The 115,487-nt window shown below is 56.7% G+C and overlaps 8 protein-coding genes across 12 annotated transcripts; 3 read left to right on the forward strand and 5 right to left on the reverse strand.

Moving 5' to 3' along the window:
• Window positions 1-242: 242 nt before the first annotated feature.
• On the reverse strand, window positions 243-17,580 carry LARP4 (La ribonucleoprotein 4). Of its 2 annotated transcripts, none has more exons than XM_084277299.1 (16): window positions 17,462-17,580; window positions 12,009-12,156; window positions 11,045-11,203; window positions 10,790-10,865; window positions 10,105-10,241; window positions 9,639-9,742; window positions 8,566-8,676; window positions 8,154-8,207; window positions 7,329-7,538; window positions 6,891-6,994; window positions 3,310-3,543; window positions 2,836-2,884; window positions 2,472-2,630; window positions 1,825-1,943; window positions 1,402-1,570; window positions 243-1,190 (listed from the first exon to the last, which is right to left on the reverse strand). In XM_084277299.1, exons 1-16 carry the CDS (start codon window positions 17,477-17,479, stop codon window positions 855-857), a joined length of 2,187 nt encoding a protein of 728 aa, XP_084133425.1. In that variant the 5' UTR covers window positions 17,480-17,580; the 3' UTR covers window positions 243-854. The 2 variants fall into 2 exon arrangements, with proteins under 2 accessions (XP_084133425.1, XP_084133424.1); XM_084277298.1 differs by lacking the exon at window positions 17,462-17,580 and adding an exon at window positions 12,354-12,465.
• Window positions 17,581-18,657: 1,077 nt separating this feature from the next.
• On the forward strand, window positions 18,658-29,307 carry ATF1 (activating transcription factor 1). 2 transcript variants are annotated; one of them, XM_084277324.1, is made up of 7 exons: window positions 18,658-18,771; window positions 24,667-24,795; window positions 26,526-26,626; window positions 27,123-27,253; window positions 27,954-28,133; window positions 28,220-28,379; window positions 28,733-29,307. In XM_084277324.1, the coding sequence occupies exons 2-7, from the start codon at window positions 24,667-24,669 to the stop codon at window positions 28,875-28,877; spliced, it is 846 nt and encodes a 281-aa protein (XP_084133450.1). In that variant the 5' UTR covers window positions 18,658-18,771; the 3' UTR covers window positions 28,878-29,307. The 2 variants fall into 2 exon arrangements, with proteins under 2 accessions (XP_084133450.1, XP_084133449.1); XM_084277323.1 differs by lacking the exon at window positions 18,658-18,771 and adding an exon at window positions 23,013-23,063.
• Window positions 29,308-32,180: 2,873 nt separating this feature from the next.
• TMPRSS12 (transmembrane serine protease 12) lies at window positions 32,181-36,124 on the reverse strand (the record flags this gene model as incomplete). Its single annotated transcript, XM_084277178.1, has 5 exons — window positions 32,181-32,426; window positions 32,764-32,906; window positions 33,592-33,795; window positions 35,334-35,456; window positions 36,028-36,124. The coding sequence occupies 5 exons, from the start codon at window positions 36,122-36,124 to the stop codon at window positions 32,181-32,183; spliced, it is 813 nt and encodes a 270-aa protein (XP_084133304.1).
• A 73-nt stretch (window positions 36,125-36,197) lies between these two features.
• Window positions 36,198-38,568, reverse strand: LOC311202711 (thiol S-methyltransferase TMT1A-like). Its single transcript, XM_084277327.1, has 2 exons — window positions 37,901-38,568; window positions 36,198-36,973 (listed from the first exon to the last, which is right to left on the reverse strand). Exons 1-2 carry the CDS (start codon window positions 38,408-38,410, stop codon window positions 36,737-36,739), a joined length of 747 nt encoding a protein of 248 aa, XP_084133453.1. The 5' UTR covers window positions 38,411-38,568; the 3' UTR covers window positions 36,198-36,736.
• A 1,929-nt stretch (window positions 38,569-40,497) lies between these two features.
• Window positions 40,498-41,926, reverse strand: LOC311202590 (thiol S-methyltransferase TMT1A-like; the record flags this gene model as incomplete). The annotated part of the gene is given in 4 exon segments (XM_084277179.1): window positions 40,498-40,656; window positions 40,662-40,733; window positions 41,452-41,509; window positions 41,511-41,926. Coding segments are annotated over 4 exon segments (705 nt in total).
• A 12,298-nt stretch (window positions 41,927-54,224) lies between these two features.
• Window positions 54,225-95,676, forward strand: SCN8A (sodium voltage-gated channel alpha subunit 8; the record flags this gene model as incomplete). 3 transcript variants are annotated; one of them, XM_084277293.1, is made up of 26 exons in its annotated part: window positions 54,225-54,500; window positions 61,062-61,182; window positions 62,741-62,828; window positions 63,045-63,173; window positions 65,307-65,398; window positions 68,930-69,151; window positions 69,904-69,967; window positions 70,824-70,965; window positions 71,597-71,803; window positions 72,298-72,585; window positions 72,980-73,372; window positions 75,050-75,185; window positions 76,949-77,187; window positions 77,548-77,721; window positions 78,629-78,985; window positions 80,140-80,610; window positions 80,993-81,110; window positions 81,767-81,921; window positions 82,865-83,038; window positions 86,254-86,376; window positions 89,926-90,210; window positions 90,698-90,751; window positions 91,405-91,546; window positions 92,185-92,309; window positions 93,062-93,332; window positions 94,169-95,676. In XM_084277293.1, the coding sequence occupies 26 exons, from the start codon at window positions 54,225-54,227 to the stop codon at window positions 95,314-95,316; spliced, it is 5,994 nt and encodes a 1,997-aa protein (XP_084133419.1). In that variant the 3' UTR covers window positions 95,317-95,676. The 3 variants fall into 3 exon arrangements, with proteins under 3 accessions (XP_084133419.1, XP_084133420.1, XP_084133421.1); XM_084277294.1 differs by having other exon boundaries at window positions 72,980-73,339; XM_084277295.1 differs by lacking the exon at window positions 86,254-86,376 and having other exon boundaries at window positions 72,980-73,339.
• A 2,267-nt stretch (window positions 95,677-97,943) lies between these two features.
• MFSD5 (major facilitator superfamily domain containing 5) lies at window positions 97,944-100,929 on the reverse strand (the record flags this gene model as incomplete). Its single annotated transcript, XM_084277180.1, has 1 exon — window positions 97,944-100,929. The coding sequence occupies one exon, from the start codon at window positions 100,927-100,929 to the stop codon at window positions 99,574-99,576; it is 1,356 nt and encodes a 451-aa protein (XP_084133306.1). The 3' UTR covers window positions 97,944-99,573.
• A 6,228-nt stretch (window positions 100,930-107,157) lies between these two features.
• RARG (retinoic acid receptor gamma) lies at window positions 107,158-113,988 on the forward strand (the record flags this gene model as incomplete). Its single annotated transcript, XM_084277322.1, is given in 10 exon segments — window positions 107,158-107,206; window positions 109,611-109,759; window positions 110,714-110,855; window positions 111,247-111,407; window positions 111,650-111,826; window positions 112,505-112,709; window positions 113,172-113,330; window positions 113,812-113,904; window positions 113,907-113,920; window positions 113,923-113,988. Coding segments are annotated over 9 exon segments (1,134 nt in total). The 5' UTR covers window positions 107,158-107,206; window positions 109,611-109,642.
• Window positions 113,989-115,487: the final 1,499 nt, after the last annotated feature.

A 115,487-nucleotide genomic window follows, 5' to 3' on the forward strand; every position in this document is an offset into this window, starting at 1 on the left:
GGAAAAAAATAAATCCCAGAAACAACACACAACAAAACCCAACCTACAGAGCTGCCCTCCAAAGGAGGCGAGAAAAAGGGCAAATCAAAGAAATCCTGACGTGTTCCCTTCGCCTCCTTCCAGCCGCGCCTGGAGACAAGCTCTCGCCGTCCGCGTGCTCTGACCTACAGCCCAGCATGCTGAGGAGCTCCTAGTTTAAAAAGCTCGCTGCACGGATCGTTAGTCAGGTCAAGAGACTCTACTTCAAGCTGGAAACACAAAGTTTACTACAGTAGTACATTCAGTTTTTATCATCAGTGACTAAGTCACGACAACAGTATCTGGCTGCACTCACCCCACTCACACACCGGCCAAGCGCCTCGGCTGCAGCGCAAGGCCATCGATGGCAGACACATCATCATCATCATCATCATCATCCGACAAGCCAAATGTTAAATAGGTTAAAAAAAGTTCTAATTTTACAGAAATGCTCGTTGGTTGGTTTTTTTCCAAAAATAATATTTCTCTTCTCCTTTTCCTCCTGCACCAAGGGAGGTTCGATTCGTCGATTCACAGCCTTTCACTTTGTCAAAACGCTACTTTCACAACCCCAAAACTGATTCCAGGCAGGAAACCCTCTGCAAATTAAAAACAAAAATACAAAAATTATAATCTCTATATTTATATTGATTGGAATCCTCCAGCATTTGTGTGAAATCACTTTTAGAGATGAATTTTGGGACCCTCCACAACTTCTCCACGAGCCACGCTCCAGTTCCGTATTCCCCTTCATGAACTCTTCTCTCTCACAGTCTCCTTCGCTGCTCATTAGTCCACAGCTCAAATTAAATAGAGAATAGTTGGCTGGACAAGTGTTACTTTGGTGACCGGGGCGGCACGTACTGCTCCTTGCCGATGCGCCGAGGTGCTCCCTGAGGCGATGATCTGCGTCCAAACTGGCGCCTCTGTTCCCTGATTTTCCCAGCAGCTCCCCTGGGAGGCCCGTTGCCTCGGAACCCGGAATAATCCTTCATTCGCCCTTCTCCCTTGTCGTGAGGCTTCTCCGGCGCCTTCTCCGGCGCCCCGTTCTCCTCGGGTTTGGCAGGGGGAACTATGTTGGTGCGATGCTCCCGAAGAGGCTGAACGGGGACGGGAGGAGGCTCCTTCGGGGGCTTCTGGCAAACTTCAGCGTAGCTCAGCTTGCGCGGCTCCTTCGGGACCAAGGGAGAAGAGCCAGGTTTACACCCCAGACCACCCAACGCTCTTCCAGACTATCCCAGGCCCGGCGTCACAACCAACAGCGAGACCCCGCACAGCCAGCGCTGACACCACAGCAGCTGCCCCGGGAAGGGCCGAGCGCCGCAGCGGCACGTCCAGGAGGAAGCCCCTGCGTCCCCCCTCGCTCCCCGTGCTGGGCCTCACCTGCAGCAGCGACGCAGGAGCTGTGCTCACACCAGCAGAAGGTGAAGTGGGATTTGTCCTTGGCGGCTTGGCAGCGCTGACAGGAGACACAGACACCGGTGGGGAACTGTGGACTGTAACTTCCTTCTGAGCAGACGCTTCTTCTGGCTTGCTGTCTGGCTGAACCACGCTGTGAAATGAAGAACAACCTCAGGTTAAAGCCTCCTCACACAGGAACTCCACCTGGGAAGCTATTTTCTTTCTTTTGAGTCCCAACTGTGGGTGTTGCAGAGCAGGTGGAACCGCTGGTACCACCACGAGTTATCTCCAGCCTCTGGAGAAGCTGCTCAGCACAGACAGACAAGGCCAGGTGTCATTCCCACCTCGCTGGACACGAGGCAGAGCCTTTACTGAGCACGTGTGTGTGTGAACACTCCTGAGTACCTTAACGCCACGGCTTCGGTCTGACTCGGGGAGCTCACACTTGTCACAGGCTGCTGGGCAGGGCTGTGCATCTGCTCTTCCTGAGCGGGTGCCGGGCAGCTGGGCAGCTCTTTGCTTTCCTGGACAGAGAGAGCAGGTTGGAAAACCCAGACAGATCGTAGCTGCGCTGACACCACCCCCTGGGATATTCCCACAGGCTGCTCGAGCCCCAATTATAGGAGTTCTGCTTCTTCTGGAGCATCGTAAACACAATCAGGCTTTGTATGGTCAAACCACAGAGCACCTGGGCTGGGACAATCCTGTGACCTACCCCAGCTGGGGGTGAGGTGCTGGGGAGCAGCCCTGCAGAGAGGACTTGGGTGCTGGTCTGGGGTGAGGTGCTGGGGAGCAGCCCTGCAGAGAGGACTCGGGTGCTGGTCTGGGGTGAGGTGCTGGGGAGCAGCCCTGCAGAGAGGACTCGGGTGCTGGTCTGGGGTGAGGTGCTGGGGAGCAGCCCTGCAGAGAGGACTCGGGTGCTCACAGCCCAGAAGGCCGACCATGCCCTGGGCTGCGTCAGGAGGAGCGTGGCTGGCAGGCTGAGGGGGGTTCTGCCCCTCTGCTCTGCTGAGACCCCACCTGCAGCACAGGCCAGAGGCAGGAGCTGGTACCTTTTCCTTGCAGACTCCTTTCACCACATCAGACATCCTGCTCTCCAGCACGGGCTCTCCTGGTATTTTCACTGTGCTGCCAGGCAAAGGTGGGAAGTTTGATGCCAGCAAGTCAAACTTTGGTGTCTGAGTCTTTGTTTCTGCTGAAGGCTGAGGTCTCTGGGGATGGAAAGCACAGGTTAATAGTAACGGAGCCATCACACTAGAAGCATCGAGCGTGTCAGGGTTTCTCCAGGAACACTGAACACCCACACCCTCAACTGGGAATTTAAGGGTCACGGTGTCGTTCCTTCCGCGGTTGTTTGTCCTGAGCCAACGTGTGGCACTTTGTGCCGCTCCTGGCACGAAGGGAAGTGGAACTTACCGAAACCCGGTCGTCTTCCCGTCTCCTCCGGCCTCTGAAAACGTTCCTCCTGGAAAGGCAAAAGCCCCAGAGTCAGTGGAAGTGCATTCATCCAGCTGAAGGGCACACTCATCTGCACAAAGGGGGGCCTGTGGCAGGGGATTTACAGCAGCCTACTGATGCTGCTCAAGATACACTTCTGGGATGTTCTCCGTGTTCAGGAGGGCTCAAAGCTCTCACAGTCTTGGGACAAAGCCAATATGGGAAGAGTTTCTCTTTTCCCTCCCCATGGAGGACGTACCCCAGAGCTCTGTACCTGAACACACAGGGTGAAATTATTGCACAATAATATCCTGGAGTTTTATAGTAACAAACTTCAGTCATTGTTCTCCTAGATCTGTCTCAGTCACTTAGTTCCAGATGTCTGAACCCTGAATGAACAGAGGAGTCGCCCAGCACTGTGACCCAACTGCAGGAAGCCCCCCGGCTCTTCACCTGCCCCGGCCAACGCCGTAATCTCCGTTCTGCTCCATCTGTGCGGTGGGAGAATCCTTCTGGGAGTAACCTTGGTCTTGGTGCCCAGACAAGGGACTGCTGTGTCGCTCCAGAACAAAATTCCTCGAGCTGGTTCTGTTGAGAGGCCCGTCCCCCATGGGCACGGTACCGACGGCCGACGGCCCCTCCGCAGCGTGTTCCGCGCTGGTGGAGGATCGGAAGTGGGGCTTCACACTGCGGGCACAGAGCAGCAGCTGTGACCTCCAGAGTGAAAGAGCAACACACAAAACCCACCACCAAGTACAGTTACTTTGCAGCTGACAGAGGAGTCAGTAAGTACAGGCACTCCAGGGAAGTCATTTCCCACGTACGCTTGTCAAGAACAAGAGAAACTGCCCTTCCTTACCTCCGCCTGTTCCCTTGCTACAGCATCCTCACAACCTCCCCCCTCCTGTCAAGTGTTGCCATTGGAAGAAGACATGGAGATCACTGCCCAGCAGGTAGCAAAGTGGGAGGAAACCCCCTCCCAAAACCTAAGGTGGTAGAAGAGCCAGGAGAACCCAAAGAGGTATTCTTCCTTCTCTGGGCCTGCTGCGCAGGCACGGGGCGTTGGAACGTGATCTGGAGAACCAGGCCCAGCCTGAGGAACGAACTCAGGGGCCACAAACAAACAACCTGAACTGAAACAAGCAGCCAGGAGTGGTGACAACTGAGCAGGCTGCGGAGAACAGGGGAGAGAGGGTGAGCGGAGCAGAGAGCCCACCTGCCCAGGAGCATGGAAAGGCAGGATCCTGATTCTCTCTGTTCCCACCACAGCAGCTCTGCAGCTCCCACCACCAGACACTTTAGGGTTATTGAGGACCCAGCATTAAAGCTGCACGTCCTCCAGAGGGGCGGCTGTGCACCCGCCCTGGCTCTGCAGGTTTAAGCACAGAACCCCCCAGGACCTCGCGTGTCCTTTCCACACCCCACCAACCCATTTCAGGAGGGGAGGCAAGGACCTTCAACTAGCTTACATCTCTTTCCTCTCTGGGCAACCCCCCACATCTCTGAATTTAAGGGCAGAAGGAGGACTTTTTGCATGCTTGTTAGTTCTAAATATTCTCAGGATAACATTCCACACAGTCAGAAGGAATCCTCCTGCAGCCAGTCAGTACGATTCCTGCCAGGAGGAGAAGTTACCTCAACTACACGACCCCTTACAGAGTAGCCAAGGAGCAGCCTGTGGCCTGGAAAGGGTCCTTTCTCTCAAGAGCCCACAAATCACCCAGCTTTCGGTTTCTCCACGCTAAGCACATGGGAACAGGCACATTGTAGTCACACAGACCCCAGGCTGCCTGACCAAGCAGCAGTTTCCTTCCAGCTTCCACCAATAGTCTCTCCCACTTGGCCAGAGAATTTAAGTTGGGAGGTAAAAAGGCAGCAAAATGGGAGATTCCCAGTGCTACATCAGAGCAGCAGGAAGGGCTGTTGGAGCTGCAGGTTCCTCCCTCTGCACGGCCTCTGTCCGGGGTGTTACAAAACCCAGCTCCCCTGGTGGGCTCCTCCAGCACCTGGCAATTAACAGCTCCGAGTTTCCCATGTAACCAGCAAGCAGAACAAAAAAATCACCTCTCAACAGCCCAATTCTGAGCAGGCAAATCCCTCTGTGTCACCACAGACATTCTAAGTTACCTTTTAGAGGGCTGGGGAGAAAAATACGCACTGAGGATCCTCTGCTGCACAGACTCAACCTTCCTTTCCCACAAGGATGTTGCAACAAATTAGGGCAAAATAAACACCACAGGGCTTAAACAAATGTTTGGCTACAGAGAAAAATCCAATACTTAACTGTTAACTGCCTGCATGGCAAAACAAATCATGTTTAATGAGCCAGGACACAAACCCAAAAGCCACAGCTGGATGAACCTCTCTGAAGGAGCTCCTCTGCTGTTCAAGAGACAATAAGCTAAACAAAGATTAATTCATACTTCACAGCTTCAAGAGGCATTAGGAACCAGTTAAGGCCCCAGTTGAGGCTAAGTTTCCCATCAGCAGAGATCAGGGTGGGGTGGGGGAGTGAGCACACTAAATCCTGCCATTTTGTTCAATTTGTTCTTAAAAAGGAGGATTCTCAAGTCATTGTTCAGCCCTCAGATCTCATAATCTTACCCGTCATGGAGAAGGCCACAATCTTGTCTGGGCAGGAGAGCAAAGCAGGAGAGACAAGGCAAGATAAGGAAGAGGAAGGAAAAACAAAGGAGGGGAAACAAAAAAGGCAGAGAGAAGAAGAGGTGATGTGAGAGAGCAGGAAGAAGGAAAAGCATGAAGAGCAGGCTGCCCAGACAGGCGACTGTTGGACCTGTTCTCTCTTAGCGCGATACTGGATCATCACTGGGCCAAACTGGTACCTCTGGAGGCCAAGGAGCCCCGCTGCAGCGGCACTAACGCCTGGGGCCAGAGCAGGGAGAGTCAATACTGCCAAAGCAGAGCTGCCAGTGGCACAGAGGGTGTGTGACGAGTGGCAGGGAAGAGGAGAGAGCCCAGCAGAACCCGCTCAGGCTCGGCCCCAAAGCAGCGACTCCACATCCACAGATCACATCTCAGCGCGACCAGATGAGGCCCAACAGCTCCCACAGACACAGGGGCATCCCAAGATGGGTTCTCTGGGTACGTACAGTTCCTGTTCCTGAGTTTGACAGGGTTGGAGTTTGGGCACCATTAAAGGTAAAAAACACCCCCCTTTTTATCAAGATCTTCGCTGGGAGCTGAGCAGCTGGAACTGAACAAGCTGCCCCATTTCCAAGCCGTGCCACGGGTTTCAGTGCCTGTATTAAGGCTCTGCTGAGTCACCACAGACCAAACCCTGAAGTTCTCCTCCTGCCACCAGCCACAAACCTTCCCTGCATCACAGAACCACTTATGGGACCGGCAGTTGCCAACCAATTCCTCCACCAGGATAAAAATCCATTCCCCTGCTCCCAGCCCTGCACAGCCCAAGAGCCTGCAAACAAAACACCTTCCACCCCCACAAACAGATTACTACTCCACTGCATTTACAGAGTGCTGCTCCAGCACATACAAAGCCATTTCCTCCTCCCCAGTGTTTATATCTGAAGCGAGCCCTTGCGGTTATCAGGAAAGATGGGGACAGAGCAAATAAATGACAGTAAGAGACTCAGCATCGAGCAGTTTGGTGCACAGCACCCAGGACAGGCAGCTCTCAGCTGCAGAAACCCAACGGCTCCCTACACGACTGACAACAGGAGCAGCTGACATTTGTGCTGCAGGAGTTTGTAATCTGTGTATAACAAACGTAATTAGAAGTATTACCTTAAGAGGAAGTTATTATTTGCCTGCAGGAACGCCTCTGAGGCTTTTCAAGGAGTTACCTTTGCTCTCTCCAGCACATACATCCAGTATTTTAGGATCTGAAGCTGCCACCTTGATTTTATTTTATGAATGAAGTTGAAAGAGCCAAACACACACGCTGAACAGAACACGTAGCCTCGTCCCATCGGAAGGGGCTGCATTTTACAGGCACAAGGGACACTCTGGGATCTCAATACAGCAGAGAACAAACAGCCCACAGAGCCACTCACCGATTTCTATGGAATGGGCGACCTATACTGAGAGCAGCAGCGTTGGTTTTGTACGATCCGGGGGTATTAAAGCCATTCACGAATCCACCGTTGGGAAAGGGGGCCTGCAACACACACCACAGCCTCAGCTGAAGGCAAAACATCTGCAGCTGTATGAGATCAACTTCAGCAATTCTTCATCCAGGCTGTCTGTACTCTGTGCTGGGCTACCTTGAACTCCTGTGTTGCAAACTTACTCCTAAAACCCCAGGGCAGCCAGTGCCAGGACCCGCAGCCTCTCCAACAGCCTCCCTTTACCAGGTCCTTGAGTGTTATAAACCAGAGCAATCCGGCTAGGAAACCCGTGCTGAGAAGCCCACTAACCCTCCTGATCTCCTATCCAAACTTCTCCTGATGTTTCAGGGCTAATTGCTCTCATTGTCTTCAGCTGGTACTTACCAGTGGCGTTTCAAAGTAAGGTGCAGGATTTGGAGACCACGTCTGAGGCACAATGCTGTAAATAGAGTACTGCTGAGGACTATATACAGGCTGCATGAACAGTGGTGAGGCAAACTGTGCTTGTGTTTGAACTGGCTGAGTGTAGACACTGGAATCCACTACCCGGTAACCATTCTTAGCAAAAAAGGTGTTGATGGCTTTTATCCTGGCCTGCAAGACACCAGAGCACACCCCGGGCGTTAGTCGGGACAGGAGCAGCACAGCACCAAACCTTTCTTGCCTGCTGCAGTTTTAACAGAAGGGAGGTGAAGAGCAAGGGGGTTGACTGCAAATAAAGCACTCTGGATAGAAATCAATGTGCATGCTGTTCTCACAGCACACTGCAGGGAAGGGGACACACGCTGCTGCGCTGGAGGATCTGTCAGGGCTGAGAAAAACACCACTTCCCACAGCAGCCACTGTCCAGGCTCCCACTCCGACAGCTCCTCTCACAGTACAAACAACTCGCCTCAGCCTTATTCGCAGAGCAGCTACTCCAGCTAGAGACTCAGCATGGCAAGAGTCCCTCTCCTGAGCTCTGCAGCCCCAGATTCTGGGGAAAGCAGGGAAGACGAAACAGGAATGTGTTCCACACCTCACGGGACGCAGCGCTGCGAATAACCAGCTGCCCGTGGCCTCATTCAGGTTAGCAGCTCACAGAGCAAGTGTCAGGAACCAGCCCATCACTAACTCCTCAGATCCCACCCCCAGGAACACACACCATCCTTCAGACAGAACCAAGAGGGGACTCAATTCGAGCAGAAACCCCATCGAAGGCAGACTTACCATTACTGGCTTGCCCTGAAAGGTTTTCACTTCTTCCCTTAAGTATTTAAACGCCTGCAGATACACAAAAAAACCCCAACATTCACATGTCTGGATAAGGGGTACTTCTCAAGGGGTACTGTGTGATTTAACATCATGTGCTTCCCTTCCCTCAGCTAAACTCATCGTCACTTCAAAGTCAGGACACTGGGTGCCAGCTGTGGGCAGAGAGCACTGAGGGGAGAGGCAGACAAGGGAACGAACACCCTAACACCTCCCAAGTTTCTTCTCTATTAACTAGAACTTGCCAATAATCCCTTAAAATAACCAATCAGAACATGCCCATGGCTACAGGAAGCACACATGCGATTCCCTTGAGCATTAGTAACAGTGGTAAGGGAGTGGGGATGTCCTTGACAGGAGGCAGCCTTACCTGTTGCGCATCCGTATCCGACTGGAATGTAACGTACCAGTTGTTGTTGTGAGCAAACTCACAGCTTATCACCTTGGGGCAGTTCTCATTTTTAAACAGTGCCTTAACCTCCTGGGGGAGAGAAGAACCAGCAGTTAGGTGGCTCTTACAGCTCCAAGCTGTAAACCAAACAGAGTTCACACTGTGGCTCCTCAGCTGCGACTTTCCCTCCATCAGGGATGTTCTTTTATTCCCTCGATGGGTCTGTCAGACACCAAATTACCTGTTTCTCGACCCAAAAATACCAGCCCAGCCTACTGAGCTCCCCACATAAACAGCAGCAGGCCCATCTTGTCACAAAAAAATATCACAGTAAGTACACAACTGGTGATGGAGAGACAGAAAAAACATGGCTGCAGATCAGAAGAGTCACTTAGACAAGAATGATTCCAAGAACTATTTCTCAATCGAGGCAACCTGACAGCTTTGCAATAATCAGATTTTGAAGAGGGCAAAGCAGCTGCTCAGCACTGGCATTCAGAGAGCTAATTAAAAATGCAAGTAGACAAACACCCTGTGTTACAACTTCAAAATAACAAAGAACTAAATCATTCTGTTCGCCAAATATCAGCTGGAATTTTATTATCCTCCCTTCTCTGAGCATAATGAGCTCAGCTCACACCGGGTCACAATGAATGGGGAATGTTCAGTAACATTTCTTGCTGCCAAAACAACCGTCTGACTTCACTTGAAGTTACCCCTGCGACAAAAACCCAGCCTGGATTCCAAGCTGTGCCCTGAGCCGATGGTATTTTTGGGTCTGAAGAGACACCAATTCAAGCTGCCTTCCAGAAAAGCCTGGTTAACTCGAGTTCTGGTGGGGAAAAGTTTACTTTGAAGTGTTTTAATATATTACTATTAAGGTAAGGACAACAAGGATGACTTTTTTTTTTTTTCTCTTTGGCTTTTTTGCCAACACATCCAGGCAGAAAAAATTCTATTTACAAGGAAAATATCTGTGTTTAACCCAATTAAATGCCAGTTGACCTTTCAAAGCAACACCAGGCTTTCATTTCTCTTTGCTGTTTCCTTACCTCTATAGGTGTTGTTTCGGGGATCTCACGGAGGATGATAATGCAGCGTTTATGGTTTGGTCTTACTTTCTCCCCTCTCTCATCCACTTGTACCATAGGAGAAGCTGAAATTAGAACAGAAAAGTTGGGTTTACACCAGACATTGTGCACAGCAAAACCTCAGAGCAGCACTGGGCTCCAGCTTGTACCAAAGAACCGTGACAGACAGCGCAGGAAACCAGAGCTGTGGAACTGAGGGCAAAGGGCTGTTTCCCCAGCTCCAGTCTGCTCGACTGGGAGGTAATTACAAAGCACACCCAGAATGCAGGGTCTGGAACAGGCACTTGTTCAAACATCTGCAGAACAAGGTCCTGTCACCATTTACCAGAACACCACACCGTGATCAGCTAAGAGACCAACAGGTTTCTCTAAACCAAGGAAGGATTCTCCCTTCTCCTGATACAGACACCAAACTCCCCAGACTTACATCTCAAAACTTCAAGAATAAGGTCCATGTCGGTTGTCAGCTTCTTAATACCTTCCATGTTGGCAATTGTCCAGATGGGAACAAACTGATCGCTGTCCATTTGAGACATCAAGTAGAGATCCTTTGAAAGATTCTCACTAAAAAGACACAAATTCACTATTTTATAAATATTCGGAACTTTCCTCACAGAAGCCTCAGAACAACAGGATAAACACAAGGTTAAATATTCACCAGAACTACTCACAACTAACTCCAGCCAGAACACACTCAGATTTTTCCTCTCATGGAAAAAAAAATCCTAGCAGATCAACACCAAGCAGTGCAAGACAATTAAAAACCTTAATGAACGTTTCAGCGCTCTGTGTGTTAGTCTGCAAAAGGACCTTGCCAGAGAGACCCAGCTGGCAACACACAGCTGAATTATCTCAGCATCTTACAGCTGCGAAGCACAGAAGTCACACTCAATCCTCATGGATACGTGTGGACAGGACTGAAACCAGCTGAAAAGTTACCACGGGGTTTCTACAGCACGTAGCAAATCTTGTTTCACATGGCAACCAACCGACTCTCTCACAGGTAACAGGTTTGATGAGGGTGACAGCACTCACCAAGCCAGAGAGAGAGTGATGGATTTCTAAGGATTCTAGTAAAAGCTTTACAGCAAGTTGAGTGAGCTGGACTGTACCGTGAGAAGCAGAACTCGAGCTGTTTCTTCAAGCATTCTCTAATGTCCTCGCTGGAGACCGCGGAGCTGCCGTCACCTAAAAGTTACCAGAGTCACCATCAGCTCTCAGTGTCACGGTCAGACAGTTCATCGTGCAACGACGGTGTCACTGCCTAGAGGACACGCTGACACACGCCTGGAGACCACCAGGCCACACCAGTCACCCACCTCCAGCAGCCCTCAGAGGGGGACAGGGATGTGAACCTGAACACTCACCAGACACCTCATAGATTTGGTATCCCAGATCTTCACTTGCTAGGACAATCCCATTTGCAGCCGCCTCCTCAACTCCTGTGCCATTCCTTGGGGCTTCACAAGGCGGGGGATACATCACTTCATACTGCTTGCAGCCGTCCTCCGGAAGCTCTACGTTACCTGGCCAAAGAACACCTCGTCAGCAGAACACCTACTGATCAGAACCCTGGAAAACCCTGGCTGCCAGCAGCACAACAAAGACTCAAGAATGCTGTAACTGAAAGCCTCTACATTCAAGTCCATTTCTCAGAGTCTCAGAGGCTCCTTCTCTTGGACAGCAGGGAAGCTCCTGCTTGACAGGCCTCCGCTGTATTTTGAGTGACCTCAGCTACACAAGTGGCTCCACGTTGACCCTGAGCCAAATCAGACGTTATCTTTTGAATACTTAGTTCTGGGTGACAGGACTGACCACACAGTAAGATGGAAAGTGGGAGAAATGGAACACAGACAAAACCAAAAGGAGCTAATCACAGATGCTTTGTAACTCCTACTCCAGTACAGGCACCGCTGCTCTCGGCAGCGCCTCAGAGATCTACCTGCCAGGATCGTAGGTGGCCCTCAGATCTCACCTTCCCGTTCACAGGGTCGAGCGTACACTAAAGTGCAGCAATGGTGAACAAGTCCTGAACCCATCTCTACACATTTAGTGCCTTGTTTCCCTCTTAGCGCGTTACTTTATCATCACCGGGCCCCTTGGATCCTGTCCTCTGCTGAGACATCGTCCTAGCTCAGCTCAGGACACCCCGAATCCCTAACCCAAAGCTCACTGGACTCTAGAAGTTGCTGCTGCTTTCCCACATTCACATCATACTTGTTGCTCCATCAGCATCCTCCAGACAGGCGCAGGAGGCTGCTCCTCACTGCTGAGCTCTCTGAGAGCGCCCTGAGCAGGGGAGGACCCCCAGGCAGTGCCTAACGAGCTCACCCTCAGCCTGAGTCCCCTGCGCAGCCGCTGTCTCTTGCCACGAGTGCTCTGTGCCATTTGTGGGCGGCACGGCCTCACCACTCCCCTGGGGTACTTCTTGCCACACCTTTGCGTTAGGGTTCAAGCCAGCGCCTTTCGATGTCACCTGCTGAAGAGACCACAACAGGTTTATTAGGAGAGATCATCCAGAGGTACCTGAGGAGTCAAGCCAGACAATACAGGTGAATTTAGTGATTTTCTAGAGTTCCGTATCTCGAGTGTCTACCCAGCTATTAAGCATCTATGTGATTGTTCAGTAATCAAAACAGGAAACCCCCTGGTATTTGCCAAGTATTTCATTTCTACCTCCATGAGAAGTGTTGCCTTCAACCTCTCTTTATTGACATCCGACAACATCAGCAGAGGAAGCGGCTAGCCGTCAAGGACTCTGGTAACTCACAAGCTTTTAAAGACTTGACTGTCATAATGCTCCAGTCCCCTTTCACCAGAAAGGGAAATTTTCCCTCCTCCAGACCCCTTCCTAGAAAGGAAGGTAAAAAAACACATTTCAAGGAGAAGAAACTAACGACTTGCCCAATTAGAGACATCTATACTAACCAAGCAACCGCTGTGCTAGACCAGGATCCCTGGTGAACTTACCTGCGTGCTACCCGAGCGCCCCACGCGCTGCCCTACCCCTTACCCACAGCAAGGTACGCTAACGACCTCCTTACACCTGCAACCAAGGAGATGAAGTGCTGAGACAAACACACACACCATGGCAGCCTGCTGGGAGCGGGGAGGGGGGGAAGAAGGGGATCATCTCGCTTTGAGACTGGGCAGCAAGGGCCGTAACCAGACTGAGAGGGCAAAGGAGGAGACAGAGTAAAGCTGCTGGACCCAGCCTGGAGCCTGGCACCAAAGACGTGCTGGCAGCGCCCTCCCAGGCCCCTTTCCCAGGGCTGCTCAGGGGTCTGAGGCACGTTGGGAAGGGGTCACCAACCCAGCACACAGAACAAGGGCTTCCACTCCAGTGTGACACAACTAACTCCTTCCACACCCAGCAGCAAACCAGGCTTCAGCAAAACCTCTCCCAAGCCTCCCTGACACCCTACAAGCAACAGACACCGCTTCCCCCCGGCAGGTTCCTTCAGACACTGAACAGTCCACACACCCCTGGCCTGAATTTAGAAGGCCAGAGCCATTAATCCAGCTCGTATCTCACAAATAAGGAAGTTTGCTCTGTCAGGGGCCAGCCTCCTGGGTTCTGAAGCGAAGGAGTGGCTTGCTGCAAACACACAGCAAAAGGATAAGGAAGCAGTGGCAACAGCTTTAGAGATAATTCCTGTGCCAAGGTCACACCTAGTTTCAAAGCCATTCGCTGCAAGGACAAGCCTAAATTCAGGAACAAAAAAGGCTCCACGTGCTGAAGGAATTCCAGACAGTGAAGAGAGAAGGGAGAACAGAGCTCATGGTTTCTGCAAGGCCCAGCTCGGGATTCACAGTGCCCCAGGCACAGCGATTCCATCCACACAGCAAGGGTTATCTCAGCAGCAGAAAGTAAGAAAAAAGAACCAGGAACAGTTCAGGGTGAAAGGACACACCAACATTTCCCTTCCCAGTTTCCAGAGTAGCTGCTCTCCAGCAGAACATCCTGAGGAGAGACATGGGGACCCGCTGCCCCCACGTGCTGTCGCTGCCACCGTGGATGGGACAGTTCACAACTGAACTGTGCTGAGCTGCCGGTCACCCTGTGCCACAGCAGAGCTGTCAGCCTGCTCAAGGACTCAAGCCTGCAGCTCCCACTGCCTTGAATTCCCTTTTCATCAAGGGAAAAAATGTACCCAGGAGTTTATGATTATTATTACTTCATAAGAATAAACCCTGCCTGCCCTGGCTGAGGTCAGCACCTGGCTCACGTGGAGGGGACTCTAAGGAATGAGCAGGATAAAGTGAAACTGAAACACTTTCTAGAGATTGCTGTGCTTCTGGAGATCAGAAGCAAGGAGCAGCTCTGGGCATGGCAGCTGATGTTACTCACTGCCAGTGCCAGGAGGGACACGTGGTAACATGGAAGCTCCCAAGCCACAGGCCCGAGCGGAAGGCGCTAAGGAACCAAAGCGATGGGGGCTGAGAAGGGCCGAGTGGCCCCAGGAACACGAGGGCTGAAACACACCTGACACGGAGCTGGGCTGCTTCCCCTGTGCGCGAGGAACACCTGATGACAGGTACTGCAGCTCCACAGCACCCAGCCCTGGTGTCACGCAGCTCAGCAGCGAGACTGTCCCGACCCAGGAGGACAGAAAGTCCCTGATTTACACGAGGCTTCTGCAAGCCCAGCCGGCTGCTCCAGGGGCAGCCCCGCGCCGCCCCGGCAAGCGGCTCCTCTGAGCAGGAGGCCAAAATACCAATTCCTGCTTATTTAACTGAGGCTAACAAATCCCCAGCCCCTCTGATTGGCTGCAGAACAATCCTCCCCGCCGCTATCGGGAACTTTCCTGACGAGGTTAAAGCTTTACAGAGTTACAAAGGTTGGGAGCACTCGCTGCTGCCCGCGCGCTGACGAAGCCGTCCTCCCCAGCACCCCTCCTCCCTGCTCTGCCGTTCTTCTGGCAAACGTGGATCAAAGATTCTCCCCAAAACTGACTACTGAAGCATCTGCCTCGACGGCAAAGAGTATTTTTATTATTGTAACAGTCTAAATCGCATTTAACGGGCACAACTGAGCCAAGGAGAATAAAGGACTCTGTGTTTCCTTCAGAGCCTTCTGTTTCTGTATTAATTTATATCAATTTAAATGACCCTGTAACCAAAATCATAACCCTGGGCTTACCACAGGTTTCCCAGAGCAGACTGGCTGGCTAAAAGGGATCCAAGAGAGAAATCTAGAAGAGAATTGAGTAAACTTGTGAAGTGAGAATGGAAACATCTTCCAGAAGTGGAAATGGAAGCCGAGGGAGAAAAGCCCAACCCTGAAGGGCAGCGAACCAGGGGCAGTTGGCAATGAGAAGCCTGTGCTGGCTGGGGACACAACAGGTAGGGAAACCCAGGCACACAGACACGTGCCAGTGTAGTTCCTGTCGCCTCTTTGAGGCTCATCCAGGCCGGGAAGCAAACGTGAGGGAGAAAGCAACAGGCGGAACACCTCTGGACACGGGGTGTCACCTACAGCGGGTCAGCACCCCGAACGGCCCGGGCCAGTCTCACAACACACATTAACTTCCATGGTCACCAGAGAGTCTCTTCCCCTGGGTGCTGCACGTTGTCTCCATCGGCCCCAGAACCGGGGGCACCTCCTTCACCCACACGGTTGTGCCCTGTCAGTCGGTGCCACCCCCACCTGCGCTCGCGGTGTCCCTCGCTCCCGTCTGAGCAGGGGCAGTTTGGGGGGGGGTTTGCCACCTAAGGGGGAGCAGGAACCCTCACCTGCTAAAAAGGAAGAGGGGCAGCAGTGCTCAGCGCTTCAGTCTCGATTTGCTGGCTAGGAAACATGGCTGGCAGCAATGAGGGCAGCGCTTCACCCACCTGAAATGCTCAGATTTCCATCCCCCCCAATAAATTACCAATATATTTAATTAGCAACTCAAGCAACCAAGGCCCAGCGCTGGCAGAGCCAGCCATTACCAATCCCAGTCCTCACAAAGACACTTCACAACACTCCCAAAGCATCTCAACTGCCCCTGGTCACAGAGCGCTGGTCCTGGCTGCGAGCGGAGAACGAGACCTGGAGCCTCTCACCAGCCCCTCACCACTGCAGGACCTTCTGAGGCAAAAGGCATTGAAGGAAAACAAAATTCCACCGTGTGAGGGAACTGACCCCATGGGGACACCGCAGTTCAGTCTCAACTACAACACCGACAGCTAAAGCAAGTCAGCTAATCCCCCCCAAAAGCTCCAGGGCTTTTAACACAACCTGGTTCTGTCCCTTATTGTTCAGGCAGCCCCAAAGATCCCGAGACAGCAAAATGCCACTCGCTTTCCAGCACCTGAGCACAGGGGTTCAGAACACCCGGTCAGGAGCTCCAGCTCCCCGTCCTGGCAGCGAAAAGGCACCTTCAGAGAGTCCACCCTGTCCTTCAGGGGCTCAGAGCTAAACGGCACCCATGGCTCCTGAGCAAAGAGCACAGCAAGCACCCTGCAGCCCTACCAGAGAGAGAGGAGACCAGGCACCAGGCTAGCGAGAGCTCGCCCAGGATTCCCACACACGTGCTGCCTGGCGTCCCGGCAGCCCCGGCTCCCCCCAGCAGCCCCAGCCCACCCACCACACCACAGCTCCGTGTCCCAGAGCCTGCCCCCCGCGCCCGGAGGGGCCGCCCCCACCCCAGAGGGGCCCCGCTCCCCGCGCTGCCGTGAGGACGCTGCTCGCAGCTCCGGGCTGCAGCTCCCGAGCTGGAACCACCCCCGTTCCTCTCCAGTGCTGTAAAACTAAACCGCGATCGCCCGGCACCGCCGGCTCAGGACACGCTTCACGCTTCCCCCACCCCCCCTGGTGCACCCCGGGTACCGTCCAGCTCAGAACCAAGTTTAAGAGAGAGAAGGCGGCTCCCAGCGGTTTATATCTGGGGGTCCCGCCGTGCTCCAGCCGACACCCCGCGAGCGCCACCCGCTTCCCTCCGCCACCCCCCGCCCGGCCCAGGCCGCCGCTCGCCGGCCGCGCTCTCCAGGCACAACTTCCAGCCGAGGTTACCGGAGCAGCGCGGCCGCCCGGGCCCGGCGGGTGTCACCGAACGCCGGCAGCGGCCGCAGCCCGGAGGGACACATCGGAACGCCCGCTCCGCCCCCCCCCGCCCGCCCCGGGTGACCTCCAGCCTGGGGACGGGCCGAGCGCGCTGCCAGCCGGGCCGGGCCCCCCCACACACACACCCCGAGACACGCGGCGCCCGGCCCGCGGCGCTCGCAGGCGGCGGGGCCGCTCCGCCGGCCGAGCCGCTTCCCCGCGCAGCCACAGGCCGCCCCCCCGCCGCCGCTGCCGGGGCTCCGTCAACGCGGAGCCCCGCGCAAGGGCCGCGCCCGGGCCCAGCCGGCAGCTCCGGCGCGCAGCCCCGCGGGGCGGCCGGGCGCTACCGAGAGGCGCCGGGCCGGGCCCGCCCCGCCGCTCCCACTCCCCTCCCCGCCCCGGGAGACCCCGCGGGCCCGGCCCTCCCCCCCCCGCCGAGCGGGACGGCCCCGACCGCCCCGAGGCCCGCGCGGCGCGTAACCTTCAGGCCAGGCCGCGGCGCGGCGGCTCCCCCGGAAGGTCACCGCGCCGCCTCCCCCCGCCCCCGCGCGGCAGCCCCGGCACCGGCGGAACCTTCCAGAGCCCCGAGCCGACCCCCCCCCCTCCTCCTCCTCCCGCCCGCCGGGCCCGCGGCCGCCACCCGCGGATCTGCTGTGTCAGCCCCATCCCCTCCCCCCCGGCGCGGCCGGCGGCGCGGAGCGGCGTGCGCGGCCTCCCGCCACATGGCCCGGCCCCGCGCCGCCCCGCCGCGCCTCACCTCCACGAACAGCAGCATCCTGCCCGCCCGCTGCCTGCCTGCCGCCCGCGCCCCGGCCGGCGGGCCCGCCACCCGCGCTCCGCGCTGCCCGGCGGCGGCCGCGCCAGCGATAAGGACACTCGGGCTCCGCCTCCGGCTCCTGCCGCCAGGACCCGGCCCCCTCCCGCCTCCGCCGCCTCTTCCGGGGCACGGCGAGTGCTGCCGGAGCGCGGGCGCGGCCGGAACGGACCATTCCGGGTGCGGGGGGGGGGGAAGGGGATAGTGGAAGAGGAGCCGCCCCACGCGGGCAGGAGCGGCCCGTCCCGCGCGGCGGGGCCGGGGTCACACGGCCGCGAGAGGCCGGACAGCGCCGATCCCAGGGCGGCGGCGGCCGCCCGTTCCCCCTCCCCGAGGCCCTCCCGGGCTTCCAACCGCCCCCCCCCGCGCCGTATCGGGTTCCGCCCCCTGGAGCCCGCGCGGGGATCGCCAGGCGCGCCCCGTACCCGCCCCGGGCCGGCGTCTGAGGGCGGCGCTGCCTCCCGCAGGCCGCGGGGCGCCATCTCCGCGGGGAGAACACCCAGCGTCCCGCTCCAGCGACGCCAAACGTCCGGCAGCGGCTCCTAAAGCGGAGCGGCGGGGAACGGGCCGTGTCCCTGGCCCGAAACCTCCCCAGGGGGCCCCCAAGCAGCCCCTGGCAGTTTGGGTCTGGGGGCTTTCCTTTGCCAGGGAACCTTGGAGCTCTCTCCATAGTTGCAGGTCGCGGCCCGAGAAGCACTCTCCGGCCAACATGCCAAACGTCCAGCGACTGCTCCCAAAGCGAAGGAGCCAGGACCCAAAGACCTAGCTGGCCTGAAGGGGCCCCAGGGGGCCCACACGCAGCCCCTGGCATCCTGGGGCTGCCCCAAACCGGGCCCGGCCCGGCCTCACCTCCCAGCGCGGCGGGACAGGCCGCCCCCTGTAACGGGACTCGGCTCCCGCGCGGGCCACCGGCGGCGCCCTTCCGCCGCGGGGGTGAGGTGCCGCCCGCGACGCTCTATCGCCGCCTCTCGATGGTCCCCGCGGTTGGAAACCGCCGGGCCTAGGCGGTGCCAGAGCGGACGCTCTAGCCTCCGCCTCCGGGTCTCTAGGCCGCGGGAACTCTATGGTGGGAGTTTCTAGGCGAGGCCTCCGCGCGGACTCTATGGTCGCAGCCCGCCCACCCCCAGCGTCCCGCGCCCGCCCGCCGTGTTTACGATGCCGCCGGCGCCGGTTTCCTGAGGCGGCCCCGGGCGCGGCGGCGGCGACTCCTCTCCCCACGCGCGGCCACCGGCGGGGCTCCGCTGGCCTCTGAGGTAAGAGCGGGCGCGGGAGGCCGCCCCCTCCCCTTCGGCCCGCCCGCCCCTTCCCCCCGCCTCCGCCGGGCCCCGCAGCGGCCGCTCCCGCCGGCCCGGCCCGGCCCGGCCCCCCCCACCCCGCCGCGGGCCCGCGCTGGGCCCGGCCAGGCCGCGCCGCTCCCCCGCCGCCCCCGGCGCTCCTCCGGGCCGCGAGGGACCGGCCGAGCCCCGCCGCAGGGCCGGGGACCGGGCTGCGGCGCGTCCGCTCCCGCCGGCCGGGGCCCCGCCTCGCTCCTTCCTGGCTGGCGGCCGCCGCGGGGACCCCGCGGAGCTCCCGGCCCGGCTGGGCCCGCGGCGCCGCGCTGCTCGGGCGGCCCGGGGCTGCTCGCCCCGCAGCGGGAGAGGCTCCCGGCGGCCCCGCTCCGGCGCAGAGCCCTCGGGCAGCGGCCTGAGCCCAGCTGGAGCGGCGCCGCAGCGGGAGGGCGGTGTCGGGCTCCTTCCCGGAGACCCCCGAGATCGACCGAGGGGGAACCGAGCGGGTGTGTCCCGGTCGCCTTTCGCCCCAGCGCCGCCTTTGCCACCCGCCCTCCAGCGCGCAGGGCCCCGGCCCGGCCGCTTCGCCAACGGGCCCGCTCGTGATTTGCGCTGAGGCTGCGGCTGCCCGTGGCCCCGAGGCCGCTCGGCACGGGAGGGCTCGTTGGGCTCCGTGCGCTGCAGAAGGCCGAGCCGGGCCGGGGGAGTCGCGTTGTGCGGAGCGCGGGATCCAGGGCTCTGCCCGGCAGCGGTTCTCTGGCGTGAGCTGCTGGGATGTGCTGTCCTCGGCCTCTGTCACTGGAGGGGAAAAACCAACCCACCCCGGTCTCTGTCCACCTTCGGGGTGAAAAACCTCCCCCCGAGTGTCCTAATGGCAAAATTAAGTATTTTAGGTGCTGCAGTTGGTGAAGGCAGCTGATTCTGAGACGCTCAGGAGGCTGTAAGCTGACTGTTCCCAGCGCATTGGGACGTGTGTCAATGGGATGAGTGGAAGTTGTGGGGACAGGGGGGTCGTCTTGTTAGTTTGGCCTTTTGTAATTGATGCTCATCAGCTGGGGGGGGTTAGTGGTTCTGGAGTGGTGGCTCTAACGAAGGGAGGGATGCAAGGGTATGTGTGAACATGGGGATGATAAACTGAACTCGCCTGCAACGAAATGCAATGTTCCTGTCTGAAAGGAAGATGTGCCTGAGGCTTAAACTCAGCTTTAAGGTGAGATGAGTTTCACTGGGGGGCAGTTCTCAGAAGTTAGGAAGTCCTGGGGAGCAAAGCTCGTACTGCTGCTGTTTCAGAACCCTTTCATTGAAATTAAGTTATTTCTGGGATAACAGCACATGGACACGTTGGGTTCATTCCAGAAAGCATCATCCTCGTCTGTGTGACCATTGGAAACGGTTTTCCTGCAGACTGGAGCAGTAATTATTCTCTGGCTAATAAATCCCAGGGGGGGTCCTGTTCTGAAGCGCCCCTGACACGTCCAGCTCTTCCTTCACCCCAGAACTCCCCCACTCATTTCAGCTAAACGGATATTGTGTTGCTGGAAGCTGCTTTGACTGTGGTGTCAAACCCTGCTCTGTTTTCCGGCCTCGGTTCGGCTTGTCTAAGGTTAAGAACCCATTGGTTGAGGTTTTTCACTGTGTAAGAGCCAGCAGATGTGAATCACAGCTTCAGGTGATCACAGAGGGTCATTCTGATGGGAAAAGTCACTGTTTTCCAGCTAAATAAGTTGTTTTAACAGTCTCCTTGGGAGAGCAGGTAGCGTCTTGCACCCCCTTCTTCCAGTGGGTGCTACGAGGTGCCACAGCAGCTTTCACCACGTTAAAATCACCTACTGAACCTTCTTATTCACTTATTTCTTACTGAGATTCACAGAGGCTGGGTGAGTGTTTGGTTAAATACTGCAGAGCAAGCAGGGAGGAAGTGAGCTGTGGAAATCACATTTAGAGTGGGAAACACTTGGTCTCTCATTCCTGTAAGTCGGGCTTCACACCTGGGAGAGGAAGATCAGCAGAACCCTCTGAGCTTTCGCCCCGGTTTGTTTATTTGGGTGGTTTTTTTATCTGTGGGTTTCGTTGTTCCCTGCAGTCTGTCGGTGCTGTTGTGACTCTTCTGGGGGACAGTAAGACAGAGAAGAACAGTGTGAGAGGGAGGGAGGGAGGGACAGACAGACAGACAGCCCGTGGCTGCTGAAATGAATCGGGTGTTTCTGCAGCACTGGAAACTCGTTTTGGTTTTTGCTGTTGGCTGATTTCAGTGTGACAGGGCCCTGTCTACCTGTGCTGCCTGGTCTGTGCCTTTGGGGGGTACAAAATGCAGATTTATTTTGTTTCCCTTCGTAAAAAGCTAAACCCAGGTTGGAGGGTGACGTGTCCCATGCAGGGAGGGTCGTTGTGCCCCTGGTACGTGCTGGTCATGAGTTCTGCTCTCTGCAGGGGGGTTATTGCTTTGAGAGAGAGAGACTTAATTTCCTTCTGGTCTCAATTTTCTTTCCTAAACCCCCCAACAGAAGGCAGAGCAGTCAGTGCAGCTCTCAGGTGGGCGCTGGGGGAGCAGCTACTGCAGAAAGCAAACGCTGGGGCTGTGCTGGTGTGTCCAGCCCTGGGTGCAGGGTGAAGCTGGGACCCTCCTGCACCCAGGAGCAGCGGCAGCGACGTGACGATCTTACAGGCAGCAGAGAGAGTTGTGAGGAGCTGGAGGTTCCAGGAGCTGGGAACAGCCAAGCCCTGCCCGGCTCCTGGGAGTGTTTCATTCCCCAGCGAAGCCTTCACGCTGCTCCAGTTTGAGCTCTGGGTGGACAACTGGTTGAAGTGCTGGGAAGCTGAGCCCTGCGTTGGAGGACGCTTGTTCCCTGCTGGAAAGGACGTGGTTTCCCCTGTGGCCCAGCCATGGGGTTTTCTCTCCACCAAGTCCCGTTCTAGTGCCGTGTTGGAGGAGCTCTGCAGCGGGGCTGAGGAAGGGCTGCAAGACCGAGATCCTGGTCTTGCTGTACGTTGACTTTTTACCCTCTACTACACGTCAGGCCGCCGGGGCTGCGGTTTGTCTCAGCAGGGAAAAATCAATGACTCACATTTCCACAGAAAGAAATGTAATTTCCAGTCTCATAGCAACTGTCCTTTCAACAGTCTCAAACCTTCTGTGACAAAATGTTTAACACTCACTGATCATCCTCTAATGCTCTAGGCTGGTCCGCCCACTCTCCCCACCTAAAAGGCTGCGTTTCACATCCCCAAGCCCCCAGCTAGGGGAGGGGGGATGCTGTCAAGGCACGCTGAACAGTTAAATTTAAAATCCTAGGAAGGAGAGAAGCGCTGCTGACTGTTCTGTGGAGATGGAGCGGGTGTTGCAGGGTTTGAAATGCAAAGCTCTATTCTCTGTGCTTTGCTTTTGAATCCCTGGTTTGTTTCTATACACCTTCAGATGTTTTAAAATAGGTCTGGCTGCTGGCCTGGGCAAGAATCTTTTGGAGAGTTATTTTATTTTACTGAGAGTGAGATCTCCTTCAGCATGAACGCCTCAGCTTAGCTTTCTTCCTAGATCTCACAGCTTCCCTTGTTTATTTTCACCAAAACCCAGGAAATTCAGTAAATACATTTGAGAGTAAAGTGGAGCATGGGGTAGGTCTGAGCCAGGGCTGGCAGAGGGCTGGGCTGCAGGGGCTGCCAGGGCCAAAGGAGACTTGTCTCCTGGTCCCAAACAGGACTGGGTGCTGCTCTGGGCTCCGAGGGGCAGTGAGTGCTCGACCTGCCCGAAGCCATGGGGTGAGTCAGCAGAGGGGCTCCCACCACATCTTTCCCCCCCATCCCCCTGGGGAGGCACAGCAGTGCTCAGAGTACCCCAGGGGAAGTGCCAGTCCATAATAGAAAGTGACATCGAAGGACAAAGAACTAATTAAAACCCTCCAAATGAGGGCAGAAGCGTGATGCACCGAGACTGTAGGAAGTGGCGGTGGAAGCTGGGCACCTGTCTGCTGCTCAGATTTATCATTAACCCCATTTAACTCGTTCCTTTGCTGGTGGCTGGTTGTGGAAGAGGTGCCCAAGAGCAGCAGGAACAGCTCAGTGACGCCTTCACAAACATCAGCTGTACAAGGTACAACACCACAGGCAGCTCAGCTCTCCTGTTGCTCAACAGGTGAAGCCTGGGCCAAGTCTCAGCAAACACTGGGGGTAGGAGCCGTTCATGTACCGCAGCCTGCAGCACCTCTGGAGGTTTGGAAACACACAGAGAAGGGAAAGGTTGAGAAAAATATGCTTGTTTCTCGATGGACAGCGCAGAATTGGTAAAAATGGCTGGTGTTCAAGGAGCAGAGTGCCTGTTCCTGCCCGTTGGGCGCAGGGACGCAGCCGGGGGGTCTTGTCAGGCTGTACGTGCCTTGCGGTCGTCCCCGACGCGCAGGAGCTGCTGAGCAGGGACTGAGCCCTCGGTTTCTTCACTTTCTTTTTTGGAGGGGTTAAGAAAAAGCATTTGCAGCTCCTTCTGCAGTAGTGGCAATCCTGGGTGCTCAGCACCATGGAAACACTTGGATTTCAGCCCAGCGTGAAGATATTTAATGCAGCAAATCACATGAGGGTGGGAATTTGACTGACTGGCTACGCGGTGACATCGCTGTGGAAGCTGAATCCTGAATTCAGCTCTCCACATCTGAAAGAGAGTCTTCTCCACTGCCAGAGTGTCTGTTCCACTCTGCAGCTCATCTGCTGCTCGCCCCAGGGAGGAGATGGAGATTCTGATGTAGAGCTGAGATGACTCTGTGAGGCAGACAGGACTGTCAGCGAGCATCCTGCCTGGCCTGCAGCCTGCTGCTTCTGGTCTCCTCCTGCTTAGCGCTGCCGATGTCACACGCCGTGTGATAGGGGAGTAGAGTTAAAGGACAAGCTAGCTGAGGAGCTCGAATGATCCTGCCAGGTTAATAAAGCAGTGATGGAATTTGGGGAGGAAACCGGTTATTTACTTATTCACCTGCTTGTGTAACTGGGGTGAGTTCAAACCACAGACCTCAGGACGTAGACAGGACTTTACAGAGGACTAGCAGTTGTAATTAACTTTTTGCCAATTAAACCCAGATTCCAGCTATGTCTGTTGAAATGGATAATTTTAAAACATTCAAGAACAGCTGCTGCAATGTTATTTGGAACACTCAGCTCTCTGCTCTTCTTCCTCACCCAGAGCTTGCAGACCTTGTGCCCTCCAGCTCCGGGGCCTTTCTCAGAGCCCTCGTGCCTTGAGCTCTCACAGCGCGTTGCTCAGCTCTTGCTAAACTTAACTCTTGTGATTTCTCCTCTGTGAAATCTTTGAACCATGGCCAATAGCAGTTGCTTAAAAATAATAATCCCAGAACATCGGATACATGTTGTTCTCCACGACTTTGGTGGTGTTACTGGGATCTGTCCTGGTCTTGTCGATTGCTTCTCCTCGATTCAGATTTTAGTGCCCTGAACTATTAACTTCAGTGGGAATTAAGGCTACTTAATTAGTCGCTTTCATTTATGATGATCTCAGTCCAAGATGCTCTCAAAATGGAATAAAAACTTTAAAAAAAACCCCCAAACTGCCACAAAGGTGAGACTTTGGTGTGTGGGTACGTGTCAGCACTGTGATCCTGAAGCAGGCTGCCTGGCTGGGTGCCTTTGGTCGCCTGTTTGGACCTCGCAGGGTGTTGATGTGACCTTCCCCCAGCCCAAGGCAGAGCAGTGACTGTTCCAGCCTCCTGCGTGTGCTGATGTGTCTCCATGTGTGCATCCCTAAAGGAGACCTTCTGGCCTTAATTAGGCTTGAAAGAAGGTCCTGCCAGCGCGGTGCTCGGCTGGTTTCCTGCAGGTCCCCTGGCTCTCTGGATGCTGTGGGATGAAGGCTCCTGCTAACGCTGCTGTGGTTTGTTGCAGATGTCGCTACGAAGCCCAGCTCCCCTGACGGTGGTTCAGCTTCCTGGAGAACAAGTCCAGGTCCAGGGAGTCATTCAGACAGCTCAGTCCTCTTCTGTCATCCACTCACCCCAGGTGCAAACAGTGCAGGTAACAGCAGAACGACTGTGAGACAACCAAGAACCCCGTGTTTGTGAACGTGAAAAGACTTGTAAAGGCTCCTCTGACTCAGCTGACGCTGCTGGAGCGCAGCCGCTCCGGCCCCGCTGCCAGAGGGGCACTGAGCAAGCCAGTGACAGGATGTCATTCTTAAGCTGGAGTTATTTGTGGTGCTGAGGTTACCTCTGGAGTTGAAATGAAACTATTTGCCATGGCCTCCTCCTGTAAAACCAGGAGAATCTCCTGAGCTTTAGTTAAACCAGCTGTGTGACCAGCGTGGCTTAACACCCAGCTGAGGGGAGGGTAGAGTCACACAGAGTGTTTGGAAGGGGGAGACCTGAGTGATGGGGGACAAACTGTTGGCTGCTCAGCCTCCTGTGCGCTGTAACTCCATCTCTGTGGTACCTCAGCCTCCTGCTTGTGTCTCTTACTCACTCGCCATGTGATTCTGTACAAACCACTTCAGAGGTGGCCTGTGGAGCTCAGTCGAGCCTGTTCCTGCTGCCTTCAGTCCCTGGCTGCTCAGAGCCCTCTGGGCAGCGGGCTGTTGGGGCTGTGCTCTGCAGTAGCTGCACTGCCCGGCCCAGTGACTGGAGGAACTGCCCTAAGACACCCTGATTTGTCACCGATCCTGTGGGCTGCGCTTGTCTCATCATACAGCGTGCCACCGATACACCAGGAGAAGTAAAGCTGGATGCATTTCCAGCTGTGGTTGCTCCTGTGCCATCAGATCAGGAAAACACGGGTGTCTCTGCTGACAACTGTCCAGCATGTGGCTCAGAAGATTTTCTGTGCTTGAGTCTCTGCTAATCCCTTTCCTGTCATCCTGCTCTCGTTGCAGGGTCCCCAGGGGCTGTGTTCTTTCCCTGCTATTTATGAACGTTGTGACCTTCTTGCTCACAGGGGAAAAAAAAAAGTAATACACCAGCAGATTGTTTTTAAAGGGTGACAGTAGGTTGCTCTTTTTGCCTCTGCAGCAGCAGAGAGTGGGAAATGCTTTCCCAGAGCTGTGGGCATTCTTCTCTACTTCTTGTTGCTGGCAGACAAATAAGTACAGATAAATGTTTCCTTAGCTTGTATTTAATGAGGAGAATCAGGGAAAAAACCCCAGCACTTCCCAAGTGGCTGAAGAGAAACTGATAGATCATGTTTTGCACATTTGCTCCTTGATGTGCTGCTGGTTTGAACAGTGTTTTGGTTTGACTCTCACTCTCTGCGCAGCGAATTACACTGTTTGTGTCTCTGCATAAAGAGTGTTTCCGTTTCCTTTCCTACCACCTCCTTAGACAAATCCAGGCGTGGGAGTGGCTCACCTCTCCAGACCACACCAGCTAATGAGACAGTGAGGCCTCTGGGTTCTGTGACAATAACAAACCACGAGAAGAAGCCCCAGTGGTTGTTTTTGCATTCCCAGATTGATTAATCCCACCATTAATCCAGCAGGAGCAGCCAGCTTCAGGCAGAGAATGTTTTTCAGCTTTTAATGTGACAAATAGTTTCGGAGAATCTGAGCTTGCCTTTTGTGTTTCATTGTGATCCTACTAACAGAACGGTCTTTATATTACAAGAGATATTAGATAGCACTGAAACTAGAAATCCACCCTTTTTTTTCCCCTCTGTGTGCTTAGCTGTGTTCATGGAGTTTTCATGCTGCTGTAGCTCATGTACTCATGTAATCTCTCTGCAGCGTGCTGGATAACCACATGGAATGTGTTTTGTAGGTATCATCTTTGTCTGAGAGTGAAGATTCTCAGGATTCCTCAGACAGCATAGGCTCCTCACAGAAAGCTCGAGGCATCTTAGCTCGTCGTCCCTCTTACCGGTCAGTACTGGATGTAATTGTCTTGTATTTTTATTTGACACCAAAATAACAACTTCCAGTACCTTCATTTACTGTGCCCACTGTTCTCTGGAGGGTCCTAGAGTCAGCTGTAAGTGGTGCAGCTCTCAGGGCAGCGTAAACCCAGGCGTTTAGGGGGTCAGCATCGAGACTCTTGGGTCTGTGCTGATTTGCACACACACACACACACACACACACACCCCCCTGATACGTATTAGCAGCTGACTTGAAATGCTCTTGGCTCGTAAAACACCTCAAATACCTGACTAAAAAACCTGATACAGGACTATAATTACAGCAGGAGTTTGTGTCAGTCTCCTCACACCAAACTGTTCACTCTGAAAGCTGTTGTGCTCCAGACTTACAGCCTTCAGTCCTGTCCTGCTGAATCGGGCTGTAGTCGCCTCTAACAGTCGCTGTGGAGATCGGACAGGTTATTCCCTAGTGTTACAGCTGAGAAACTTTTGTCTTTTAACAGGAAAATTTTGAAAGATCTTTCTTCTGAGGACCCACGCGACAGGAAGGGAGATGAGGAGAGTCCTGGCGGCTCGGCTGTTACATCCATGTCCGTGCCCACGCCCATCTACCAGACGAGCACTGGGCAGTACAGTACGTTACACAAAACATGTGCCTGGCTGGACACATTTCTTACTCCTTTTGCCTCAAAGTACAGAGCTGCTTTTTGTTAAATGTTTGACAAAGCTGAAACACAGAAGGTTTGGTTATTTGTCTAGCAGTTGATGGAGTTAGTACTGTTACTGCATGGAAATGGATTGGTTCTCTAAGGACTCCAGCTGAACTCAGTGCTTCGTTATCTTAAGACCTGTAAAGGATGCTGGAGTGCACAGCAGTCTCCTGCTGTTAGGTGGAGTCCAGAGCATTAAGATCAGCCGAGGTGCCATTAGAGAGATCAAAGGGGTTTGTCCCTTCAATTCTGTCACCTAGTGAGCATCGTGCTCGTGAACTGGGGAGCAGCCTGCTTGGGCAGCCGGAGCACCTCGAGCCGGTGTCCATACTGCTCTTTCTCCATCCCCTTCCCTCCTTTCCCAGTCGGGATTTTTGCCCTCTCTGAGTTCCTCCAGAGCAGCTGCGAGCTGGGGCCAGCACAGGCCCCCAGCACTCTGCCCGCGGCTGCCCTGATACCAACACGCCCCTTACACCCAGCACGTGTCCGAGAACCCAGCAGGAGGAGAAAGGCTGTAGAAACTGGCAGCGTCCTGCAGCAGCATTAACAGGCAGACTGACCTTGTCCGTGTGTGGCAGCAGCGTCTGGCTGCGGGTCCTCTGGCGCCGGTTCCCTCTCTTCCAGTTGCCATTGCGGCGAATGGGTTGCAGTTGGCCAGCCCGGGAGCCGACGGGGTGCAGGGGCTGCAGACGCTGACGATGGCGAACGCGGGCGGCGCGCAGCCTGGGACAACTATCCTGCAGTACGCGCAGACCTCGGACGGCCAGCAGATCCTCGTCCCCAGCAACCAGGTGGTTGTGCAGAGTGAGTACACCTCCCAGCCCGGGGTAGGAGACGTGTCCCTTAACACAAGTGCTCCTTCCTAATGCCTGTGCTCTTCCTCACGCCAGCTGCATCAGGAGACATGCAGACCTACCAGATCCGCACCACGCCGACCACCACGTCCCTCCCTCAGACTGTGGTGATGACATCACCTGTCACCCTGACATCACAGACAAGTAAGACAGATGACCCGCAGCTGAAACGAGAAATAAGGCTGATGAAGAACAGGTACGTGGGCTGCTCAGACTCCTGAGTGTAATCTGCAGAGGACAGATGATGAGCCTGGCAAGCCAGCTTCTCTGACTGTGCTGCCCGTGCTGTGTGCTGCCTCCAGCGACTGGAAGCACTGGGAATTCTGACCAAAACATGCTCCATGTTCAGTGTCTGGTGCAGTCTGGGGAAAACAAATCCGTTTCCCTGCCACACTGTGGGGTGTGTGACCAGACTCTCCACCCATCCTCCCGTCCTCCTTGGTTTGTTTTGGTCACGGTGGCTGTGCCAGCTCCCTCCTCTCGGGTTCAGTGTCCCCAAAACAAATCTCCAGTCTGATATAAACTGTTGCTTCTGCTTGTCTGTTCCAGAGAAGCCGCTCGCGAGTGCCGCAGGAAGAAGAAGGAGTATGTGAAATGCCTGGAAAATCGAGTTGCAGTCCTGGAAAATCAGAATAAAACTCTAATCGAAGAGCTAAAAACTTTGAAAGATCTTTACTGTCATAAAAGCGTGTAAGAGAAGAAGGTAAAACTTTTGGGGACTGCTTAAATTTCAGAGGAGAATTTTTTTTTTTTTATACTGAATTTTTTAAACTAGATGAAAGGTCAAAAATTGAAACTTTTCTACCTAGATTTCACAACGTAAAGACTCTATAGATTTTATTTACAACATGTTGGTGACAAAGTACAAAAAGGAAACAAGAAAAACCTCACCAAAAATTCCTGCTGGCACAACTGGAAACTTGATAAAAGTCAAGATTGCATCTACAGTGAAGCAGAGTGGTGTGTTCCCAGGCAGGCGTTAGAGTTCCTTGGCTCATTTCACTAATCCTTGTACCAGAGGCGATGGTTGGTCCCAGTTCCAACCTGGGTGACACGGAATCCTTGCCATAGTTGGCGTTATTAGTAACATTTATAACCAGTATATGTTTTGATTTCTTACTCTTTCAATCCTTTTTCTTTCAGTTACTTGTATGTAAATATTTTTATTTTAACCTGTAAGTTGTTATTTGCAGGTGCAGATGATAAAAGAAGCTAATACTTTGCTAGAGGTATAAATTATGTTTAATCTTTTCTCAGCTGATGGTTTTAAGAGTTGAGGGGTTGGGGTTGGGTTTTTTTTTTCCCAGTGTTTGCTGTGTTTATGGAGTTGGGAAGGGAGCTGCAGAGAGCGGGGAGGGGCCTGGTCCTGAAAATGTCTGAGGCACATGGAACAGGGCGTTGGGTTTTCTTAGGAGAACTCAACCCAGTCGAGTATCTCATGAGGTGTGATGTGGTGGGACGAGGTCTGGGGGACACGAGCTCAGGCAGCTTGTTCTTAGTCGCTGGGCATGATGAGGATCTCTAATTCCACAAGAAACCCTGCGCTGGTGATAGACACGATTGAAGACACATTGCTTCCTCTGTCTGGAGATCCTACTGTGCTTTGGAACGTTGAAACCAAATAGAAGGAGGATGATAAAGTACAAAACTCAAGATATTTACCAAAGGGTTCGTGAGGGGCGAACACGTGGTTTATACGCTGAAAGTAGTGCGAACTTTCCGGACTAATTTTGTAAGGTGGGTGATATTTTGCAGAGTAACGGTGTCTTTGTAAGAAAATACTCTATTGAAAACAGGTAGATGGTGGGTATATTTTGTAGCTAAATTGTGATCTTTGCAAATTCTGAAATTGAGTTTCTATAAGTATTTTGACAGTTTCTATATTTCGTTTTAGTAAGCAAATGAAATATTTTGTGAACCAGATTTTCAAGGATATATTTTTATGGGTAGTACAAAGTCAAATGAGAGATCCTTTTTGGTGTAGGAGATATTTGAATTAGTTTTGTATGTCTGTAGGCAACTTGCAAAAAAAAAAAAGGATTCTGAAGAGTATGGGGAAAAAAATAAGAGCTCAGGGCCTTTCATTCCCCAGAGCTGATACTGTCTGCACATCAGAGCCGATTGCTGTCGGAGATTCTAGTTTGTATCATTTTGTTTGACATGATCCAGGCCTTTTTTGGGTGTGGAATCTCTGTTCTTGGAGATCCTCCAAAGCCCCACGGCCGCGGTCCTGGGCAGCCCGCTCCAGGTGCCCCCGTTTGGGCAGGGGGCCGGGCAGGGTGACCGCGAGTCCCGTCCCAGCCCGGCCCTTCCGTGACTCTGTGGTTCTGTGACATGGACACCCGCGTGCGCAGTGCTTCTTGCATGAATAATCAATACACTGTTTCCAGAGCTGGGATGGAATCCTGCTTCCAGCGGTGTCAGCGGGAATTGCACTATGGACTCCGCTGCTCACAAGGTGTTGGAGCTCCGTGTGTGTCGTGCTAGCTCAGACCCGAATGGAACTAGAAGTGTCCTCACTCCCTAGACGTGTGATGCTTGTCATATGGTCAGTGGTTTTTATTTTACTCATGTTTGAATTAATGGACTTCTCAGCAAGCAGAGCTCTTTGCAAATGGTGTGGGAGTGGCTGCATTCCACACTCACAGTGTTAGGGGCTGGACAGGTCGGGGTTTCCCCAGGTCTCTCAGTAGAGGGTTGTTACGGCTGTGATCAGGGCGTGTTTCCTGCGGGCCCAACAAGGAGACGTCTCTGTTCACATCACGTCCAAAACAAACCCTGGGCACGGCTGGGAGAGTCGTTATATTAGGGAACTGCTCCAAGAGAGGTGTGTGGTGCCTCCTTGTTCCGTGAGTGGGATTTCAGGAAGAAGGAACCCTTGGGAATGTGCACAGCACCTCAGAGAACTGGACCTTTTCACTCTGACTCGCGGAGTCTCTACGCTGTTTGCCCTGTGTGAGAGGACGGTACCGAGTCCCAGTCCTGACGCTCGTGTGGTAACTCCTCTGTGTGGTATTTGATCCTCGCTCTGTGCTCCTGTTCCTTGACCTTCCTTTGTAATACAGAATAATAAGAAAAAGCTATCAAGTGTTGAGAGTGTAAAATAAATACAATTCTTTCTGTATTCAGCAAGTGAAACCCATGTAGAGCTGCCAGACATAACATAGTAAATCCTTATCCTCTTGAAATAGTGTTTGGGAAAGAGCCGCTTCCTTTTCCTCATGGAAATACAACACAGTAACATGAGTTTGCTCTTTCCAGTAATCACTTGTCATGACATACTTATTTTGGATTTACTTCACAATCTAGATTGTAAGAGAATAAAATTATATCCTGAGAGTAAGCGATAGAGACCTACCTAATCCTGCTCTGCTGGTGTCTCCAGACAAAAGTACTTGCTTTCTACAAAGTGTAAATATTTGTTGAGACAATTAGATGGTTGCAAATTTTGACCTTGGTAAAATAAAGTCGCCAAAATACCCAATTCTGCTGTTGTTTATTTTCAGTTGGTGCAGCTCTGCGGCGGTTCCGCCCAGCCGGGCGCTGTCGGGTCTCTGGCAGCGCCGGCCGGGGCTGGGCCGTGGTCTTTCCGCCGCAGTTACCCGCGTGTGGACCTCAGTCGTGGCTCGCGATGCTCGCAACACCCGTGGTGTTCCCGCAGCTGCAGCCAGGGCAGCCGGTGCTCTGCCAGCGTCCCCCGGCAGGTGGAGCGCCCGCCGCCTGCAGAGCCCTGCCCGCGTCCCCGGGCGGCGCGGGGGCTCCGGGAGCTGCGGCAGCGCAGGACGAAGGAGGGAAAAGAGCGTTTTCAGCTGGTAACGGGTCTGTATTCGGTTGCAGTCTTGGGGACGGGGCTCTCGGCATTTCCACTAGTGCGGCTCTCGGAGGCAGAACGCAAAGAGAACACAATTGCAAACACGACTCCAGAAGAGCAGTGTGGGTCCTTCAGCTCTCGGGTTTATTCTGAACAGGAGCCACCAGCCCTCCCCAACGCGTCCCTTCAGAGAGTCCACACAAGCACTGTCTGTACCGCTGCCAGCAGCAGGGGAAGCACCGTGCTCCTGGGGCTCACAGCCCTGTTACTTGACAGCAGCTCTGACTCTATCCATGTTCTGTACTGAGACAAACGGACGTAGACCCCAGGGAAGCGTGGTCGGCCGCAGCCGATCCCGAAACTCGCAATGCCCAGGAGGTAGAACCTCTTGGCACCGGGGTGGTAGCACGCCAACGGGCTGCCACTGTCTCCCTATAAAGAAAGAGAAAACACACAACGTTCCCTTCAGGAAGCAGTGTGGGATTCAGTCAGGTATGTGTCCACTTCCTGGGTTAAAACTTCTGTTAATCAGTGACGTTCACTGGGCAGTGGTGAGGTCAGCAGCACGTGGATAGCGGTGCAGACGGAGGTGAAGCTCGGGGGTGCTGGGTGGTGCATCGAGCAGAACACCTCCTGCACCTCTCCATTCTAACACTCATCCCCCTAAACTTTCCTACCCAACAGTTAATACTGCGAGTTAATGTTGTCTGCACAGGGGGTGGGCACCAAGCAGCAGAGTCACGGATGCCCAGCGTCCGCGCGGCCTCACCTGACAGGCGTCGGTGCCTCCCGACCAAGAGCCAGCACAGATCATGTTGCTGTTCACCATTCCCCTGTACACGTCGGAACGGTTGCAGATGCTAGAAGGAATGATTTCCACTTGTGCTTCCTTCAACACAGCCGAGGTTTTACCTGCGGGGGAAGGCAGCACACAGGTAAAATGCTGATGCTGTTGTGTGTGGCGGTGCTTACTGGCTCTTTTTCTCCTGTTTAGCTAAGTGTGTTGCCATGTGTGCCAGACACATACATAATGCAGGTTGTGCCTGTTTCCAGGGGATTTAAACTCCTGTGGGTACAGGATTTTCACACTTGGAGGACTGGATGTGGGTTTTGCAGTTCTTCCTCGGTGGTACCACCACCGGCCCCGCCCACGGAATCAGAGGTGACTTCTCAAACAAGGTGCATCCCACCGACCAACACAGCATCAGTTTGTGCTCACTGTCGATCAGAGACAATCGGAAGGAGCACGGCCAGTTGTCAAATGCACAGGGACCCCCTGGATTTGCAATGCCCAACACCCAAACTGTTCTCCTGTTCCCAGCAGGCACTGTGTGGCTGTACCATCAGCTGGGCTTCTTTCCCTTTTCTTTTTGGTGTTAACATGTGGAAGAAAGGCCAGAGGCTGCACACCTTTGGTTACACCTTTGGTTACACCTTTGGTTACACCTGTGTGGATCTAATCTGCTCCCAAGAGAAAATCCCTAAAGCGGATACTCGGCTGCGGAAGGGTTTAACCACAACCGGGACAGGTTCTGCTCTCAGTGAGCCCCAGGCACTGGAGCCCCATCTCAGCCCCGTGGCTTCCAGCCCCACGTACCCTTCTCCGCTGTGCGTCCCCAGCCACAGATGAAGCAGGAGGTTTCGTTGCCGGGGAGCGGGGGGAGGCGGCCGGGCAGGCAGACGGGCTGGATGTAGTCGCTGTAGCGCACGGCGGGGTGGAGCTGGAAGAGCGCGATGTCGTTCTCAAAGGTTTCTCTCTGGAATCCTGGGTGCACAGTGATGCTTTTGATGTATCTCCTTGCTGTGTGTGCACCGTGTTTCCGAAGGTTATGCACACCCAAAACGGCTCTCCAGGAATATGGGTCCCTAAGAGAGAATCCATGTGGTCTTTGTGTTAAATTCCTTTCTTCTGGCTGGTTTAGTGTTGGCTCACACCCCTTTAGGAATACACACTGAAGACTCCACAGTAAATACTTTCTGGAAAAAACCTGGCCAATAGCTGTGTCGTGCGCTCGGAAGCCTCAGTCTCCCTAACGCTGGTTATGGCTGTTAAAGCGAATTCAGATTCCTGATGCAGGCTGACACTCAGATTTTCCTTCCCACCCACCTCAGCAGAGGCCACCCAGGAGATATTCTTTTGAGAGAAGATAAAAATTGGATTTATTTAGCAGAAAAGAAGCAGGCTTCTACCCACAATGCTCCCCAAGACTCTGTTTTACCTACATTTGGGCAATCCCCTACATAGAAGTGACAAATAATTAATATTGATTTAATATTAAAGTCAGAAGTAGGGCCAGGGTCATGCAGACCCGATCTCTGCTCAAGTGTGTCGAAATAAATCGTCTCTGTTACGAAGTGGGGATTGACTCTGGGCTGTGCTGAGCAGAAGACAGGCTACAAAACCTCCACAGTTCCCCAGGAGATTAACATTTATTATTTCTACATCATGGCCCTCTAAATTAACATTTGTAAAAGTGCTTTAAAGAAACAATGGGCCGATGGAACTAAGTCCTGATAAACGATCAAACTCCAAAGTTCAGGGATTTTTTACAGTTCAGTTGCCCTCGGGTCATGGTTGTGTCAACACAGCCAATACCAACTGGCACAAAGGGATTTTGCAAATGCAACTGTGCTAAAGACCATGGGAAGAGTCAGCAGTGAGGAGACAGCTGAGAGGCAGCAGAATTGCTGTAAACACGATTTAAAGGCCTGTCTTAAAGTGCCAGATTGTTGGTTCTGTTAAACAGGGGGGGAAATGCAATCCTGTTAGAAGAAATGAATTGTAATGCTCATCTAAACACTGCAACGTTTTCTTTCTGCAGGGAGCTTCACTAGTTCAGAAAAACCAATTCATCAGAAAAACTAAAGGTCTGTGGGAGGGGAAAAAGGCTCCAAAGCTAAGACGTGTCACCTGGATCAAACCACCCCCTTAACAATAACAGAGGTTGGTCAGTTATGTGCCACAGCTGTGTGTTCAAGACTTCTTGATGTTGACTCGTGAAGGTGTAACTTTGCATCCCAGGCTGGGCTGGCGGCTGCCACCTCACATCCCCACAGCCACAGCGCCGAAGGGACAGTCCTTGGAGCCAGGGTGGGTCCTAAGGGGTGTAGTGGTGAGCGGGACCCACGCGGCTGGGTCTGCTCACTGATTCTGCACTGCACGAGCGTGAGCCGCGTGTCCCCGCTGATCTGCCGCTCGTTCAGGGGGCACCGTGGGCAGCTCTGCTGCTTTACACTCCCCCCGTGCTTACTAAAAGCGGTGTTAACACGATACCTACTTCTTCCCTGTAGCGCAGTGGGCAGCGGTGAGTACCCAACGCTGGTCAGCCAGCACCCCACCACAGACGTGTGCGAAGCGGAACTGGAGGCTGACGGCCCACGGCCACGCTCCAGCCTGCGCGTTGCCGCCGCCCACGATCCGCGACCCCGAGACGCTGTCGAAGAGCGGCCGCTGTCCACACTCTGCAGAACACAACGGGCTGTTACAGGGCTCACACGGGGACGTGGAGCCTTTGGCGCACTGATTGGGTTCGGGGGTCGTTTTCTGTAATCTGCAGCGTTAATTGCCGCAGGAGGTCGGATGTTTGCGGCCAGAGCCCAGCTCTGGAGACCCCAGGACAAGGGGCGAGGGGCTCAGGCTGGAGCACAGGGAGTTCCCCCCCAGTCTGGGGAAGAACTTCTTGCCAGTGAGGGTGAGGGAGCCCTGGGACAGGCTGCCCAGGGGGGGTGGAGTCTCCTTCTCTGGAGAGATCCCAGCCCCTGTCCTAGGGACCCTGCTTGGGCAGGGGTGGGACCCCCTGGGCTGTGGGGGTCCCTCCCAAGCCCTGTGACTGTGACTCTGTGCACCTCACCCAGTTACACCCGGACCCACGCTGAAGGTGCGCGGGTTCCAGTCACTGCGGCTGGATGCGCCCCCCCCACTGAAGTGAGGCACCGTGGGGTACCGCAGCCGTCCCCTGCCCCCCCGTGCCCTCCGACCGCCCGCCTCAGCCCCTCTTCCCCAGTCCCGCCGCTGCGGGACCAGCCCCGGTACCGTCGGCGGAGGCCGGCGGGGCCGCCGCGCCGGGCAGGGCGCCCGCCAGAGGCAGCAGGAGCAGCAGCAGCGCGGGGCCGGGCGGCCCCCGCCTCATCCTCCGTCGAGGGGACAAAATGGCGGCGGGGGCGGCCCGGCCGCCTCACGAAGGGACGGGCCGGCGCGTAACGTTCAGCACGGATCGTTTAATGCTCCGCGGCCGAGCCGCGTTACAACCGCGCAGAGGGAGCGAGAAGCTTCGGTAAGCGCGGCGTGGGCAGGCGAGGCGAGGCCGGGCCGGGCCGTGCCCCGCGCTCCCGCCCCTCGCACCCGGGGGCTGGGCAGGGCGCTCGGCCCGCGTCTCCCTCACGGCCCGGCGGGGCCGAGCCCGGCGCTGGCCGGGAGCGGCCGGCGCGGGGAGCCCGGGGAGTCTCTTCCCAGAGTCAGTCAGGCGTTGGCAGCACTTCCAGCCGCTTAATAAGTCGTTCTTGCCCCGCCTGCCGCGCTGTTCCGCAGCCTCGGGGCCCCGCGCTGGGCAGTCTGTCCACCGGCTGCCGGAATCGAGCGGAATTACAGCCCTTCGCCGCGTTACACAGATTGGGACGCCGGGGTTACCCAACGCGTGGGCTGTTTGCGCTAATTGTGCCAAGGGGTTGCTGGGGGGGCGGGGAGGGGGCGGGCAGGGGGGGCGGGCAGGGGGGGCGGGCAGGGGCGGGGGGGGGCGCCGGGGTTACTTGACAGCGAAGCCGATGATGTGCGGCCGGATGGGCGTCCAGGGCAGCGCTATGCTGATGTGCTGCAAGCTCAGCTCCGAGAAGTTGGCCTGTTCCAGATTCTTCCATATCTCCCTCGTTAGGCAGCACCCGGCAAAGAGGAGCTTCCAGGTTGGGTAGCAGATCTGCTGCCAGAAGTACTTCCAGCTGGACGGATCGGCGGCCACGTGCTCTAGGAAATAGAAGGCGCCGCCCTGGGCAGAGCAGAGTTGTCTCAGAGCTGCTGCAGGCGCCCGGGTTACACAGAACCCCCTCCATCCCACCACCTCGCAAATACCGAGCCGTGTGGGCCGGGTTTCCTTGCCCATCCGAACTCCCCCAGCCCCCCCCTGCCCCCTTCCTGCTTTTGTGGTGTCAGCTGGAATTAATGTAAGCAGAAAACTTGGGCAGATTAGAAATGCCTCTTGGAGAAGCGTGAAGGGTGTACTCACTTGATCCCTCTCTTATTATAGTAACAGTTTGTTGTCCTTTGTTTCGGTTACAGTTCCCAGCGTGTCATTTCTTTTGAAGGAAGCTAAGAGAAATTTATCAATCCTACTCAAACTCATCAGTTTTTGACAACCCAGAGGATTGTCTTTAAAATGCCATTTTAAAGACCAAAAGTCTATTGCAGAAATACCCCAACACAACAGAGTTTTTTAATCTTTCCCCTGATTAGTACACTACAGGGAAGGAAGGTATTTAATAATTATACTGGTTCAGTCATACAGGTAGCTGAGCCCCACTTCCAAGAGGCTGGAGCAGTTTGTTTAACAGGCAGGTTTTCAGTCTTGATCAGAGAGCTTCCCACCCAAAGAAACCCTGGTGTGTGTGGGGAGGGACAGCGCAGGAACCATTTCTGCTTTCAGTGGTGCTCTGTAGTTAGTGACAACGTTAGTGGCAGTTCTAGAGAGCAGACTGTTACTTCTGGGGTTTTACTTTTTTCCCTGGACATCCTGACCAGTGTGCTGCTGCCCCTCTGCACCAGTTAGCACCACAGAGTGGCTGTGGGGAAGTAAACTGGCTCTGGCTGGTGAGATCCAAGCCACAGTTCACTTAGTGTGATTATTTCTATCTTTTCTATGGGTGCAGCGCCTCTGGGAGAGATGGTAAAGGTCAAAGCCAGGCTTTGGGGTACTCACGGGTCTGAGCACACGCAGCACCTCCTTCAGGGTGTCCTTCACGCTGTGCACAGAGCACAGGACCAGGGTGCAGACGACGGCATCCACGGAGCCGCTGGGCACCTGGCGCAGGTCCTCTGCGGCAGCGACTAGGAACTGCTCGTAGTGGATGTGCTGGTTCTTGCTCATGTTTCTGGAGAGGCTCTGCTGGAAGTTGGGGTTTATGTCGGTGCACGTGACTCGGCAGCCCGGCGGGTAGAACTGGAAGTTGGCACCGTAGCCGGTCCCGATCTCCAGCAGCCTGAGCTCTCCTGAGGGGCTGGCGAAGTCCGGGAGGTTACGAAACAGGTCCTGCTTCGGCTTCTTTGCTTTCTGTTCGTGAAACGCAGCGATCTTCTCTAAGATGTAAGGAAAGAACACCTTCTTGCAGAAGGGCTCCCATATGCCCAGGAACGATAGTAAGTAGATGGGCAGGGCAAGCAGGGTGAGGCAGGCGCGGAGGACGAGGATGCTGGCCTCTCTCATTTCCATCGTGGGGCAGGGGGGCCGTGCTGGGCACAACTGGTTCTTCTGTGTGTCAGAGCCCTTGGAGTCCAGTCAGAGACGCATTCAGGTACTTGCTGTGTTCTCTTGCAGCGTATCCAGCTCCTCTGAGTGGTCTGGGAAACTTTTCTTCTAAGCTAGTTTCAGGGTCGGGTCAGAGGCTGGGAAGGGGAAGGCAGCGCCGCATACCAACCAGCGTCCCGTCCGCGCGGGCAGAAGAGGAGCTGCCAGTCCCTTACATAACCCGGGGAACGGGGCAGTGCCGCCCCGCTGGCAAAGTGTCACCACACGCCCCGGTCTGGTGTTGAGCAGTTTCAGGTTACAGTTCATATCTCCGAGTTGAAGGAGACTAATCTGAACCCTGGGCTCGCTGCGGGCGTTTCGTTGGGAGCCGGATCGGCATTTCGGTTCTGTTAGTTTAGGAGTTACTTCAGCGTGCTGCTCTGATGAGATAGTTGCTCTGTGCTCTCTCTGCAACAGCAGTTTCCAGTCTTTCCACTTTGTGGGCACCTAAAACACTGTGGCCTGTGCACACAGGGTCCTCTGTGGGGAACGAGCCTGCTTGTCTGAAGTTACCTTCCCGACCTTTGATAGGGGTGATAAAACAAGTGATTAAATCAGTGATCACTGCACACAGCACGGGGCTGGGGTCTGAGAGCTCCCCAAGCGCAGGTCAGCAATGCTGGATGCATTCTGGAAAACTCCTCCAGCTTGGCAGTGGCCGGAGGATTTTCAAAGGACTTGGGAGCAATGTGGATCAGCCACCGGTGTTTAATTGCTCTGCTCCAGGGGAGCCTCAGGTAGGGAAAGGGGGACCCCAGGTCCCTGAGAAAGGCAGCTCTGTTGGGAATTGCATCGGAGAGTTTTGGGTTTCTGTGGAGCGATGGGTATGGCTGCTGTGTGCTGAGTTACCTCCTCCCTCTAGTGATGATAAAGCAAATATAAAATCCATCCTTATTAGTCTCCTTTATTAACGAACTCTCCACTCATTCCTTCATACCTCCACCTTGTGGCAGCTCCATTAATGAAACAAAACTGAACAGTGGGATTTCCTTTCTGTGTAGACCAGCTGGATGTGTGCAGAGCACAGAACAGAGGCACCGCTGCATTATCATCTGGTACATACGATCTGTACCAGGTTTTAACTCCTCGCTGCTGTGCTGCAGGAAAGCACAGAGTGGGGCAAACAGTGGCCAGGAGAGCAGCACCTTCTCTTGGTGTCCCAGGAGGGTTTAACTGGAGAATGTTTCTAGTGAAACTCCTGGCTTTTAAAAGAAACCTCTTTAAGGTGTGACCCAGATTGGAGGGAGAGCAGAGAATGCAGAATTGAAGCACAGTAAGGCGTGCTGTTAGAGCGTGCAGGAGGCACTAGGGATGTGGCTGATCCAGCCACAGTGTCTTGGAGGGGAGATGAGATTTCTGCCATCGGATTTAACAAATGCCAGTTTTCTCCCAAGTTTCCAGCTTTGTCTGTGGCTGTTCCAGGATAAATCTGTTTTAGCATCCCATGGCCAGGGAGAACGATGCCTGGTGCAGTAATGAGTACTCCCCTGAGTAAAGGAGCATCCTGTCAGGGATCCCTGTACTGGCACAGGGAACGAACTGCTGCTCCGAAATGGATTTGATAATGGGATGGCTGAAACGAAACTGTCTGTATCTATTATACATGTGGCCTGTATCAGAGCCCTGAGAGGCTGCTATTATTCTCTGCCCTCTGTGGTTGCTTGCATGTACTCTCTGTTCCCAATCCTCCCTCTCCCCCTTCCCAGCTCTCAAGGATGTTGGCTCCTCCTTTATTTTGTGTCAGACAGAAGCGCCTTGTCTGGACTTCTCTCCCCTCTGCCTGGTCCCTGTGCAGCAGCTCCACTTCAGAGCTTGATCCAGAGAGCCTGTCTCAGCAAGTGGAAGGATGTGATTCCCAGTCTGAACGTGCTGCAGACACACAGGGAGGTTTCCATCCTTTTATTCAGGGCAGCCAGCGGCTGTACATGGGCTGACTGAAGGGTGAAAACCCTTCCACACAGCACGATCGGGATGCTGGAGGGAGGTCTGTGTCCCACAGCACTCACCATCCTTTATTTTACTGCATACCCCATGATATGAGGACTCGTAGGGAGCCAGTGAGGTGAGACATGAATGCTCCTCACATTCAGTTCCAAGAAATTCGTCTTCTCCGGCTCCTTCTGCCTGTCTCTGCTCAAGGAACACCCGTCTCCAGAACACCTCCAGACTGGTCACAGACCTTTTGCCAAAAGTAGGTCCAGCTGGATTGATCTGCAGCCACATGCTCCAGGAAGCAGAAAGCTCCACCCTGCAAAACAGTGCCATAAATGTGTATACACGACTTCAAAGGGCTTAGGGCTGTTCCCCTCTGGATAGAGAGTTTTATCTTTTGCATGCTGGTAACCACGCTGCCTTTTACCCCCTCTCTGAAGAGCTTCCCCCTTCCTAGGTGCTACACACGCCACAGTCGTGGCTGGTTTGCACTGTGAAGTCTCTAAAAGCTCCTGTCGTTGGGTTTTCCTTGAGGATGGTGGGTTTTACTGGGTGACTGCGTGTTTCCTGCCAGGCAGGGTTTAGGACTCTGCAAGAGGCAGTAGGGGCTGATGGCAGGAACTGTGTCGCTGGGTTTCTGTCCCTGCCTTGGGTGTTTTTCTTCTTCCACTTTCCCAAACAGCTTTGGCCTTGGGGCTTTATGTTTTTCCAGCTGCAGGAGCAGGTGCCTGGCTGCCCAGACTGAGCAGCTGTGTCTCGGGCTTGCCCAGGCAGTCGGCACCCCTTGGCAGGGACTCCAGACTGGGGTGCTGGGGCACACGGGTGGTGCTGAGGAGGGAGGGGGGAAGCTGAGCTGGGTCCTCCTGTGGGTAACGTGGCACAACAGCAGATCGCTCCTGAACAGGCACGTGGGTGTTGCAGTTGGGTTTAAGCTCTTCCCTGGCGTGGTGCAGGTGGTTGGATTTACCCTAAAGGTAGCTGAGCACCCAGGACACAGACTGGCATCCCCGCTCTCCCTGGGCTGCCCAGCTCACCAGCCTGAGCACTCGCAGCACCTCGGCCAGGACCCGGCTGCTGCGGGTGCCGGAGCAGCAGGGTGCACAGCACCAGGTGCACAGCACTGCCCGCAGCCTGATGCACATCCTGATGCACATCCTGATGCACATCCTCACCAGGGGCAACCACCAGCGGGACGTGACGGTTCTGAGAGAGGCTCTTGAGGAGGAAGGTTCTGAAGTGGGGGTTGGGGTTGGGGTCGGTGCAGGTCAGCCGGCAGCCCGGGTGGAACTGGAAGTTGGTGCCGATTTCCAGCGGCCTGAGCTGCCCCGAAGGACCAGCGAACCTGCTCAGGCTGCTGCACAGCTCCCGTTTCTGCCTGTAGACCTCGTGGTTGTAGCTGGGCGCCACCTTGGCCATGATATAGGGGAAGATTCTCTTGTAGAAGGGACCCCACAGGCCCAGCCCGGCGAGCACATGGGCGGGCAAGAGGAGGAAAGGGACGAGCATCATCCCCGCAGGGTGGCCGGTGGCACCCTGCCCGCTGTGCAGCCCTGCTGCGCGCTCCCAGGGCCGCCTCTGAGCCGGATGTGTCCGTCCTTCCGTCTGTCTGGCCGGGAGCCCAGCGCTCCCTTAAAGGGGCAGCACCGCGGCTGTGCGGGAGGGGGGAGCAGAGGAGGAGCCGCGCTGGGGCCGCACAGCGGGGCCGGGCCGGGCCGCTCCGCTCCTCCGAGGGGAACTTGGTTGGAATCTGTTGCCCGTAGTGAACGTTTAAGTGGACGGAATCGGAAAGGTCGGGTCCTGCCTGCTTGGAGCCCGTTATCAGGGAGAAACAGCCGCTCCCAACCTGCTTACCAGCCTTGCGAGTGCTGCATCCTCGCACCTCTGGCTGCTGCTCAGCCGCGGTAGCGCAGCGTGCAGTGCACGCTCACCCCGCTGCGCCCTCCCCAGCAGCTCCCGGCTTCAGACACCGGCTCATCTTTAGGCCAGACAGAGCTTCAGTACGATAAGTTCTCAGCTGCCTTCTGGTCCCTCGAGGGGCTCCAGGAGAGCTGGAGAGGGGCTGGTGCCCAGGGCAGGGAGGGCCAGGCCCAGGGGAACGGCCTCCAGCTGCAGGAGGGGGATGGAGAGGGGCTGGGGGGCAGGAACCCTTCCTGGGGAGGGGGCAGCCCTGGCACAGGGTGCCCAGGGGAGCTGGGGCTGCCCCGGTGTCCCTGGCAGGGCTCGAGCTGGTTGGATGGGGCTGGGGGCACCCTGGGAAGCACAGAGCCCCCGTGTGCCGTGCGAAGTCGTGGGTGTGACATACCCCTGCCCACAGCCTGGGGACTGACAGGGCACTTCAGAGGTCACTGTGCCGCAGGTGAGGGGCGAGGCGAGGGCTGGAATGATGGACTCAGGAGAAGGCAGTGTCCTTATCAAGCGTTTTTGTATTAGTTGGGGTTTTTTTACAGAGCAGCTGTGTGCTCCTTAAAGAGATATAGCCCAGTGCCAGGTAGTTACTGTCCAGATTGATAATTACAGAATCAGGTTGGTTCTGGTGCTTAAATTCTGGGTAGTTTTGCTGGGGTTTAACCCAAGGAGGGGGTCTGTGGCTTTGATAGCTGTGCTGCTCTGATTACAGGCAAGCAAACCCACTACCTGGAGCTGTAGCATTTACCTGCTTTGCCAGGCAGTGTTATTGTGGAAGTACTTTCCAACTGTGCTCGTTTTTTGAGGATTCCCTTTGACCTGGCTCCAGGTAACGAGCTCGATGGCTCCGACGGCTGATCGGGGGTGGATGGGACAGGCTGCAAAACCACCACTCTGTGCAGGGACTGTGAGAACCTCGTGCCTCTTCCCTGGGACAGAGTCTCTGAGGCTGCCCAGGGTGGCTCAGGTCAGTTAGGAACGTTTTTTGGTGTGTTTGGTTATCATTATTCAGCCTCTGAGGGCACTGACCTATTTATTCCTTAAAGCACTTTGCTTAAGGATACCTTACACAAACTGTAATAACGCCCTCGGGGCCCCAGGGTGTCCTTGAAGTATTTCTGGTGCCTGATCCCCAAAGGGACCCGTGTGCCCCCAGTTCCCAGCAGCTCTGGGGGTGCCCTAGTTGGAAGCCTGGGTGTGCTGCTGCGTTTCCATCCAGGGTGCAGCTTGGCTCTCCTCCTGCCTGCGCCCGTCAGCCTGGGTGCAGCACCCTGGGCTTCGAGCTGCGGCACCCTTGGCTGTGTAGAGAAGGGATATTTCTTTTATGTGACCCAACTTTGATGTTTGGGCACTCAGACACTGTGTCAGGAGATGCCATCCTGTCCCTTAGCAGTTTGCTGACAGTGGATTTCCCCCTATTTTTCAGTGTTTCTATTTCCACCTATTTCACATTTGCTGGAAATTCCAGCCTTGGTGAGAACCAAGCTGCACAAAGTCCAGTCCGGACTGAAAACATCTCAGAATCGGTAGCTTTCTGCTTATTTAATGTGTCAGTTATAGCCTGAGCTCTCTGCATGCTTCATGTTGCAGCTGCCCTTGTGTTACAGTAGGGTAGCCCCATAAAGTCAGCGGTGGAACGTGAGGGCAGATGTAGTTCCTGTGTCATTCCTAAGGCAAGATAAATGAGTTCTCCAGCCAGGGCTGTGTCCTGCCAGGTTGTGTGCTCAGCACACAGCTCCCAGCACAGTCCTCAGAGGACAAGGATTTCAAGTCCTGGGGAGAGGACGTTTCTGCAGGGTGTATGGGATTTGTTGTGGGGGGGTTATTTCCTAAACCATCAACCTAATACAGCATCTCGGGTTGTTCTTCCAGCAAGACGGGCACAGTCGTGCTGAGAACAGGAATGAAGGAACAGCATTGAGCCTAAAATTTCACTCATAAATTCTAGGCATAAAACTCTAGGCAGAAGTTTTATGCATAAAGGAGGAGTTGTTGTCTCTCAGCTGAAGAGGGGTAACTTGGGTCAATGATTAGTACTTTCTTATTTGTGATATGACTGAAAACCCTCCATCAATCTGTGTAGAAGGCGGGTTTGTAGCTGAGGACGCTGTTCCCATGAGCTGCTGGGCACTGGGGAGCCCCACGGCTCCCTGAGAAACCTGCCAGGTGCTGAGGAGGGACCTCGGAGCAGAAATCCAATAGCTCTGGTCCTGTTCATAAGGAGGAGGCCAGTAAACCCAGTGCCTGGTACCAGCCAGAGGGCATCGCTGCACGCTCACGTCATTTTGGCAGCCTCTTACTCCCTTCGCAGGTAGAACCACAGAATCCCCTGGGCTGGGAGAGACCCTTCAGATCCAACCACAGCCCCACCCTGCCCAGCCCATCGCTAGATCACCACCTCATCCACACACCTTCTAAACCCCTCCAGGGACGGCGACCCCACCACCCCTGGGCAGCCAGTGCCAAGGCCTGAGAGCCCTTCCAGGGGAGGAATTCTGCCCGATGCCCAGCCCAGACCTCCCCGGAGCGCTGCTTGGTGATGCACCTGTGACATGCAGGGCTGGTTCAGCTCACCCTGAAACCGTCAGAGAAACAGAAAGGGGACAGTGTGTGTGTGGTGCCAGGGTTTCCTTTGCTCCCCCACAGATCACACCGAGCCGCCCCGCTCCAGACTGGCCTGTTTCACAGCTCTGTTCTGCATGGAGAGAAGTTGGAGGGTGGCAAAACCCGGCCTGAACCAACTGTGGCTGCAAGGTCGGAACTTGTTCCCAGCCACGTTCCGCCCCCCGCCCCGGGGCTCCTGCATCCCCCCCCGGGGCTCCTGCATCCCCCCCCCCCGGGGCTCCCCGCACCCCCCGCCCGAACGCGGGTGTTTCCCCGGCCCCGCGATGGTTCCCGGAGTCTCGGAGGATCCCGGCGGGGGTGGGGAAGGGGCTGGCCGGTGCCCGGAGCGGTGCCGCCCCGGCTGGACGGGCCCCGCGCGTCCCTGGGGGGCTCCCCGGCAGCTCGGCTCCGGGCGGGGGGCTCCGGGTCGCTTCGGGTCCCCCCCATTCCCCCCAGGCCGGGCTCAGCTCGCAGCCCCTCGGGCCGCGTCTCCCCCCCCCCGCGCCGCGCGGCGCTCGGGCTTCCCCGCTCCCCCCGCCGGCGGGCGCGGGAGTCTCGCCGCGCTCCCTGCGCCCCCTGGCGGCGGGCGGCGGCGGGGCGGGGGGCGGCACGGCGCGCGGGGGGGGGAGCGCAGGCAGCGCACCAAGATGGCGACAACCGCAGTTCCTCCTGCAGCTCCCCCACCTCCGCAGTCCAGCAGCGCCTTGCGGGAGACGCGCTAGTTGCAGCGGCCACAGTAAGTTGCAGCCCCGGCGCGGGGGCCGGGCGGGGGGCGCCCGGGGGCTCCCGGCCTTTGCTCTCCCGGATTTTTATCCCCGGCCCCTCTCCCCTCCCGCGGCACGCGCTCTGCCCCCCGCACCCCCAGCTCCCCCCCCGCCCCCCGCACGCACCCGCCCGGGCGGGGGCTTTGCCGCAGAGCGATGTCCCGGCGGCTCTCGGCTTGCGTGGGGAGCGATGGCTGCTGCGGGGGGGCGGCGGGGATAAGCCCCCCGCCCCTGCGGTGCGGGTGCCCTGCGAGCTCTTCCCCTCCCCGCCCCTCCGAGCAGAGTTCGCCCCGGTGGGTGCCCGTTCGCTCCGCGCCCGGGGAAGGGGGTGCCGGGGTGACCCCGCTTCTTCCCCCAGCCGACACCGCGCCCCAGCAGCGGCCTGGGTCCTTGGGGCTCCCGGGTCAGCCGCCCGCCCTCCTCCCCCCCGCCCGGCCCCGGCTCTCAGCTGCAGCCGTAGGCCCCGCGGGGCGGGGAGGGTTGCCAGCCCTCCAGCCGGCTTCTCTGCGGGCCTGGGGTCAGCCTTCCCCCGGCTGGGAGGCTGCTGCTGGGAGGGGGCCCTCTCCAGCTACACCCACCCTCGGCCTGGAGCCGCCGGAGCTCCGTCTGGGGTCTGGGCCACCTTCTCCATCCTTCTCCCAGGCCCCGAAATTCCGGGCTGTGCTCTTTGTCTGCATTGTGGGGAGGGAGAGGAGGGATAATTGGAGTTCTCGGTATCCCTTCCCCCCTCAGCCCTAGCTGCAGAGCTGGTACATCCCTCTGCCACCCCCCTTCCCCCCCTTTTCTCCTACGGTTCAGCATCCTGAGCCTCCTGCTGCCAGGGGAGGGGGAGAAGTTGGAGGACAGAGTTTTGTGGGGGAGATGCATGGGGCAGCTTTGAGGTTCCAACCTGACCCAGATGTTGGCATCCCGGTTTGTGCTCTTGCTTCCTTCCACCACACAGATTTGGGGGGAATGGTGAGGGCAAGATTCTGTTGGGCTTTTTCTTTCATTTTTCCTTGCTGGGGAGAGGGAATTGCACGTTCACAAGCTTTTTCTATTAAAAATCTGGGTGTCTTCTTCCCCTCCTCCCCCTCCTTTCTGGTGCAAATTGTGCCCAGCTGATGTGGGGGTGGGGAAGCTGGAATTGCTGCTCCACAGCAGCGGCTGCAGATGAGCCGAGGTGAAGTCTGAGAGTCTGCCGGGCAGGGCAGTGTGTGCGAGCGGGAAGCGGGAGCCTGAGGGCCGGCACAGCTGGCGCCCGGGGGGAGCCTCAGCGGGTCCTGGAGAGGGGTCCCTGGCGGGGTGGGTCCACCCACTGCTGGCTTTCGGCGCGGGCTGTGTCGTGGGGCGAGACCCCCGGGGAGTCGGGCGGGCAGGGTGGGCTTGCGGGGCGCTGCTGTCCTCTGCCGCGTGCGGACACGGAAGCGGGGCCTTGTCACGCTGCAGCATTGTGACCCCCCCGTCCTCACTTCGCGCCGGGGAAGGCTTAATGACGGGGCACGGGTGTTGCGGGAGCCCCGCTGCCCCCTCCTCCGCTCTCGGCAGAGGCCGAGAGGGGAGAGCGCGTTACATCAGCCCGTGGCGGTGGCGGGCGGGCCTGTCCGGAGGGAGGGGGCCTGGGACTGTCCCCGCCCGTCTGCCCGTGCTGCGTGACGCGGCGGCTGCTCCCCCGAAGGGGCCGCGGTGCGGGGGTACCCCCGCTCTGCCCGCCTTGGGGCGGGGGCGAGCTGCGCTCCCCGGGGCTCCCCGGCCGAGCGGCGGGCCGGGTGCTGAAGCGGACAGCTCCCGGGGCCGGGCTCCGCTCCCGGGGCCGGGCTCCGCTCCCGCGGCCGGGCTCCGCTCCCGGGGCCGGGCTCCGCTCCCGCGGCCGGGCTCCGCTCCCGGGGCCGGGCTCCGCTCCCGGGGCCGGCTCACCGCCGCCCGTCGCATGGCGCCGTCTCCCCGAGGCAGGGTGCTGTTATGTAAAGTTCCTGAAGCTGTTTCTCACCTATAAATAGCCGCTGGTGCTGTAAAGCGGCCGGAGAGGCGTTAATGCGCTTCGGAGCCGTAAGCAGACGGTCAGCGTGGCAGTGGCGCTCGGTGAGGCGGGTTCCCCCAGCAGAGCACAGGGCCATTCCCGGCTCCCTAAGGCAGGTTCCCTCCAGCAGAGCACAGGGCCATTCCCGGCTCCCTAAGGCAGGTTCCTCCCAGCAGAGCACAGGGCCTCTCCGGGCTCCCTAAGGCAGGTTCCCCCCAGCAGAGCACAGGGCCATTCCCGGCTCCCTAAGGCGTGTTCCCCCCAGCAGAGCACAGGGCCATTCCCGGCTCCCTAAGGCAGGTTCCCCCCAGCAGAGCACAGGGCCTCTCCGGGCTCTGCTCCCTGTGCTCCGCATCCACTCTGGGTTCGGAGACCCCCAGCCTTAGCTCGAGGGGGGGGGTGTGTTTAAATACGGCGATGGTCAGAGGGACTGGAGGGGTACTCGGCCCTTTGGTGCTCGTTTCAAGGCTTCTGAGTGTCGTTTGCCCCGGGTGAGGGGCCTGGGCCTATGACAAATAGTCTAACTGGTTATATAAGCTCATACGTATGGCTGGTATCTAGATCAACGTATAGATACTCCACTGCTGCTCTAGCGTGTGTGTGTTTGTGAGCAGAGCTGGGGAGCCGGGTTTGGATAAACTGAGAGGGCGATCGCATGCTGCAAGGAGCTGAGCATGGCTGTGCTTTGATTCGCAGCTGAAGGAGGTGAAGTAAAGCTGAAACAGAGTCAGCGTGGAGTGAGGCTGAAGTGGCTGGAAAGATCCAAGTCATGGCATCGCCCCCCTCCTCCTCGTCACGTCCGCTGGCGGGTTGGCTGGGCTCGTTAGCACGCTGCCTCGTTAAAATGAGCCCGTCCAGCTCCACTCTCAATGGGCAGCTCCTGGTTTTCAATGGCCGGAGAGGCCGCAGAGCCCGTGTGTGGCTCTGGGGCATGTCGAGCTCGTGCGGTCACATGGCCCCATTCACGATCGATCGCCGGCCTGCAGCTGCCATTGACAGCAGCACACACACACCGGCCCCCATCGCCCAGCCTGCTGCTCAGAGCAGAGGTTTGGCTTCACGAGGGTACAGGCACAAAACAAAAGCGCTGGAGGTGAGGAAGATCATGTAAGAACCACGGAGGGGGAATTGCATGTGGTGGCTCGTGCTCGTGGTGGAGGAGCAGAGAGCTCCTCCCCGTTGGGCTGTTGGCTTCAGTTGGTGGGGTTCAGACATAACTGAACTCTCAGGGTTCCCCCTTTACGCCCTGTGACTTTGTTCTGCGTGGGCCGGATGGTCATTCAGCTTGAGAGTATGAGAAGAGGCAGCTTACTGCCACAGGGGTTTGGGAAGAGCCCTCACCCAGATTCGGGACTGGTTTTAATGCTTCACATGAACTTCTGCCCTAGGAGGGACTGTCTGTAAACGCTGCTCCACAGTTAGAGTAACTCCTGCCTTCTCTCCCCTCAGTTTTGTCCTGTGACAAGGGATTATTCCTGCCCGATGGAGGACATCCCCATACAGGGTATTTCAAGTAGAAAGAGCAGTCAGCAGGGGCTGGACTGTAGCAAAACCCCAAAACTGCTCTTTTCTATAAACAGCTGTTTCAAAATGCAAAGAAACAGGTATGTAAGACCTCAAAGCCCCTTCCATGTTCCTCATGCTGCTCCTGCATGTGCAGAAAGGTATGAGGAGGTTATAAAGAAAGTATTCTGAGCAGTTAAATCCAGGAGGAAAGTACTCCAGAAACAACAAATGCTGCTGTTCCAATGGTGTTCCCAGCAGGAGATGGACTTTTTCTTGACTGTCTGGTGAAATCAGTGGCAGGATGGTGATGGTAAGGCAACCAGGAATGGCTGACCTCAGGGAGGGTGAGTTTTGGCAAATGAGAGCTGCATGGGGTGATGAGATGAAGGCAGCGTGAGGCAGCCAGAAGGACCCACCCACAGCACGGGTTATACCCCAGGGCTTTGCAGAAGTTCTGGGGTCTGTGTAGGGCAGGAGCAGGGTGTTCGGGCAGGGGGGTGTTCAGTCCCTTCCTGTTTGCTTGTATCAGTCCCATTTGTAGCCACACACTTGAGAGCTCTGCAGCATTACAGGAATTCCTCCAAAATGATTGTGCAGAATAACTGGCCTGGCCCCTGTTCCACGGGACACTGGTGAATGAATTGACCAAGGGATTCAATTGGAGTTGGTGTCTGAGCCGTTTCACAGGAGCTCTTTGTTCAGAAGTGAGGCTTTAAGAAGGGGAAGTTGCTGTACTTCAGCTTGATAAGTCTGTGTGAGATGGGTGATAAATGCAAGTCAGCTTTGAGTAATGGCTATCGCTGGGATCTGGAGAGCCAGGGTTAGCTATTTCTGGTCCCTCTACCTTACCGAGTGACGTTACAGAAGTCACACTGCTGCTGGTAGGGGTTGAGGAAGCACACAGCACTAGATCTTTCATTTCTTGGGGGTTTATTGAAGCAGCTTTAAATATCAGCATTTCTCTTGCTGTTGGTTGCTGCTGTGGTTCTGTCCCCTCCCTGTGTTTCCATTCAGCACTTTACCTCTTAGGAGGCAGATGTGTGGCCAGGTTCAGCTCTGCCACTGCCGTTCCACAGCGTTCCTCTCTCCTGCCCTGTCCGGAGCGTGTCCTTGAGCTGCGCTGAGAGACGGGCGCCCAGGGAACTCCTGCAATGTTTTACATAGGGTGGGGAGAGAGGACCAGCAGCAAAGCAATAGGCACTGCTTGAAAATGACAACATTGCCTGGCTTTATAGCATCAGATGTGCCAGGAGAGCTTTGTGGAGGGCAGGGCTCCTCCTGCGTCACAGCCGGTTGTGTCGCTGCACCTTCCCATTGATAAAACCCAGCCTGTTCCAGGCACAGGATCCACTGCAGATGGAGGAGCTCCTGAAGGCCTTTCTAGCCACGGATTTTCTCATGCATGGGTATTGCACTCTGGCTTGAAGCTTCTGAGGCTGTCTTGCAGCAGAGTTCCAGAGGGCTGTGTCGGTGCGGGTTATATAAAGCCTCACATGAAGGGCTCTCTCTGGAAGGCACCGAGAGACGAACCGCGAGCGGCTGAGTCTCGCCAATGAATAGATGAGGAAATGTATTAAAGCAAAGATATTGCCTCAAAAGTGTTTTTTAATTTATTTTGACAATCAGCTTGAATAATTTATTAGAACACTTCATAATGTACCAGTAAATGGACTGCTGGGAGCGTTTAGAAAAGATAATTAAGCCTTAGCGACTGGGCACCTCGGTACAGCGCTTTTCCTGGTGTAAAATCCTTGATCTTTGAGAAATGCCTGTGCAGATGTGCAGTGTGGCCCCAGGGAGCCCTGCACGCCCAACTCCAGGTGCCTGGGACAAATTCCTGACTCCCCTGAAGTGGCTGGGAGCAGGGCTGCTCATCCCCAGCAGCACAGCAGCATTCCCCATGCGGGTACCGAGCTCTGCGGAGCGCGGTCCCTCTTCCCTGCCAGGACAGTGAGCCTTTGGTCACAGTTCTCAGGCTGGAGGCTGGAGAATCAGACGTGGGACGTGCTCCTTTCACCACAACTGATTCTTCCAGCATTTATTCTTGGCAATTCCTGTGTATCCCAGCGGGGCAGTACTCAGTTGTGCAATAAATCCGACCACCTGTGTGACTGTTCCACGCTGTATCGGGGGCTTGGGGTGGGTTTTGGGGTTTTAAATCAAACCCCCTCTCTGAAATGCCCCGAGTAGTTCTCTGTGTGTGCCCTGAGTCAAGAGTAGGGGCTGGAGCTGGGCAGCACCTCTGGTCGCTGTAAGAGTGCTGAGCTGTCAGAGGTCTGCAAACTGCTCTCTGAGTGCGAAGGAATCCAATAAACATCCCATTCCCTCTGGTTTATATCCTAGTTTTGGCCTTTATCCTGATCTGGGAGAGTTTATTGGGAAAACAGAGAAAGTCGGGACAGGCGAGACCTTCCCAAGAGAGGAGAGCCCTGGTCGCGACTGTCTGGTGCCATCAAGCAGCGTCCCTGCCAGTGGGTGCTGGACGCTGGGAGAGGAGCGATTCCTCCCTGGAACTTCGGTGGTGGAGCTGTCTGAGCACAACCAGAACCAGCAGCCCGGGGCAGGCTCACAGCTGCAGCTGGACAGTGTCCTTGTGAAACCGCCGTGCTGTGCAGTTGTGTACCAGCTTGGGGGTACTTGGGGGGGGGTGATGCTGTGCAGTTGTGTACCAGCTTAGGGGGTACTTGGGGGGGGGTGATGCTGTGCAGTTGTGTACCAGCTTGGGGTACTTGGGGGGGTTGTTGCTGTGCAGTTGTGTACCAGCTTGGGGGTACTTGGGGGGGTTGTTGCTGTGCAGTTGTGTACCAGCTTGGGGGGTACTTGGGGGGGTTGTTGCTGTGCAGTTGTGTACCAGTTTGGGGTACTTGGGGGGGGGGGTTGTTGCTGTGCAGTTGTGTACCAGCTTGGGGGGTACTGGGAGGGGAGTTTTGTTGCTTTTCTTTTTTAAATGGCCACTCAGCAGGTGAGCTGGTGGCTCCCAGCTGCTGGTTGTGTCGCTGTGCGTACGGTGCAGGCGTTCATTTGTGCCTTCATTTCTTTTTCCCTTTTCTATGCTGTGTCCCTGAGCTACTTTGGTTTCTAAATTCGGGCCTTACATATTTATCTGTGCCATTCAATTAGACCACATCCCCAATGCTGCTATATAGTTTCACAGTATGTGGGAAATTTGGTAATTAAATGCATGCAAATGCTGCAAGAATAGAATAAATTAATTTTTCCTTAATATCAGCAGGCTATTCTGTGATGCTTCTGGAGATAACATGACCAAGATTCTGGCTGCTTCTCCCCACTTCTTCCCATCTTTTCTGAGTCTTTATTGTTACTACTCCAGAAATACCTGGTGGGAAGAATCCCAGCCCAGGCTGCGCCGCGGGGGTCAGTGAGGAGGGAGATCTGTACTTAAGCGTTTTGGGTTTCCAGATGAAACCTGAGGTGGGCCCAGCGTTGGGTTCAGTTCTCTGTGTGTGTGGTGCAGCTTTAGACTTGCACGTGGATCAGGAAGTGCCGAGGGGGCACAGTCACAGGGAATACCCAGGGCTGGGAAGACACTTCGCGCTGGATGCTCCGGCTCTTGGAGATAACCCAGGGTCAGGGTTAGAGCCTGGGATCCCTGGGTGCTCCTAAAGAAAGGGCTTTACTTGTGAACCCGCTGCAGGCCCTGAACGTTGTGATGCTCCCTTTTGGAGCGTGCCCGATGCTGGGGCGCTCCCAGCTCGTCGCTAGGGATGGGCACAGCCCTCCCTTCCGTGATGCCCTGGCTGCTCTGAGCTCTCCCCACGTGGGTTCAGCCTCCAAAGCCAGGGGCCGTAAAGCCTGTCAGTGGCTAAGGCCGCTCGGGGAGAGCCGGGTTTGAAGGGCTCGGCCCTGTATCGCGGTTCCCCAGCAGCTGGAACTCTCTCCTTCCAGAGACCCCAGCGCTCTCACACAGGTCTGATGCTGTGCACGGGTTTGCTCAGATGATCTGACCTTACTGATGAGGGGTTTTCCTTGCTTATGGGACTGTAACTCCCCGGCCTTCCCCACGTGTCGGTGCCGTGTGCTCCTGGTTATTTTTCCTTTCCTCTGGAACTCGTTGCCACTTTGGTGTGCGGGTTCCTCCCCGAGGCGCCCGGCGATGCCAGGCCGGGTTGTGCTCCTGCCTGCGGTACTGCAGTGCTGTTGCATCAGCACAGGCTTTCTGGACTCCCTCTCCTCTCTTGGCCTCCTCCCGGAGTGTGGAAGCCTGAGAGGCACCAGCAGCTCAGGAACGCGATACATTCTCGCTGCTGGTCCGCGGGTGAGAGCTTGGCAAGAGGTGCAGAGCTGCAGAGGGCTTGTAGGCGGCTGGAGCCAGGGGAACAAACTTCCCCACAGCTCCTCTCTTCCCTAGGGGTGGGGGAGAGAGCGAGGTGCTGCTCCTGGGGACTGTGCATCCTGACGGGGATTGGGGCTCCTCTGTGGACTGGGAGCTGTGTGAGGTCTTCTCTACCTTGCCCGCTTCCCTTGACTTGGGATTTGAATCTAATAACCAGTGTGGTACCACCATTTTTGGTACCACCATTTTTGGTACCACCATTTTTTCAGGGAAATGCTGGTTTTGAGAAAGAAACCACCCTGAAAAGCAGCTGTGGTCTAGAACAGAGTTTGTGCTCAGGAGACACCCGAACTGGGAGAGCTGGAGGCTGTTGGGGATCCGGGTCTGCGTGCCGGTTCCACCTGAGTGGCAAACGTTGGGTGTAGGAGTGTGGTGGGCAGGGACAGGGTGGGATGGGGTGGGCAGGGGTGGCAGGGATACCAGGGCTCACCGGGTGTCCCACACTCGACGTGCCTCTGCCTGTAGTCTGTATCAGGACTAAAAAGCCATCAGGCCTGCTTGCCTCACTCTGTGGGTACCTGCAAAGCAGAGCTGCCTTGGGCTGGTGGATGCTGTGTGCTTGCCCGCCGGTTCCTCGCAGTGACTGACTTTGCTCTGCCTCTGCTCTTTGCCCCCCTGCAGAGCTGACCTGTCCGGGGTGCAACACAACTAAAGAAGCAGCTGCAGGATGAAAAGATGGCAGCACGGCTGCTCGCACCACCAGGCCCTGATAGTTTTAAACCCTTCACTCCGGAGTCTCTGGCCAACATCGAGAAACACATCGCAGAGCTGAAGAAGAAGCAGCGCCCGAAGCAAGACAGCAGCCACCGGGATGACGACGAAGACAGCAAACCCAAACCCAACAGTGACCTTGAGGCGGGGAAGAATTTGCCTTTCATCTACGGGGACATCCCAAAAGGGCTGGTTGCTGTACCGCTGGAGGACTTTGACCCTTATTATATGACCCAGAAAGTGAGTCTGCTGGAGAGAAGTCGCTAAACCCTCTTTTACTTGGGAAATGGCAGGTTTGGGGATGGTTTGAGTAGAAGACAAAGAACAGTGTCTTTGGATGGGGGTTATTTTGGTTGGTTTTGTTGTGCTTTTCCTTTGGGGTTTCATAGAGTTTCTGTGATCAGTCTTTAAGCACCTGCTTGGATGGAGTTAGAACAAGACCTGGAAACTAAAACCAGATGTGCTCATGTGCCGATTTAACCATGAGAGCAGTAAGAGGAAGTTAATTGATGGGTACTGGTTACCAGTTCTAATGTGTTTCTTTGCTTGCATGGGATCCAGCCTGGATTCGGTCGTTGTGAAGCAGTGGGATACAGAACCACGACCAAAAAAACCAAATGAGATAAACTAACGAGCTGGCTTCCAGCTGCATCATTTTTGTTTATAAAATACTTGTCTGTGGAACTAGGGTGATGTGGCAGGAGGCACCTGTGGGTGCTGAGATGTTTTAAGAAACGAAGTGGTGGCATGAGGGAAGTCAGGGGTGAGAAAGCAAACACCATGGTGGAGAGGGAGGGGAGGGATTTCCTTAGAAGGCTGGATGAGGTAAAGCTGACGTTCTGTCCTGTTTAATTTCATTACTTTATTTGATAGAAATGTGATCAGAACGAGCTGAGGGAATTGCCATCCATAGCTCAGGCTCAGCCGGGCCGCTCGAGAGCCCGGACGTCTGGCCGTGTGTGTGACAACAGTCATGATGTGGCTGCTCAGAGCTCAGGTGGAGTGGCTGCTCAGAGCTCAGGTGGAGTGGCTGCTCAGAGCTCAGGTGGAGTGGCTGTGGGGTACAAGCAGAAGCTGCCTTGGGTAATGGGGTGGTTTGTGGCTTTGGGTTGGGGCAGCTGCTTCCTGTTACGCTCAGGGAGCGATTCTGTGGCCTGCAGGGATTATTCATACGAAATCACCCCAGTCTGATGCTGGGTGTCCCTGACTGTTCTTCTCTGCCTGAGCTCAGTGGTTGTTCCTTGTGTCGGTGGGGCGCGGTGATCTGTGAGCGCGGCGCAGGCAGACGGGTGATCGGTGGGTTGGTACCTGAGGAAACATGTTGACAGCTGCTCTTGGCTGGTCAGGGGGTCCCTTTTCCTCAGAAACACCTTCTCCCCGTTAACCAGGCGCTTTCTCACTGGTGCATCTGGTGTGGTCTGGTTTTGGTGTGGGCAGGCTGTGAAGGGCAGGCACGTAGCTGAAGAGCAGCTCCCAGGGTCTCTTGGCTGTGGTGTGGCCACCAAATCAGGTGGTAGGAAGGTGCTGGAAATCCAAGTGAGAGTGTTCTCTGCTCTGTGTGCTCCTCCCAGGGAGCTGGGCTGTGTGCTTTCTGGGCAGGAGAGGAGAGCAGAGCAGAGCGGTGCCTGAAGGGCCCGTGGGCACTGCCAGCTCCTGGAGCGTTGGGCAGAGGCTCCTTGGTTGTCTCAATGTGACAGTGAAGGTAGGAGGCAGAGGGGAACCCCATCACACCTCCATGTTTGCCTCCCAGCGCAGCACTATGAACAGACCGTTTTTAGGGAGGAATAAGCCACATCCCAGCTCTGAGGCATCTGTCAGCCCCAGAGGAGCGTTCCTGCCCCTTCAGCTCGCTCGTCCCGCCTGCCGTGCGGAGATAGGTGTGAGCTCTCCAGGAGCTGGAGCAGCTGCAGATGGAGGGGAAGGTTCTGGAGATGGGAGACAAGCTCACACAGCCCTGCCAACCTGGTCCTCACTGCTCTGTGAGCAGAGCCCTGCTCTTCCCATAACCACTGGATTACCACTGCTCTGTCTCCCTCTCTCTTGCCTCCGCTTCGGCACGGCGGCACCTCAGGTCCCTGCGACTTCTTTGCAGCTTCAAATCGTCAGTGACTTCCCACTAAAGAATTTTTTTCAGGCCATTAAAAAAGGCCCTTCTCTGAATCATCAGGAGTTGCGAATCTGCTTGAATCATGGGACGTTTTCCAAGATGTTTTATTTTTTCCCTTCCCTCTCCAGCACTTGCCAGAAGCCTTTGCATCACAGGTCTCTTCTCCTCAAGCCAGACGTGCAGCGGGCACAGGAACAAGTCAGCTGGTTCCTTTTCCCTGCAGCAGGACACGGTGATCTTGGTTTATCTAAGGAAAAGGAAACTGCATTTTAACGGGAAAGCTGAACTTTCCAGTGACCTGTTAACTGATATTTAAAGGAGAAACAGCCTGACCTAGAAACAGAACCATGGCACAGGGAGCCGAAACGCCAGCCCTGCAAGGGATGGTTTTGTCTGAGCTGCTTCTTTTTTCTCTGCTCACTTGTGTTTTGGAAAAGGGGAGTAAGGACTCTCAGGAGAACTGTGAAAGCCCCTGTGCTCACAGGTAGGGATCAGCTCCTTTTCGACTCTCTCCAAGCACCAGAGAGAATTTTTTCACAATTCTATTGCAAACAGTGATGGCCTTCCAGCTCCTGGCCTGAAGCACGTGGTAGAAGCAATACTTGTCCATGGGATTTGTTGTGGAAACCTGAAACGTTTCAGTTAAAAAAAACCCAAACCCCCTGAATTTCCTTGTCTGCAGGTGCAGACAAAATACAGCTACCTGTCTGGGCGTTCCTAGCAGGGAGAGCAAAGCACCTGCTGGGCTCCTCATCTGGTCGTCCTTCGGGTTTGCTTTAGACGGAAGGACCATCGTCCTCTTTTATTTCCACAAATGTATTAAGAATTATTAGGGCTTTTAAATGTTTTTCCATCTTCTAGACCTCTCTTTCCTTCTCATCCACTTACACCTAAGCTGTCACTCCCAGTAATCGACTCCTCGCCCTGGTCTGGCCCGTTGGATGTGACTTGTGCCACGTTGGGGCTGTTTTCCTCAAGTAACTCCCATTTCACTCAGTCCAAGTCTCCTGCTCGCTGCAGATCAAGGGAAAGGTGCTGATAATCCCCCATGGCTCCATTTCCCAGGCAGGAGAAGGTCCCTGGATGTTCTGGGAACTGGGGCCATGTATAAGCTCAGGGGAATTGGTCTGGGTGCAAAGTTCAACCCTGCAGTTGTAGAAGACTCTGCACACCCGTGAGCATCCAGGGCCAGAGCGGGACTGCCTGAGGTCACCTATATCCTGCAGATGAGCACCTGAGGATCCCTCTGGTGCGGATGTGCCAGTGGAGTGACTTGCAGCTTCCTCAAGTCACATGCAGGGTTTGGAATTGGGCCCTCTGGTCCAGAATGTCACCTTGACAGCCTGGGACTGGGAAAAGTACAGGGATGGGAGAGGCCGGCTGGCGGGAGGCACGTCTGGCTCTAGCATGTGCTCCAAGGAGCCTCCGCTTGGGACTTGTGTAGGGCACAGTCCCGGCCCTACAAGGTCACGGTGCCGTTAACGGGGTTCGCATCTCACTGAAGGCGCTGAAACAGAGAGGAGAGTCAGGACCATCTCAAAAATCAGCCTTTCAACCTCATTTCCAAAAGCTAATTACCTTTGCTAGGTCTTGTGTGTTTAGTGTTCTTTCTTCTTCCACTCCATATCTCCAACAGCCTCCAAAGGAAGAGTAACATGCCCTTCCTAGCTCCCCTCCCCGTGTCATGGTGGAGCCAGGAAGGGAGAGCACGGTCCTGGTGAGGTCCTTTACCAGGGCTTGGATGGAAGGAGGGTCCTGGAGCTGTTTGCTCTCGTGTGGCTGTTCCTGAGATGACACAGAATGGCCCTGCTTGTGTCCAGCCCTGGAGCTGCAGTCACACTAGAGCTCTCAGTGTGAGCAGGGCGTGAGGAGTGTGGCACGGACCGAGCCAGTCCCTGCTGCAGTCACCTAAATAGCTGCATCCCACTGGCGATGAGTGGAGCGAGGAGAGCGGTTCCGCTTCGGAGGCAGAATGAATTTCCTCACGTAGGCAGACTGAGTCGTCGTTAGAGCTTCAATCCAGATCCGTTTCTCAAGACTGTGTGGTGAACAACGTTTATTTTTTAAAACACATCTTTGAGGAATGTGTCTGATGGATTTCAAGAGGAGCCAAGGGGATTCTGTACAGTGAGCTCGAAACAAGAGAGTAAAGCAGAAGCAAAGGCTGGCAGATACTTTTTTCCCTGTGAGCTTTTCAGCACTGAAGAAAGAATAAATCTGTCCCCTTTTTTGGAGGGTGGAGTGGAAAAATAAACATTAAATGACATTGTTTCTGTGTTAGGGAGCGAACCTCCCTGAGCCAAAACAGCCTTGCAGGATAGCTGTGTCAACACTGAGTTCTGTGTGTATTCCTGCGGCCCAGAGGGTGCCAGAGTCCCTGTAACTGCATTTGGAATGAAGCTGCTGGGTAACTCGCTCTGGGTGTCGTCAGGAAGCCGCTGCTCCCTTGCTTAGCATCAGAGCAGACAGTCAGCAGTTACTGCTGTAGGAACATGGCTCCATATGTTCTTAGCCTGCTCGTAAGGCTGTTTTCTCCTGAGAGCTGCTGCCCACTCCCCTGGCTTCACTGGGTGTAAAACCTGCCTGAAGCCAGCGGGTTTGTGTCTCGTCTGACGCGGTGGCGCGTGGCCATCGCTTGCTCCGTCCTGTCGAGCTCTCCAGCGTGGTGGCTTTAATGCTCCACTTTGCCAACCTGTCTCTGTCCCCTGGCTGCTTGGCATGTGGGACACCTGCTGAGGCTGCTCTGGAGCGGAGATTCCGCAGCCAACTCCACCCAGACTGGACAGAGCCTTTTGCACAACTCTTTGAGCAGCAAACCGAAGCTTCTCAACGTTCAACCAGAGCTCATCTCCTGGAAGAGGACTGCCAACCACCCGCCTTCCTCCAGCCACCGCCTTTCTCTGAGGTTTGAGCTTTGCCTCAGCAGATCTTAAAAGGGCTTAAGGACATTCTTGGCCCTGAACCAGCAAGTGTTTTAAGAGCATGCAGCCATTTTGCAATTGGGTTTTAATCTGTCAGCAGCATAAAGAAAAACCAGGATCAGGTTTGGAGCTGCCAAAGGCTTTCTTGGCTTTTGTGCTCCTCTTTCTACTGGCAAGGCCAAGCAGAGTCTTACCTGGGTGTTACACGAGGCACAGGGGAGCTGGAGCAGTGGAGCTTGGAACCATCATCGTTGATGAGCAGACTGGAACGCACGGCACCTTCTTTGTGTTGCAGGGTGTACTGGGAGGCCCAGTTAAGATGGGCTTTGCAAACAGGAATCGTTTCACTGGGAATTATGGTCTAAAAGGAACGCTGACCACTCTGCAATGCACAGTGTTTAAAACTCGAGGGTTTTAGAGCATTGTTCCGTGCCCAGGTGCCCTGTGCCGTGGGGCTCGCTGCTGCCGTGCCAGAGCTGACCAGGGCTGTGTTTGAAGCGCTTCCTTAGCGGTTACGCTGACTGATCCTCCTCACAATCCCATTCTGATTTCCTTTTCCCTGCTCAACGCTCTCATTTAGCCAAATGAACTAAAACACGTTGTTTGGCTCCCTGGGAGGGAAATGACAAATTCCCCAGAGCCGGTCTCCTGGGGGAAGCAGAGTGTTGGCAGGGAGCCCCTGTGGATTCCCCTGCCCTGGGCTCCGGGAGGGCTCCGGGCTGTGCCAGACCGGGGGCTGGCTCTGGGGAGGGGGCCGGCAGCGAGTCCGGCTGCGCTCTGTCCCCCAGCAGCAGCGGGTTCATCCTGCCACACCGACCCTGCGGCATCCCAGAGGGAAGATCGGGTGGGAAGATGGTGCTGGGGAAAAGGGGCTCTGGCTCCTCAGTGCACACAGTGCTGCTTTCCCCTGGGCAGTAGGTGCATGGAGTGTGCTGGTGTTAAGCCACCGCAGCTCCAGTTCTGCCTCTCCAGATGGCTGCGTGTGGTTCTGCTCACCAAGGGGAGATGGAGGAGCAGCTCTGTGCCGTAGGGCTGGGGATGGAAAGAGGAGAGGGCTCCTGCCTCACGTTCACATGGTTCGTTCTGCAGGTTCTGTAGAAAGTAGCAGCCCTCAACCTCTCACTAATTAACAGCAACGAGAGCCCGTGGCTGGGCCCAGGGCACCAGCCTGGAACATGCTCAGACTTCACTGGGCAGGGACAATGGGTGTTGGACTTGTCTCTGCTGGGGGGGGTGGAACTCTACCATGACATTTTCTTTCTGCTTACCTGTCCACCTTCCTTTGCAGGTGAGCTGCTGTCTTGTTAAACGCGACTCGTTGCGGTAGCTGTTAACGAGGTTTGGGAAGGAGGCACAGGCCACGCCAACGCTGTGCCCCAAGGGTGGTCCTGTGCCCTGGGCAGTGCTGCCAGGGCTGGCTGCAGCTGCCAATCCCACTCCTGAATTCAGAGTTCTGGGGGGGTCTCGTTTTTCACCAGTTCCTCAGGGATAACAGTGGTTCTGCCCTCGTGGGGCCGGGGGGGAAGGACCATCCTGGGTGGGGATTTCACTTCTGCTCTGAGGTGACATGGATGGTTTGGAGTGGAGTTATGAGGTGCTGGTAGGTATGTTCTACCCTGATGGGAGCTCACACCATCGGGGGATTTCTCTTTTAAAAGAGCAGAAAATGCTATTTATTTATTAACTATGGAACTTGTTTGTCTTTTTCTGTACAATTCCCGCTCTGATGTTCATGCATTAACTCTCTCTCTCTCTTTCTTTGTTTCTCTACAGACCTTTGTAGTACTAAACAGAGGGAAAACACTCTTCCGATTTAGTGCCACACCTGCCTTGTACATTTTAAGTCCTTTTAATCTGTTTAGAAGAATAGCTATTAAAATTTTGATACATTCATATCCTTTTTACTACTGATCAATTCTATTGCCTCTGTATGTTCGTTGAGAAGTCCCTCCCCTGTTGTCTTACGGCCGTGTAGGAATTCCCCTGGTTTGGCCTCAGAGCACACCCCAAACATGCCTTTTTGGAAGGGAAACATGGTCCTTCAGGCACATCCAGTCTGCTGAACTTGTCATTCATTTTCCCTGCTAAATTGTTCCTGTCTGTGTCTGTTCTTCCATTGGTGCACAGATATTGATAAGCTTTGGAAGGGATAGGATATAATTTGATTGAAGGTTGTGCTTTGCATGATGAGGAGTTGAACTTTAAGTGGTTAAACAGAGTCAGTATCTGGAGGAGGAGTCAAAGATCCCTCGATGCAATTAGATGCTGACTAATTTCTTGCTCTTTTGGCATCCCCAGACTTCACCCTAATGGCAAGGCTGTTCCAAAAGGTCCCGCTGCTGGGCTGCAACAGCTCTTAGAGCTTCGGCACCGTCATCATCTGCAGGGGCTATTAGGAGAGAGGGGGGGAAGGGGATGAGCTGCTCTGCCCTGTGTTTGTTTATTTATAGAGTGACTCTGAACCAGACGGTTCAGTTCTGCTTTAGAGGCCTCTATAAACTTACATCCTGCATCTCCTATGAAGAAGCTTTTCCCTCCCTCGACGCTGCCTTGGGCTCTGAGGCTGGGAGTGTTGCCTTTGCCTTCTGTGTCGTTTCCCAGAGGTTTTCCTCCCCTCTGGGTGTGCTGAGAGGTGCAGATCTGTCAGGGTGAGACCAAGATGCTGACAGCAGATCGTAGAATCACAGGATGTGTCAGGCTGGAAGGGACCTTCAGAGCCCACCCAGTCCCACCCTGCAGCGAGCAGGGACATCTTCACTAGAGCAGGGTGCTCAGAGCCCCATCCAGCCTGACCTTGGATGTCTCCAGGGATGGGGCCTCCACCACCCTTCTGGGCACCCTGTGCCAGTGTCCCACCACCCTGAGAGGGAAGAACCTTTTCCTAATACCCAACCTAAATCTCCTCTTTTCCAGTTTAAACCCATCACCCCTCATCCCATTGCTCCATGCCCTCAGGAGCAGCTCTTCCCCAGCTTCCTACAGGCACCTTTCAGGGACGGCTTTGGAAACCAAACAGCTTTGGATCTGACCCTGGATTTTGTCCAATCTTCTGACAATCCAGTGGTTAAAATCCACTCAGACTTGTAGCTCTGAAGTTGTGCTGTCCCTGCAGAGCTCCTCGAATCAGTCCAGCACCTTCCATCTGCCACCGTGACACACACGATCCTGCTGTCCAGGGAAGGGGAATTTACCTTGATGTTACTGGATAGATGGAGTGACCTGGGGAGGCTTTTTCATTTGGAATCGTTCAGACTTACCAGGAAACACAAACCAAATTGGATGGTGACATGAAAATGCTGTTTATAAGTAGCCACCCTTGTCTTTTCCCACGACTGCTGGAAGCATCTTGGCTCTCAGAGGACAGACAGGGGGTTGAATGTGGTCGTTAGGGAGCTGCAGGGGATGAGAAGAGCCACCCTGGTGTCCCTTTGATCCTTGACTTTGTTCCACAGTATTTAGCATGATCATTATGTGCACTATTTTGACCAACTGTGTATTCATGACTTTTAATAACCCACCCGAATGGTCGAAGAATGTGGAGTAAGTAAAGCTTCTTGTGTTCCTAACAGTCCCACTGATGGTTGTTTCTTCTTCCCCTGAGAATTCCCTTCCACTCACCTTTCAGTGAGCACCCCAGTTGTCTTTCATACCCGCTTTGTTTACACCAAATTCTTTGTAACTCATCTTCTTTTCATGCCCAAATCGACCTTTCTAGAACCTTCTCAGCCCCCTCTCTCTCTCTCCCCCTCACAACAGGTACACCTTCACTGGGATTTATACATTTGAGTCGCTTGTGAAAATCATTGCCAGAGGTTTCTGTATAGATGGCTTCACGTTCCTGCGGGACCCCTGGAACTGGCTGGATTTCAGTGTGATCATGATGGCGTAAGTTGTGCTCTCAGCTTCCCTCGGGTGTCTGGAGGGGACGAGACCCTGGGGAGAGGGTGGGAAAGGGAAAGGACGGGTGGAGGAAGACTTCAGTGACTCCCCAAAAGGTTTCTTGCTGGGTCTTTCAAAAGCAAGCCTTAGCCTGACGCAGAGCCACGCGCCTGAAGCGAAGCTCTGAGTTAATGGAGCGGCTGCTGCAATAAAGCACCATTTCCTGAAAGCTGCCTCGATTAATGGGAGGCTTCATACAGCACCCAGCACTTTAGATCACTCACACACCAGAGTGGCAGCTGCTGAGCCTGGGACTAGGAGCCAAACATCTTCAAACCCTGGGCTGTGCCGCTCAGTCCCTCCTTGGGCTCCCACATGAACATTCCCTGGGCTTATTTGCACTGTTAACCCCTTCCCAACAAGGAAGCAGCATCAGAGAGGGAGATGCTTGTTTTTCCTTCCTCATTCCTTCCTCTTGTGCCAGCTCAGCTCAGCTCAGCTTAGCCTGGTGTGAGGATTCCTGGGGCTGGCTCAGTTCTCAGCTGCACCAGGAGATGCAGGCTGAGTTCCTGGTGTTTTCCTTACCGCCCTGTGTCAATCCTTGCTTAGGTTTACACCCTGACAAACTCCAGGCTGGTGTCTCTGCTGGTCCCAGGTGCTGGTGGAAGAGATGATTTAACTTTATTTTCCCCCTTTTACACTTGTTTTTGGAATATTGGTGTGTGTGTGCATGTTTGGGTTCCCAGAGTCAGCAACGGCTGATGGAAGCTGAGGGACTGTGTAGGAGGGCTCAGGAGCCCAGCTTTCAGAGCACTTGACCTTAATCACAGCAAGATGCTTTAATCATATAAAACACCCTTTTTGGGGCTGGATTCTGCACCCTGAAACCTGAGTTTCTGCTCTTTTTCTACTCACCTTTTAGCTGTGTATTTAATACTAAATGCAGGGGGTTGGACATGGCACACACAGAGCAGATGGTGCCCTGGCACTTGTGGGTCAGGACAGACTGGGATCTGTGTGTGGTGTGAGTGGGTGAGGCTCCTGTTCTGTGCACACCGAATCCCACCATCCACTGGGTGTTTCCTCCCTTTCTCCATAAATCACCAGGTGATACCACACCAGCTCTGAACAGCCTGTGCACTGCTTGTAAATCAACGTGGTGCTGACCCCCTGGCTGATCAGACTCTGCCACCTCCCTGCTTCCAGTGGGGCTGCCTCCGAGTATAATCCTTTTGGGGTGTGTGTGTCAAGGGCTAGAGCGAGCCTGTGTGCTTCCTCATTCCCACTTAAGAGGGTCTAAATTTCATTTATTTAATCCCACTAAGAGGGTCTAAGTTCTGTGAGGCCCTTGAGGCCTTTCTGCACCAGGAGGAATCGTGACCATAGGGTGTTTCTTTGTGTTTTGATGCCACACAACCCCACAGAGGAAGGATTCTGATCTGGGGTGGAAGATGGCTCTGCTAGCCTTGGGCTAAGCCTCTTGCCCTCTGTGTATCTGGGGTTTACCCCCTTATAAAGCGGGGACAATCCTTCCCCTGGCTCTCAAACAGGTGGTAAAGTGTAAAGGATGAAAATGAAGGAGGCTGATCAAAGTGAAGCCAATATACCGAGGTGATGTCACCAAGTGCCCTGGCACACGTGGTGGTTTCACGGTGTCCGCGCTCTGTAGCGATGCTGGGACACTGCCGAGTCCCGTGCAGGCCAGAAGCCAGTGCCTGTCCAAACATCACCTGGACAAGCTGGTGGCAGCACAGAGAGACTTAGGCTGTGGTTTGGCTCTGCAGTCTCCTGTCTCTGAAATGCCAGTTCTAGAGCGTTTGCGATTACGAGCTGTTTCCTACAGACAGACAACTATATGAGAAGGGAAGTGACCCCAACGGTGCCATTAACTCTGGTTTAATTCTGCAGGTATATAACAGAGTTTGTAAACCTAGGCAATGTTTCAGCTCTGCGCACTTTCAGGGTTCTGAGAGCTTTGAAAACTATTTCTGTAATTCCAGGTAAGGCGGCCTCCGGTTGGTGTTAGCTGTTGGGTACAGGCCCCTGTGAGTGATGTATTGCTTCGTCTGTAGTGGTGGTTTTATTTTGGTGTGTGTATTGTCATTGTGTTCTTTTTGTGTGTGACCTCCCTCATTGCAGATATGTCACAGAGTTTGTGGACCTTGGGAATGTCTCAGCATTGAGAACTTTCAGAGTTCTCCGAGCTTTGAAAACTATCTCTGTAATTCCAGGTGAGAACCACTAAGCATTAAAGGCTCGTGCGTGTGTCTCCTCCATACCTCCCCTCCCGTCCTGCATTGCTTGTTTCTCAGAAGTGGCACTGGGATGGCTTTGATGGGCTTTGCAGTCTGTATAAACAGAGTAGTGTGAAACTAAGGCCATCAAACTGTGGGATAAAGAGTCTGCTCTTCCATCCTCCTTCATCCCTGTGTCCACATGTGGCTGTCCTAGCTCTGAGATTAAAGCCAGGCCTAAAGTTTGGTTCCAGGTTCTTGCCCCATGAGCCATCCCACTCTCCTAGAGATGTTTTGGGAACAAGTTTGTAAAGCAAGTGAACAAAGCCCACCTGAGCTGAAAGCCTTTCTGCCTGAGGCCACTTCAGTTCCTTGGAATCCAATGGGATCTGGGGCAGGTAATGACATAAAGCTCATTCGACCTCCCCAGCGTCAGAAAGGGCTGGAGACAGACTGACCACACCATTGGCATCACCAGCTTTTGCACTCCTGTGTGTGGTGGAACCATCCCTTGGTCCTTAATGCTGTAATGTGTGGCCCAGAGTACCGACCGAGCCCTCGGTGAGTCCCAATCCAGGGACCTGCCTGTTTCACCTGCCACCCAGAGCTGGACTTTGTGGGCCCATCCCTTACAAAGCTACTTCTAGACTCTAACACACTCTGGGTGTTAAAGAGCAAGTGATGGCCCTTCCTTTATTGTCAGAGACCACGAGGTGTCCCGGCCTGAGGATGGTTCTGCACAGAAACCCCTGCGGATGGTTCTCCAGAGTGTCCCCGATTTTAAACTCCAGCTCAGGGCTCCATTTCCACAGGCACTGAAGCATCTGTAATTTTCCAGTTTCCAGGTGCTTGACCTGTCTCAAGGCAGCGTCCTAAATAAGAATTCAGTGAGGTTTGGTCTTCTGTTTCTTGGTGTTTTCCATCCTAAAGCCTTAACTGACCCCGGTTCCTCTGCTGTCTCAGGCTACACTTGCATACACGCCTACCAGAGCGGAGCTCGTGGTGCTGTAGGGCCCGTGGCTTTTGTCCCCTTCTCAGACTGCTAAACCCATCAGACACACATGGCTGTTGTGCATGACACCCTTCAGTGGCACCCGCTTCCCTTGCCCTGAACAGGAGTTTGCTGGCGTAACGCTCTCCTGTAGCCTCCCCTAACGTTTGGCCCGGAGAGCGGGAGATCACGCGGTCGCTGCCGGTAGCGGGGCGCTACCCGGGTCTGAGTGGGGCTGGGATTCTGTCAGCCTGCTACAGGTATTAACCAGCTTGCTCAGAGAACAGCATCGGTGTGAACACCAGTTCTGTGTGTGTTTCGCTTTCATATCGTAGCAGAGTGAAGATGGTTGCACCTTTAATGAGCTGGTTCCTGCCGCGTGTGACAGCATGCCTGGTCTGCCCCTGGGAGGGCACGACGGTTCTGTTTTGTGTCAGTCTCTCTGGGTTTACTTCAAATGACAGCAAGAGGGGTGGATCTGAGCCCTTGGAGCTCGCTGCAGCTGTGCTGCTTTGCTAAAGGGGTGACTTGCAGCCTGCTTTGATTAAAGGGACAGTCATGCAGCCGCGGGGATCCCGATGGAGTGTGGGGCTCACTGACCACATCCGTGGCCCAAACTGGATGGCAAAGCTTTGGGCAGTTGGATCAGTTAGGCTCTGGGATGGGGTACCCCAGCTGGGGCTCTGCAGCACGTAGGGAAAGCCCAAACCTTGCTCCCCTCTTGATTTCTGTGACTAACGATACGAGGGATATAAAGATTTGTGTAATTAGCCTTTTGGGCTATTTAACACAAACTTAGGCATAGAGTGCTCTTAATGTGCATCTCCTGTCAGCACTGGAACAATCCTCCTTGTGTTTCTGAGCCAAGAGAGAACTCGTACCAGGAATGACACTCCAGCAGACAAATCCCCATTCAGGTGGAGGGTCTGTGTGTGACAGGAACAGACCATGGCACCTCTGAGCCAAACCAGCACCTTACTGCTTCACCCCATGCCTCAGTGGGCTGTGCAGGACTCTGTGGTGGTCCACAGGTATTTTTAATTGGCACTTGAGTTATTGGTACTTTAATTGACTGATGCCATCAGTCTCTGTGGCACCCCTACGTTAGACAGGACCCAGCGGTCATCGGAGCTGCCGTGCCCAGAGGTGATTCCTTCAGCTGGGAGCTCTTGGGACTGGGTTTGTCCCGTCCCTGGGAACACTCTTGCTGCCAGTTGATGATCTTGGTTGGAAACCACATTCTCCTTCTGTGCCTTGGAGAGAGCGACAAACAAACCCGAAAGGCTGGTGTGAAGGGCTGCATGTGGCACGGTGCGTCCCGCAGCCGTGGGGACGAGCATGTGTCCCGCGGGGCTCTGCCAGAACTAACAGCACACAATGCTTGGTGTTGGAGAAGGGCTCTGGAATGGGTTGAAAGTTTTGAAGACTGAAGTAAATGTCATTTTTAAAATGATTCCTCTGTAAGGAATGGAGGAGTAAACCCCTTTTATTTCTGTATCTTTGAATCTCTGTGTTCCTGAGGTGGCTCCAGCCTCTGCGGGTGTGGAGAGGTTTCTTGCCAGAGGGTTCTCACAGAGACCAGATTCTGACTTGCCCTGAATCCAGATGGATCTGGGATATTATTTTATTTCCCCTCCTTCATCCCTTCAGCCTCCTTCGCTGCTCGTTTATAAATGCAGCTTCACACCAGAAAGGCTGGTTAAAGGGCCACAATACTGTACTGCTTGTGCATCCGAAATCCTTGCTGGTTTAGATCTGTCTCCTGCGTTCTGCCCCCAGTTCATGGCTGGTTCCTCTTGCAGACCGGACTGGTTTGGAAAGCCAGGTGGATTCTTGAGCCTGAGCTTATTTTTCTTACTGAGCTTTGCCTCTTAGTGATCCTGCAGCTTTGGTAAAAACCAAGAGCCAGCACTGGGAATGAAATCGTGCCCTCCCTGTAACAGAACCCACGCTCTAAATGAAAGCTTCAGCCCCTGCAAGAAAAGGGGAAATGCTGACAGAGTTTAGTTAAGAAGTAGAAACTTAAGCTGTGGACAGTTCAGAAGGTATTTGATCTTTGCAGCTTGTGGTTTGTGCCAGTCACAGGATCGTAGGGGTTGGAAGGGACCTCAGGAGATCATCGAGTCCAGCCCCTGCCAAAGCAGGTTCCCTAGGACAGGTCGCACAGGTAGATAATAAGCCAGGCTTGAACACAGCCGTGTGGCCCATGGAGAGGTTTGCAGTAGCGTGGCTTGAGTGTCTCCGACACAGCCGAGTGCGCTCTGCACCCTGCGCTGCACGGCTCAGGCTCAGGGAAGGTGTTTGGAGCTGGTGTAACCATTGCCAGGTCACCCCTGAAGCTGTGAGCTTGGTTCCTTCATCACCTTTACTGTACCGGGGAGGAACCCGCGTGAGAGCAGCGGTTCCCCAGACCCTGACCCTCCTGCAGCGACAGGCTCTGCCCCTCTGTCGGGGTTGTAAGGTACTGTATGTATTTGAATTCTCAATGCTTTTTCGTTCTACAGGAGTGATTTCTAGTCTTGTTTTCTTCTCTGCAGGCTTGAAGACCATTGTGGGTGCCCTAATTCAGTCTGTGAAGAAGCTGTCGGATGTAATGATCTTGACAGTGTTCTGTCTCAGTGTCTTTGCTCTGATCGGGTTGCAGCTGTTTATGGGCAATTTAAGGAACAAGTGTGTGATATGGCCAATTAATGTGAATGAGACTTTCCTGGATAACGGCTCCAGGGGCTTTGACTGGGAGGAATACACCAACAATATGTGTAGGTATTTCTGCAGTGACGCTCCCATAAACCCTCTGATGTGACTCGGCGCCGCTGATGGGGATTTCGGGCCCGGCTAATGATGTGTGTCCAGCTTCACACTGTACAAACCCGGCTATTCTTCAGTTTTCTTGAGGTGTTTTGGGTTGGGTTCATCCCTTTTCAGAGGGTTTGGCTGTTGCCTTTTCCTAAAGGAGGATTTTGTCAAAATTGCTTTTTTACTTCCTGTTTCCAATCCAAAACTGCCTAAAATATGCTAAAGGAGACATCACTCCATCCATTTAAGTCCCTGGGCTGGATGTCAGGTCCTTTGTTCAGTTTTCCCGAGTCCTCCAGAGAACACAGGTGAAGCTGTTGGTTCCTGTCTCTGCTGCGCAGCATCCTTCCACACTGCCAGGATTTCAGAGCTGGAGATGATGCTGTGGATGATGAAGGAACCAACCTCCACGGTTTTGGAACTGGATTTCTTCCTCTGCTCTTGTTTTGAGCTTCTCTGCTGGGCACTCAGCTCGTTTCTAACATTCTGTTCAGAGTGGTGTGTGGACTCCCAGAAAAGGGGTTTAAACTCCAGCACACTTAGTGGGGCTGATGTTACTGAATGCTGAGTTAAATGGTAAATTCATCAGTAAATGATAAATCCATCAGTAGCTCTAGAGGGCTCGGAAGGGAAGGTTTTTATAGTGCTGTAGTGTGCTAAACCCTGTAACTCCTTATGTCTGTGTGTGTAATACCTCCTTTTTCATCTTCTCCAGCCAATTTTTACATCATCCCCGGCGCCCCTGATCCTTTGCTCTGTGGTAACAGCTCAGATGCAGGGTGAGTGTTGAGCTTCATTACAAGTAGAGACTCTTAATTACCCTTGATGTTGGCTGATGACAGCAGTGCTTTTGGAATATGTCCTGTTGCTTCCCTGTTGGTTCTGGTGATATTAAAAGGTTCCACATTTCTTAATTGAATTATTAAGCCATTGTTACTGTCTGTTGGACTAACAAACCATGAGCTGACAGTGTTCATGTCAGGCAGGTCTGTCTGATGATGGTTACTAGTGACATTATTTCCCTCTGAATCCTGTTCATAAGAATCATCAGAGAAATGGGGAGAAAAGTTCAGGAAAAGGTTCAGAAATGGGAACTTCCCATGTGCTTATTGCCTCCAACTGTTTTTCACCCAGTCCTTCTGCTCTAAAGACATGGCAAAAGCCAGTCCTTTCATCTCACGTTGGGTGAAAAGCCCAGAATAGAATAGAATAGATTCAATTTAAGGTTGGAAAAGACCTCTAATTTCATCAAGTCCAACACCACCACATCAGCTAAGCCATGTCCTGGAGTGCCACAGCTACACGAGTTTTGAACCCCTCCAGGGAAGGTGACTCCACTGCCTCCCTGGCCAGCCCGGTCCAACGCCTGACCACTCTTTCCATGAAGAAACTTTCCCTGATATCCAAACTAAACCTCCCCTGGCACAACTTGTTCCCAGAGGCCAAAGATCAAATCTGAAACCCCATCTAGTCGATCGTCTTGGCTGCTCTCACTGACACAGGCAGCGAAACACATGCTGTGTGTTACCAGAGTTGTGAAAATTCCCTGTAAGCACGGATAATGTACATGTAGCCAACTTCTTCCCTCCCTGTTCCTGCCTCTGTGCCCTGAAATGTCTGTCCTCTTCTTCCCAGCCAATGTCCAGAGGGCTACACGTGCATGAAGGCAGGACGGAACCCCAACTACGGTTACACAAGCTTTGACACCTTCAGCTGGGCTTTTCTGGCTTTATTTCGCCTTATGACTCAGGACTTCTGGGAAAACTTGTATCAATTAGTAAGTAAACACTTGGCTTGGGTGTTAAACACGATGAGAATTCGAGGACAGTACAGGAGAGGACGATGTGATGAGCTTTATTTTACAGTGAGCGTTACCTGTGTGCGGGGGTGGAGCTTCCAAGCCCAGAAGGGTGGTAGGTCCTCACCGCCTGTACCGCTGAGCTGTGAGCTCATCCTGGCAGAACCTGTCCACGTGCTGCAGAGGCTGTGTGAGGTTCAGCTCTGCTCACAGAAGGTGCTGGGGCGCTTTGGAGGGCAGAGCATTTCCTTGTAACCAGAGGAGGGTGAGGGGACCTTGCTGAACGGGCTTTTCTTCCGGCCTCTCCTGCTCTGAGGGAATCCGAGCGCTGTCTTGACCCTGCGCTTCCGAATCCCTCTCACTTTGATCCTCTGGATGTTCCCTCAAGAGAAGAGGAGGGATGTCACCTTCTGTGTTTGTGGCTAATGAATGTGCAGTGTCTCAGTGCTGTGCAGTGCAAGTGCTGAGGTGTTAAATATTCAGCACCAGTGTGTTTTCCTGGGAACTTTCAGGTCAGGAGACTTGGGATCAGCTCAGGTGTCAGGTGTTACTCTGAAATCACTTTCCCCTTTCCTTTCCTTTTCCCTTTACCATGCTCTTCCACTTCCAGACCTTACGAGCAGCAGGAAAAACCTACATGATCTTCTTTGTCTTGGTGATCTTCGTGGGGTCGTTCTACCTGGTTAACCTCATTCTGGCTGTGGTGGCGATGGCTTACGAGGAGCAGAACCAGGCCACGCTGGAGGAGGCAGAGCAGAAAGAGGCAGAGTTCAAGGCCATGTTAGAACAACTGAAAAAGCAGCAGGAAGAAGCACAGGTGAGTCTTTGCTTTTACCTCTTTTGATGTGTGATAACAAACCGCTGCCTTTCCCGGGCGTCGCATCCTCTGCTGACCGGGGTCCACGTTGTGTGTTGTCTTTTCCCCCACTGCTGCTGGTTTTTCTGTGCAAAGTCTCTTTATTTTCATTGAAATTGCCTTCCCCTAAGGAATATTAAACTGTTCCCAGAGTTTCTAATCAAGCATTGGGAATATCTTTGCCAGCCAGACAAGCGTGGCTTTGTTGGTCCTTGATCAAATGCTTGTAAACGAAGCAGAGGGACTCAGAGAGATTTTACTACCTGCAAAAGTAGATTGTAAAATCTTCTGTAAGTCCTGGCTGTGAGTTTCTTCAAAGAGAAAGAATAAACATCTCAGTCCTGTCCCAACCACTGTGCTTGTGCACAGGGAGCCCCGCTCCTTGTGAGGCAGGAAATGGAGTGTTGATCAGGGTAAAATCTGATCTATTTTCCGTTCTCTTGCTTCGCCCTCAGGCTGCTGCGATGGTCACTTCGGCAGGGACGGTCTCTGAAGATGCTGTGGAGGATGATGGGGGAGGGAGGATGTCGCGGAGCTCTTCGGAGATTTCCAAGCTCAGTTCCAAGAGCGCCAAGGAGCGTCGGAACAGGAGGAAGAAACGGAAGGACAAAGAACTGTCGGAAGGAGATGAGAAGTGTGACAATGAGAAGGTGTTCAAGTCTGAGTCTGAGGATGGCATGAGGAGGAAAGCGTTCAGGCTGCCAGACAACAGGCTGGGAAGGAAATTTTCCATCATGAACCAGGTAGTTTTAATTTCCTTCGCTGATGTTTATGCTTGCCTGTAGTCAGGATGATGTTCTAGTTTAGATCCTGATTAGCATTCCAAAGGGACCTCTCCACTGGCCTGAACTTGCAGTGGATCAGGAGGACACTTATGGCCTAAGGTTACAGCCCTTGTGCACACTTACCCCTGGCAGGAATTATTCCTGAGAGCAGTGAATCCAACCAGATACCTTCCTCACTGACACCGCTCAGCCAGCCAGGAGCGAGCAGCTTCTGCAGCGTGGCTGCCGACAGAGCGGTGATGGTTTGTGTGGCCCTGGAGAGGGAGCGAGCCCACTTTAGCAGCACTTGACAGCCCTGCAGCGCTTTCTTCCTGTACTATTCACGCTGTTGTCATTCTTTTCCCCCTCCCAGTCTCTCCTCAGCATCCCGGGCTCCCCGTTCCTCTCCCGGCACAACAGCAAGAGCAGCATCTTCAGCTACAAGGGGCGATTCCGCGACCCGGGTTCAGAGAACGAGTTTGCCGACGATGAGCACAGCACGGTGGAGGAAAGCGAAGGCAGGAGGGACTCCCTCTTCATCCCCATCCGCGGCCGCGACCGACGGAGCAGCTACAGCGGCTACAGCGGCTACAGCCAAGGCAGCCGGTCCTCGCGGATCTTCCCCAACCTCCGGCGCAACGTGAAGAGGAACAGCACGGTGGACTGTAACGGCGTGGTGTCCCTCATCGGCGGCCCGCCCTCCAGCATGCCCGGGGGACGCCTTCTGCCTGAGGTGAAAATAGATAAGGCAGCTCCCGATGGCAGTGTAAGGAAGTCAGTGAGTAGACAGCGTAGGCATGGCGGCCTGTCCTGCCTCCTCCCCCGAATGCCGCCCCCCCGAGTGAGCCAGACACCCCGGCGCAATGAGAGTTGGTCTGTCTGTCCGCAGACCCTAAAGTCTGTACTGGATTGAGAACCTTCTGCTTCAGCCTCCCCCTCCTCTCCGTCTCAAACTCGGTGACCCTTCTCCTCCTCCCCCAGCTTCCTGGGAAAAAAAGGCTTGGAATTGAGTCCTTGATTAAAGGACTGATAATAGCAGAAACCCTAAGGTCTGGTGGGGCAGTTCCTGGAGAGTCATTCCCAGCACGGGAATGGGGAACCCAGCCCAAGCTTCTTGCAAATGTTTTCCACAATAAGATGAAATATTTGGAGGTTGAAGGGGAAACACAAAGTCTCTTTCAGCCCTCACTAATTTCTGCAAGGGAAGATGTCAGTAAATAAGGATTTTTAAAAATAATCCCTTTTGGTTTTGGAGTTTTCCTTGCCTGTGACTTTGGCTGAATTGGTATCGATTAACATGGTCAGCAGATCAACAGTTCAGAATGCAGGAGAGAAACAAAACCAAAACACAGTGTTATAGTGGGGCATAGAGAAAGCTGGATAAGATTAAAGCCTAAATCTGCAGAAAGCCTGGTTACTGTGCCTGTGAATTCCAAGCTATTTTTTTTAGTTATTTCAATTCTTGCAACCCATCTGACCTTAGTTCCGAGAAGCATCACTTGCTCCCTGGTTGGCTTTTTTCTTCCCAAGTTGGCATGCCAGTACAATGTTTTGCTGCAGGATTTAATTCTCTTTCTAACACAGCATGGATGTGTCAGGAGCTGTAATCGCATGATGCATGTGTAAAAGAGGAAGTTCTTTAATTACTGAGCGGTTATTCTGTGAGCTGTGTGTGGAGAGAGACTTCAGCAGGCAACGAGCAATTAATTGTCCTGGTGGGAGAGCTGCCATGGGCTGTGCAGAGACCTGGGTTCACACACAGCAGCAGATTGCCTTAACGAGGGAAGGACCCGGTTATCTCAGTACAGGAGACTGCCAGTGCCTGAACAGCGGCATTGCCAGGAGGGGAGCTGGGAGGTGCCTTTAGCTGCACCAGCTCTTTGGCTTGGGAGGAGCAGCGTGATCCTCCCACGTCCTGAAATCAAGAGGTGGTTTCTTGGCCCCAGTGTGTTGGAAGATCAGCTTCATCGTGGGCGAGAGCCGGGGAATCCCCATCAGCTCTCGGACAGCGACGCGGCTCAGCGTCTGCTGCCATCCTGGTTTCAGATGGGGATTGTGGCACAAACGGTGCTGCTGTCAGACGCTCGGCTCCGTGAGGCTGAGCCCACACTCCCACCAGGTGCCTTGTGCAGTGCCCTGGTTCAGAGCCGCTGCCGTGCCTGTGCCGCTCGGTCGCAGTGCAGAGTGTAAATCACATCGTGCTGCAGCCACCCTCCCCAGAAACGTTCTTTACAACACAGCCCTCAGTTGCCAGCGGCTGCAGAGCCCTGGTGCCAGCAGAAACGAGGGCTGGAGTGTTGGTTTGGCCACTGAGGTGACGTAGGGAAGTGAGGAGGAGAGCAGGAGCACAGATGCTCTTCTCTCTGGGGCTCACGTGCCATATTTCTGGGCTGAGCAAGGGGAAGATGAGGAGTCTGTGTTAACCATCGTGTGGCTTTCACAGGGCACCACAGAAATCGAAATCAGAAAGAAACCCGGCGGGTCCCTCTTGGTCTCGATGGATCAGGTGAACGCATCCTACGGCAGGAAGGATCGAACCAACAGTGTCATGACCGGGCTGACGAACACGCTTGTTGAGGGTAGGTATGGTTTGAGTGTTTCCCGGTGTGTGTGGATTGCCCTCTCGTGGTGCGCTGGAGGAGAACAGAGACCCATCACCCGGCAGCCAGGCTGCTCCTCACACCGCGTCTGCTCCCGGCTCCCTGTGGCCAGAGGGGTGACCCCTCACCGAACACGGGCACTTTGTCCAAGACTGAGCCAAACGGTGGTGTTGACCTTCGTGAGATGGCTCCGTGGTGGGTTGGGGGTCAGGGTGACAGCTGGCAGGGGGCTGTGGGGTGGGGAGTACAGGCTCAGGCCAGCGCCTGTCTCTTGGTGCTGCAGAGGTCAGTTTTGAGCCTTGGTACCTGGCAGAGGTGAGCGTGCCCTTCAGACACAGAATTTAGCTAGAGTAGTGCACATTCCTGCATCAGCTGTGCCTAAACCTGCTTCTTTTGAGCCCACATCGATACAGAAATATTTATTAGACTTTCTTTTACTGGGGTTTGCACCTGATACAGAGGTGAAGACGACAAGGAGTTGTGATTTTACAGTACTGAGTGTGCAGTGTGGAGATTAGGGGAGCGAGATACAGGCAGTGTGTCTGCTGCCATCTCCCAGGGACTGGAGACACCCTCCCTTGCTCCACATCCCTGGGAGAAGATCTGAGCTCCGCTCAGAGCTGAACTGTGACAGCTGTCAAGAGAGAAAGAGACTTGTGTGTGAGGGAAACGCTGGAACGGACAGCACACGGGGCTGAGATTCCCAGATCTGTGATGTGGGAGCCAGCAAGAATTCAGGAACAGCAGCCATATGAGGTTGATGATCTCAAATTCCTGCTGTCTCCTGCAATAAAATTGTATGAAAACTAAATATACTTAGAAACAGAGCAGGGTTCTGCTGCTGCTTCCCTCCTGCGCAAACGCCTACGGGCTGCAGTGCCACAGTCCTCTTTTTAACTTTAGAAATTCCAAGGCAACTAAATACTAAGCAACCAGGGAGCCAATGAGGAAGGGAGCGCAGTGGTCCTTTCCCTACCCATACAGAGATATAACTCCAGCATGAACAGCTGTACAGCCTGAAAGGAACCATCACAAGTTGGAGAACAGAGAGGGGGTGATTCCTGAATTTCATTCCCCCTACACCAAGCACGTGAATTAAACTGGTGTAAAAACCCCCAGAAGATGGACAGAGCATCAGGTGTGGGTGCTGTAAGTGGACGTGGTGAGGCTGGGCAGGTTATTCCTGCTTAAATCCTTGGCAGTGATGTCATGTGTCGCCTCTTCTAGACCAGTCTGCCTCCAGCACCGAAATCATCAGTTATTTAAGAACTGGCACCAGAGCCGTTTTGGAATGGGTAACTGTGAGTTAAACCAGTTCACCTTGCTGGGGTCTGAGTGGAACGTGTCCCCTGGTGAGACCCCGCCGGGCCGTTGCGCGGGTTCGGAAGCGCATTTCCCAGCGTCTCCTGTGGCTCTTGTGTAGGGACGGAAGAGCAGCCAGGGGAGCTCAGCACAGAGACAGGACCCAACTCGTCTGCCAGCACGAGCTGCCAGGGCTGTGAGGTTCAGGACTCTGTCTCAACCTATTGCTGAGCATCCTGGAGTTCTGCTGGTTTCACACTGACCCCACGGCAAAACGTGCCTTTAGCCCAGGAGAGTGGAGCTGTTGTGTGGGCAGGGGGACACGAGAGGGGCTCGTGGCAAAGGTCAGACAGTATTTCAGCCATGCTGAGCCCCAAGCACATCCAGCAGCCTTAGAAGTGAAGACTGAACTCTGTTGCTGTCTTGTTTTCTAACTGTAGAGCTGGAGGAGTCCCAGAGAAAGTGTCCCCCTTGCTGGTACAAATTTGCCAACACTTTCTTGATCTGGGAGTGCCACCCGTACTGGATGAAGCTGAAGGAGATAGTGAACTTGATCGTCATGGATCCCTTCGTTGACTTGGCCATCACCATCTGCATTGTGCTGAACACTCTGTTCATGGCCATGGAGCACCATCCCATGACCCCTGAGTTTGAGCACGTGCTCTCTGTAGGAAATCTGGTAAGATGCTCTTGGTAAATACTCCTCACAGATCTGCTCCTACCAGGATTCGCTGCTTTTGGTGGAGGCTTAAGCTGAGAGAGCTGCTCTTCCAGGCTCTAGAGGACATCAGCGGTGTGAGCTTGCCCTCACCCCAGTCTGTTGGCTATTAAGAGATGTTTGCTGAGGATTGTTACTACTTAAAAGCCCAGCTGTTAATTCTGGGCCTGGCTGAGAGGGGAAGTGATGTTTGTGCTTGGTGGCGTTGCACGACCACGCATTTGAATCGGTGTGACTGATTCCATTGTTTGATATTCAGCCTGAAGACCAGAGAAGGAACCAAAGCCAATCACTGCCTGTCCTTTGTCTGTCTCTCTCCAGGTTTTCACTGGAATTTTCACAGCAGAAATGTTCCTGAAGCTCATTGCCATGGATCCCTACTATTATTTCCAAGAAGGCTGGAACATCTTTGATGGGTTCATCGTCTCCCTCAGTTTAATGGAGCTGAGTCTGTCAGATGTGGAGGGACTTTCTGTGCTGCGATCCTTCCGATTGGTATTCCATATTCCAGTTCTTCCTGAATGGTTCAGTCTGGGAGCTACTAGAAAGCTTTTCACCTAAGAAAAGGCCCGAGCCACTTGTGTGCTGGTTTGGGGAGGACAGAGGTGGAGTGGTGTCATTTTCGTGCTCTCTTCTTACTCCGCTGCTGTTCATGAGATCTGAGCATCAGCTGGGGTTTGGGTGCTGCGTGTGGGATGCCTTGGGAGGTGTCTTGGTGTTGAGGACTTAGTATGGGTGGAGAGGGACCACGTTAGGGTGTGATTCTTGTGCAGTCAGATTGGGCAGGTTGGATGTTGCAGCTTAATAAAAGTGCTGACTGGAGCCAGCTTGTGCTGTTAGGGGTTGAGCTTCTGAAAATTCAATGATGAAAACCTCAAGGGCAGGATTTTGAGCACAGAGAACCACAACTTAGATCGGATTTTCCAAGGAACTCCATACTCAGAAGCTCCCACTTGTATCCAACTTCAGCAAGTCTGTCTCCAAGTGAGATTGAACCCACGTTGTGTGTCCTGGGTGTGCCAGGAAAACAAGTCCTTTTTTCCAGGGGAGGTGGGAAGTGTTCAGGAAAGAAAGAGCAGGTATTTTCTTACTTTTTTACCCTGATCAAATAAATCTCCCAAATTCCCAAACGTTGCCAAGTTTACCAAGCAAGATAGGAGCTCTGTGCTTTTCCTTTGCAAGGGGAGAGCACCACGGGGGGGACAGCGAAGTACGAAACGCAGGCCAGACTCAACGAGAGGCTGAGCCTTCCCTGCTCCCGCTGGCGTCAGCAGGGGAGGCCAGGGCTCGTGTTTCCCTGAAACACAGGAGAGCTGTTCAGAAAGTTCTGCCTGAGCTTCCTCTTCGTTTCAGATGACCTTTCTGTTTTCTTTTGGCTTTCTTCTTGTCTGTGTCTCTGTAGCTGAGAGTCTTCAAGCTGGCCAAGTCCTGGCCCACTCTGAACATGCTGATAAAAATCATCGGGAACTCCGTGGGTGCCCTGGGGAACCTGACCTTGGTGCTGGCCATCATCGTGTTCATCTTCGCTGTGGTGGGCATGCAGCTCTTCGGCAAAAGCTACAAGGAGTGTGTCTGCAAGATCAGCCCGGAGTGTGAGCTGCCCCGCTGGCACATGAACGACTTCTTCCACTCCTTCCTTATTGTCTTCCGGGTGTTGTGTGGGGAATGGATTGAGACCATGTGGGACTGTATGGAAGTGGCAGGACAGGCCATGTGCTTGATTGTCTTCATGATGGTCATGGTCATCGGAAATCTAGTGGTCAGTAAATGGTTCCTGATGGGCTTTGTGGGTTGCCTCTGGGTCAGGTAGAATGGGGGGAGACCCCAGGACCAGGAATAATGATCTGTGGGTCTCTCGGGGTCCTTCACAGCGCCTTTGATATATGAACTGCTGACTTTGGTAGCACAGTGTTAAGGACACACTTAGATTGAGAAGGACCTCAAACAGTTGTCCACAAATAAACCATCCAAACCCTCTGCCACAAAAGCTGGAGGTGCAAAACCCTCAGTCAGAGGGGGACAGCCCCACACCTTGTCTGAGGAGGTAAAAGAAGCTTAAAAGCAGCAAAACCTGGCTTTTCCCAACACCAGGAAAGGGAATAATCTGCTGTGGAGGGGGGAAAGTCCTGAAGTGTTAAAATCAGGTTTGAAATCTCTTCTGAAATCTGCCCACTAGCTCAGTCATGAGGCGCAGTCGTGTGCGGGGATCAGCTGGCGAAGCTGCATGGCCTGTTGTGTGGGAGGTTAGACTAGATCATGGTATTTCCTTCTGGTCTTAAATGTGGTGAAGGAAAGTCTATGGAGGAGAACGTGAGCAAGAGTGCGGCGGTATCGGTTGGGTATCTTTAAAGCAGTGTCCTGAGTACCTCAGTGGGTCTGTGGGACACCAGAGCTGGTTCTCAGCGTGGTGCTTGGAGACTTGGCTCTGCAGCCCCCATTACCAGAGTCATCAAGGTTGGAAAAGACCTTTAAGATCATCAAGCCCAACCTTAGCCCTTCACCACCACAGCCACTAAACCACCTCCTGAAGCACCTTGTCTAGGTGTTTTTTAAGCACCCCTGGGGATGGTGACCCCACCACCTGCCTGGGCAGCCCGTTCCAATGCTTCACCACCCTTTTGGTGAAGAAAGTATTCCCAGTCTCCATTCTGAACCTCCCCTGGTGCAACTTGAGACCATGTCCTCTTGTCACTAGGGGAAGAGCCCGACCCCCCTCACTGCTGCACCCTCCTGCCAGGTATCTGTAGAGCGTGATAAGGTCTCCCCTCAGCCTCCTCTTCTCCAGGCTGAACACCCCCAGCTCCCATCAGCAGAACTCGGGCGAAATGCTCGTGGTCAGCTTTGGAAACACAACCCTTGTTGCGTACAGCGCTCGTGTGCCAGCCCTCCCAAGCACGACCTCTTCTCCTTCAGGTGCTGAACCTGTTCCTGGCCTTGCTGCTCAGCTCCTTCAGCGCAGACAACTTGGCGGCGACGGACGACGACGGGGAGATGAACAACCTGCAGATCTCGGTGATCCGCATCAAGAAGGGCATCGCCTGGACCAAGGCGAAAGTGCGCGAGTTCATGCAGGCCCACTTCAAGCAGCGGGAGGCGGACGAGGTCAAGCCCTTGGACGAGCTGTACGACAGGAAGGTGAACTGCATCGCTAACCACACCGGGGCCGACATCAACAGGGACATCGACTATCAGAAGAACGGCAACGGCACGACGAGCGGGATCGGGAGCAGCGTGGAGAAGTACATCATAGACGAGGATCACATGTCTTTCATCAACAACCCCAACCTCACTGTCCGGGTGCCCATCGCGGTCGGAGAATCGGACTTTGAAAACCTCAACACGGAAGATTTCAGCAGTGACACAGACCCTGATGGCAGCAAGGAGGTGAGGTGAAGGGCTCGAAGTTCCCTCTAGTCGCTTGACCCACACGTGGGTGCCTGGAAGCATCTGGGGAAGGAGAACTAGACAGTTCCTGCACAAACCTTCTAGTTACGTTACGGGCATTGTCTTTGCAATCAAGGCAGCAGCTTTCCTGTGCTGGTTACTCTGTGTAGAGCCACAAATGCTCATAGATATAACATAGAGGTTATAAGTAATGCTGTCTGCCTTGTTAACATGAGCTGGGTCAGGTTCTTAACAAGGTAAAGTGAGGAAACAACTTGAGTTCCAATAGATCTGGTAACAAAAAATTGCTGAAGTCATGATGAACTTTGATGTTCCTTGGAAACTAATTCTAGATTGGCTTGGGTTTGATTTTGTGTTCAAGAAACTTGATGAGACCAGCTCCTCCGAAGGCAGCACTATTGATATAAAGCCTGAAGTGGAAGAGGTCCCTGTGGAGGCACCGGAGGAGTATCTGGACCCGGACGCGTGCTTCACAGAAGGTAAGTGACACAGTGCAGAAAGAAGCCTCCAGAGCTGGTGCTGTGACTGGGGCTCAGGGTGGGCCAGGGCTGGCTCTCAGCTGCTTGTGAGACCCTTCTTGGGTCCTGTGTCACAGGTGAGGTAATTTAGAAGAATTTGCAAGGTGAAGGCCTCAGAGATGTGGTTGCAACTGAGATGACCTATGGGTAGGGACAGAGATGACCTATGGGTAGGGCAAGTTGGTCTTCCACACCGTTGGTGCCTTGAGTACTTAAAGCAGAAGAATCTGCATTCTGGTCGAGTTTCTTTCCCTTCTCTTGCTGGCCTCAATGTCTGTCAGCGCCTGATCCGTTCCAGGTATTCCCATGGCAAAGAGATTTTAAATGGTTCAAGGTTATTTTGTCAGCAAGTTTTCCATTCCTCTTCTGTCAAGTGCTTGGATACCTCACCAAATATAATGAGCTTAATCTCTTCACAAATTGATGTTAATTCAGGTGCCCAGATACAGAAGTGGCAAAAGTAATCATAAAATCCTCAGGAAAGTGAGAGGTTTGACCGAAGCTCAGCGTGTTTAATATTGCTGGTATCAAAACAGCTTCCAGACAAGGGTAATTTTACGTTGTTACTTCACCTCATCTGTTACTTAACGACGTTTGGGCTCACCCTCCCCTTCCAGGCTGTATGCAGCGCTGTAAATGTTGTCAGGTCAACATTGAGGAAGGGCTGGGGAAGTCTTGGTGGACGTTGAGGAAGACTTGTTTTCTGATTGTGGAGCATAACTGGTTTGAGACCTTCATCATCTTCATGATCCTGCTGAGCAGCGGGGCTCTGGTGAGTGCAGCACGGAGACAGCGCGTGGCTCAGGCGAGTTCGGCTCGGGGACGTTTGGTTGGGGCAGCTGGGAATAGGAAACTCGGTGCAGACAGAAGCTGTGCTGATTCTTGGAAACCACCCTGGGTACAAAAGCCTTTAGTAGTCATTTTGATTTAGTTTAATCTCTCCTGAGACCCCACCTGCAGTGCTGCCTCCAGCTCTGGGGTCCCCACCATAAGAAGGACATGGAGCTGTTGGAATGGGGCCAGAGGAGGCCACAGAGATGAACCCAGAGCTGGAGCCCCTCTCCTCTGAAGCCAGGCTGGGAGAGTTAGGGTTGCTCAGCCTGGAGAAGAGAAGGCTCCAGGGAGATCTTACAGCACCTTCCAGTCCCTGAAGGGGCTACAAGGAAGCTGGGGAGGCACTTTTTAGAAGGGCTGGGAGTGACAGGACGGGTGGGAATGGGTTTAAACTGGAAGGAGGAGATTTAGACTGGATATCGGGAAGAAATTCTTCACTCCAAGGCTGGTGAGGCCCTGGCACAGGCTGCCCAGGGAGGTGGTGGCTGCCCCCTCCCTGGAGGTGTTCCAGGCCGGGTTGGATGGGCCTTGAGCAGCCTGGGCTGGGGAGAGGTGTGATTCACCTGATTGCTGGTGAACTCAGCTGAGCTGCAGAGCAAACCTGCCTCTGTGCTACTGGCGTGACAGCAGCTGCCTGAACATCCTGACATAAAGCCTTGTGCTTGTGTCCCTCAGAGGGAGAGAAGTTGTGTTCTTTATTCAGGACTTCCCTTTTTGGGGGTTCTTTTTGGTTTGGCATTGCAGTGTTGCAGTAAGATGCCCTGTGTTAAGGAATGCTGGTCTGCTGCTCATCTCGGGGTCGTTTAATAACCCTCTGGATAATGACTTTGAACTGTGGAGTAAATCTGAGATAATGACTGGAGCTCCTGCTTGTTTCTCAGGCTTTTGAGGATATTTACATAGAGCAGAGGAAAACCATCCGGACCATCCTGGAGTACGCAGACAAGGTCTTCACTTACATCTTCATCCTGGAGATGCTGCTGAAGTGGTGCGCTTACGGCTTCGTCAAGTTCTTCACCAACGCCTGGTGCTGGCTGGATTTCCTCATCGTGGCTGTATGTATCCTCTCCTCCTTATCTTCTGCTTGGGGGAAAAACCCTGGGAGTTAGAAGAATTCTGGGGTAACGTTTTCCATGAAGTGTCCTAACTGAAGCGTTGTGTTTAATGAGGATTCAGTCCCAGGTACCTGTACGGTTCCAGCCCAAGGATAAAACCCTCGAGCCCTTTGCGTGTCCTGTGGAACCTCTGGCCCACAGATCCTCTGAGCCTGCAGAGACAAAGGAGGGCTTTCCAGCCCCACGCTCCTTTGCTCCGCTGAACATAAGCTACAGGAAGGTGGGAGCAGTGGGAGGACTGGTGCAGACCTGGTATTCCTCGGTGACACCCTCTTGCTGTAATCATTACTTGCCTTATTAACAACGAGGCGGCGGGGAGGGAGGGAAAGAGGGAGGTGGGGGTGTTGAGGCAGGAGGAGTCTCCCCATCCTACCACCTAACAAGGTCTGTGGTTCTGGACGTTGGGTGCACCCACATCTGTGAAAACCTGAGTGCTCTGGAAGCTCGTTATGCAAAACCAAGTACGGTGGAATGCCCAGGAGAGACGCAGCAGGAGCGTCTCCGACAGCGAGGGCAGCTTGCTGAGAGGAGATGGGAGGGAAACAGTCTGTCTGGACAGCTCAGCACGGGATGGCTCTGGGTTCCCCTGCAGAACGTCTTGGTGGGGAGAATGAAATTGAGAATTAAAGATGATGGAGAGAAGCGACAGTGGCAAATCCAGCTCTGAAGCACAGCAAAAGAAAGGGAATTTATGCTGTAGAAGTGGCAGGAGAGGATGGAATTCAGTAAGACTTGAAGGGCACAGAACTCCAGGGAAGGAATTTTAGTGCTTGGGGTCTTTTAAAACATTTCATCACACCCAGTTGTGCCCCAGTGTCCTTAGTGAGTGCCCCAAGAGCCAGTGTGGAAAAAAAACCCAATTAAAAATTTCCCAATCTTCTCACTTGGAACGTTGTGAGTATGATTCAGTTATGCCAAGTCACTGTTCAGTGACATTATCACTCTGGAAATACTTCTGAGTAGGTGGAGGAACTATCTTGGAACTCAGGGGCAGAAGTGACTCAAGATGTCGACGTTTCCTGGAGAAAAGGGATTTTTTTCCTAAATTTTTTAAGTCCTCTCTGGTCCCCTCAACACCTTTCCTTTCACCACACATCTTGAATAGCTCTTCTTGTCTGAAAATAACCCTGTATCTCCATCGCTGCCTCAAGATGAAGCCCACAGGAGATACCAGCTACTTTTCCCAGTGCCTTGCGGGGAGCGTTCCAGGGGGTGAAATGCTTTGGGGTCTGCACTGAAAAGAACCATCAGCCCAGCTCACAAACAGCCCTCACAGTCCCTGTGCCTCCTGTTGTGAGTGAATTCCAGCCGTAGGGAATGAAGTGCAGTTTAATTAGCAGATGTGGCACAGGTTTCACTCTCTTCCCAGGTGTCTGGCTGCTGTTAACACGTTTGCAGGGAGCCAACACCCGATTCCCAGGGCTCTGGGAGATGTTTCTCCTTTCACTTGGTGTCACAGACCAGGAGACTTGCACATTTTTGTCTACAAAAACCCCCTGAAGTGGGAATTTGAGGTGCCAGGACAGGACTCGACGGGATCTCAGCTCTGCCCCGTGTCCTGTAGCTGTTCAGTCGTGGGGGTTTTGGACAGATCTGCTGATGTGACGTAGCCGGGGTCCGGGGGGCGTCGGGGTGGCAGCTGTGACTGACAGAGAACGAGCCTTTGCCTCATAACAACGCTCTTGAATGTTATTTTTCAGGTTTGATAGCGTTGTCAGATAACCCTCCTCCTCTGGCTCCCAAAGCTTGCTGGGTGCATTTGTGAAGACAGAGTCTTTTTTCCTGGGTAATCACAAAGGCTTCTGCTTTTCAGTGGCTCAGGAGTCCCTTTGGTCTGACCCTGGTGCCTGTCTGCAGTCAGAGTGTCCCGAGAATGACACTGAAAAGACCCCTTGAAAGCTCAGACAGCCTTTAGGCCTTGTGCCAGTGTCCTGCTTGGGAGCAGGGCTTAGCCCAGGGGACAAGCTCTAAAAGGGGGGGTTCAGTGAAGCCTGTGTTATATTTAGGGGTAACCCCCTGTGTTTCTCTGCATATGGACCTTCAGTGGGCACCACTGAGGAGCCGGTGGCTGTAGCTGGTATTTCCACATGGCCCAGTCCTGCCTGATCTAAAGAGTTTTCCCTTGGGAGTGAACTGCTGCCATAAAACAGTGTGCCAGGTCAACAGGTAGACGGCCCCTGCTTTTCAGGCCTTTGGTAGTGCTGGGCTTAATCCCACGGGACCCTGAGCTGCCCTCAGCTCCGGCTGTGTAAGGATATCGGGGTAATGCACAAGTGTGGCACCTGAGTCTGACTCCAGGCTGCTGACAAAAGAAAATAGGCTGTTGAAAACTGGATGTGAGGAGCCTGTCCCCAGCTGTGTCACAGTTTGGGTGAGCCCGAGCAAGCAACGTGCCGTGTGCCTCGGTTTGCCCACCTGTGAAACGGGCTGACCCCTCCTCACCCCCCCTCGGGGACGCTCACAGATGTCACTGCAAAACTAAAAAGCACAGGACAAGCAGAGGAAACAAAGGCATCCTCAGGCTTTCGGGCAGTAAGAGCCAGAACCAGCTGCCTCGGCGCCGCGTGTGACTTTTGGCAGAGGGAACCCCCGGCACGCGCCCCGTCCCGTCCCCGTGGGCCGCTGCCGCGGGTGAAGCGCCGCCGCCGCTCGGGCTGAGCGCGGTGGCTTGCTGAGGTGAGGGCAGGTGGTGCAGTGTGTGCATTTATCTGTATTCTTTCTCATAGGTACCTTTAACATTTCTCTGGCTTAAGTTTAATGGGAGCCGCTGGGACCCTGCAGACAGGACAGGGCGAGGGTAAGGCTTTTGTCATCGTTTGGGCTCTTCCTGCCGACAGACCCCTTCTCCGTCTGTGTGTCTCTGCCTCTCTCACTTACCTCTCCCCTATGTTCTTTTCTTATGCCTTTCTCAACCACATTATTTCCTTCCAGGTCGTTTCAGTCAAGTGAAGTAGGCAGCTGGTGTCATGCCTTCGGTATTGATCTGGGGGCCGCCCCGCTGGCAGTCGGGGCTGGGCAATCAGTGCTAGGGGATTCGTTCTAACAGTCTGGAACCTTTGTTTTCTTTTTTTCTTTCTTTCTTTTTTTTTATCTTTTTTTTTTTATCTTTTCTTTTCTTTTTCTTTTTTCCTTCTTTTTTTCTATTTTCTGTGTAGGTCTCTTTAGTCAGCCTTATAGCTAATGCCCTGGGCTACTCGGAACTAGGTGCCATAAAATCCCTTAGGACACTAAGAGCTTTGAGGCCTTTAAGAGCGTTGTCCCGATTTGAGGGGATGAGGGTAAGATGCCATTAGCAGCTGATCCTTCTGCATGCCTGTGGAGCGGTTTTTTTTAAAGCATGCTAGAACTGATCAAAACTGGTGGAAAAACAATAAATATATATATATAAAAATTCCAAACGGAATCATGATGCAGCTGCTGACTCGATCACCTCTACTGTGGATGTCCCCTCACCCTGCCCACCGCTGCACCCTCCCCTCTTAAGAAAGGGAGATGCATTCAGCTGCCTCATTTACATTAATTACCGGCCCAAACCACATGCCATTTGTAGACGATGTTAACACTTGGCTGTTCTCATTTAGCCTGGCTTTTACCTCTAGCATCCGAGGGGGCTTCTCAGCTGTAACTTCTTTTATCTAGGGAGAATCACCAGGTGCAAAGAAGCAGAATTTGAACCACCTCAGCGTCTCCAGCCCCTCTCTGGGTGTTGGCTGCTGGTGGAATTTGATTGACGAGCTCTATCGGAGGGGGTTTTTCAAAAGGCAACCTGCCTGCAAGGGGGTGAAAGGCTGCTTCCTTTCTCGGATCGCTCAGGCCTGCAGGAAGGGACTGGTGGGGAGCTGAGCTGTTTGGGGAAAAAAAGGCTTTGGTTTAATTCCTCTTGTTGCACCTTGTTGTTCTCGGTCCAGTCTGGTGGTGACTGGAAGCCTTGTCTGATAGTGAAGCTTTTCCTTTCCACTCCCTCCCTTTTTCCATGCTTTTTACCCCTGTCCTGTCACTGTGGAAGTAGCGACGATGCACAAGCAAAGCATTGAACTTAACCAGCTTTCCTCAAATTGTTACCCAGCGCCGCTCTCCTGGGGGTTTGAAATGACTGCGGCGTCTCCCCGCTTTGCCGCTCACATTCTCGATTTTTGGAGCTTTTTCCCCCCATTTGGGGCTGAAGTAGCCTTGTAAGGACACGCACAAAAGCCGTGTGTTTCTGTGAAGCAGAGGGGGTGTTGTTTTAATGGGCTTCCCAGTTGCTCTTAGAACAATACCATAGGTCTTCCCCACTAAATCCCAGTTAGCTCTCGATTAGAGAGGTTACAAGAGATAAAGTTACATGATTTAAAAAAAAAACTAAAAGCAAGGGAAGGCAATGGCAGTTGGGATTTTAGGTCAGGGTCTGACTGGAGCGATTCCACCCAGATCCCTCTGATGGCCTTTGAATTTGCCTAGCTCAGCAGCACAAAGCACAGCGCAAGAGGCGGTGACCTCACCAGGAGTCCTCCAAGTCCTTAGGAAGTGATGGGAGAAAATGAGACCCCAACAAATCCACAGTTCCTTCCCTGGCCCTATTATCCCACTGATCATGACACCTCTTTGTGTCAGCCTAATTCTCAACTTTGCAATAGAGGCACAAAGGATGAAAAGCCAGAGCTTTTGCTGGGCTGGGTTCAGGTCCTGCCTAAGAGCGGGGTCACAAAGGACAAGACCTAGCGCTAAGCCGGTAGCTGTCCAAGCTGGTGTTAAGCCACGCTGGAGAGAAACCGTGATCCCTAGGGAAATCCTCTTGCTTAAAGCAGCGTGTTTTCCCCACAGCTAAACTGATGGAGAGCCACGAGCAGCCCTGTTAGCTCCCCAAACCCAATTATTCACCTTTTGCTCTGACCTGACGGCAGGTGTTGCTGCCCCGGAGACCCAGAACAATTCCTCTGAGCCAGGGAACGGCGATTTGAAAATGCCTTTGCAAAGGAAACAGAAAACCTAGTTCTTTGCTTTTCTCTCCTCCATAGTAATCTGCTTTTTTTCTTTTCCAAGAGCTTGCTCTGCTCTTAAATTACCCAGGAAGTTGGACAGTGATGCTGTGAATCGTGCATGCGTCTTTGTCAGTCTGCACACAAAAGCCATGTTCCTTCTCTCAGATCTTTCCCCATAAATTTAACAGACCCTAAGTGGCTGTATTCCGGGGGGGGACACGACGTCGCTTCCTGCCATGAACTGGAATAAACAGGGTCAGGGCCTGGAACAGGCCTGGAGCAGGGTCAGGGCCTGGAACAGGGTCAGGGCCTGGAACGGGCCTGGAGCAGGGTCAGGGCCTGCAACAAGCCTCAAACAGGGTCAGGGCCTGGAACAGGGGCCTCCTGCCCAGGGCGGGGGTTGAGTCCCTGCCCCTGGGTGTGTTTAACAGGCAGGGAGATGAAATGCTCAGGGATCTGGTTTAGCACGGGACAGGAACGGTTGGGCTGGATGATCTTAGTGATACCTGAAGGGACCTTCACCAAACACAGGCAAACCGCCGTCGTTGCACTGGTGTTCAGCAGCAGAGCATCCTAGGTGGATGCAGGCAGACCAAGAGCCGAGGCATCCTGGGGGCCCTGGGGCTGGTGGGTGCCTTTGCACCCCACTGGGTACGCAGCAGCGAGTTGGCGATGGCCTTTAACGGTTGTTGGAACGTTGCTGCTTGTCTGGAGCCTCTTGTCTGTGGTTTCCCTTCGCGCCCGCTGCAGTGGGGGAGAGGCACTTGCTGCGGAGCTTCTGGAGCGTGTGGTGGCAGACAGATGGGGTTGGAGGGGAGGGGACACTTGATGGTAGCCAGGAGCAGTTGTGGCCCCGGTGCTGCTGCTGGAGGGCTCCCAAATCACCGTGTGCCGAGTCTTTCAAAACTAAGGCAGAGGGGGTAGAAAACAGTTCAGATTCTGTTCATCTATTAAAGGAAGCTAAATTAGGAGACCATAATGAAAGATTTAATATCCCACTGACCTAACTCTATTAAAAGCCTGGGAGCTTACACTTTGTCTTGTGTTGGCCAGGGATGCTTAGGGACACAGTGCTCCCAAACCCTGGAAGGCTAAAATTAGGAGATGGTGGAAGATAGGCGCTCTTGACAAAGCCCATCACCGCTTCCCGCCGCGTTTGCTGCAGTTTGGAGGAAGGAACATGGCTTTTCTGTCCTCTTGAGCCTGCCTAGCTGCATGCTCAGCTGTCTGCCTGAGACAACACGACTGGCCTTGCTTAGTCACAGATACGATCTCGGTGTTTACGGCGACTCAGTCTCACCAGAGCGATTCCGGGCTTGGTCCTGTCCCCACCGAAGTCGCTGCCACGCAGCTCGCTGGTGACCTGGGTGGGAGCAGGAGACAGGCTTTGAAGTGATAACAGCCTTGTTTGAAAGTGGGGAATGGCCGTAAGGGCCACTGGCTGATAAAGACCCATTGAATCCGTGAGCAAAAGTGTCTCTGACTCGGCTCTGAGAAAAATTTTAGCTAGGAGCCCGTTTGGTACCAAGAAGAGAGCCTGAGCCTCCCTTGGCAATGCCCCCTTCTCCTTTCTGGCAACAAAATTGAGCTGGAATGACTGTGGTTTGCCTGAAGAAGGGACAATCCAAAATCGACTCCCATAAATCCAACAGCCCGGCCTGTGTTCCTTGTGAAGCAGAGCTCAGGGCGGTGCCTCTCGAGCTGAATTTTGTCCCCCTGGAATAAGTTCACTGCCAACTTCTGCGTGGAGTAAACGCCACAGTGGCCTTACCTCCTATTCCCCCCCCAAAAACAGCTGTAACTGATGCTTGCTGTATCCTGCCTCGTGTTTTATACTGAAACTCTTTCCCACCCCTTCCAACACAGGTGGTTGTCAACGCCTTGGTTGGCGCTATCCCTTCCATTATGAATGTCTTGTTGGTCTGCCTTATCTTCTGGCTGATTTTCAGCATTATGGGGGTTAACCTGTTTGCCGGGAAATATCATTACTGCTTTAATGAAACAGCTGAGGAGCGCTTCGAAATAGAAATCGTTAACAACAAGACAGACTGCGAAGCTCTGATGCCACCCAACTCCACCGAGATCCGATGGAAGAACGTGAAAATTAACTTTGACAACGTTGGGGCAGGATATCTGGCTCTTCTGCAAGTTGTAAGTGGGGCTTTCAGGGTAAATACAAACTTGGAGCGTTTCCACTGCCTCCCTCTCTCTGGGAAACACGGTGTCCTGGTAATCCCACCCAGGTTGGGGTGGGATTAACAGGATGCTTAATCCCACCCCGATAAAAAATAGCTATTTTAACAATAAACCCAGAATAATTAGAATAAAATTGCCATTTTAGCAATACAATTAGAATAATTAGAATAAAATTGCCATTTTAGCTTTCTTCCCCTCTGCCAAACATGCGTCTCCCAGCACAGCAGGTGGCCCTGACTCTCCCAAACCTGTCCTAAGACAACAGCAAACCCATTTGGATCCGTTTGGGTTAAACAGAAAGGGAAGCATTTAATTAAAGCTCAGCAGAGAGGGTGATGAGGGGTGTCAGGGAACCCTTGGCACAGACCCAGGGCGCAGACCAGGCTTGAGCTTTGCCTTTTGTGTGAGTTCTGCCTACGAGACCGTGTCTTCTCTTCTCCAGGCCACCTTCAAGGGCTGGATGGACATCATGTACGCGGCCGTGGATTCCAGAAAGGTACCGTTGCCTGACCACAATCCTCCCCTCCTGGTGTTTCTCTCTGCTGCTTTGCTGTGGTGGAGTGAGGGAAGCATGTTAGAGCAGTGCTTGTGTCCTGAGTGGTGTGATTGTTCCCTGTGCTCTGCTCTGTGGTGAGTTAAAAGATGCTCAAGAAAATCCTCAGAAGGGCAAGGATTAGAATATTTTAGAATAAAAATAGGTGACCTCTGAAGGTCCCTTCCTGCCTTCCACATTCTGTGATTCTAATTGGCCAGAAAGTTCCCCATGAACCTTCATGGGAACCCAAGTGTGGGTTTGAATCCAGTTTGAAACTCTGGGTTGGAGCTCGTTCTTCCAGCTCTCTTCTTGTCCCTGCTTGCTGGAATCATGCAAATCCCATTCCTTCCTTTTCCTTTCTAATGTTTTCCCCTTCGTTTGGTTTCATGGGCTTTTTAAATGGATTCTCTTGTCCCACACTGGGGGGAACAAGTCATATGGCTCTGTCAGGGCAGTGGTGAGGAGCCCAGAACTGGACGTGTGGCCTCACCAAGGCTGAGCACAGGGGCACAGTCCCCTCCCCAGACCGTGCACTGTTTCACCACCGCGGCCACTCTTTGTTCTGTCTGATGCCTTGGAAATGCCATTTGTTTCTCTTCTCCTCTCCCATGCAGCAAGAAGAGCAGCCCAAGTACGAGGACAACATTTACATGTACATTTATTTCGTTATCTTCATTATCTTCGGCTCCTTCTTCACCCTGAACCTGTTCATTGGTGTCATCATTGACAACTTCAACCAGCAAAAGAAAAAGATAAGTGATCTATGTCTGCTGATGTCGGGGGAGAGCTGAGACCCCTCAGAGCTCGAGTCTTGGGGCTGGTGGGGTTTCTGGGTGGAATAAAGGCCCAGGGCCCTCAGCCTGGGGCACAGACCTCCCTTGGCAGGGCTGTCAGCTGCAGAACCTCCCTGAGCTCAGGACTGGCAGAACAGGCTCAGGGAGTCCCAGAGGCAGCCAGCAGCTCTGGGTGAGACTCCAGCCAGGCCAGATGATCTCCCTGGGCTGCTTTTCCCAGCATTTCTGGTTTGCTCTTGGGTTTTGCCTTGGCTGCAGGGACTGCGAGCAGGATGTTGTCTCCCCACCTCTCCCTCCCTCTCCCTTTCTCCTCTCAGTGGCGCTGGGGAGTTGGTGTACACAGTCAGCAGCCCTGCACCTCGGGTACCTGGGTATCCCAAAGGGGACAGAGGGGATGGGGGAGCATCTGGGCAATCAAACAGGTTATTCCTGGGGAAACCACTGGGTTTTCTTTAAAGGAAAATCCCTACGCCTTGGGGGTTGGTAGGAGTTATTTCTGCCTGAAATAGCTGCCACCAACTCCCCATATGGCAGGCATCCTCGTGACTCGGCTCGGGTGGTATTCCTTTCCCTCCTGATGCCTGAGCTGCTTGTAACCAGGTTTCTTTTTGCCCCTTTACTTTGGAGGTCAAGACATCTTCATGACAGAAGAACAAAAGAAGTACTACAATGCCATGAAAAAGCTGGGCTCAAAGAAGCCTCAGAAACCTATTCCCCGACCTCTGGTGAGTATGTCAGAGGGGGAACTGAAGGGGAAAACCTGCAGAGGAGACTGAGAGGAGCTCTGGCTCTGAAAGCAGCCTTTGTTCTCACTTGTGCTGGGCTCCACAGCACCACGTTCTACTCGTTACAGTCGGGGTACGGTGTGAGAAAGGTTCCAGTGCTGTCGCTGTGGTTGATGTTCATCAGGCACCTCACTTGAAACAACAAAACAGTCTGAGAGCCCTGTGTGGCTGAGAGCCTGGGGACAAGAGCTGGGGGCTGTCCCGAGTGGGATCTCGGACAGTCAGGACAGGGATGCCTTGATTGAGCCCCAGGTGCATTGCCCTGCCTTCTGAGAGGCTTTCCTGTGACACTGGGGGGTCCCTGGGTATTGCCAGGGGTCCCTTGGGTACTGCCATGGGCCAGGCTTCCTGCTGCTGGGATGCCAGAGAGGTTGGGGAAATCTCCTTTGAGCTCCCTGCAGCCAGTTCAGCGCCGGCTCCTGTCTGCAGCTGGGAAGGAAGAGCCTCTCCCTGCCTCTGGGCCCGACACCGAGGAAGGCAGCGCTGGTGCCGGGGCTGGGATGCAAACCATAGCCCTGTCCTGCCTTTCCAAGGCAGGCCGACTGAATCGTGGCTCGAGTTTGCCCTGAAAGCTTCCTGAGATCTGAAACAAACCCCCAGTGTCCTCATCCTTCTCACCACCAGCAGTGAAATGATCTGTCTCTGGGTCTTTGCTCGACCTCTCTGGTCACTGCCTGTCTCCCCTCGCGCAGAACCGCATCCAAGGAGCCGTCTTCGACTTCGTCACGCAGCAGGCGTTCGACATTGTCATCATGATGCTCATCTGCCTCAACATGGTGACCATGATGGTGGAGACTGACACGCAGAGCAAGCAGATGGAGGACATCCTCTACTGGATCAACCTGGTCTTCGTCATCTTCTTCACCTGCGAGTGCGTGCTGAAGATGTTCGCGCTGCGGCACTACTACTTCACCATCGGCTGGAACATCTTTGACTTCGTGGTGGTGATCCTGTCCATCGTGGGTAAGTGCAGCTCCCTTGGGGCTCTGGGAGCGCTGGGCTCCCCGGTGTGCGCAGAGCAGGGCACGTCCCGGCCTTCCCAGGGGATGCTGCAGGTACTGGGATGTCTGGGTTCTCTTTTTAGTGAAGAGATGGGTGGAATTTGGCAGCTTGAAGTCCTGACTAGCGCACCCTCCTCCCTCTGTCCTGGGATTCACGGGGTAAAACACCCAACAATGACTCTCCCTTCTTAAAAAATCCTTCATCAGATCGTTAGGTGCTTATGAACTGCTGGGAACAGCGTCCCAGTGCTGCCCCCGTCACCGTGCGCTCGGCGCTCCCGTTTCCTGGTTGGTTGATTGTGGAACCAGCCCTTTTCCTGCGGCATCGTGGGGGTTTGAGCAGCTAATTCCCTAAAATCTGTATCAGCCTCACAAATAGCAGCCGGCTCGCTCAGCTGCCAGATGCAGCTCTGCCCAGGCACTGCTGGGAGAGGCTCCTGCGGTGTGAGCGCCAGGTCCAGGTCTGGCTGCTGCCAGCGATGAGATTGGCCTTGCTTTTCGAAATAGAGCCCCCCCAGCCTGAGAGGGCAGAGCTAGGCACCCCCAGAACCCACCCATCCATCCTTAGCCCGGTGGAATGAATCCCTCTGTGCAACCCTACCCCTCCCTCTCAGTTTAGAACTCCTTAGGGTGCTGGAGCAGCCAGCTCAGACGCTGCTGCCTGACGGTGAGGCCCCCGGATCGCAGGCGATGCTGTGAGGGTCAGACCTGGGTCCCCAGGCCCCCGAGCAGGGTCAGAAGCAGCAGCAGACCTCACCCCCCTCCACTGTCACACTTGCCCCTTCTCTTCCTCTGTAGGAATGTTCCTGGCTGAGATCATTGAGAAGTACTTCGTGTCGCCCACGCTGTTCCGAGTGATCCGCCTGGCTCGCATCGGCCGCATCCTGCGCTTGATCAAAGGAGCCAAAGGAATCCGCACCCTGCTCTTTGCCTTAATGATGTCCTTGCCTGCCTTGTTCAACATCGGCCTCCTGCTCTTCCTGGTCATGTTCATCTTCTCCATCTTTGGCATGTCCAACTTCGCCTACGTCAAGCACGAGGCCGGCATAGACGACATGTTCAACTTCGAGACCTTCGGCAACAGCATGATCTGCCTGTTCCAGATCACCACGTCCGCGGGCTGGGACGGGCTCCTGCTGCCCATCCTGAACCGGCCCCCGGACTGCGACCTCGACAAGGAGCACCCCGGCAGCGGCTTTAAGGGGGATTGTGGGAACCCTTCGGTGGGGATATTTTTCTTTGTCAGCTACATCATCATCTCCTTCCTGATCGTGGTCAACATGTACATCGCCATCATCCTGGAGAACTTCAGCGTGGCGACAGAGGAGAGCGCGGATCCGCTCAGCGAGGACGACTTTGAGACCTTCTACGAGATCTGGGAGAAGTTTGACCCCGATGCCACGCAGTTCATCGAGTACAGCAAGCTGGCGGACTTCGCTGATGCTTTGGAACACCCTCTCCGCGTCCCAAAGCCCAACACCATCGAACTCATCGCCATGGACCTGCCCATGGTAAGTGGGGACAGGATCCACTGTTTAGACATTCTGTTTGCCTTCACCAAACGCGTCCTGGGGGACAGCGGGGAGCTGGACATCCTGAGGCAGCAGATGGAGGAGAGGTTTGTGGCGTCCAACCCTTCCAAAGTGTCTTACGAGCCCATCACAACCACGCTGCGGCGTAAGCAGGAAGAGGTCTCGGTGGTGGTGATCCAGAGGGCTTACAGGGCGCGCCTGGCACGGAGGGGCTTTGTCAGCCGCAGGCCCGTCTCCACGAAGCTGGAGAACGGGGGCACGAACCGGGAGAAGAAGGAGGGGACCCCGTCCACGGCCTCCCTCCCCTCCTACGACAGCGTCACCAAACCCGAGAAGGAGAAGCAGCAGCGGGCCGAGGAGGGGAGGAGAGAAAGAGCCAAAAGACCAAAAGACGTCAGGGAATCCAAGTGTTGAGCCAGGAGTCACCAAACCCTGGCGAGCGAAAAGATTGTTTACAAACTTCCCGAATCTGTGGATAGAGAAGAGCTGTGGAGACACCCACACCCACCCCAGGATCTTCTACCAAACATACTCTGCTTCCTGTGTGACGGCGTCGCATCTAACGCGGTGACCCACCACCTGTTTAAAGGACCCTTGTAAACAAACAGTTATAAACACGAGAAAAAAGGAAAAAAACCCAAAAAAAAAAGGATTTTCTATTGTTTGGGCAGGTGGATACTGCATGTTCCACGTCAGTCAATGCAACTTAGGACAAACAAGCAAACTAAACCACACACACACACACACACGTGTGCACACACACACACACACAGACAAACCCCACTGCTGGGATTCATGCCTTTTATTTTCCAAAGCAGCCCCCCCCCCAAAAAATAGTAATGGATTTTGTTTTATTTTTCCCATTTTGTTGATTCTTAATGAAAGGGAAAAAAACCCCAACCCATAAAACCCAAACCCACAACCCAGAAGTCCCGATGCCCAGGGGTTTGTTCATGAGAAACTGGGTTTGTTCATGAGTAACTGGGTTTGTTCATGAGAAACTGGGTTTGTTCATGAGAAACTGGGTTTGTTCATGAGTAACTGGGTTTGCCTTTAGTTAAGCAGCAAAAAAAGAAAAAAAAAGAGGAAAAAAAAAAAGAGAAAAAAAAAGTTAAAAGAAGCAAAACACCACCAAAAAAAAAGGAAGAAGAAAACCCAAGCAGGCATTTAGCCCAGGCCATCCAGTTGTCATAGTTTATTTGAGATTTACCTGCATTCTACGTTCTCCATGGGCTTTACTCGGTTTGGGAGCTGGGGAAATCGGGTACCGTCAGCCTGGAGCCAGCTCAGGCTGATTCCCCCCCAAAAAACGAAACAACAGTAGGAAGTGCTCGTTCAGTGCACAGACACGACCTGCATGACGGCATGCCGTGACCAGGAACCATGCATGAGGCACCACAAGCCACCCGCTCCGTCTGTCCACGGCGGCGTGTTAAGCCATAAACCCCCGCACACTGTATCTGGAGAGGAAACTCCTCCATCCCACCCTCCACCAGTCCCTGCCCAGTTCTTACCCATCTCTTGTAGACCTGCCAGTAGGAGGGGTGGGGGGAACCCCAACCCAACCAACCACATCCCAAAGGAAAGGAGCAGTGACCCCACCGTGTGTGTGCGCTCGGCACGCGTCTCTTTTCGGTTTGGGATTCTTTTCCACGCACCCATCGGTCTTTTTTGCACACTGAAATCTTCAAAAGTGAAAAAAATGCTGCTCTGGAATCACCTGAGGGGAGAGGAGGAAAAGGGAGAATGGCTTGTTCCATCTGGCACTGTAAACCCCAAATCCAGGGCGTCAGCCCCCGTCAGTTCCTTTGTACCCTGCGGTATTTAATACTAATTACTCTTCAGCCTCCATCCTGCAGCGCAGACACGTCTTTTTTATTGGTACTCATTTTTTTTGGTAGAGATAAAGGCTAAAAAGGGAAGAGCAGGGTGTTATCTCTACGGGTAGAGCCGGGGAGGGGTTACCTGGAGCAATCCCGCTGGCGGGGCCGGGGCTGGGGGCGACTCGCAGTGTTCGCTGGGTCCCCGGGGGATGCTGAGGCAGCGGGTGGGGGGGGGGGGGGGTGCTGAAACCCTGACAACCCCCCCACCCCTTTCCCCCTCGGTACCAGGATTTGCAGCTCAGCACTTCGCTGCCAGGGCTGGGGCGGGGGGGGGTTGGCTGGGGGGGGGGGGGTCCCCTCGTTTCTGTAGCCATGAGGGGTTTTAACAGGGTGCCACACAGGAGGGGATGGGGCCGCGTCCCGGGGGGCAGAGGCAGCTGTGGGGCCCTTCACCACCTTCCCCTTTCGCCCAGTGTCATGGTGACTAAATCAGCCCCCAGTCGGGTAGGGATCGGAGCTGCCTCTTGCCCCGTCCTCTGTCCGCAGCGGTGACACCACAGGGACATCCCAAAGGTTCCTGTGCCTCAACCACCCCCCACCCCCCCCACCCCCCCCCCCCCAGACCCTGTTCCGGGGAGTCCTGGGGGCTCCCAGCTGCTCCTCGGGTTGAGCCTGTTTGGTTCCTCCTTCAGGGCCAGTGTGGGGCTGGACTGTGGCCGCAGCACCAGCGCTTCAACGGCAGCACGTGGAAGAAGCGAGGGGTCGGAGGGGCCGAGGTTGAGCGCGGGCGGGTGCCCAAAGTAGTGGGACTCAAATCCCCCCCCCAAACCCCACAACCCGGTGGCAGGACGAACCTCGGGCTGCAGCATCCCCAACCCAGGAAAAAATAACACAGGAATCACTTAAAAAGAGAAAAATCAACCCAAACCCCACCCAGCCCCACTGAACCCAGCGGGACCCATCCAGCCGCCACCCGTGCCGCGTCCTCGCCGCAGCCCCCATCGCCCCAGCAGCAGAGCAGCTCTGCTGCCCCCCCCCCCCCCCCCCCCAGCAAGGCCCCTTTTCCAGCCCCTCAGCTCTCGCCCCAGTCGCTCCCAGGACGTGATGTATCATAACAGAGAATCCACATAACGCGTGTACAGGCTGCGTTGTAAACAGCACAAAAAAGGGGGGGAAGGGGAAAAAAATAGAAAACAAACTACTGAAAAGCGTGGTGGAACTTTTTAAGAGAATATTATAAATACTGTAATATATCCTTTATTTTATCAGCATGCCTTTTGTAAATACAAAGAACTACAAAACCGACTAGAATGGCTTCTGGCTTATGCCACTGTCCATGGTTATTTTTATTTTTTTAAGATTTTTTTTTCTGTTCTCCTTAGACTCTCAGTAGCCAGTAAACCGGCCCCAAAGAGGAAAAAAAGAAACAAAACAAAGCCAAACCCAACCCCACCAACCCCCAACCCTGCCCCAAACTCATTAAAAAAGGGAAAAAAAACCAAACACCCAAACCCCACAAAGCTTTACTGCAGCTGAGCTGTGCGGCAGCATCAGGCTCCTTCCTTCCCTGCGGGGTCCCGACGTGCAATAAGTTGACCAATTCTATGCAAGATTTGGCTGAACTTCCCACTCGTCCCTACGCTGGGCTCTGACTCGTAGGTGAAGCTTGGTACCTTTCGCGTTCGTGCTGGCAACTCCATTCAGCTACTCGGTTACTTTCAAGTCGAAATAAAAAGTCCCTTCAAAGACGGATACAGAAACGCCCGGAGCTTTATTCCTGTAGCCTCAGGTGGGTGCTGAAGGCAGGAGGCTGGGGGGGTGGGGGGGTCTGTGGGTGCTGCTGAGGGAGAACAGGAGCTGCCTGTCACCTCGGGGGGTGGGGGAGTCGTTCCTTGATTTTTGGGTTGGTTTCCTCCCAGTCTCTCCCTCGGGAAGGTGTTTCCATCACCCTGGGGGCACAGGGGGGGTGCGGTGGGGGGGGGGGGACGGACGACGTGTCGATACATCTTCACTGGGTGAAGCTGAGGATGGACAGAGGGAGCTGTGGGTCAGGGGGTGTTAAGGGCTGTTGGTGTCACCCACACACCTCCCACAGTCAAAAGCTGCCCAGGGTTTTTGGTCGGGATCTGGGGCTGTGGGGGGGACAGCACATTCTGGGGGGGTAAAGGGGGGGGGGGTCAGGTAAAACGGCGCAGCTGAAACTCAAGATGACAAGTAGCTCTGTCTCCCCTCCCCCCGCAGAGGAACCCCCCCCTTCTTGGGGTTCCACCCGCACCCATCCCTCAGCGAGCGGGGGGGGGACGGGTGCTGAAGGAATCCCACTCCCAGCCGCTCCCTGGGCACCTTTCTTCACGAGAGGAGAAGCCGATGTCGACCCGGCCGAGCTCAGCTGGAGCCGCCGCGTCGCAGAGGCCAAACCCCCTCTGGGTTCGTTCCTGTTCCACCACAAAGGAAATTCATTAATAACCCCAAACCCCCCAGAGAAACCTCGTTAGAGCTGGAACGAGCAGCAGCGAAGAGTCGGGGTGTTACAAGCTGCCTGGTGGCTCCTAATGACCCACCCAGTGTGATTAACAACCCCCCAGCAGCCCCAGAACCTGGGGGCTCAGGGATTTCCTACCCAAGGGAACGTTCTGGAACAGCCCGACGCCACCCCGAGCGTCCCTGTGCACCCGTCACAAGCGGTGAACACCCAGCAACAGCTCCCACACCACGGGAGCTTCCCGCCTGCTCCTGCCCCACGGGCCCCACACCCCCCCGCCGCAGCGGGTCAGGGTCCCCCACACCCCCCGAGGCAGCGGGGTCGGGGGAAGGGGGGCTGGGGGGGGTTCCTGTCAACCCGTCCCTGTCACAGCTCGGGGGCGGCGTCGGCGTCCGCCTGTCCCGGCAAGCGGAGTTCGGCGTCGTGGCGGCTGAGGGCGAACAGGCGGCCGACAGCCAGCAGAGCCAACAGCGTGACGGCCGCACAGGCGCCGAACATGCTCCTGGTGCCCGTCTGCCGGTCGCTGTCGTGCAGGACCAGTAAGCCCAGACAGGCCAGTAAGTTCAGAGGGAGCCGAAACCAGTTCATCACCCCCAGGAGATCCTTTTCCGGCACCACCTTCCGGCGCAGGAAGCCCATGGCCGGGAAGTAGAGCCCGCAGGCCAGCTCGATGAGCAGGAAGGCGAGGAAGGACTCGGCGGGGCTCTCCTGGCCGGGGCTGGTGGAGAAGGTGAGCATGAAGAGGGAGAAGAAGACGAGGAGGACGGCGAGGGAGAGCAGGTGGACGGGCTGCAGGTGGTACCGCCTGGAGACGGCCAGGCGGTAGAGCGACGAGCCCAACATGCTGGCGGCCATGAACCCCGCGAAGACGATGCCCAAGGGAGCGCCGTGGGGGTCCAGGACGGGCGTCCAGAGGAAGATGAAGATGTAGACGACGCTCTCGAACAGGGCCTGGATGGTGCCCAGGAGCAGCACGCGCCGGTCGGACAGGAGGCACTTCAACCCGTCGCCGCAGGTTTTGGAGAAAGTTCGTTTCTTCCCGTAATTTTCGTCCCAATTCCGGACGGCAAAAACCCCGGAGAGCACCAGGAGGGGGATGGAGACCATGAACGGAGCCACCGGGCCCAGGCCCAGCCCCTCGGTGAAGAACTCGGCCGCCCCCCCGGCCCCCACGGCGATCAGGTTGTTCCAAAAGGCCGCCCGGGAGAAGGTGACGGGGATCCACTCGCCGGGGAAGTCGTGTCGCTCCACGTGCTCGTGCACGTACCACGCCTCGAAGGCCGAGAACAGCAGCGCCGTGGACAGGCCCCCCAGGACCCTCCCCACCGCCAGCACCAGGTAATCCCGGGAGAGCTTCACCAGGCAGCACAGCGAGTAGGTGAGAGAGAAGAGCACGCAGGACTTCTTCCGGCCCAACCGATCCACCAGCGAGGAGGAAACCAGCCCGAACAGGACGCTGGAGGCGAAGCCGCAGACGTAGAGGATGGCGATCTGCCCCTCCAGGAAGCGGTAGTGCTGGTAGAGCTTGTAGAGGTAAGGGCCCTGCAGCCAGTCGGCCGCCAGCGCCGGCAGGTAGACGCGGTAGTAACCGCGCTGGAAGCGCCGGAAGGCGGGGTTGGCGTGGTGGGGGGCTGCGGGGGGCCGGGAGCGGCAGGCGGCCAGTTCCAACGCCGCGCAGGCGGCCAGCAGGACAGCGCAGGCGGAGTAGGAGGCGAGGAGCATGGCGGCCGGGAGACCAGGGGCATCGCCGGGGCCGGGGGGTGCTGGGGGTCCTGGGCGGGGGAGGAATGGGGTCAGGCAGGTCCGTGCTTGGGATGGGGGCGGTGCCGCCCCCCCCCCAGCTCACCCCAAAAGGTGCCGCTGGCCTCGTCAGGCCCCACTGCTGCACCCCTGCCCCCTCTCCCCGCCACCCCCCTGCCCCAGCAGCCCCCAAGCAGAGCCCCCACCCGCCTGAGGCCCCTCGGAGCAGCCACGGGGCCCCAAAACATCCCCCGGCCCCCGAACCCTTCCCTGGGCCCCACCCCGTGCCCGCCCCCCCACAGCCCCCCTGCTCTTGCCGTACGCAAACCCCGCACCCCCCACGGGCCGCAGGGGCCCCGCCGCCCCCCAGAGACCCCCTCGGCCCCCCAGAGACCCCCTCGCCCCCCCCAGAGACCCCCTCGGCCCCCCCCGAGACCCCCTCGCCCCCCCCAGAGACCCCCTCGGCCTCCTCAGAGACCCCCTCGGCCCCCCCAGAGACCCCCTCTCCCCCCCCAGGGACCCCCTCGGCGCCCCCAAAGACCCCCTCGGCACCCCCAGAGACCCCCTCGCCCCCCCAGAGACCCCCTCGCCCCCCCCAGAGACCCCCTCGGCCTCCCCAGAGACCCCCTCGCCCCCCAGAGACCCCCTCGCCCCTCCCAGGGACCCCCTCGCCCCCCCAGCCCCTCCAACCACCCTCGGCCCTCCCGGACACCGCCGGGACCCGTCCAGCCCCCGCTCCCCGGAGACCCCCGACCCCTCCCAGAGCCCCCCCCGCTCCCCCCGGCGGTCCGGGCCCCCCCCGGCCCGTCCCGGAGCCGCCGGGGACCCCCCCCCGCACCTGCCCCTCAGCGGGGCGAGGGGAAGCAGCTGCGCGAGCCGCCGCTTCCACCTTCCCGCTTCCGCTTCCGCCCGGGCCCGGCCGCCGCCATCTTGGCGCGCGTCACGTGACGTGACGTGTCACGGCCCCGCGCTCGCCCCGCCCGCCCCCGCCGGGACTTTTCCTCTCCCCGCCACCTCTGCCCCCGGCCGCGGGGGTCGGTGGGGGCGCCCGGGGGGCTCCGGCTGGAAGAGACCCTGCGGCCCGAACCCGGGCCTGGACACGTCCCTGCCCGGCCTTCGGCGGCGCTCGGGGGGGCTCGGAGGGGTTCGGAACCGCTCGGGAGGGCTCGGAACCTCTCGGGAGGGCTCGGACGCTCTCGGCAGCGCTCGGCAGCGCTCGGCCCGCCGCGGTCACAGTGCCGGTGACGGTCACGGCCGCGCGCGGCGGGATGCGCAGACCCCGCCCGGCTGCGGGGCCCGGCCCGGCCCCACCCCGCACAGCCGCGGGCCCTCAGGGTGCCCCCGAGTGGGCTGCGCCGCGGGGGTCGCAGGGGCAGCTCCCCCACAGCCCCCACAGCCCCCCACAGCCCCCCACAGCCCCCCACAGCCCCCCACAGCCCCCCACAGCCCCCACAGCCCCCCACAGCCCCCCACAGCCCCCACAGCCCCCCACAGCCCCCCACAGCCCCCACAGCCCCTCACAGCCCCCCACAGCCCCCCACAGCCCCCCACAACCCCCACAGCCCCCACAGCCCCTCACAGCCCCCACAGCCCCACCCCCGCTTGCAGCCGGGCCCAGCTCAGTGCCCCCCCCCGCCCCCCCGCGGCGTGTCCGCCCCGTGCAAACCCCCCCTGCCCCCCCCCGCCAGCCCTGACGCAAATGCCCCCCCACCTTGTGCAAATACCCCCCCGGCCCCCCCCGCAAACGCCCCCCTCGCCCTTGCACAGCCCGGGGTACCTGGGGGCGGGGGGCTCAGCCCCTGCCGTGCCTCAGTTTCCCCGTCGTGCGGGGGGGGCACCCCCACACTCACCGCAGCCGCTGGGCCCCCGCCCCGGGGTGGAGCACTGAGGGGGGGTCGCCCCTCACTTGGTGCTCAGGCGGGGGCGGCAGCGGGAAGGGGCGCGGCAGGGCGGGGGGCGGCAGTGGGGGCAGCACGGGGGGGGGCAGCAGCAGGGGTGGCGCTGGGGGCGCCAGGCGGGGGGGTGACAGGGTGGGGGGCAGCAGGGCGGGGGGGGACACTGGGGGCAGCTGGGCGGGGGGGAGAAGGGGGGGTGGCACGGGGGGTGACAGGGTGGGGGGCAGCAGGGCGGGTGACAGGGGGGGCAGTACGGGGGGTGACAGGGTGGGGGGCAGCAGGGGGGGCAGCAGGGAAGGGGGAAACAGGGGGGGCAGCAGGTGGGGTGACAGGGTGGGGGGCAGCAGGGAAGGGGGCAGCAGGGGGGGTGACAGACAGGGGGGCAGGCGGGGGGGCAGCAGCAGGCAGGGGGGCAGCAGGGGGGGTTACAGGCGGGGGGGCAGCAGGGGGTCTGGCAGGGTGGGGGGCAGCAGGGGCTCTGGCAGGCGGGGGGGCAGCAGCAGGCGGGGGGGCAGGCCATGGGGCCGGGGGGTCCCCGGTGGCGGTGGGGCCGGGGTCCCGGCCAGCCCAGCCCCATGGCGCTGCCCCCCCCGCTGCCCCTCCCGCCCGCCCGGCGGATTTACAGCCCAAAGCCGCTGAGCTGCGGGGGGGGGGTGGGGGGGGCTGCACGTGGCAGCACCCATGGGTGCGGGGGCCGCGGCCGCCCGGCTGACCTCAGCTGCCCCCCCGAACCACCCCCCGGGCCTGGGCTGCCCCCGGCCGCGGGGGGGGCTCGGGGGGACACGGGGGGGGCACGGAGAGGGGCCCGGGAGGGCTCGGGGGTCACTGGGAACATGGGGGGCTGGGGGGATACTGGGGGGCTCAGGACATGGGGGGACGCGAGGGATGTGGGGACAGGGGGGGCACGGGGGGGGCACGAAGGACTCTGGGACGTGTCCGGCCATCCGTGTGTCCGCGTGTCACCCGGACACCGCGTGTGCACGCGCCTCACCCGCCACGAGCGTGTGACACCCAGGACCTGCCACGCGTGTGCGAGCGTGTCCCGTGCACGCGCACACCCAGGACACGCGTGTGTCACGCGGGACACAGCACCTCACCCAGAGCGTGCCCTGGGTGTGCAGGCGTGTCAGCCGGCAGCCTCCCAGCCCCGCAGCCCCTCCGCTGCCACGCGTGTCCCTGACACACGCGTGTCCCTGTCATGCGTGTCCCTGTCACGCGTGTCCGTGTCACGCGTGTCCCCGTGCCCGGGGGTGGCAGGGCCGTGTCGTCCCGCGTCCCCTCCGGCCTCATCCTGCGGTTTGGGAAAATACACAGCGGGATTTCGGGTGGTGCCACGTGAGGGAGCGTGCGAGGGCCCGCGTGTGAGCACACGCACACGCACACGCAGGGGGTTGGGGAGGGGGTCGCGGGTCGGGGGGAGGAGGGGATGGGTGTGAGCAGACACACACACGTGTGAGCACAGCGGGTCTGGGCAGGGGGCAGAGGGCAGGTGTGGGTGCCCGAGCGTGCGAAGCCTCGTGCGAGCCCCCCGTGCCCATGCGTGTGCACACGTGTGAGCGTGCGAAGCCTCGTGTGAGCCCCCCCGTGCCCATGCGTGTGCACACGTGTGAGCATGCGCAGCCGTGCACGGGTCTTCCCACGAGCACCAGCGCGTGTGCGCGTGCACAGGCGTGTGTGAGCACGTGTGCGTGTGCCCGTGCCGGCTCACACCCCTGTTAGCGTGTCTCTGCCTGCACCAGCGTGTGCAAACCCTCGCGTGCAAACGCGTGTCCCGGCACACGGGCGGAGCACAAGCCCCCCCCCCCCCGTGCCTCAGTTTCCCCCCGAGCCCCGGAGCCCCGGCGAGGGGCGGAGGAAGAGGCGGGGGAGGGAAGGGGGGGGCGGGGGGAGGCCCGGGATGGGGGGACGGAGGGGGGGCGGGGGGGCGGGGAGGCGGGGGGCGGCCCCGCCGCCGATGGGGTCATGGAAAAAGGTTCGGGTGGAAAATCCTCCCCCCGCCGCTCAATGGCGCCTTTGTTCGGGCTGGGGCCCCGCGGCAGCCCCCGCCCCGGGGGTGTGTCCGGGGGGGCGGGGGGTGTGTGTGGGGGGGGGTGTGGGTGTGTGTACACCCCGGGTGTGTTCCCCCCCCCGTATCCCCTTCCCCGCATCCCCTTCCCCGCTCTTCCCCACCCCCCCGTGCCTCAGTTTCCCCGCCGGTCGCCGCGCTGAGCGGGGGGTGCAAGGCCGGGGAGGGGGGCACAAGGTGGGGGGGCACAGGGCGGGAGGGGGGCACAGGGCGGGGGGGGGGGGCGGGTGTGCCCGGGCTGAGACACCGTGCAAACGGCTCCAGAGCCCCGTGGGACCGCGCAGGGCCGGGCGAGGCCGCCGTGCAAGGGCGTGCAAGGGAGGGCAGAGCCGGGCACCGGGCCTGGCGAGGGGCCATGGGGGTGTGCAAGGGCGTGCAAGGGTGTGCAAGGCCAGGCGGTGCCATGCCGTGTGTGTGGGGCCGTGTGACACGCTGGGCAGTGCCGTGGTGTGACACACGGCACCACACGGATCCTCCCAGCCGCGCTGTGAGACCCTGTGTGCCGCCACACGTAGGCGTGCAAGGCCCTGCAAAGCTGTGCAAAGCTGTGCAAGGCCGTGCAAGGCCGTGCAAGGCCGTGCGAAGCTGTGCAAAGCCGTGCAAGGCCGTGCAAGGCTGTGCAAGGCCATGCGAAGCTGTGCAAGGCCGTGCGAAGCTGCTCCCCACGGGACCCCCGCCCGCCCACCCACACCCTGCGCCGCGGGGCTGGGCGCTGGCGTGGGTGTGGGTGCTGCTGGGGGGGCAGGAATGCGGCCGGGCGGGTGCTGCCGCGCACACCTCGCACGCCTCGCACGCCCTCGCACGCCCGGGCACGCGGGGACACGCCCTGGGCTGCGCCGCACGGGGCACGGCCGGGCTGGGCACGGGCACAGGCGACGCCGCGCGCCATCGCGCACGCTCACGCTGCACGGCCTTGCACACCTGTGCAGCCACACACACACACACACACACACACACACACGCCCGGTCACACACACACACTCTCACACACTCACACACACACTGTCGTGAGCGCTCACACACGCTCGTGCCCACTCCTGCACACTTTCCCAAGCAGATACTGGTGCACGATCACACCCACTCGTGCACACTCACTCACTCACACTCACACTCACACTCACACTCACTCACACTCACACGTCCCAGGGGAGCTCTGGGCGCCAGCAGGACTCACGAGGGGGGTGCAGGGAGGTGTCTGCCTGCCCCATCACATCCCCTGCACACACACAGCTCGTGCCGCCCGTGCAAGCCTTGCACACCCCTGTGCACACCCCTGTGCACACCCCCATGCCTTCCCTTTGCCTGGCTCCTCCAGCACAGCCCTGTGTGAGTGTGCAAGGGCCGTGTGAGTGTGCAAGGGCCGTGTGAGTGTGCAAGGGCCGTGCAAGGGCCGTGTGATGCGCGAGGCCCGCGCGAGGCCGCCAGCAGCCGCGGGGGGGGGGGGGGGCAGCTGCTGGTTTTAATTACCCGCGGGCTGCTCAGGCTAATTGGGACCTTTCGGCTGCGGCGAGGGGGGGCTGGGGGGGCCCTTTCGGGGCCACCACGTGGCACCGGGGGCACGAGCGTGTCCCCCCCCCGCGGGGCCCCGGGACGGGGTGACACGCGTGGGGCACGGGGGGGGGGAGGGTGACGCGGGAGGGTCCCCGTGGGATGCGGGGGGGTGACGGGGACACGAGGGCGTCGCCCCCTCTGCGTGCCGGGGACACGGACCTGGGGACCGGGGGGACACGGGGTGGGACTGGGAGGACCGGGGAGGGGCTGACACGGGACTGGGAGGACTGGGACTACTGGGCGAGGAGCCGGGCCCCGGGGGCGGGGCTGGGGGCAGGTCGGGGCACGCCCCCCCCTCCCCATCCCCCCCCCCGCTCTATGTGCGCGTGGCCCCCCCGCGCGTGACCCCCGCAGCGGCCGCGCGCGCCGCAGCATCCCGGGGCCGCGGGTGACACCGCGCGGGGCCGCGTCCACCCCCCCACCCCCCCCCCGGGGTGTCCCCGCCTTCCTCCCCCCCTCCTCCCTCCTCCTCCTCCTCCTCCTCCTCTTCCCCCCGCCGCCGCCCCGCCCCCTCCCCGCCGTTCCATGGGCCTGGGGACCGGCCCGGCCCGTGGCGCGGCCGGTACCGGGCGGGGGTCGGCGCTGCCCCCGGGGCCGGTCACCATGTTCGACTGTCTGGAGGCGCTGGCGGGACCCCGGCGGCTCCACGACGTGACGAACCGCGGGACGTGCGCGCTGCGGAAAGCGGGTTACGGGCCGCGCTGCGGGGCTCTGCCGCCCTTCGCCTGGCCGCCGCCCGCCCGCCGCGGTACGGGGCGCGGGGATGCGCGGGGAGGCGCGGGGAGGCGCGGGGAGGCGGGGGGGGGTGTTGGGGGGGGGGATGTTGGGGGGGGGGGATGCTGGAGGGGGATGTTGGGGGGGGGATGCTGACGGGGGGCGGAGTGGGAGAGCGCGGGGGTTGGGGGACACACGCCTCCCCCCCGCATCCCGGGGGTGGGGGGTGTCTGGGGGGGGGATTTAAATCAGTCCCCGCGGGGGGGTCTTTATGGGGGCGCCCCCCTCCCCCAAACCCCGACTCCAGGCTCCTGTCCTTCCCCCCGCCCCATATTCGGGGGGAGTGGGGGAGGTGGGGGTTGGGGACACACCTTTCCCCCCCCCGCATCCCGTGTGTGTGTGTAGGGGGGGGGGGTATCTAAATCATTCCCACCCCCCCTTTATGGGGTTGTCCCCCCAACTCCAGATTCCCGTGCTCCCCCCCCCCAAAAAAGAAGCAGCATCCCCCCCCCCCCATATCCCGGGGGGGAGTGGGAGTGCGCGGAGGTTGGGGGTTCCCCCATAAAGACCCCCCCGGGGGGGGGATGGTTTAGGTACCCCCCACACACCCCCCCCCGGGATGGGGAGGGGGAAGGTGTAATGGAGCCGTTTGGGGACAGACACCCCCCGTGGGATTGGGGGGGGCACGGGGTACCCCCAGCTTCCATCCCCCCCCCGTATCCCTCTGCGCCCCGTGGAAATTTGGGTGTGGATGGCGGGGGGGGGACACACACCCACGGGGGGGGGGGGGATGCTGGCGGTGCAGCGCGACCCCCCCCCACTCCATCCCCGGGCCCGTTCACCCCCCGGGGTGCGTGTCCCCCCCTCGCGTGTCCCCCCCCTCGCGTGTCCCCCCCCTCGCGTGTCCCCTCTGCCCCCCCCGCCCCGTGTGCGTGTCCTGCCCCCTCCCAGCTCCCCGGCCCAACTGGTTCCAGTCCGGGGCTGCCGCACCCGCCCAGCGCCGCTGCCAATGTGGCACTTAACCCCTGCGGGGCCACCCCGAACCGCCTCACCCCCGCGGCGCTGGGGGGCTCTGCCCCCCCCCGCTGCCGAGCATAGAGGGGGGCAGCAGCCCCCGGCTGGGGGCGGGGGGCGCCCCCCTGTCCCCCCAGTGAGTCTGGGGGGGGGGATACCCCAGCACTGGAGCCAGGCGGCCCCCAGAATTGAGGGAGCGTTTTGGGGGGGGGGGGGGGGCAAGTGCGGAGCGTCACATCGGGCCCCCCCGGGTGGTTTTGGGGTGCTGGGTTTTGGGGGGGTGGGTTTAGCTCAGACCCCCGTAAAAGCCCTAATTTTATCTTGGGGGGGGGGCAAACTGAGGCACGAGGCCCAATGTGCCCCCCCCCCTCCCCCAAACCACCCCCCCGGCACCCTCCGTGGGCACCAACAGCTCTGGAGTGGGGAGAAGGGGGGAGCGGGGGGGCAAGTTCAACCCCCCCCCCCCCCAAACTTCGGACCTGACAGAGTCAGTGTGGCCGGGGGGATACTGGGGTTACTGGGGGTACTGGGGGTACTGGGGGTACTGGGAGAGGAGGATGAGGGGGGGTGCCCCGAGCCTGCCCCTCCCCCGCCGGCCGTGCGAGGTGCGCGCGGGGGGGTCACAGGGTGCGGCACCGGCTGCGGTTGCGTTTCCAGGGCGGGGGGGCCGGGGGGGTGTGTAGGAGGATGGGGGGGGGGGGGGACACGGGGACACCCAGGGACACACAGACACCCTGTTTATTTTCGGGTGACCGCGGCGCGTGCGGGGGGGGGGGGGGGCGGGGGGTGGGGAGGAGGAGGATGAGGATGAGGAGGATGAGGAGGTGGAGGGGGGGCCGGGGGAGCTGTGTGCCCCCCCGCCCAGCTGCGGCCCCGCTTGAGGCCGGGCAGGAATTTCCTCAATTTCAGCAATTTCGGGTGGTTTTTATTTTTTCTCTAGAAAAACACACAAAAAACTCGCCCCTCCCCCACCCACCCCCGGCACCCGCCCGGGACCGCGGGGCAGGGTGGGGTCCGTGTGTCATCCCCCCCGCACCCCCCTCGCTGAGATGCTGAGGTCACCCCCACCCCCACCCGGCCCCTCTGCCAGCGGGAATTGGGGGGGGCGATACCAGCCCATCCCCCCCCCCTCAGGTTGTGGGGGTGGGGGGGGCGCTGGGAAGGGGGAGATGGGATAGTGGGGGGGTTGGGGTGAGGGGGTGCTGGGCTGGACCCCCCCTTCTCAGTCCCCTGTCCCTTGGTGTTTGCCCCCCCCAGCCCGAGACACTCCCGGACCCCCCCGGACCCCCCAAGCCGCCAGACCCCTGCGCCCCCCCCGCCGCTCCCCGTGCCTCAGTTTCCCCACCACCACCCAACCTTGGGGGGGTCTCATACAGGGTGGGGGGTCTTTGGCAGCCCCCTGACCCCCCCCTCTCGCCCCCCAGCCGTGGAGCCGCAGAGCCGCAGCGGGGAGGAGATGGTGCCCAGGTCGCCGTCGCCGCCCCCCCCGCCCCGCGTGTACAAACCCTGCTTCGTCTGCAGCGACAAGTCCTCGGGGTACCACTACGGGGTCAGCTCCTGCGAGGGCTGCAAGGTCAGCGGGGACACCCCCCCGGCACGGGGGCTGAGCTGGGGGAGAGGGGAGACACCCCCCCGGGCAGGGGCACGGGGGCTGAGCGGGGGGAGGGGAGAACCCCCCGGCATGGGGGCTGAGCGGGGGGAGGGGAGACCCCCCCGGCACGGGGGCTGAGCTGGGGGAGGGGAGACCCCCCCCCCGGCACGGGGGCTGAGCTGGGGGAGGGGAGACACCCCCCCGGGCACGGGGGCTGAGCGGGGGGAGAGGGGAGACCCCCCCCGGGCAGGGGCACGGGGGCTGAGCGGGGGGAGGGGAGACACCCCCCCGGGCACGGGGGCTGAGCTGGGGGAGAGGGGAGACCCCCCCCCAGGCACGGGGGCTGAGCTGGGGCGGTGGGGAGACCCCCCCCCAGGCACGGGGGCTGTGTTGGGGTGGTGGGGAGACCCCCCAGGCACTGGAGAGGCTCGCTGAGGGGCACTGGGATGTCCTGACCTCCCCTGGGCACTGGAGAGTCTTACTGGGAGACACTGGGAGACACTGCAGAGCCCCCCATGGCACTGGGGGGGTCTTACTGGGGACGGACGGACTGGGAAGTTGTGTCTCTCCCCATCCCGACACTGGGGAGTCTTACTGGGAGACACTGGGAAGCCCCCCTATGGCACTGGGAGGGGTCTTACTGGGGGGAGGGCACTGGGAGGTGGGGTGTGTGTCCCCAGCACTGAGGAGGCTCACTGGGGGGCACTGGGATGTCCCAACCTGCCCCCCAGGCACTGGGGAGTCAGCACTGGGGATCACCCCCCCCCCCCTCCCCATGGACCCCCCAGTACTGGGGAGCTGGTAGTGGGTCCCCCCACCAGGGACCCCAGGAAACCTTACTGGGGCAGGGGGTCTGGGGAGCTGGGCTGGGGACCCCGGTGGGGGGTGGGGGATGCCCCCCAGGTGTAGCACCCCCTGTGCCCCCCCCGCCCCCAGGGCTTCTTCCGGCGCAGCATCCAGAAGAACATGGTGTACACGTGTCACCGGGACAAGAACTGCCAGATCAACAAGGTGACGCGCAACCGCTGCCAGTTCTGCCGCCTCCAGAAGTGCTTCGAGGTCGGCATGTCCAAGGAAGGTGGGTGGGGGTCCCGGGGGGGGGTCCCGGGGGGGTCCCGGGGCGGGGAGGGGGGATACAATCCCCCTCCATCCCTCCGCGGGGGGGGTGATCCCATCAGGCATCACTGGGTCTGCTCCCCCCGGCCGTGGGGGTGTCCCCATCCCCTGGGGGAGCTGAGGGGGGGGCAGGCAGGGCTGGTGGCCCCCCACACACCCCCCCCCGGTGTGGGGGGGCCCTGGCGTCCCCTCCAGCCGCATTGTGCTATATGTGGATATCCTGCTCGCGCATCCTGTCCCCGCGTCCCAGCGACAAGAATTGGGGGGTGGGGGGAGCAGGAAGCACCATCCGGGGATGGAGCAGACCCCAAATCCCCCCCCACACCCCACCCCAACCTTCCATCCCCCCCCAGCTGTCCGTAACGACAGAAGCAAGAAGAAGAAGGAGGTGAAGGAGGAGATGGTGGCTGAGAGCTACGAGCTGAGCCCGGAGCTGGAGGAGCTGGTGCGGAGGGTCAGCAGAGCCCACCAGGAGACCTTCCCCTCCCTCTGCCAGCTGGGCAAGTACACCACGGTGAGTGGGGAGGGGTCACCGGGCAGCCCTCGGCGCTGAGACCCCACAACTCGTGTCACCGGGCAGGGCTGAGACCCCACAATTCATGTCACTGGGTGGCCCTCAGGGCTGAGACCCCACAACTCGTGTCACTGGGCAGGGCTGAGACCCCACAACTCGTGTCACTGGGCGGCCCTCAGGGCTGAGACCCCACAACTCGTGTCCCGAGTGGCTCACAGCCGTCCGTCCGTCTGTCCACGCAGAACTCGAGCGCCGAGCACCGCGTGCAGCTGGACCTGGGGCTGTGGGACAAGTTCAGCGAGTTGGCCACCAAGTGCATCATCAAGATCGTGGAGTTCGCCAAGCGCCTGCCCGGCTTCACCGCGCTCACCATGGCCGACCAGATCACCCTGCTCAAGGCCGCCTGCCTCGACATCCTGGTGAGGGGCGCTGCCGGGGGGCTTGCTGCTGGGGAGGGGGCACGCGGATGGCAGGGAGGGCTACTGGGGGGACACAGGGAGGGAGGGAGGGAGGGGGGGATGGATGGATGGATGGATGGATGGACAGTAGCAGGGAGGTTCTCGCTGTTGGAGAGTGGGACACATGGATGGATGGATGGACGGACAGAAGGATGGACAGTGGTGGTGGTGGGGATGTCCTTGCTATTGGGGGGGACACATGGATGGATGGACGGACAGACAGACAGATGGATGGATGGATGGATGGACGGACGGACAGATGGATGGATGGATGGACAGAAGGATGGACAGTGGTGGTGGTGGGGATGTCCTTGCTATTGGGGGGGGACACATGGATGGATGGACGGACAGACAGATGGGTGGGTGGATGGATGGACAGGTGGATTGCAGGGTGGTCTCAATGTTGGGTGGGGACACATGGATGGACGGATGGATGGGATGGAGGGAGGGAGGCTGGATGGACGGACAGATGGACGGACGGATGGAAGGCTGTCGGGCTGGCTGGACGGATGGATGGATGGATGGACAGACGGACAGACAGATGGCTGGCTGGACGGATGGATGGATGGACAGATGGACGGACGGGTGGCTGTGGGGCTGGCGGTGCCCCCGCGCCGGCTCTGAGCCCCCTGCCCGCAGATGCTGCGGATCTGCACGCGCTACACCCCCGAGCAGGACACGATGACGTTCTCGGACGGGCTGACGCTGAACCGCACCCAGATGCACAACGCGGGGTTCGGGCCCCTCACCGACCTGGTCTTCGCCTTCGCGGGGCAGCTGCTGCCGCTGCAGATGGACGACACCGAGACCGGGCTGCTCAGCGCCATCTGCCTCATCTGCGGAGGTGCGGCGGGGGCGGGGGCGGGGGGACAGGGGGACAGGGGTGGGGTGACCTCGGGGACAGGGGTGACCTCAGGGACGGGGATGCGGGGACCTTGAGGTGATGGGGATGCAGGGATGAGGATGTGGGGACCTCGGGGCCGTGGGGATGCAGGGACAGGGGGACACGGGGACCTGTGGGCCAGGTGAAGGGGGGGACGTAGGCACCTCCAGACCGGGGCACAGCAGCGACATGGGGACCTCGGGGCCGTGTGGCAGTGGGGAGGGGGACACACGGACACGGGGACACGGGGACCTGACACCCAGGACCACACGGACGGACACAGGGACCTCTGTGCCGGAAGGAGCCGGGGCCAGCGGGGCCACCCCAGGCTCAGCCACGAGTCCCCAGAGCAGCGCCACAGGCTGGGTGTCCCCCCCCCCTCCCTCCGCGCGTCCCCCCCACGAGTCGTCGTGTCCCCCCCAGACCGGATGGACCTGGAGGAGCCGGAGCGGGTGGAGCAGCTGCAGGAGCCGCTGCTGGAGGCGCTCAAGGTCTACGCGCGCCGGCGCCGGCCGCGCCAGCCGCACATGTTCCCCCGCATGCTCATGAAGATCACGGACCTGCGCGGCATCAGCACCAAGGGTGAGGGCCGGGGGCGCCGGGGCGCCGGCCCCCTCCCAGAAATCCCCCGCCGCCCTTCCCCGGGGCTGGGAGCTCGTGGGAGGGGGGGGGGGAAGAGGGGAGGGGGATGCTCAGGGAGGGGGGAGGGGGGTGATGCTCAGCACCGGGGAGGGGGGGGATCCGGGACACCGACCCCCCCCAAAAAATACCCCACCACCTCCCAGACCCCTTCCCTGGGCTGGGGGACCTCAGGGCGGGGGGGGGGGTGAAGAGGGGAGGGGGTGATCATGGGGAAGGATGCGTGGGGCGGGGGTGATGCTCTGGGGGGTTGGAGCTCGGTGGGGGGGTGTTGGAGCTCGGGGGGGGGTTGGAGCTCGGGGGGGGGGTTGGAGCTCTGGGGGGGGGGGTGGAGCTCGGGGGGGGGGGTTGGAGCTCGGGGGGGGGTGTGGAGCTCGGGGGGTGCGGCTGGGGGTGCGGCCGTTGCTGAGCCGCGTCCCCGCAGGCGCGGAACGGGCCATCACGCTGAAGATGGAGATCCCGGGCCCGATGCCCCCCCTGATCCGGGAGATGCTGGAGAACCCCGAGATGTTCCAGGAGGAGGAGGAGGCGCCGCCCCCCCCCGCCCCCGGAGCCCCCCGCTGCCCCAGACAGCCCCCCCAGCCCCCCCGCCTCCCCGTAACCCCCCACCCTCTGCGCCGGGGGGGGGGGGGGGCACCCGTAACGCCCGCGGCGCTGGACACTCGTGATTTGCCTTCCAGGACCCCCCCCCTTGCTCCGGGGCTGGGGGGTCCCCCACGGTGTGCCCCCCCCGCCAAAGGGGGGGGGGGCTGCAGAGACTGACGGAGCCGCCCGGGGCGCGCCCCGCGGCACAGCTATTGCCTTAAGCTGGGGGGCCCGGGGGGGCCCCCCCACCCCAACCTCAGCTTCAAGCCAAAGCCCCCCCACCCCAGCCCCGCTGCTGCCCCCCACCCTTGTACTGGGGGGGGGTTGAGGGGCCAACTACAGACAGGAGCCACCCCCCCCCCAATTAATGCCAGAGACCCCTGGGGTGACCCCCCCTCCCCGTGCCCTTGCCAAGCTGAGGGGGGGCCCCAGGCAGCTGGGGGGGGCCCAGGCGTCCAGGACTTTATTTATTGGAGACAGGGTGGATTGGGGGGGGGGGGGGGGCGCATCCCCATTCCCCCCCCCGCTGGGCACTGCTGGGGCGCAGGCAGGAAACTCCCCACCCCCCAGTTTGGGGGGGGGGGGCGCATTTTATTTGCTGGGTGATTTTATATAGGGGAGGGGGGGAGGGGCTGCTTGTGGGTTTTGCTTTTTGACGCTGTTTGGGGGGGGGAGACACCTAAAAAATACCCCCCACCCCCTGCTACACCCCCCCCCCAGCACAGAACACTATAGAGACCAAAGATGGGGGGTCCGAGGTGACCCCCCCCAAACCCTCCCAGTCCGGGGGGGTCTCAAGCCATAGTCACAATGACTCCAATGCCATGGGGGGGCCCTGCCTGGTGCCCCCCCCCAGGGCAGCTTTACTGGGGGGGGGGGTATCACCCCAACTGCCCCCGCAGTGAACTGCCCCCCCCCCCCCCAAATGTCTGTTACCTCCAGCATGGCTGGATGGGGGGCTCCGTGCCCCCCCAATTTCTTCCCCCCCCCCCCCCATTTTTGGGGTGCACAGCCCGGGGGAGGGGCCCTGTTACACTACACGGGGGGTGCCCCCCCCGGGGCAGCACTTTGACCCGTTATTTATTCCTTTGCGTTTACACCGGGGTCCCCCCGGCCCCGGGGGGGGTTCCCCCGCCGCTGCCCCCCGCCGCCCCCTCCCCGGTGTCCGAGCTGCCCCCCCTTCCTCGGGGGGGCCCCCCCCGCCATGTTTACAGCCCACCCGCCCCCCTCGCGGGGGGGACACACGGGACTTTTCTATTTTTGCAAAATAAAGTGATGGAAATTTGGGGGGTCCCGGTGTGGTTGGGGGGGGGTCCCGGTGTGGTTGGGGGGGGGTCCTGGTGTGGTTGGGGGGGGGTCCCGGTGTGGTTGGGGGGGGCCCGGGGGGGCACCCCGGGATGATGGGGGGGGGAAGGGAGCTGGGAATGGGGGCTCCTCCGTTGGGGGGTGGGGGGCACTCAGGGGTGGGGGGGGGCACCCCGGGGCGGTGGAGGGGGGGTCGGTGGCTGCAGGACC

This window comes from Gallinula chloropus (assembly GCF_964237585.1).
Source record: "Gallinula chloropus genome assembly, chromosome: 31".
NCBI lineage: Eukaryota > Metazoa > Chordata > Aves > Gruiformes > Rallidae > Gallinula > Gallinula chloropus.

What these genes read in the sequence shown, in the direction of transcription:
- LARP4 (XM_084277298.1), bottom strand. Translation starts at nt 12,404, where the DNA reads ATGTTGTCGGATGTCAATAAAGAGAGGTTGAAGGCAACACTTCTCATG. An exon ending in GGGAAGACGACCGGGTTTCG is followed by an intron (nt 2,631 to 2,835) that starts GTAAGTTCCACT and finishes TTCCATCCCCAG; the next exon opens with AGACCTCAGCCTTCAGCAGA. An exon ending in CTCCTGCGTCGCTGCTGCAG is followed by an intron (nt 1,191 to 1,401) that starts GTGAGGCCCAGC and finishes TTGGTCCCGAAG; the next exon opens with GAGCCGCGCAAGCTGAGCTA.
- ATF1 (XM_084277323.1), top strand. An exon ending in CCCAGGTGCAAACAGTGCAG is followed by an intron (nt 24,796 to 26,525) that starts GTAACAGCAGAA and finishes TGTGTTTTGTAG; the next exon opens with GTATCATCTTTGTCTGAGAG. An exon ending in ATAAGGCTGATGAAGAACAG is followed by an intron (nt 28,380 to 28,732) that starts GTACGTGGGCTG and finishes TGTCTGTTCCAG; the next exon opens with AGAAGCCGCTCGCGAGTGCC.
- LOC311202711 (XM_084277327.1), bottom strand. Translation starts at nt 38,410, where the DNA reads ATGGAAATGAGAGAGGCCAGCATCCTCGTCCTCCGCGCCTGCCTCACC. An exon ending in TGCTGCGTGTGCTCAGACCC is followed by an intron (nt 36,974 to 37,900) that starts GTGAGTACCCCA and finishes TGCTCTGCCCAG; the next exon opens with GGCGGCGCCTTCTATTTCCT.